Below are 143,790 nucleotides of genomic sequence, written 5' to 3'. Positions count from 1 at the left end.
TCGTATCTCACCACAGGTGTGAGAGTGTGGAATATCAGAACAAAATGATGGAAACCACAGACCTCTGAAAATTACGAGATCGATAGTTACGAGATCGATAGTCGCGTACGTATAGTTTTGCGTAACCCGTTTTTGGTTCGCGCATTTCATTTATGACATCATTTACATGGTCATGACGGGTTACGTGAAAACGAAATCAGCTGAATGGATCCACCGAGGTGGTTTGATCCTGCGACGCAAGCACCTCCCGCTCCGTTCTGACAATGACTGCTGAACCGAGGATAGATTCAATATGCTGTATTATTATTAATAGGTAACGAATTCAGAGACCTTCATAATCAGCATATAATTCCATTCAGCTCTAAAATATAAACCACGATTATAAAATATTTTTATTTTTAGAAAAACTGTGAGATTATAGTAACGTTGCGTGAGAGCGTGATGTTTGTTACAAATGCGTGAGACTCACGCCAAACTGCGTGAAAGTTGACAGGTATAATGTTTGCCCGGATTTGCTCAATAACAAGGAGGGCAGTTGCCCCCTACCCCCACACTTGTCTCTACGCTTATGCTAGATAAATACTATGATAAATAAATAAATAAAATAAAGAGAAAGAATGAACAGAAGAAAGATAGAAAAAAAAGAAATAGTAAAAAAAGAGTAAAGTTTGTTTTATTTAACGACGCCACTAGAGCACATTGATTTTTTTATCTTATCATCGGCTATTGGACGTCAAACATATGGTCATTCTGACACTGGTTGTTTTTAGAGGAAACCCGCTGTCGTCACATAGGCTACTTCTTTACGACAGGCAGCAAGGGATCTTTTATTTGCGCTTCCCACAGGCAGGATAGCACAAACCATGGCCTTTGTTGAACCAGTTATGGATCACTGGTCGGTGCAAGTGGTTTACACCTAACCACTGAGCCTTGCGGAGCACTCACTCAGGGTTTGGAGTCAGTATCTGGATTAAAAATCCCATGCCTCGACTGGGATCCGAACCCAGTACCTACCAGCCTGTAGACCGATGGCCTAACCACGACGCCACCGAGGCCGGTAAAAAGAAATAGAAAGACACAAAGCAAGAAAGAAAGAAAGAACAGGCTTATTCGCTTATTTATCTTCTTTTATGTATTTTGTCCATTGGGATGTGGGCGGGATTCAGCTCACTTGGTTCAGTGATCGCTTGAGGTGCTTGCGTCGCGGAATCGAACCACCTCGGTGAATCCATTCAGCTGATCTGCTTTTTTTCTCGTTCCATCCAGTGCACCACAACTGGACAAAGGCGGTGTTATGTGTTTTCCCGTCTGTGGGAAAGTGTATATAAAAAGATCCTTTGTTGCATTAGAAAAGCTGTACCAGGTTTCCTCTTATGACTGCGAGTCAGAATTACCAAATGTTTGACACCCAATAGCCGATGATTAATTGATCAATGTGCTCCAGTGGCGCCACATATAGCACAACTGTATTATGCGTACGCATGTAGCACACACCAAGATATAGCTGTATGCGGCGAAAAGGCATGGTCATACCACATAAAATGAAGATTCTTAATCCAACCGTTCTTGCATGTACCTTATTGAAAGCGCTTTATTTCTCAAGGTCACTGTGACCTTGACCTTTGACATCAAAATTGATAGGGGTCATTTACTGGTCAACCTTTATATCAAGTTTGAGAATCCTAGGTCCAACCGTTCTCAAGTTATTGATCGGAACCCGTTTAACTGCCAAAGGTCACTGTGACTTTGACCTAGCGACCTCAAAATCGATAGGGTTCCTCTACCGGTCATGACCAACCTTCAAATCAAGTTTGAGGATCCTAGGCCCAACTGTAATGATTATAAAATATTTATGCATGAAAACACGTTTGGTCATTCATTTTCTAAAAAACATGTATGGTATGGGTAAAAAAAATAGGGTATGGGTAAAAATAGAGTAGGTATGGTTAGCGGAAACAAAAAATCATTCCAGACGCCAATATGTCCTGTTTCCAACTAGTTTGTGTAACGAAAGATCATTAAACAAGTGTTTATTAAGACAGAAGAAATCGCACCAGATCCAGTACTACTACTACCATCGTTGCTGTTGCTACTACCGCTGCTGTTACCGTTGTTGTTACCACTACTGCTACTTTAACTGCTGCTGTTACTGATCACGTGTTTGTTACTGCTGCAGTTGGTGCTGCTGCTACTACTACTTCTGTTGCATCTGGTACTTCCATCGCTACTACTACTGCTGCTGAGAACTGCTGTTTCTACTACTATTACTATTACTACTACTACTACTACTACTACTACTACTACTACTACTACTACTACTACTACTGTTGCTACTGCTGCTACTACTACTACTACTACTACTACTACTACTAGTAGTAGTAGTAGTAGTAGTAGTAGTAGCGGCGGCGGCAGCAGCAGCAGTAGTAGCAGGGTAGTAATAGTAGTAGCGGCGGCGGCAGCAGCAGCAGTAGTAGCAGGGTTGAAAACTACTACTACTACTACTACTACTACTACTACTACTACTACTAGTAGTAGTAGTAGTAGTAGCGGCGGCGGCAGCAGCAGCAGTAGTAGCAGGGTTGAAAACTACTACTACTACTACTACTACTACTACTAGTAGTAGTAGTAGTAGTAGTAGTAGCGGCGGCGGCAGCAGCAGCAGTAGTAGCAGGGTTGAAAACTACTACTACTACTACTACTACTACTACTACTACTACTACTACTAGTAGTAGTAGTAGTAGTAGCGGCGGCGGCAGCAGTAGTAGCAGGGTTGAAAATTAACATGAAAACCCTGGTCGTCAGAAGGGCCAGTTGAAGACAAATCTTATTGGACCTTCTCAAATTCAACTAGTACTCCAAGTATAATATTGAAATTTAACTGAAGAGCCAAAATCAAAACTAAACTTTCTTTAAAAATAATAACCATGTGCTCACATATAGTCCGTTTGCGTCAAAAGAAAACCGATGAATTGGCGTTTAACTTCATAATGAATAAAGTTAAAATTCATATAAAACCATGCCATTAAATTTTAAACCCATACCAACTCAAATAACAAAACAAATTGAAAACGAAATCAAGTATAAATAAAAATATTACTTTACAAAATACCATTAAATTATACATATTAAATCTCATTTTTAATACCGATGGTGAAAACAAAATACTAGAACACCTAAGGTATGCTGCTTGACTTGCGTTGTCTTTGAAGTAAATGATAATGCAGTACAAAGAGATTAAAGGTAGAACTGCGCGTTCTTTAGTAAAGCAGTCTTGGAGTGGCAGTCTTCTTTGTGGCGATGCAAGGGGGATGGAATAAACTCTGTGGCGATGCAAGAGGGGTGAAATTCCCAGTAAATGATGTCCTTGGGGATGGCTGTTCTCCTACAGACGAGGCACTAGATAGAGATCCAAAGAATCATCCACTATTTTGCCACTATTCGACTCTGCTTTGCGCAGAAATACGGCCTTGATCATATATTACGGTTTTGTTCCATCAATTGCCTTAAAACCTGTATCAGTAAAAAAAAATTAACCTATGCAGTTTGATAGTAATTTGTAAATAATTTGTGTTAATTTATACTGAACGTTTTCCCCCAATAAAATGTTATTTGAGATGGTATGGGTTTAAGACTTAACAAATTAATATGTTTTTATATGAATTTTATCTTTATTTATTATTTTGGAACATGTTCTATGTCCTCTGCTGCCAGACCTACAGTGTGTTTTGTCTCATTCGATTCAGTGTAAGTATGTTACTTTTTTTTAACTAGTACCATACTCGCCAGACCCTAAAATCGATGGTCGCCCAACAGACTACCTTTGTAAATTACTTAGTCGCCCATAGCCAGGAAAGGTCGCCACGGGCCGCCGGACGAATGCTAATTTTCAACCCTGTAGAAGCCGTAGTAGTGGCAGCGGAACCAGTAACAGCAGAAGTAGTAGTAGCAGGAGGAGAGGGAGCAGCAGCAGCAGCAACAACAACAACAACAGCAGTCAATAATTACAAAAATGTATCGAATGTCCAACCATTCTATGTTTTTTTTCTTCTTTTAGTCATATATCCTGTTTCGGACATTCAGTCATCGGTTTGCTTTCTTTCAATATCATCACTAACATTAAACAGAATTTAAACAGAATATATATATATTTATATATATATATATATATATATATATATATATATATATATATATATATATATATATATATATATATACTGAACAAAATAAGAAACTTCCGCTAACTTTGCTTGAACATAACTTGATGAAAACAAACCGGGGGAATAATTGTTATATATGCGTTTAAAGAGTGTTCCATGATGCATCGTTTGGTGCAAAAATCATGGCCATAGGTTAACAGAAACTGGGAGAAATTTTGACCAAATGTGGTAGGGGTTTAAAAAAAACCACCCACTTAATAACGGGTATGACCACCTCTTGAATTGACCACTGCAGTGCATCGCAGGCGCATAGAATTGACTAAAGTGTTGATTTCTGCCTGTGGAATATTGTTCCATTCCTGAATGAGCGCTTGACGAAGTTCGTTGACGTTAAGTGGTGGGTTGGGACGACGCCTCAATCGTCTGTCCAGACTATCCCAGACATGCTCGATGGGGTTGAGATCAGGACTTTTAGCGGGCCAGTCATCAATGAAATCAATGTTATTTGTCCTAAGAAAATTTACAGTGTCTCTAGCTGTATGAGAGGTGGCATTATCATGCTGAAAAATAGAGATGTTGGCGTTGTTATGGAACAGAGGAATGACGTGATGAGTGAGAATGTCATCGCGGTAACGTTGAGCATTTAAATTGCCATCAATGACGACTAGTGGTGAACGCAAACCATAGGCAATGGCTGCCCAGACCATGACACAACCCCCACCCCCGAAACGATCTCGTTCAAGAACACAACAGTCAGCATAGCGTTCATTTCTCCTACGGTAGACGCGCACCCTGCCATCACCACGTTGTAAAGAAAATCTGGATTCATCCGAAAAAAGAACGGTATTCCAGCGTCGCCGTATCCAACGAGTGTGTACACGTGCCCAATTAAGACGATTTAGACGATGACGTTGCGTTAAAACGCATCCGACGTAAGGATGTCGTGCATGTAAACCGTTCTCCCGCAGACGATTACGAACAGTCTGCCCACTGATTCGGTTATTATGAAGCCCAGGTGTGTTAGCAGCAGTAGCAGTGGCAGTTTGGAATCGATTGCGCAAATGCGTGTTCATGATATAGCGGTCTTGACCACGCGTTGTAACACGCGGACGTCCACGACGTGGCAAGTCGTTGGTGCTTCCTGTCGTTCGAAATCTTACGCGAAGATTTCGTATCGTTCGACTAGAACTCCCAACATGCCTTGCAACGTCTTCTGTCGACATGCCAGCATCAAGCATGCCAATCGCCTGTTCGCGTAAATTATTGGGTATTCTTGGCATACTAAAAATGTTACAATGTAAAAAACGTTAATTTTTTTTACAAATTTTGAAGCGTTTTCGTTCACTTGACAACAATGTCAGTAAGATAAGTAAAACAAATTGACCGAAAACTACACGGGACATGTCGAACCATGCATGCACGTGTAAATTGAATTTCACGTTGTCGACGATTAACAGTGCAAAAATAATCCATAAAATTCATGAATCCTGATAATACAGCTCAAGGCTAATACTACCTATATAATTTCATTACACAATGAATTCTTTAACACAACAAATACTATATGTATAAATCGGAAGTTTCTTTTTTTGTTCAGTATTAAACAAAGTGAGATTTATGCTGAATCAAGGCACGTGTCTGCCGCATATGGCTAACGTGCGCTTTATGCGGCGCACACTGCCGCATATAGCTCATCGTGTGCTTTATGCGTTGAAAATCACCGCATAACGCTCACAGTTGTGCTATATGTGGCGCACGCTATATGCGACGTTACAGTGCTTTGGTTCGAACGAGAAAAACAAACAAAACAAAAAAAAACAATCAGCTGATGGATCCACCGAGGTGGTTCAATTCTGCGACGCAAACACCTAAAGCGAGCACTCAACCCTTTTAGAAAATAAATACCAAACTATATTCCAATACGTACCGCTAGCCGTGTTATCGACATAAAAACAATTAACATTTCCTCAGTTTCGATTCTAGCGACATAAAAACAATTAACATTTCTTCAGATTCGATTCTAGATATAACGGGTCGATTTTGGTTAATCCCACAGATTGAAAATTTAATAGAGAAAATATGTCGCTGGTAATGTTCATGTGTCTAACTGACCTAAGCTGAGATCTCGCAGTTCAGTATCACGTGACTTGCAAGACCAACGCCACGCTGTTAAAGGGACATTCCTGAGTTTGCTGCAATTGTTAAGATGTTATCGACCAACAGATACTTTTTGACGACTGTAATTACATATCAAATATATTTTTTCTGCATAAAATATTAGTGGCTGTATATTAAACGTGTTTCTGGTCGTTATAATATTTGTACTAGGTTAAATTTCATTTTATTTCCAAAAATGTTTTTTTTTTTCGTACGTACGAAATTATTTGAAGACAAAATCCAGTTTGGACTTCTTACAAACATTAAGACGACCCGAAACACATTGAATATACAGACACTGATATTCTAAGCAAGAAAATATATTTAATATGTAAGTTTAAAGGCATACTGTCACGGATTTAAGGACCTTATTTCTCTAAAAATGGATAATAAGTAAAAAATTACATTAATTGTTGGAAACCAAATCTAGCTATCGTATCACCTTAACTGAACCATGATGGAGTGAAATCCATGTCAACCATCTCGGCAATTGTAGTTTTTGAATTATGGACCATTGCCATAATTCAATTATTTTTACAAAATATCATTAATAAATGGAGTATGGTGGTTATGAAGATGGTTGAATAAAGTACATTTAGGGACAAATCAAATAATTTTTGTTCAGGTAATACTTTGTTAGACCATTAAATAGGTTAGTGGTCTGTGACAGTATACCTTTAAATGTAAACAGACAGACCCTATTTTTAAAATATAGGTCAGTGGTCTGTGATAATATGCCTTTAATCGTAGAAATATTTTATTAGTCGGAAACATCTTACAATGCAGCAAACTCAGGAATGTCCCTTTAAGAGTGTTTATGCAAGGTTAAGAGAGTTTCATGAATTAGGGCCCAAGCCCCCGTTCCACGAAGCGATCTTAGCCCTAAGATCAACTTAGTGCGTAAGGCAGCTATGCACTTAAGGTGATTTTAGGGATAAGATCGCTTCGTGGAACGGGGCCCAGGTGTTTAATTGCTCGCGTTTATTATTTGCCAAATATTTTAATAAATATGTTTTGTGTGTTTTTCAAGGTGATACCGTTTATCTATGATTTAGTAATTATATTGGAATATGGTGAGTCAATGTTTGTGTTATTTTCAGATAAAAAAAAACGAAGAAAAGTTGGCCACACCCCAGGGGTGGATTATGCTTTAAGTAAGGGGGGGGGGGGGGGGGCAGGCGTGTGGGGGTGGTTCCGAAACAATATGTAAATGTTTATAATTTGAAATTGTAAATTTTACGTGGACATCAATTTAGATCTACGTGGTGGGGTTGTTGTTTGTTTTTTTTAGCCGGAGGTCGGGGTTTGGGGGGGGGGGGGGGGTCGGTGCAACTGGGAAACCCCCCCCACAATCCACCCCTGCACCCACTGGAAATTAAAATGAAAGCAGCACTGTTGATAGTAGATTAATTATTAATTATAATGGGGAAGGGCAAAAATAATTATTTAATGACACCTCTTAAAAGGACATTCCTGCGTTTGCTGCAATTCTTAAAATGTTATTGACTAACAGACTTTGTAACGATAGTAATTACATATCAAATACATTTTTCTGCATAAAATATTGGTGGCTGTATATTAAACGTGTTTCTGATCGTTCTAAATATTTGTACTAGGTTAAATTTCATTTTATTTCCTAAAACACTTTTTTTTCGTACGTACGGAATTATTTGAAGACAAAATCCAGTTTGGGCTTCTTACAAATATTAAGAAAAACATTGAATAAACAGACACTGATATTGTAAAGAAGAAAATATATTTAATATGTAAGTTTAATCGTAGAACTATTTTATTAGTCGGAAACATCTTACAATGCAGCAAACTCAGGAATGTCCCTTTAAGAGAAACATCTTACAATGCAGCAAACTCAGGAATGTCGCTTTAAGAGAAACATCTTGCAATGCAGCAAACTCAGGAATGTCCCTTTAAGAGAAACATCTTACAATGCAGCAAACCCAGGAATGGCACTTTAAGAGAAACATCTTACAATGCAGCAAACTCAGGAATGTCGCTTTAAGAGAAACATCTTACAATGCAGCAAACTGAGGAATGTCCCTGTAAGAGAAACATCTTACAATGCAGCAAACTGAGGAATGGTCCCTTTAATAGAAACTTACAATGCAGCAAACTGAGGAATGTCCCTTTAAGAGAAACATCTTACAATGCAGCAAACTGAGGAATGTCCCTTTAAGAGAAACATCTTACAATGCAGCAAACTCGGGAATGTCCCTTTAAGAGAAACATCTTACAATGCAGCAAACTCGGGAACGTCCCTTTAAGAGAAACATCTTACAATGCAGCAAACTCAGGAATGTCGCTTTAAGAGAAACATCTTGCAATGCAGCAAACTCAGGAATGTCCCTTTAAGAGAAACATCTTACAATGCAGCAAACCCAGGAATGGCACTTTAAGAGAAACATCTTACAATGCAGCAAACTCAGGAATGTCGCTTTAAGAGAAACATCTTACAATGCAGCAAACTGAGGAATGTCCCTGTAAGAGAAACATCTTACAATGCAGCAAACTGAGGAATGTCCCTTTAAGAGAAACATCTTACAATGCAGCAAACTGAGGAATGTCCCTTTAAGAGAAACATCTTACAATGCAGCAAACTCGGGAATGTCCCTTTAAGAGAAACATCTTACAATGCAGCAAACTCGGGAACGTCCCTTTAAGAGAAACATCTTACAATGCAGCAAACTCAGGAATGTCGCTTTAAGAGAAACATCTTGCAATGCAGCAAACTCAGGAATGTCCCTTTAAGAGAAACATCTTACAATGCAGCAAACCCAGGAATGTCCCTTTAAGAGAAACATCTTACAATGCAGCAAACTCAGGAATGTCGCTTTAAGAGAAACATCTTACAATGCAGCAAACTGAGGAATGTCCCTGTAAGAGAAACATCTTACAATGCAGCAAACTGAGGAATGTCCCTTTAAGAGAAACATCTTACAATGCAGCAAACTGAGGAATGTCCCTTTAAGAGAAACATCTTACAATGCAGCAAACTCGGGAATGTCCCTTTAAGAGAAACATCTTACAATGCAGCAAACTCGGGAACGTCCCTTTAAGGGCGGGACGTAGCCTAGTGCGCTAGTGGGGATCGATCCCCGTCGGTAGGCCCATTGAGCTATTTCTCGTTCTAGCCAGTGCACCACGACTGACATACCGAAGGCCTTGGTATGTGCTATCCTGTTTGTGGGATGATGCATATATAAAACATCTCTTTCTGCTAATAGAAAAATGTAGAGGGTTTCCTCAGATTTACCAAATGTCTGACAGGCATTAGCGGATGATTAATTAATCAAGGTGCTCTAGTTGTGTCGTTAAACCAGACCTAGCCGTTTAAGGGGAGCTATTGCTCTCGCTTCCCATCACTTCAGAAATAGTTCAGGGGGAGTAATCTTTAGCTCCCATTAGCATATCAATTTCTATGGTATTGGTATTGTCATGTCTTAAATGGCTCCCCATGATCTAAACAGAGGATATTAGAGGATAGTGAAGTTTGCAATCATACCTCACGAGTCGCGCTTGCGCGATGAGTATGATATGATTGCAAACTTCACGAGATGAGATATAAATCATATTTGACCAAAAACATTAAATTTTCTATATATTATATAACTTCTGGCAACGTACCTTTATTTTTAAAATGCCAGCAGCAAAATAGTTCCGGCTTTCTTACAGTGAAGATAACACTTTCTACAGTGACGATAACACATTTTAGAGTGAAATAGTGAAATTTTCACTCTAAAATGTGTTATCGTCACTGAGTGACTGATAACACTTTTATTTCACTGATATTTTAAGATATTTCACTAAATGTTATATAATAAATTAGGAAAGCAATCAATCACTCCCCATATATTCTTTTCATGCCAAACAAACTTTAATTTTTACGATTTGTTTTTATTTCAACTTATCTTCGTGCTTATAATCCAATTAAGGTTCAAGCACGCTGTCCTTGGCACACACCTCAGCTATCCGGGCTGGATGTACAGGACAGTGGGTTAGTTGTTAGTTGGTTAGTGGTTAGTAAGAGCCTGACACCTACCCATTGAGCCCTTAACTACTCGCTCTGGGTTGGAGTCAGTACCAAGCTGCGAACCCTGTACCTACCATCATGTAGTCCGATGGCTTAACCACTGTGCCACCTAGGCTGGTTACAAACAAATGAGTGATTCGCCAATTACCTGCCTTTTATCGGTAATATGGAAAATTTGGACCTGTTTTTATTTCAGATATTTTATATTTACCTTGTAGCTGGACGTATTCAGACATTTTATGTTTACCTTGTAGCTGGACGTATTCAGATATTTTATATTTACCTTGTAGCTGGACGTATTCAGACATTTTATGTTTACCTTGTAGCTGGACGTATTCAGATATTTTATGTTTACCTTGTAGCTGGACGTATTCAGACATTTTATATTTACCTTGTAGCTGGACGTATTCAGATATTTTATGTTTACCTTGTAGCTGGACGTATTCAGATATTTTATGTTTACCTTGTAGCTGGACGTATTCAGACATTTTATGTTTACCTTGTAGCTGGACGTATTCAGACATTTTATGTTTACCTTGTAGCTGGACGTATTCAGACATTTTATGTTTACCTTGTAGCTGGACGTATTCAGATATTTTATGTTTTGTAGCTGGACGTATTCAGACATTTTATGTTTACCTTGTAGCTGGACGTATTCAGATATTTTATGTTTACCTTGTAGCTGGACGTATTCAGACATTTTATGTTTACCTTGTAGCTGGACGTATTCAGATATTTTATATTTACCTTGTAGCTGGACGTATTCAGACATTTTATGTTTACCTTGTAGCTGGACGTATTCAGACATTTTATGTTTACCTTGTAGCTGGACGTATTCAGACATTTTATGTTTACCTTGTAGCTGTATCTATTCAGACATTTTATATTTACCTTGTAGCTGGACGTATTCAGACATTTTATGTTTACCTTGTAGCTGTATCTATTCAGACATTTTATATTTACCTTGTAGCTGGACGTATTCAGACATTTTATGTTTACCTTGTAGCTGGACGTATTCAGATATTTTATATTTACCTTGTAGCTGGACGTATTCAGACATTTTATGTTTACCTTGTAGCTGGACGTATTCAGATATTTTATATTTACCTTGTAGCTGGACGTATTCAGACATTTTATGTTTACCTTGTAGCTGGACGTATTCAGATATTTTATATTTACCTTGTAGCTGGACGTATTCAGACATTTTATGTTTACCTTGTAGCTGGACGTATTCAGATATTTTATGTTTACCTTGTAGCTGGACGTATTCAGATAGTTTATGTTTACTTTTCAGCACGACGTATTCAGATAGTTTATGTTTACCTTGCAGCTGGACGTATTCAGATATTTAATGTTTACCTTGCAGCAGGACGTATTCAGATTGTTTATGTTTACCTTGTAGCTGGACGTATTCAGATATTTAATGTTTACCTTGCAGCTGGACGTATTAAGATAGTTTATGTTTACTTTTCAGCACGACGTATTCAAATAGTTTATGTTTACCTTGCAGCAGGACGTATTCAGAACATTTATGTTTACCTTGTTGTTGGACGTATTCAGATATTTTATGTTTACCTTGTAGCTGTATCTATTCAGATATTTTATGTTTACCGTGTAGCTGGACGTATTCAGACATTTTATGTTTACCTTGTAACTGGACGTATTCAGATATTTTATGTTTACCTTGAAGCTGGACGTATTCACGTATTTTATGTTTACAGTGTAGCTAGGTGTATTCAGACAGTTTATGTTTAACTTGAAGCTAGGTGTATTCAGACAGTTTATGTTTACCTTGCAGCTAGGTGTATTCAGACAGTTTATGTTTACCTTGCAGCTGGACGTATTCAGATATCGGAGACAACGAAAAAGGGTTTAGATGTTCTTGGCGGATTCGTGATGCGAGACCGAGGACTTGTCGACATTAAGGTGAAGTAAAGGCAGAATGGTATGCCCCTGGCCTATTAAAGGCTCATATAGTGCGGTCCACTGGCTTCGGTGGTGTCGTGGTTAAGCCATTGAACAAAAGGCTGATAGTTACAGGGTTTGCAGCCTGGTATCGGCTCCCACCCAGAGCGAGTTTTTAACGACTCAATGGGCAGGTGTAAGGCCGCTACAATCTCTTCTCTCTCACTAACCACTAACCCACTATCCTGGACAGACAGCTCAGATAGTTGAGGTGAGTGCCCAGGACAGCTTAATTGAACCTTATTTGGCTATAAGCACGGAGAGAGAGAGAGAGAGAGAGAGAGAGAGAGAGAGAGAGAGAGAGAGAGAGAGAGAGAGAGAGAGAGAGAGAGAGAGAGAGAGAGAGAGAGAGAGAGAGGTGGGGGAGGGGTCCGGCTGAAAAAAAATCTAAATTTCATTTCAACTTATTTTCGTGTGTGTGTGTATATAATCTATAGTTGAATATCCATGACGAAATCCTGACTGTGATTCTGATAATAAGTTGCTTTTTTCCTCAATTATTTATTCTATCATTTATTATTGAGGTAAATGTTTTTCCTAAACAACTTAACACTGTGATTGGCCTATAGGATTCAGGCATCATTACATCACCTTTTTTATAAATAGGTTTGACCATGCTTAATAACCATGTTTCAGGTATATTGCCCGTTTCAAAAATAACATTAAACAAGCCAAAAAAAAAAAAAAATCTGTAGTACTTTTAATATATGAATTAAGTATGCCATCTAACCCACAATACACAAAAACACAATACAGTTATTTCAACACTTTGACAATGGTGATTTATTTTGTATTGGAAAATAATATATACTTATTGCTGGCTTAATGGGATGGATATTATTACAGAACATTGCGATGCATCCGCAAAAATCAGGTACGTTTTGTTTCTTCAGTTAAGACTAAGACTAATTCCTGACGTGACACGTTAAGTATTACGTAACAACCGGCTCGCCAGAGGGCGTATTTACTGGGATGGTACAAAATGGCTGCGCCCGTTATATATAACAGCCGTCACATTTAACCGTTTTATTAATTAAATATACGATTATACTTGTTGATATTAAGCAGTAATGTGCATTTTATATCGTTGAATATGCATACCAGTCCAAAAGCCTTGGTTAAGCATCCCTTTAATATTATATTACCCAAGGTACTGTGCACGCATGTTAAATTAGTGCGTACGTGAGAATTGTCTCTGTCTAGGCGAATAGCGAGGTCGCACTTAAAGTTCAAGCACGCTGTCCTGGGCATACACTTCAGCTATCTGGGCTGTCTTGTCCAGGACAATGGGTTATTGGTTAGTTGTTAGTGAAAACGAAGTCGATTTAATGGCCTTACGCCTTGCCATTGAGTTAACCTCGCTCTGGGTGGGAGCCGGTACCGGGATATGAACCCAGTACCTACGTATACCAGACTTAAGTCCGATGGCTTAACCACTACACCACCGAGGCCGGTTGTATTCATGTCATTCACGATGTACAGTGAAACCTCTCAAAATCGGACCCTCTGTAAACTGGAATTCCCTCAAAACAGGACGTTTTTCGCGGCCTCTTTTTAAATATATGTACAGAAGAGAACCTCTCTAAACCGGATACCTCTTAAAACCGGACTTTTTAAACTTGGTCCGTAGGGTGTCCGGTTTAGAGGAGTTCCCCTGTATAATTAAATTGTATTTACAGGGGAAGGGCAGGATGCATACGCATTGGCTGGTGGGAAGAACGGGCGTGGCGGCCACTTCACCCTCTTCCTGTTCGAGAACTGGTGTCATTTCGTGCAGCAACTGGTGACGAAAACTACGGTGAAGACGGCACCTTCGACGATACCAAAAACTACAATAGCATCAGCAGCAGCAGCAGCATTGGCAAGCACCTTTTCAGTCCGTAGAATGAGATCTGGCCTAGCAATGGAACTCCATCCCCAGCAAAGAGACTCCACCCCCGGCAAAGAGTCTCCACCTCCAGCAAAGAGACTCCACCTCCAGCAGCACTTTCGCCTCCAGCAATGAGATTCCGCCTCTAGCATTGAGACTCCGCCTCCAGCAATGAGACTTCACCTCCTGCCGAGAGACTCCTCCTCCAGAAATGAGACTCCCACCTCCATGAGTGAGACTCCACCTACAGCAGTCAGACTTCGCCTCCAGCAATGAGACGCCTCCTCCAGCAATGAGACTCCACCTCCAGCAGTGAGACGCCTCCTGCAGTAGTGAGACCCCGGCTCCAGCCGTGAGACTCCGCCTAGAGTAGTTAAACTCAACCTCCATAGTTTAGAAAACTGTTAATGTAACAGCGGTTGACTGTAGGTTGCATTGTACGATATCAAAGAATTCTGAGTGGAAGTTCGACGTGTACCGTCAAATATTTACAGAATTAAAACAACCGCAGCTTTGGTTGGTAGTAATATTTCACAGTGATTATTTGTGGAAATACTATTATATATTACCAACAAATTGATATAGTAAATTTATTTGTTATCATGCAGTAAACACTAGAGGTGCCGCATTTGTTTTTAATAGCGTACAGCCTGGGTGTGTTGAATGTTGATACAGTGCACTTATATCAGTAAGACAAGTTAACATTATCGGCAATGGGAATTTGGTCCAAGAGAACCTATAGCATATATTTATCACATAATCATATATATATATATATATATATATATATATATATATATATATATATATATATATATATATATTTGAATCCCGTCTGGGCTTAAGAAAGTGTTCGACCCATCGGGTAGTTCGACCTATCCTCCATTCGGTCAACATTGTGTAAGCTATGCTATATATACTAGGTTGTTACGTGGTGCAGAAGAGTAAGGATTTGCAGGGGGATGGGAACAATTCTTGAAAGTATTATGTTTGTAAATTTGTATTGGTTATATACAAACAATAATATCACTACCTTACAGTCATGTTATGGCAAATGATTCTACACTATATGAATGAAAAAGAAGAAAGGACAAAACAGAATGACTTAGGCAAGTTGGTTATGTAGTTCAAATTGAATTGGTTTAGACAGCTGTTAAATTGTAGAAACGCTTACTGATTATATGTAGATTTTAGGACATGTTATCCCAATTGAGAATTTATGAATGAAATAAATTTTGTTGTCGTGATGTGTGCATATTTATATCTATCTATCTATCTATCTATCTATCTATCTATCTATCTATATATGTATATGTATATGTATATGTATGTATATGTATACATATGTATATGTATATATATGTATACGTATACGTATACGTATATGTATATATATATATATATATATATATATATATATATATATATATATATATATATATATATATATATATATATATTCATCTGTTTTAGAAAACAAAGTATATCAAATGTGAAACAACAGCTGTATTGAAGATGATTTGCACTTTATCTTTATTTATTAATATTAGTAACATTTTATATTCACTTTCGTTGTTTGTTATTTTGTAAATTTTGTTAACACTTTCAAAACTAACGTTTTGCATTGTCAAATACGGATTTTTTTGCTTGTTTTGTTGTTGTTGTTGTTGTTGTTGCTGCTGCTGCTGTTATTGTTTGTTTGTTTGTTTTCGTTTTTGACAATAAATTATTGTTATTAATGTGCAGGTTATGCTCGTTTTTAAAAAAAAAAATTCCCCAAATAATGTCCAAATATTGTAAAATTCAGTTATATACTGAATTTGAACGATACACACATTTTGTTTCTTTGTTTTATTAATAAAGTTTATTAACCTCAGAAAACAAATATAGCAGTGCCAGGGTTGGGGCCCTGGGCTGTGAACATAGGTTGTATTTTTAGGGGGTTAACAGAGAATCTAGAAATAATAGAACTAAAGTGAAGGAAGGAAAGAAAGAAGGATCAAAGGAAAGAAAGAGTAAATTAATTTAAAGAATAAAGTTCGAAATAGAAAATAGTACATTTATATTATTATTATTATTATTATTATTATTATTATTATTATTATTATTATCACCACTACCATCATTACAATTACCATTACTACTACCGTATTATTATTTCACGCGTATAGGGATAATGTAGACCTACAAGATGTAATTTAACTTAAAATTGTATAAAATATGTCAAATTAGAACTTAAATATAGATGCGCTACTTACCAGTCGTTATGCATACATTAAATTATTACTTCTTCTTTTTGCGGTTTGCGATCGATCCCCGTCAGAGGGCCCATTGGAATATTTCTCGCTCCAGCCAGTGCGCCACGACTGGTACATCAAAAGCCGTGGTATGTGCTATTCTGTCTATGGGATGGTGCATATAAAAGATCCCTTGCTGCTAATCGAAAAGAGTAGCCCATGAAGTGGCGACAGCGGGTTTCTCTCTCAATGTAAGTGTGGTCCTTAACCATATGTCCGACGCCATATAACCGTAAATAAAATGTGTTGAGTGATGCTCATTTCCATTTCCTTCCTTCCTTTTAGTTCTTATTGATGTTATTGTGTAATATTGTTGCACATGGGCCAATGACTTGCACACAGACATGAATAAACTAAATAAACTGCTAATTATCAAGTGAACGCTTTACCACTGGGCTACGTCCCACCCCAATTATCGAAGGAGTATTAAAACTACAGTTAATGTGATTACAGCTATAATATTTATTCCAACGAGTTATGTCATGTACTAGTTTTGATTTAGCAAACTGGTCTGGGAGTGGCAGTCCTCTTTTGAGCGGTGCCGGAAGGATGGACTGTCTAATAAAGGATCTCCTCGGGAGTGCCAGTCCTCTTTTGAGCAGCGCAGTTAGGATGAAGTATCCAGGAAAGAATCTCCTCGGGAGTGGCAGTCCTCTTTTGAGCGGCGCAGGAAGGATAGCTTATCCATGAAAGGATCTCCTCGAGAGTGACCTCTATTGAGGGCGCAGGAAGGATGGATTATCCAGGAAATAATCTCCTCGGGAGTGGCAGTCCTCTTTTGAGCGGCGCAGTTAGGATGGATTATCCAGGAAAGGATCGCCTCGGGAGTGGCAGTCCTCTTTTGAGCGGCGCAAATCTAGGAAAGGATCTCCTCGAGGAGTGGATGTCTTGTTTTGAGTGGTGCAGGTAGGATGGACTGTCCAGTAAAGGATCTCCTCGGGAGTGGCAGCCCTGTTTTGAGTGGTACAGGTAGGATGGATTATCCAGTAAAGGATCGACTCGGGAGTTGGGAGTCCTCTTTTGAGCGGCGCAGGAAGGATGGATGATCTAGGAAAGGATCTCCTTAGGGAGTGGATGTCCGGTTTTGAGTGGTGCAGGTAGGATGGATTATGCAGTAAAGAATCTCCTCGGGAGTGGATGTCCTCCTACAGACGAGGCTCTAGATGGAGCTTTGTGGAATCAACCACTGTTTTGTTAGATGTCCATTCGACTCTGAATTGTGCAGAGATACGGTCTTGATCATGGATAACGGTTTTGTTTTTCAGAATTATAAATAGAACAGTAAAACCAGAATTCATAAAAAAAAAAAAATCCTGTCTGTGGAAAAATTCATATAAAGGATCCCTTGCTACTAATAGAAAGATGTAGCGAGTTTTCTCTGATGAAAGAAAGAAAGAAATGTTTTATTTAACGACACACTCAACATATTTTATTTATGGTTATATGGCGTCAGACATATGGTTAAGGACCACAGAGATTTTGAGAGGAAACCCGCTGTCACCACTACATGGGCTACTCTTTCCGATTAGCAGCAAGGGATCTTTTATTTGCGTTTTCCACAGGCAGGATAGCACAAACCATGGCCTTTGTTGAACTAGTTATGAATCACTGGTCGGTGCAAGCTATGTATTGTTTGGCAATTCCCGACAACCAAACAGTTGGCAAAGATTTCCCCTCTAATACCACAACAATCCTATGTTTGACGTCAAATACCTTTACATCGATCATTTTTGAGTTAACTGATTTAAAAAAATCCACATATTAATCACTAATACACATACTGCAGAAAGAAATCCGACAGCACCCACATTCAGCTACGCTTCGTGACACTCCGTCGCAAGAATTACAAAGCTCGGTGACCTATTTCGTGACGTAGATCACGTGATCGCCCACTGGGCGATTCCGCCTTGTGCAACAGTTACAGGAGCAGTCTCATACCAAGCAACGTTACAACATGAAAGAGTTGGCTAATGGTTTCCTCTCTAACACCGTGATAAAATTACCAAATATTTGACATCCAATAGCCGATGATTAATGAATCAACGTGCTGTAGTGGTGTCGTTACACAAAACAAACTTTTTTTGGTGATTGTCGGGCACTTGTCGTTTTGAGACGGCCCCTGGAAGACGAAATGGCTGAGTGGGCGATCATGTGACTCATCGTCACGATATAGGTCGGCGAACTTAGAATTCTGCTGTCCGGAGTTTTCCGAAGCATAGCTCAATGTGGGTGCTGTCGGGTTTCGTTCTGTAGTGTGTGTATTAGTGATTAATATCTGAATTTCTTTTAATCAATCAACTCGAAAATGATCGATGTAAAGGCTAAAATAATATATGATGAACATTCAAGATTAATCTAGGTTTTTTTTTTTATTATTTAAATTTAAAACAAAATTAAAGTTTTAAGCGTTTTAAACATGCATTGTGATGGACATTAATAGATGCCACTACAAATCAAGTTTACAGGGACAGACCCTAACACTAAGACATATTTTTCACTATTAGAGCCGTTTATGATAACGGAAATCAAATATTACTTATATTTTATTGTTTAGATTATCCATTTCCGTACAACCGAAGTGTTTCTGGTCATCCTGGTGTTTCTAATACCACAAAATGCCTTTTCCATATTTTTAAAAACGCAAGTGCGTCTGAGAAGTAACGGCTATGGAGTCGCGTTTTTGTCAATGTTTAATGGTATTTCAACGTAACAGACTCTTGTTTCACTCTGTTGTATCCAAATTTGTTACAGGTTTGTAAATTAACCAAACTTAGTATATCCATTTTAACGGGTTGAAGCTAAGTTCTAGGTGACCAATATTTCTTAGTATTTAAAAATTTTAAAAATAGGGTCTGTCTGTTTACATTTAAAGGTATACTGTCACAGACCACTAACCTATTTAATGGTCTAACAAAGTATTACCTGAACAAAAATTATTTGATTTGTCCCTAAATGTACTTTATTCAACCATCTTCATAACCACTATACTCCATTTATTAATGATATTTTGTAAAAATAATTGAATTATGGCAATGGTCCATAATTCAAAAACTAAAATTGCCGAGAGGGTTGACATGGATTTCACACCATCATGGTTCAGTTAAGGTGATGCGATAGCTATATTTGGTTTCCAACAATTAATGTAATTTTTATTTATTATCCGTTTTTAGAGAAATAAGGTCCTTAAATCCGTGACAGTATGCCTTTAAAACAAAATTAAAATTATAAGCATTTTAAACATGCATTGGGATGAACATTAATAGATAATATAGGTTTAAAAAGTCTAGGACTTATTGTTTGCGAAAACGTAATGTAGGAATTAAACATAAACATTCTGGCTTTCGCGGTCGGAAAAAGTAATATTTAATATGACACCTTTCGAATTCATTAAAGGGAGGGTCAACTCAAACAAGAGCCTTATGTGTTGGACAGATGCATACCCGGACCACCAACACGTATGGAAAAACGCGTAATTTTAGAGTTAATAAAAAGCCATGATTATTCCTGCTAACTTGGGGCAGCCATTTTGTTTCGCTTTTGTGACGTCCGCTTGGGGCGAAGTGACGTAAGCTCCGTCCAACTCCTCTAGGTACGGTGTCAACAAACGCTCTAATTTACGACAAGGCGCTTCGCTTTCATAAACCTGACTTGTAAAACAACATAAATGACTTGATAGTATAATAAACTATTCAACTACATATATTTCAATTTGCATCAATAGAACGAAATGGAGTTATAGTATTTTTCTCTTTTAAAAAACCAAAAGAAAAAATGCATATTATTAGGCCTATTGGTATGCTACGTTCGAGCAAAAACTACCTCTCACGATACCCAAGTGACGATTTTCTTTTCTTTGGGACTACGTAATTGGTCAGTTTTGTGATTTTAGATGGGAAAGTCTACTTAATCAAGGGTTTTACAGAATTACTTACAGTAATAAAGCAGGACGGCTGGTAATGTTCATTACGATTTGAGGGGTGTCCGCGCGGTTATCACACAATACCCTGTGATCTTAAAGGAAACATGACACGAGACCATATTATAGCTCATTTTAAAAGAAAAATGATATAAAAATAATATACAAATAACTTTATAACAATAAAATACGTGTAGTTAACTTAAAATGAAGAAATTACGCTAATCAGTATCAAAGTACGATTTATGCATATTTCTTCGTGAGCGTTCGGAAAAAAAGGGAAGTGACGTCAGAGCCGCTGTACTCTTCCATTGTTGTTAACTGTTTATATATGGAGTAAGGGGCTTACGATCTTTTCAGTCCAACAGTGCCGTACTGCGCGGCCTTTGGGTGTAAAAATAAACAGTTTAAACGATCGGGATTGTCTTTTTATGGTTTTCCAAAGGATTGTATCCGAAGAAAGACGCGTGTATTTTATCGCAAAAGAAAAGATTGGACACCAACACCGCATAGTACTTTGGTGTCAGCCTATTTACAGCCCGGAGCCCGAACGTTACCCGGAGACAAAAACAGTACTCGGTTGCGAATGCCGAGGTGTACATTGTACATATTTGGCACAAAGATACACCTCAGCATGATGTATTTATATATGTTAAAACAAAAATGTAGAATGTTTTATTTATTTATTTTTTTGCCAAAAAAAGAAGATTTTTCATGTTAGGGCTGTAGGCCTACATAACAAAATCTGTATTCACCGTCCGAAGAAGGAAACGTCAACAAGTAATTAAATATGGCATATACAAACATGGGATTTGGCATGAGGATACATCTCAGTACGATGTATTTAAATATGTTTTTAAAAAACGTGTAGAAAACAATAATAATTTTAAATAATGTTTTTAATCTTCGGGCGGAATACGTCACAAAAACGTTCCTCATCGCCCGAAGCCCCAAAGCAACACGAAGTTCAATACAAAATAAACCACTACTGTCGGTGTCGAAATAACTATTATGTTTCATCCACGGGCTGACTTGAGAATCGGAGTGTTTGTTTTAGTTAATTGGTCCTTTCTTTCCGTGGCCTGCACATGTGATTCCTGATTGGCAGGTGTATATTGCAGGGTATCGACCAGGTAAGTGATTACCACGGTCTAGACATACGTACAAAATACGTGCCAGTTTTTTTAAGATCACAGGGTATTGTGGCGTAACCTATCGCGACTATAGTACACTGTTATGGACATTATCAGCCGCCCTGCTTCATTACTGTAAATAATGCTGTAAAACCCTTGATTAAGTAGACTTTCCCATCTAAAATTACAAAACTGACCAATTACGTAGTACCAAAGAAAAGAAAATTATCACTTGGGTATCGTGAGTGGTCGTTTTTACTCTAACGCACCCTACCAATAGGCCTAATAATATGCTACTTTTTTATGAGAGAAAAATACTATAACCCCATTTCGTTCTATTGATGCAAATAGAAATATATTTAGTTTAAAAGTTGATTATACTCTCAAGTCATTTATGTTGTTTTACAAGCCAGGTTAATGAAAGTGAAGCGCCTTGTCGTAAATTAGAGCGTTTGTTTACACTGTGCATACAGATTTCATTATGTACAGCCCGAACATAAAAAATGCGATATTTTCTTAAAAAAAAAAACCCACCAAAAAATGTTTGTCCTACATTTATATTTTTTACATATTTAAATACATCATATCGAGGTGTATCTTTATGCTAAATATGAACAGTATACACCTCGGCATTAGCATCCGAGTTTTGGTTTTGTCTCCGGGTTACTTTCGGGCTCCGGGCTGTAAATTGGTCGACCGGTCTGGTCTGGCACCACCAGTTTCTCCACCCTCCGACTCGCTATCCGTTTTTTTTCATCAGTATCACTGTTGTAAGTAAATGTGTGTCTTTCTTCATTTACTAACAGCTCATATTGATACGGCAAAACGTTTTGCGAACGAACACTCATTGTTTTGGTAAGCTGTGCAAGTCTTAGATTCTTTATGAGTGGTACGGACTAATGCTTTTAAGTGTAAGGCTTCAGATCAAGCGACGCGTCTCTGACGTCACGGACCTCGTGATTGCCCTGCTCATTAAAGATCGGCAATTTCCGCTAAGAGCTCGTATCTGGGGTTCTTTTATGGAGATATTTTAAGTAATTAATTTTTTATAATTTTTTTTTTTAGGTGATTCAATTTATAATTAATTGTACATGGTTGGTGCCAAATATGGTTTACGTGACATGTTTCCTTTAACAAAAGAGGTACGTCGTTTTAGTGTGTCTAGACACAGTGTCTGGGGAACGTCTAAATATACACCTGCCAATCAAGAACCACAGGTACAGGCCACGGAAAGAAAAGACCAATTAACAAAGAAAACACTCCGATTATTATTTCAGTACGTGTGTTAATTTATGTACAAAACATAATACAGTTATTTCAACACTTTGACAATGGTGGTTAATTTTGTATTGAAAAATAATATATACTTGTTGCTGGCTTACTGGGATGGATCTTATTACAGAACATTGCGATGCATCCGCAAAAATCATGTATGTTTTGTTTCTACAATTCGAAGACTAATTCCTGACGTGACACGTTAGGTATTACGTAACCACCAGCTCGACAGAGGGCGTATTCACTGGGATGATACAAAATTTCTGCGCCCGTTATATATGATAGCCGTCACATTTAACCGTTTTATTAATTAACTACGCGATTATACTTATTGATATTAAGCAATAATGTGACTATGCATACCAGGCCAAATGCCTTAATTTCCCCCTTCCTTTTAGGTAACATAACTACAGTTAATTATAATGTGTTTGAACTTAGGAAGGAAGGAAATGGCTTATTTAACGACGCACTTAACACATTTTATTTACAGTTATATAGCGTCGGACACATGATTAAGGACCACACAGATATTGAGGGAGCAAACCCGCTGTCGCAAATTCTTGGGCTACTCTTTTCGATTACCATCAAGGGATCTTGTATATGCACCATCCCATAGACAGGATAGCACATGCCACCGCCTTTGATGTACCAGTCGTGGTGCACTGTCTGGAGCGAGAAATAGCCCAATGGGCCCACCGACGGGGATCGATCTCAAACCGACCGCGCATCAAGCGAGCGCTTTACCACTGGGCTATGTCTTGCCCACTGTTTGAATTCAGATCACATAAAATGAAACATGGGCAAATAACTGCTATTGCATGTGCAATACAAATAACAACTCCATAGGCAATAAATTAATAATGTTTTTAAAACATAGTTCAGATATTTATAGATCTTATTTAGCATACAATATGCAAAAGAGCTCACGATGTTTGGACTTGCAAAAAATAATATCTTGGGATATATATTTTTTGGCGCCATCGTCATGACATAAATAGAGGATATTCCATGTTTTGTGGTCTCTGTGGTGTTGTGGTTAAGCCATCCGACTACAGGCTGGTAGGTACAGGGTTCGCAGCCCGGTACCGGTTCCAACCCAGAGCGAGTTCTTAAGGACTCAATGGGTATGTGTAAGGCCACCACACCCTCTTCACTCTCACTAACCACTAACCAACTAACAACTAACCCACTGTCCTGGACAGACATCCCATTTAACTGAGGTGTGTACGCAGGACAGCGTGCTTGAACCTTAATTGGATATAAGCACGAAAATAAGTTGAAATCAATCAATCAATCAAATATGATTTATACCTCATCGGGTGAAGTTTGCAATCATATCTCACGAGCTGCGCTTGCGCGACTAATGTGATATAATTGTAAGCTTCGTGAGATGAAATATAAATCATATTTGACAAAAAACATGACATTTCATTTTCTATTTATTATATAACTTTTGGTAATTTACCTTTATTTTCAAACTGGCAGCAGCGAAATGGTTCCGGCTTTCTTACAGTGACGATAACACATTTTAGTGCGAAATAGTGAAAATTACACTCTAAAATGTGTTATCGTCACCGAGTTACTGATATCACTTTTATTTCACTGATATTTTAAGATATTTCACTAAATGTTATATAATAAAAATATTGATTATCACTTCCAGGAATATTCTCCTAGCTTTCAAGTACGACATAATATAAAAGTAGATATAGTGTCTTCATTTATAAGTAATAAATGAGGTGCCAAACAGCAAGCAGCACCTTTACAGTACCTTCCGAAGCCATATAACCGTAAATAAAATGTGTTGAGTGCGTGGTTAAATAAACCATTTCAATTTCCACTTTACAGTACCTTTGCAAATAGTGGTCCTTCAGTCTCCCTGGAATACAATTGCTCAAATTGTCATGGTTAACATGATTTTGAGATACCCGTGTAAAGCTAAAATCCAGTTAGATTAAAGTGACATTCCTGAGTTTGCTGCAATGTTTTACGATGTTATCGACTAATAAAGTATTTTTACGATTAAACTTACATATTAAATATATTTTCTTGTTTAGAATATTAGTGGCTGTATATTAAACGTGTTTTTGATCGTTGTAATATTTGTACTAGGCTAATTTTAATTTTATTTCCTAAAACATATTTTTTCGTACGTACGAATTTATTTGAAGACAAAATCCAGTTTGGGCTTCTTACAAATATTAAGACGACCAGAAACACATTGAATATACAGACATTGATATTCTAAACAAGAAAATATATTTAATATGTAAGTTTAATCGTAGAAATATTTTATTTGTCGGAAACATCTTACAATGCAGCAAACTCAGGAATGACCCTTTAAAAATAGAAGTTAAACCATTTATACACAACGGTCAAGATAGTTTAATCACATTATTACTATTTATTACACAACATTACACCTATATCAGGGCCGTAGCTAGCGGGGGGGGGGGGGGGGGGGGGCAAGCATTATAGAAACTTAAAGAAAATTCTCTTCTTAACTGTTTAAGGAGTTTTAGACTATTAACTACTCAGTTGCCCCCCCCCCCCCCCCCAAACAAAACATCCTAGCTACGGCCCTGTATATCTAGTCATTCTAGTTTTCACATCGATAATAAGTGGACATCTTTCAAGCTCACATATATATATATATATATATATATATATATATATATATATATATATATATATATATATATATATATATATATATATATATATGTTGAAATTATATTTAATTATGAACTGAACGTTGACACTACAGCCAATTGTGAACTGGGTTCTGCAACTGTAACTAATTATCAAATTGATGTTTAAATATAGCTCATTATGAACAGAATGTTGAAACTACAGTTAATTATGAACTGAGTGCTACAAATGTAACTAATTATCAACCTGAATGTTGAAATTATATCTAATTATGAACTGAGTGATGAAACTATAGTTACTTAAGAACTGGGTGCTACAAATTTAACTAATTATGAACTGAATGTTGAAACTAAAGCTAATTATGAACTGAGTGTCGAAACTACAGTTAATTATCAATAGAGTGTTGAACTAGTTAATTGCGAACTAAATGTTGAAACTAAAAATATTGTTCAACACTGTTGAAACTAAGGATAATTTCCAACCGAGTGTTGAAACTAAAGATAATTTCCAACCGAGTGATGAAACTAAAGATAATTTCCAACCGAGTGATGAAACTAAAGATAATTTTCAACCGAGTGTTGAAACTAAAGATAATTTTCAACCGAGTGTTGAAATTAAAGATAATTTTTAACTGACTTTTGAAACTACATAAGCTACATCTACGGATTTCTAGTGATGTTGAATTCTCCACATGTATCAGTATTTAAAATTTAGTTTAAAAATCTGCCTCCTCTTCCCCCTAAAAAACAACAAAATCCCTATCTCTCATAGACCTTTATCACAGCTCTTTTTCCCCCTTATCGTTTCATTAAAAAAGACAGTCATATAACTACTATAGTCCTATTAATATATATATATATATTAATTATATATATATATATATATATTGTTTGACAAAAATAGCGGGGGGCATGTCACCTGGCATCTCCGCCTGAATCCGCGCCTGAATTGTTTATTGACTTATGTTGTAGGTCATACTACAATTATCAATATATTCCGCTAGGACACTATAGAGCGGTGCTTTTGTTATGCAAATAGCCGTAGTTATTTATAGGAGAACGAAACTGCATTCAAAATATACTGAGATTTTTGAAAAATGGAAATAAGTCAACTTGGTGCATTTTAGATGATGAATTGTATAAAAAAAAACTGTCGGGGTTTTGGGTTTGTTTTCATGCAAATGTAAAGAAAACAAGGATTGAATAGGAATTAAACGTAAAATTTGCTAAAAACAATTGAACCGGACTATAATCAATGCTACATGCCTGTCTACAAGTTATTTATTTATTTATTTACTTTTCACTATCACTTATATAAGACACATACAACTTCATTTGAAATATCTGGTATTTACGAAGTTAAACAAAAATTGTTTATTTATCTTATTTTATTTTATTTATTGTATTTTCTTTTCACTATCATTTATATGAGACACATACAACTTCATTTGAAATATCTGGTTTTTACAAAGTTTTAACACCAGAGTGTGTTTCGGTATCATCAATATCATATGTTATGAATATGAATAGAAATTGTATTATACATTTTGTTTATTCCTAATACGGTATTGACGGTACCGAAAAACACAAAGGTAATAATCTCTCTGTCATATAATCTCAAACAATACAATATATCGATCGATATTCAAATGATGTATGAATATGTGACGTTTTGAATGAGAACGTTGTCGGATATCCTTACATAGAAATAAACTAGCGCATAACGTGTTTTTTTTCCGAACGCTGGACAACTTTCAAATATATATATACACACACACACACACACACACACACACAGATATATACACATACACACACACAGATACACACACACACACATACACATACACACACACACAGTCACATACACACACACACACACACACACACACACTGGTGGCATTAAACTCTGTGCACCTAAGGATTTGTGTTGTATTTTAATTTTAAATTATTATTATTATTTATCCACGGGGAGACGCCGATATGCAATTCTAATGAAACCGCTTATCAACTTTTACGACATCATTTTGATCCACGATAACAAGGCAAATCAGTAATTTGACGCGTTTGTCACCGGTCCCGTTTCATTATCAATTTACCGCCTCGTTTAACAAAAACGTCAATTTGATATCACACCATTTTATTATCGTTGTTCCGTACCGGGTGAACTATTTTGTTTGAATATTTATGCACTGCATTGATAAATATATATTTCTAAATATTTTGTATTGATTTTTGCCTTCACGCTCTTCGAATAATAGTTTAATACGAAACGTATCAAACCAGCCGGAAAGTACAAAAAAGACAAGCGACATTTTTTGAACAAAATAGGCTACAGTCTGCATTGTTTATATAAACACTAAACACTAAAGGAATTATAAACAAAACAAGGGCTGTACCTGGCCTGAAGAAACAGGGGTGGCCATTTGTTTAATCTCTGGTATTTTTTTCTTCTTTTTTTAAATTTATTTTTTATTACTTCAAATCAAACTCGTAATGTCAAGGTTGGCGAGACTTGAACCTTTGCTTCACAATGGTGATATATTATGTGCGGATGTGTTGATACAGGATTTTCCTTAATATAAACACATACATTCCCAGTCCTCAGCTACAGACAAAACGTAAAAGTGTGTTTTGTTTAACGACACCACTAGAACACTAGAATCATCGGCTATTGGATGTCAAACATTTGATAATTGTGACATATTACGGGCGTAGGAAAGTTGGCAGGCACACACACACACACACACACACACACACACACACACACACACACACACACATATATATATATATATATATATATATATATATATATATATATATATATATATATATACATATATATATATATATATATATATATATATATATATATATATATATATATATATATATATACATATATATATATACACACACACACACACACATAGTTAAACCAGTCTTAAGCGGTCAAATAAAGGTGAAGGAAAAGTGGCCGCTGATTACAGGTTGCCACATACACAGTCTTTAAAACGGGTTTTTTTTCCCATTTAATTATTTAATCCCCACTTCATGCGATGTATTTTCGTCGTAGGTGAATCTACAAATGTCAAGCAATTGGATGCATTCTAGAGTCATAATTTTTTAACTGATACACAGTAGAGATGTCGGGACTGAGTGGATGCCCATTCAACAGGAAAAGTAAAGTAAAGTTTGTTTTTATTTAACGACGCCGCTAGAGCACATTGATTTTTTTATCTATTTGACTATTGGACGTCAAACATATGGTCATTCTGACACTGTTTTTAGAGGAAACCCGCTGTCGCCACATAGGCTACTCTTTTTACGACAGGCAGCAAGGGATCTTTTATTTGCGCTTCCCACAGGCAGGATAGCACAAACCATGGCCTTTGTTGAACCAGTTATGGATCACTGGTCGGTGCAAGTGGTTTACACCTACCCATTGAGCCTTGCGGAGCACTCACTCAGGGTTTGGAGTCGGTATCTCGATTAAAAATCCCATGCCTCGACTGGGATCCGAACCCAGTACCTACCAGCCTGTAGACCGATGGCCTGCCACGACGCCACCGAGGCCGGTCCATTCAACAGGAAGTGAACAAACCAATGTAAACAAAAACGCATTTGTAATCTTAAATAAGACGCTGGCTGAACATAGTAGTAAAGAGCTTGCTTGATACGCGGTCGGGCTTTTTCTCGTCCAAGCCACAACTGGTATATCAAAGGCCGTGGTATGTGCTATCCTGTATGTGGAATGATGTATAATAAAATATCCCTTGCTACTAACGGAAAAAAATGTAGCGGGTTTTCTCTCTATGACTATACATCTATATTACCAAATGTTTGATATCCATTAGCCGATCAATGTCCTCTAGTGGTGCCATTAATCAAAACACCTTTTGACTTTAAATAAGACAGTTTCATTGGCGGATCCATAGCGCTATTATAATGGTCACGTGGCCCTTTCTCCGCCCGTTTAAAGTTTATCATCCACAAAATACAACACTAATTTAAATTTTCCCTAAAACTCAGTCTCTGAGCATTTTTATTTAACAATTTTCCGGGAAGCCTGCCCTCGAATCTCACTAACGATCTCGCTTTCTTGAAAAGCTCGGTTCAAACGTGCCAGATTTAGAATTTCAGCCAGTTTTAACCCCTGGAGAACATATGAACCAACTCCCTGAAAAGGTCAGCTAAATGAAAATTGTAAATACAGTGTTAAAGATGGGGCACTTCAATTTTTAGGGTGGGTCAGGTCCCCCTGGTTTCCTTCTTTGGATCCTTCCTTTAAAAAGAGCACCCCTACTTCGTCTGATGTGGTATCCTAAATACATGTATTCATTCATTCATTTCAACCTATTTTCGTGCTTATATCCAATTAAGGTTCAAGCACGCTGTCCTGGGCACACACCTCAGCTATCTGAGCTGTCTGTCCAGGACAGTGGGTTAGTTGTTACTTGGTTAGTGGTTAGTGAGAGAGAAGAGTGTGTAGTGGCCTTACACCTACCCACTGAGCCCTTAAGAACTCGCTCTGGGTTGGAGCCGGTAGCGGGCTGCGAACCCTGTACCTACCAGCCTGTAGTCCGATGGCTTAGCCACTACGCTACCGAGGCCGGTAATAATACATGTAGATAACATGCACTTATTTGTTTACTGAATGTGGAGGCTGGATTTAGCTCAGTCGGTTGAATGCTCACCTGAGATGCTTACGTGCGTCGCAGGATCGAACCACCTCGGTGGATCCATTCAGGTAATTGGATTTTTTTTTCTCGTTCTAAATGTAGCGGGTTTCCTCTGATGACTACGTGTTTCAAATCCAATGGTTAATTAATCAATGTGCTCCAGTGGTGCCGTTAAAGAAAACAAATTTTAAACTTTTACTAAAGGAATATATCTGAAATGTTCTCGGCATCAAACTGATTGTTATACGATAATTTCTTACACACCCGTTGGTGAAAACACCATGCGTTATTTTTTTTGATAACACATAGTTGTTAACACATCTACGTGTGTTAACAATTTCAAGACATACGACTGGCTGCTCCTAGGTGATGACCAAGTCACCACTGCCATGCATCCAATGAAAATCTACACGATGGAAATCGATTACATTGTGACGTATAGTTAAGCTGACAATCATGTGCCTGTGACGTGTAAGTTAGCTACAAGAAAGAAAGAAAAAATGTTTTATTTAACGACGCACTCAACACATTTTATTTACGGTTATATGGCGTCAGACATATGTTTAAGGACCACACAGATTTTGAGCGGAAACCCGCTGTCGCCACTACATGGGCTACTCTTTCCGAATAGCAGCAAGGGATCTTTTATCTGCACTTCCCACAGGCAGGATAACACAAACCATGGCCTTTGTTGAACCAGTTATGGATTATTGGTAAGTGCAAGTGGTTTACACCTACTCATTGAGCCTTGCGGAGCACTCACTCAGAGTTTGGAGTATATCTGGATTAAAAATCCCATGCCTCGACTGGAATCTGAACCCAGTACCTACCAGCCTGTAAACCGATGGCCTAACCACTACGTCACAGAGGCCGGTTTAGCTACAAGTGCAAAGGGTGTAAATAACGTTTAGTCGAAAAAGATGTTAAAATTTGCTTAAAACCTGGTTTTTGAGGATATGTAAGAAAAAAAATATATATATTCATGTCCGTTAGATACCATTTATCTCACAACTCGTTGTTTAAAAACGTACCAAACTACGTAGATACATTTCATAACAACTCGTTGTGAGATAAATGGTGCCTAACGGCCACTCATGTATTATTCTCTTTAATTATGTCCTCTTATAACAAGTCCGACTGTATGTTAATAATTTACAATCCTAATTGTAATACAATATCAAAGATCATTTAATGCTGCTAATGGAGAAATACAGCGGGTGTCCCTCTGAAGACCACGTGTCATAAGTACCAAAATTATATTTGATATTCGATAACCGATGATTAATTCATCAGTGTAGTCTATTAGTGTTGTTAAACAAAACACGCTTTAACTATGCCTGCTTTGTTTCAACATGGACGATAGATTAATAATTTACACCTCTTAGTGTGAATAGTAAGACTTCAAATATATCGGTTTTTAGAGGGACCATATCTGTTCTTGGACAGACATGAAGGCAGTTCGGCCTTATCTTTTAGGATCATATCGCAATATTGTAATTATAATTGTACTCGTGTTTTCCTTCTTTATGAAAACGCACACCAATCAGGTTTGCACCAAAATTGTACCATTCTCGTATATTCCGTGTTTTGAGGAATTTAAAGCTAATGAACTGGACCTGTACAGCGTCAACATAACTAAATTCCACAAATGCGCGCAGGACTGCGCAGAGGAATTCGTTTGCTTGTCTTTCCTTTTCGACAGCCGTCATGGCACATGCGCATTCTACCGTCCAAAATCGAAGGTCACCAGTCCACTTCCTGAACAACACTATTATCTGAAGTATGAAACTGAAGGTAAATTTATATTAGGTTTTTTTCTTTAAAATTAAAGTTAAAGTTTTTCTTTCCTGTTTTCTTTTTCTTTTTTGTTTTCTTTCTTTGTTGTATATCTTTGATTTGTTGTAGTTTGATTACGATTACGACGTACTCAAAACATTTTATTTTCGGTTATATGGCGTCAGACATATGGTTAATGACCACACAGATATTGAAAGGAAGCCCGCTGTCGCCACTTCACGGGTTACTTTTTTCGATTAGCAGCAAGGGATCTTTTATATGCACCATCCCACAAACAAGATAGTACATACCACGACCTTTGTTACACCAGTTGTGGAGCACTGGCTGGAACGAGAAATAATCCAATGGGTCCGCGTGTCCGAAGAATTCGACACAGACGGATGGTTTTAATCAGCTGACTGTAAGTGGGTTCGCATTTACTTACCTATTTGACACTGTTCTATTGTGAGAGTGTGTGTGTTTCTTTTGTTTAACGACACGACTAGAGCACATTGATTGATTAATCGTCGGCTATTTGGATGTCAAACATTTAGTAATTTTAATATATAGACTTAGAAAGGAATCCCGCTGCATGTTTCCATTAGCAGAAAGGGATCTTTTATATGCACCATACGACAGACAGGATATCACATACCACGACCTTTAATATACCAGTCCCCTTGAACTAATGCACAAAATCAATGTAGCGAGTTTGCTCTCTTAGACTATATGTTAAAATTACCAAATGTTGGACATCCAATAGCGATCATTAATAAATCAATGTGCTTTAGTGGTGTCATTAAACAAAACAAATTTCCTCTCTCTCTCTCTCTCTCTCTCTCTCTCTCTCTCTCTCTCTCTCTCTCTCTCTCTCTCTATATATATATATATATATATATATATATATATATATGCGTGTGTGTGTGTGTGTGTGTGTGTGTGTGTGTGTGTTTGTGCGTCCACTTCATTCATAAATTCTCAATTGGGATCACATGTCTTAAAATCCACAAGCCTTTCCTACAACATTTTGTCACAATCACATAACAGCTGTCTATACAAGTATATATATTACGTTAATACCAGTGTTTTTCGGTATCGTGTCGATATTATTTAATGCTGCTAATGGAGAAATACAGCGGTGTGTCCCTCTGAAGACCACGAGTCATAAGTACCAAAATTATATTTGATATTCGATAACCGATGATTAATTAATCAGTGTACTCTATTAGTGTCGTTAAACAAAACACGCTTTAACTGTGCCTGCTTTGTTACAACTTGGATGATAGATTAATAATTTACACCTCTAAGTGTGAATAGTAAGACTTCAAATTTATCGGTTTTTAGAGGGACCATATCAGTTCTTGAACAGACATGATGGCGCTCCGGCCACATGCTGGACACCAATCATTTTACTTCTTTTTTTGTTGTTGTTGTAATTGTTGTTTTTTTATCTTGTAGACAAATGTAAATCTGCACCGGAACCGGAATGCTACCGCTACGTGAACCGCAGACCGCGGTACACCGGGAGGAAAGTAACAACAGAGAATGGGATCACGTGCCAGAGATGGGATGCGCAGACGCCTCATAAGCACGATAAAATCTTCACGTACTTGTTCCCAGAGGACTCGATTGCCGCGGCGGAAAACTTCTGTCGTAATGCCGACAATAACGGGTCACCTTGGTGCTACACGGTCGATCCAAAAACAAGATGGCAAGAATGTGGAATTCAGCTGTGTACAGTTTAAACTTATCAAATCGTCAAGACTTATTTTGCATCCTCGATACATGTTTTTGTTTTATAGTTCTTTCTATAGTCCGTTCCATCATTCTATGAAAGTATAATTTCAGTTCGGCTCAGAATTAAATAATTTGTAAACAATAATAGCATGAAAAGGGGCGTTTCCTGTTGCACGGGACTATAGCGTACTTGTTATTTTGTAAATAATTTCAGTTTCATTGGACAGAAGAGTAAAGTAGATTCGAACTTCAGATGGCAGGCGTGTGGAATTCAACCGTGTACTGTTTAAAAGTTAACAAATTGGCAAGATTTAGTTTGTACCTTCTAATTATGTTTTTGTTTTATAGTCCTCCCCAGCCTACATGAACGTTTAAAGGGACTGTCCTGAGTTTGCAGCCATTGTAAAATGTTTGCGATAACAGAGCCTTGTTGGCGACTACTATTCCATACTAAATACATTTTCTTGTTTAGACAGGGTTTCTAGAATTTTTTTTATAAAATCCACTAGCTATGGGATCAGTGAAAGTACCTTTGAAAGTTTTCTAAGCCAAAATGCGAGTTCCTCTAGCATATACCTTAGTAACGATACATTACTCTGTAGACAATACTGAGTTTCCGTTAAAATGAGAGATACAAAATATTTAATTTCTGGAATGTAGAATCTAGTAGGAAACGGTTGCTTTAAAAAGAAAAATGAATGATTTTTGTTTTAATTCCCGATATTTGGTATCAATTCCGGATACAGGACGGATTTGTAAGAATATGCATGCATGCATTCATACACCTTGGGCCATTGGAATCTGGATCATTCAAAGATACAGTATAAAACAAAATCTCCCCCAAGACAAAATTCAAAGAAAACGTTTTGTATAATGTTGGTTCATTATCTTTAATTACTTATTCACCAATTGTTATTACGATGTTGACCAACTATCAAACCCTGTTACGAAAAAAAGGTTTGATACAAATAATAAAATCCTACGTAAAGATCGTTGCGTGAATTTTAAATATATTCACCTGAGCTTAAAGATAAAGACATATAGAATACTATACGAGTTTTCGCTAGATATCATTTTTACGAAACGAGTGAACTTCCCAAGGTATCTGACCGAACGAAAGTGAGGTCAGATACCTTGGGAAGTTCACGAGTTTCGTAAAAATGATGTCTAGCGAAAACGAGTGTGGTATTTTATTTATTACCTACCTTCAAACAATTGAATATTTGTCATAAAAAATAGAAATTCCTGCATTTCGAATATGTAAACATTTTACACTGTGGCGGAATAATATCACAAGACTGTGCACTACGGTATGTCCCAAAGGTCGCCGCTTAACGAAATAGTTTGTTCTACTTCCGGTTTTTTTTATTATTCCATATTTCGTCCCCAAACCAGTTCGCTACCTGTCTGGTCGTCCCAGTTTTACATATATACATGTATATTTTTATTACAGAAAAAAATGGCACAAATGGTGTGCGTGATGGTTATGAAATATGTTTTAAATTACATGTATTTTAAAATTTGGTAGGCATGTGTAGTTTATGTGTACGTGATTTTAGTTTTTTTGTTTCTTTGTTTGTTCTTTGTGGTGGAAGGGTTTGTGGTTGTTATTTTTGTTTTACCCCTGACGATTTGGGCGGTTCATGAAAGGAAATAAAAGCACAGACTTATTTTATTTTAGAACACTGGATTACGTCTTAATTCATTCTTCAACAATATCTACTTCAATGTGGACTCGCAAATTGTGTATTATGATTTAGAACAATTTAATTGCATTGACCAGACGTTGAACTCCCAGTATTCAGTGACGCATCATGAGGGCAAATAAGTATTGGGGAAGACGGGTATTACACGTGGGGCGAACAAAACAAATTGGGGGCGAACTGTTCTGGGGAAAAGTGACTTGGGGCGGAACATTTGGTACCACTTTAATCTAGGTCAACACATGTTTGAACGGACGACAATACGAATATTAACTAGAAGTATTTAATTAATTAACATATAATTCAAACGATGATATGTGTGTAAATACAAAAGTCAGTTTTTATAACTCTGAACATTTCTTCTGATAAATTTAGTCAAGTTTTTGACGCTTTTGCGAAGGCTGGGAAATGTGTTCCAACGTAATTTTTCATGAATGAAAAAAAAAGTCCCGGTAGTCTTACTGTCCAACCAATCATAATAGCCTTGCTTCATTGTCAACCAATGAAAAGACGTACATCCGGTACAACCCTCGTGGTGCGTACCGTATTTGTACGACACCGCTATACGTTCACCAGGTGGGTGATAAATGATTATATAGCATCATACTTTAAGAACATAGTTTTTACAAAGGTACTAGTATACAAAGTCACACATTCTGGGGAAAATGACCATATATATATATATATATATATATATATATATATATATATATATTACTCAAAAGAATTTAAGGGTCAAAAATTTATAACCAAATAAGTTTCAGAGTGTATTAGATTGATGATGTAAACTACACCAAAAATTTAATTTATTGTTCCATATTTACAAAAAACCACAAATAAACGTCACTGTATACAAGAAAGTCACATGACATGCTGTCAAAGTTGAAGGTTGTCAAACATGGATTTTACACATTAGAACATTCGTTTAATAGTGTGTGAATCCACCCCTGGCGCGAATACACTCGACACATCGTTGCCTCATGCTGTTGATCAGACGTCTGAAGAACTCTTGGGGAATGGCCTGCCACTCTGCCATAAGAAGTTGAACCAGATCATGAAGGTTGGCCGGAGGGGCATGGTTATCCCGAACTCTCCTGCCTAATTCGTCCCAGGCGTTCTCTATTGGGGCCAAGTCAGGCGAATATGCTGGCCAATCCATCCTGGCGATACCTTGTTGTCTGAGAAAGTCCGTTACCACCCTGGCGCGGTGGGGTCTGGCATTGTCATCCTGCAGAACTGCCCCGCCTCCAATCTGCTGTGGTGGATAGAGATGCCGCCCCACACCATGACGCTGCCACCACCGAACCGGTGACGTTGTCTAACGTTAACGTCAGCGAAGCGCTCCCCAGGACGTCTGTAGACACGAACCCGACCGTCGTTGAACTGGAGACTAAACCTGGACTCATCAGTGAACATCACTCGACCCCACTGAACACGTTGCCACCGCAGATGAAGCGTGCACCAGTGACGTCTGGCCGTTCTGTGACGTGGTAGGAGTGGTGGTCGAACAGCCTGGCGATGGCAGCGTAGATTATTGGCTCTCAGACGATTGCGTATGGTTTGATCAGACACTCGAGTTCCAGTCGCAGTCCGCAGATTGTCACGTAATCGGCGTGCAGTGGTTGTGCGTTGACGTAGAGCCATATTGGTGATGTAGCGGTCCTCTCTATTTGTAGTGCTTCGGGGTCTTCCCGAACGTGGACGATTTGGAACAGAGTTCGTTGCTTGGTACCGTTGCCACAGTCGGCCAACAACACCATGACTGACACCAAGTCTTAGAGCAACATTTCTTTGCGTATTGCCATCCTGAAGCCAAGCAATAGCCCTTCCTCGATCTTCGATAGTCAGTTGACGTCGTACCATTGTCGAATTTGGAGTGTGCACCGTACACGAACGCAAGCTCCAATTATACGGAAATTCAGCATTGGGAACATGGAATACACATGCAAAGCGTGCAAATGAAGCGCTTTGTGAAAAAGCAAGTTATGGGCACTTAGCAGACCTTTCGCTTTCGCCCTAATTTACATGCAAATGTAAGCATGTTTTCGCCATTAGAACTAGTCGACAGTGTCAGTGACAGTGGATTTTAATTCATTTATGTGTTGCTTAGACCCACTTTCGTCAAAATGGAACAATACCATGCGTGACATTATGGTCTAGCTAATATAATTGACATTCAGAAAATAATGTCGAAAATATCGTCTGACCCTTAAATTCTTTTGAGTAGTATATATATATACTCTCTCTCTCTCTCTCTCTCTCTCTCTCTCTCTCTCTCTCTCTCTCTCTCTCTCTCTCTCACACACACACACACTCACACTACTCGCATACATATAATTGCTATAAAACAATTTAGAATGTTTGTTATCAATTCTAGTCATATTAAAACAATGTCTACAAAAAAGGTAATTATAAACAAAATTGTCTCATTGTCGGAGTATAAAACACGATCGCCTTGCAACTGTGGAAGGGGTTGGCCCCTCCAGCTACTGCTTCATGGCCCCCTGCTTCCGACGGCTACGTAAATAATTGTTTTAGTATTAGTATATTCTGATGTACATACGACTAATAAAGAGAAACATTTTATAACATGTTGGTGCCCAGAAGAGTCCCTTTTCAATCAGTTATATACCAGAAGATTTCATATATAATTGTAAAATATTCACCAGAAACCCGTCTCGCATGTGTATCTCAATTTGTGGTCCAGCTAAACGTAGTTTTTACATTCTAGTATGTCACAGTTAACGGATGGTAAATATTTAACATTGAACTATTAAAAATAAAATTTATTCGATTATATTTAATTTTAATATTATTAGCAAAACAAAATTCTCTCCTATATCGCTATTACTTATAGATAATATACATGAGTGTCCGCTATCTTGCAATTATCAACATTTGTAGTGATGAACTGTACTTGTAGAATGTAGGAAAACGCATTTTATGACTTTTCCAGGTTGTGCGACATGGATTTCAATTAATCAAACTTAATTTTTCCGTTCCTGCATATACCTGACAATACCTATACTTCATTATGTGCCAACATAACTTATTCTCACCCACCATCCCACCTGGAACAGTTCCTGCAGACGCCCATAAAATAACAAAAACCCAAACAAAAAATAATAAAATATATACACACATGTTTCAGGTGCCCTTTTGTTCTTGATTTACCTAAAAACATTTCCTTGATCAGTCCAGGCTTGATTACTATTACATGTGGATCTAACAGCACCCCGTTGGAGCTCATGTCCAGCTGACCTTTCATTCGACCAATCAAAACCGTACTTGCAAAATCATGCCAGTGATTTGAAAAGAATTTGAAAACATTCGGGATTATGACGAGGGTATACGAATTGCATTAATAAAATTTTATACAAAATTCGTTGCAAGGTAACTTGCGATGAGGACAGACGCCTCGCCATGTACTCTCGAGTTACCCTCGCCCCACCTGGGGGGACTCTTGCTGAGTTACGGGAAGCTACTTGAGTATCGCGTTACGTACACCGGGTCACGGGCTTCCGTGACTTTGGTGTACAGCGACGTACAGAAGAAGAGGAGGAGATGGAGGAAGAGGAAAAGCGCGCCAGGAACGGCATGGGGGGGGGGGTGTGTCACAAAAACTGGCGGCGGTCCCTTCTGCGACGCCGCCCCCCGCCCAGCCTGAGTCGAGGAAACCAGCTACGCCGGAACCGTCGACCACCGAGAGGGATAGACTCAACACCGCGGTGTGTGAGACGCCCCGTAAAGGCCCTCCATCGCCGACCACTACGTGGCCCAAACAGAACTGGCCGGTATCCCGGGTACTGCCAGTCGTCAAGCCACCGGCCCGATCAGCCGCCGTTGGAAAGAGGAAGGCCGTCGCTCAGCCAGCGACCAACCTGACAAGGCCCGGCCTCCTCCAAAACCCGCACCGTCCCCCTCCGACTCGGCAGCCGTCTGGAAAGTTCAGATCGGGAAAATCAGGTCCGGCTTCCTGAAGTTCGTGCAGGGGGACACCTCGGATCCGGCATCACTGATGGGCGGACTAGTGAAACCACAGCTAAAACAACTGCCTGATGCAGTGATGGAAGCGCTTACGAGCTACACACCATCAAATCTACAGCCGGCAAGACGGGGTTCGTACTAACTCAGCGCCAAGAAGGAGTCTACCGACACGCGGTCCTGGTTAGAGAGATGTATAGCCACACCATCTACAGGATCGTCAAGGCCCTTTTCGGCAACGACTACCGGAGTGTCATAACGATCCTCGCCGACCAGAGATAGAAGTATTTAATCCCCGCCTTTGCCGGTTCTGCGCTCATCGGTTCGCCGTAGGCCAACTTCCACACCCTAACGGCCTTAACGAGGCCACTCACGTGGACATATAGATCGGATTTTAAACATTTAGACCTTCGTTCAAAATTTTATGTCAAAATTACTTCTTTTTTAAAAATATTATTAAATAGTCCGATCCTCTCTTCTTTCTCTTATTTATTTTTGGACTGTCCTTCTAAAATGCTCCAAATTATATAAATATTCGGCCGAGCAGTCAATTCTTTTGTAATTTGCTTGTAATTTAAAAAAACAACAACTTTCTATTAACTTTTTACTAATTGCTATTTTCAAAATTCTGCCCATTTTCAACACTACCCCCCACCCCCCCCCCCCCCCCCCCACACACACACACACCCAAGTCAGGCCACCGAGGTCGAACTCGGGATGGGCGTGTTCGAAACCCCAGTGGTATATGGGCACGTTAAACTAGTTATCATCATCATTATCATCATCAAGACGAAAGAAAAAAAAACGTGACGGTATAGCCATAAACTCGGTTTATACTAGTACACAAGCCAAAGATTATTACTGCACTTTTCCCTGTTTTTTCAATATTGAAATAGACAAACAAGTTCGCCTATTGCATAAATAGTCTCGCCCGATATTTTTAGAATTTGTATGCTCCCGAATAACGCTATAAAAGGCGAAGTGTAATTGGTCGATATTTAAATTGTTATTTATAAATGAAATGTCACCTGGACATGGCAGTCCACGCAATGCTGTTAGATCTACTGGTAGACCCAATAAATTGGGCCATCGATAGCCCAATGTAAAAGGCCTGCTGGGTTTCTTTCTTTCGTCTAACATTACCTCTCTCTCTCTGTCTCTCTCTTACCCCATCGATCTACAGGCTGGTAGGTACTGGGTTCGGATCACAGTCGAAGCATGGGATTTTTAATCCAGATACCGACTCCAAACCCTGAGTGAGGGATCCATAACTGGTTCAACAAAGGCCATGGTTTGTGCTAACCTGCCTGTGGGAAGCGCAAATAAAAGATCCCTTGCCGCCTGTTGTAAAAGAGTAGCCTATGTGGCGACAGCGGGTTTCCTCTAAAAAAACAGTGTCCGAATGACCATATGTTTGACGTCCAATAGCCGATAGCGTCGTTAAATAAAACAAACTATACTTTACGTTTTACAAATAAAGCAAAGAGAACATTTAATGTTTTCATTGTTTGTTCTCTTCAATGTTGTTTGCCAACAATTGTCCACTTTGTATGGATGAGTGAAAAAGACTGTGGGCTGATGTTGGCAACCGACAGCATATGTCAACGATTGCGTCGATGGTGGGCCATCGATGGGACGATATCGGTTTGATGTCGGCAACCGACAGCGGACCGCTTCCAGACTGACGAGTAAAAACAGATTGCGGCAACCGACAGCGGGCCAACGATTCATTCGACGATGGGCCAATGTAAAAGGCTTGCTGGGTTTCTTTCTTTCGTCTGACATTACCTCTATCTCTGTCTCTCTCTTTCCCTCTCACATACAATCGCGCTGAACTAAAGCATTCCTTCTTTCATCTCCCTCTAGCTCTCCACCCCGTCTCCCTCTTCTTTCCACGCGCTCCCTCCAATCACTCTTCCTACCACCTTTTATATTTGCCTGTCACCACATAACACGACTCGTATCAAGTTTGGGTGTCGAACCCTCCAACGGTCTTGGTAACCATGAGCGTTCGGGTCCGGGCCCGGTGACACAAAGCACTCGTAACACGTGTAGCCTACTTCTAATTCTTTGCATTTACCATAGTTTGACACCCAATAGCCGATGTATTTGTCGTGCTGGGGTGTCGTTAAACATTCATTCATTCATTCATTCATCCATTCAATTGTACGTCAGACGTACGCAGGCGCGTGCGCGGGGGGGGGGGGGGGTTGGGGTCGAAACCCCCCCTGCTCAAGGCGAAACAAATTTTCATATCCCGATTTTCGGTGGGAGGGCCCCCCAGAGCCCCCGCCATGGGCTTCGCGCCTCGACCCCCCCCCCTGCAAAATTTCCTGCAAACGCCCCTGGTACGCCACACATTATGTACGTCTCACTTCAGTGTTACGAGTGCTTTAGGTTGGACTATACCAAATTAAATCCCATAGGCGACCATGTTAACGTTTGTGTTTAAAAACACTATATATGCAATATCTCAGCCAAACTATGACCTATAAATATCAGTACTACAACCCCTACCTCAAAGTATTAACTGCAGAAAATGGTACCTTTCATGGCTCATTTTCGGTATAACCAGATGTTTCTACAATACCCCTTGTTTCGCAAAAAATTTGAGTGCTTTTTTTTTTTACAGGTACCCCATACATGTTCCAAGCACAAGGCTACTTGACACAGTGGTACTAGATCAAATAGAATTGCATATATTGTTTAGCCTACATGACTCTGGCCAACACCAACTGTCACGGGGATTCTATAATACCCGTAACTGAATAAAACACGATTATCCAAATCTCTCTCCTAACTGTATATCTATTAGATCTCTCTGTAACAGGCGGTTAAACCCTAGTATGGCTCGTCTCTAGGTATGATCAGAGATACGATCTTATATAAAGTATATATATGTATAGCACGCTAGTTCTCTAGAAACACAACAAAAACACAATACACTTTGGAATCTGTATTAATCTACGCTGACAAATGTACAGCCGTAGTAGTTAATTAATAACAACAATAATAACAACCCAGAACTGATCACTTAATTAGTTTATCTCTAGGTGCCTAGTTACACAATATGCGAATCACTTCACCGTTACACCACACCCACACGTGTGATAATTGAGAAACGCTTCCAGGAGAAGTTAATTAATAAAGGAATTACAACACCATTCCTAACTGGTTAATTTTTAATTAACCCTTACTACTCGTTCAGTAACGTGTGATAATTTAGGAACGCTTCCAGGGGAACTTAATTAATAAAGGAATTACAGCTCTATTCCTAACGGGTTAATTTTTAATTAACCCTAACTACTCATTCAGTAACCTTGTAACACAGAATTAATACTGGTACCTATCACAATAAAGACCTACAGTTTACCTAGGTCGTCTAGGATGACTGGCTAAGCTTTATATTACCAAATACTCGTATAATGTTAGAACAAAAAGTCTACGATTTACTTCGTCAGATGACCGAAGACACTGTCTAAAGAATATTGGTATAATACAGTATTAAAATATTTAAAGTCACATCAATCACATCAAGGTTATACACAGAGCAGAAATAAAAATATTTACCAAAGTCCAACGGACTACGTTCCCTGGGAGCCTTCCTATTCTGGTTCTCCTCGATATCTCTAAAAACTAGCTATTTATTATAAATCAGAATTCGCCTGGGGGTACAAGGCGGTACCTCCCCCTATCATCTGATATTTCACCTCTACTAGAGTCGATATATTTCTCTCTGATCGTCAGACTTACTGACGCCATCGTCGCCAAATCACGGTTGTAAAAACCGCACTCGCAGAGGTATTACGTAACTACTCGCCACATGGCCTCCACAGCTGGACTAAGTGCATATTGGAATGCCCGATCGCGTGAAGTATTACGTCACAAGTTGCCCACCTGGGCTACGTGCAATGAACTGCACACGGCCCTCTAACACAATTAAAATCGCCACAGGCGAAACAAATTTAAGAGCATGTTCCGTCACACACACCCACCTCAAAAAGGATATTTCCTCTACTCTAGGAATAGGGAAATATACTACATTAAAACAAAAAGGTGCGTTAACCGACGCATACGGGCATTTATAACACATGTAATAATAAGGTGACTACCAGTAATCACACTGAGTCTCTGAGTCCCTGGTAGACAAATAAAATATAATAAACAAAACAGAAATAAAGAATGTCAACACATTATCATAACGTTCAACTTCGGGACAGGGCGTCAGCGATTACATTGGATGTGCCCTTGATATGTTCAATGGTAATTGGGTATTCTTGCAGAAGAAGACTCCACCTCAATACTCTCTGGTTGGAGGCTTTCATTAGGATGGTCCAGTCCGTCTTCGTCTTCTTGGCACAGCACAGCTCCAGCACCCACGTCACTGGCACCCACAGCTAGCTTGAACGGCATTCGGTAGTCTGGTGCTGCCATCACGGGAGACGAGTAGCGCCTCTGCTTGAGCCGGTTGAATGACTTCTCGCATTCACCTGACCAATGGAACTTCGTTTCCCTCTTTTTCAGCGTCGCACGTTTTCCAGGTCTTCTCCGACAGGCATGCTGTCGAATCTGTGTAGCGTTGGGTTCCAAGCGCACATCTTGGCTTAAGGTGTCGGTAACCGTTGGAAGGTTCTGACAAATGGAAACATTGTCTTGTTTCAACGTAGTCAACTTTGCTCGCTGGGGGCTCAAGTCTGCTAGAATCTGGCCGTTGGCCAACTTGACCTCTGCAGTCTTGACGTCTTCGCAGGAAATTGAGTGTCTCTCAATTTGGACCGGTCTCTCTTTAAGAGCATGTTCCGTCACACCAACATCCGGAAAACTATGTGGGATATCAAAAAACGGACAGACAAACAGATAGACAGAAGGACGGAGATGAAACCTATAGCCCCCCCCCCCCCCCCCAGTTTGGCACTAAAAAGAGTCACGTGAATATATTGGGAGGTGGGGGGGGGGGGGTATCTTGAATCCGTCTCTAATACGCAATTCTTTGAAACGATTTTACAGGCAATTATAATACTATTTATTTGATGCGCTTATAATCCAAGCGAATATTTAGTCCCAGGTATTGAACCATCCACTTCAGGGGCGTAGGCTGGGGGGGGGGGGGCGGGTGGGTTCAGAGTGTTCGGACCGTTGAAGCAAACAATCCGCTTTCAGAACTAAAACATACGGGTTTACACATATGGAATTTCTGGTGGTGCAAAAACAAAATAGAAAAAGAGTCCACTTGGTTCATATTCGACCCCCCACCCCCCAGGTCCAGATCACACTACGCCCTGCACTTTGACGAAGGATGAAGGTCAAACAATTGAAAAAACACTTACCGTACACTTGATAACTTGATAATCCCAGAGCACACGTGACTTGTAGAAAATGTTGGGACAGAACAGCAGTTAGCAGACGTCATCAGGTAATACGATAGTAAATGCATGTACGTACATATGTTTATAAATGTCAAACAACGATTCTGTTCCCGCATTTCAGAAGTTTAGAAGAATGTACGTAGTACCGCTTTGACATCAATAAACATATTAAAACGCCGAAGCATTGTTGACGTCACAATGGAATGGTGACGTTATTATGGTAACGTGTCCGGAAATTTGAGTAACTTAATGGAAAACGTCGGAATTCCCTAAAATGTTAATTTAAAAGATACAGGGATGTAGGCTAGGGGATTTCGCGGGGTTCGGATATATTTCTTATGCACTTTCTCACGACACCACCGAGGTCTTTGATATACCAGTCCTGGTGCACTGGCTGGAATGAGAAATAGCCCAATGGGCCCACCGACGGGTATCGATTCCAAACCGACCGCGCATCAAGCGAGCGCTTTACCAGTAGGCTGCGTCCCGCCCCACCCAAGGATGATGACTTGGTGCACTGGGTGGGACGGGGGAAAACTAAATCAGATAATGGATCCACTGGGGTGGTCCACTGGAATGTGTGTGGGTGATCAGGCAGGTAATACATGGAATAAGGCACAAAACAAACCGAAACTGGGTCTGTGTTAGGCGAGTCTGGAGATGTCAGAATATAGCGCATATTCAAGTGGTGTGTCGATCGTCTGTTACCAGATCTGTAGTTAACGCCAGTAAAGATGCCGTGTGTTTTGTCACATTTGATTCAGTGAGTTTCTTTTTCAACTGGTTCGTACTGACACCAGACCCAGACCCACCTTCTGTGTGTTTTGGGACTAAGGCTACTATCGTATTACAACTTACCCGATAGAGTTAAAGTTTGTTTTGTTTGACAACACCACTAGAGCACATTGATGTTTATTAATCATCGTCTATTGGTGTCAAATATTTGGTAATTTTGACGTATAGTTTTAAGGTAGAAACCCGCTATATTTTTTTCCATTAGTAGCAAGTGATCATTTAGAACTTTTACCCAATCAGATGGTATCTAGTTTAATGCTACTAACAGGATACAAACTGTGATTCTTTGAGGCTGTTTAGATACATTATTAGATTCTTCAAGGAGAGAGAGAGAGAGAGAGAGAGAGAGAGAGAGAGAGAGAGAGAGAGAGAGAGAGAGAGAGAGAGAGAGAGAGAGAGAGAGAGAGAGAGAGAGAGAGAGGCACGCATATAAGCACGAACGCACGCAATCCTCCATCCCCAATACACACACACACACACACACACACACACACACACACACACACACATGCACATACACACACATGAATATATTATTTTATTATAAAACTATTTAAAATAATACTGGTCGTATTGAAACAGTTTGTTATAACATGAATAATTTTAGATCTACATATGCTTGCCAACTGTCAGAGTAAATAAAACCCCAAACATTTAGATCTGTAAACGGGGATGGGGTGGACAACGTATATCCTGCCCCCCTCCTATCCACCCTGCATGCCCCACCCCCACTTCCTACGTCTATGAATTTTATATCAAGTCAGCATATTCCACATTACTGTGTTGGAGTAATGATGTTTACACACATAACTAATGATGAAATTAATTTGCCACCAGAAGGCATATGGTGGTAACAAGTAAACATTGCTCTCTCTCTCTCTCTCTCTCTCTCTCTCTCTCTCTCTCTCTCTCTCTCTCTCTCTCTCTCTCTCTCTCTCTCTCTCTCTCTCTCTCTGGTGTCTGTGTGGTGTGTGTAATTGGTGTGTGTGTGGTGTGGTGTGGTGTGTGTGTGATGTGTGTGGTGTGTGTGTGTGTGTGTGGTGTGAGTGTGTGTGTGTGTGTGTGTGTATGTGGTATGTGTGGTGTGTATGTGTGTGTGTGTGGTGTGTATGTGTGTGTGTGTGTGTATGTGGTGTGGTGTGTGTGTGGGTGTGGGTGGGTGAGTGTTGCTAGAACTTCCGTGTGTGTGTGGGGGGGGGGGGGGGCTAATACATGCTGCCAAGGAAACTTTTGACAATTAGATGTCCAGAAATGCAACTTCCTGCATTAATCAAGTAAAATTCATCAAGACAAATTATGCAGGTTTACATATGAAAAAATATTTATTAAATTCTGATCCCTTGGGCCTTCCCCCGACTTAGCCCATACCCTACCCCTCGAATGTACGGTCCTGTTACTTATAAGACACATTTGCTATAATAAACAGGTTTGCTGGCGATTTGGGGGTGGCGAATCTACCTATGAGTGATTGTACTGCTAGATTCAAAGCCCCATGGGCTCTCATATCGCCTAAGGTTAACTGTTTTATTAAAAACGAATTATCTAAAATTGAACTACCAGTTTTTAAGAATACTTTATTTAGAATTATAATGGGGGAAATTTATAAAGATTATTTACAAATTTATACTGACGGCTCTAAAGACCCCATAACTGGTAGGCGGGTATGGCTTTTGCCGTCGAAGAAATAAATGGATATAGTCACTTTAGGGCCAGACTGACTGACAAGGTTTCAGTCTACACCACGGAGCTGTTGGCTATTCAATATGCCCTGGTGTGGATTTTAAACAACTATAAAAAAACTAGACGGCCAGAATAAATTTATTATTCTTTCAGATAGCCTCAGTGCCCTGCAGTCCATTAGTGGCTCCCACAGTATCAGACCTGAAATTGTGAAAAAAATATTTTTAGTTTTTATAATAAAATTATTCACTGCGCCGTTGAGGTCGTTTTGGAGTGGGTCCCGGCCCACGTGGGTATACGCGGAAACGAGACAGCAGACATGTATGCCAAAACATCTTTATTAGATAAGGAAATTAAAATTAATATTAAATATAATTATAAAGAAATAATGTCTATGGTCATGCATTGATCGCCTGTGGCAAACCGACTGGGACCACAGGACGAGAGCATGGCACGCTAATATTAAACCTAATGTCTCCACACCTGGCCCACTTTCATTTAATTTAAAGGCAACTAGAACAATGGCTCGATTAAGAATGGATGTATGTATTGGTCTTAACCAAACTAAATTTAAATTAAGAAAGATTAATAGTCCCAATTGCACCCATTGTAATACTCCAGAAGATGTGGGTCATTACGTCTTCTTCTGTACTAAATACAATAAAAATAGAACTAAATTAATTAATCATTTTGCTAAAAATAAAATTATATTTAATCCAACTAATTTACTTAATCCCGACAAACAGTATAAAGCAATAATGACAGACTTTTAATAGCCTATGTGTTGGAGACTAATAGGAATATTTAAGTAATTAATTAATAACTTAATTTGTAAATTAATTGGATTGGTTAGCTACGACCCACCGGCGAGTTGCTCCACTTAGAACTCTCTTTGCGATATGCGCTCGTCAGGGGTACGGGCTTAACTAGTTTACTATTAATTATTGGTAAAACTATTATAATAATAAATTAATATTTAAAGATTTATAAATATAGGGTTAATAAAAATAGTATAGTTTACTAAGCCTACCTCGGCGGTCTGCCCCATTATTATTATTATTATTATTTATTTTTTGCACACACCGATCGATATTTACACGGCCTACCGTGTATCGCTAGCTGTGACGTCAGAGGTCAGACCAAGGTGACAGCTCTGTTAATGCTGGCTACAGCTATCGATCGGCCGCGTCTCTCGTTGTGTGTTAATTATTTTAATTAATTATTTTAACAATTTTTTTATTATTAATCTAATCTTTGTTTATAGGTGGTTGTCTATGTCCCCGGGGCTGGGCAGTCCGTGCGATTCTACCGGCTATGTCAAAATTTGTTTGGTAGCTGGCTGGTCGCGCGTGGCTGCATTTTTCCGGGGCCAGGTTAATCGCTTTTTAATAATTAAAGATATTATTTAACATTTTTTTTTTTTTTTAATCAATTTATATGTCTCTACCAGCTCTACCAAACGTTTATGGTGGCTGGATGGGGACATTTCTTTTAGCTGTGTATATATAGTGTTTGGTATGTTTTGTGGTATGCAAGTGTGTGAGTGTAAGTGTATTGCTCGGTATTGGGTGGGAGCTTATCTGGCAGTAATCCCCTCCCCCTTCCGGAAAATTGCATGTTATAAATATGTGTGTCTTTTAATTTTGGCTTTGGTTGTGTGTTTTTTTGGGGTGTTTTTTTTTTTTTTGTTATTTTTGTTGTTATTTTTTTTTCCTATTATTTTATTTATTTATTTATTCATTATTATTTTATTTTTTTTTATTATTATTATTATTTATTTTTTTATTATTATTATTATTATTATTATTATTATTATTATTATTATTTTTTTTTTTTTGTAAATTCATTTGATAGGTTTATGTTTATGTATATTATCCATATTTTAATCATTATTTTATATTTTTAATAATAATAATAATAAAAACATTATGTAATTTAACAGGGCAGGTGTCTGGTCTGTGCCTTTGGTAGTGGCTTGGTTAATATTACCGTCTACTGCCATAGGTATTATAGATTAAAGTGTTCGCCGCGTCTTCTAAATGACCTAATCATGTTGTTTTAGAAGACAACTGAGGAGTCGCCTGTTTTTCCATGGATCGGCCGGGTTCACCTCTCTCCTTCTGGCAGGCTTGGTACTTAAAAGGAAATATTAAATTAACCCTCTGGATTTTTTTGCACCACTCCCCTAGTGGCACCAGCGATTAAACTCTTACAACCCTTTGGCGTAAGTGACGCCGGTTTGGGAAGTTATAATAACTTCCTAAACAACTAGTAGGCTGCCAGGATTGGACTGAACTGCGGTTGGACACGGTGATGGGATGCCGGGAGTTAGGGCATTCTTTGGGGCTATATGCGTAGGCTGTACGCCTTAGGTTTTGTGTAGGGCCGGCCTCCCATCCCTCCCGACCCTCACCTGGTCACACCAATGTTTAAAATGTGAATGGCAGCCTCTTTCCTCTTAACCTCCCATGGGCTTAATGAATATTGTTTAAGAATTATTATTAATATTAGACCAGCCCATCTAAATTTGCGCCGAAAATATATTATATAATAATAATTTATATAGGTTGATAATGTTGATATTTTTCTTTAAGGGCGCAGCCAAACCTTTTTAACCCCAATTTTCCCCTTTTTATACTTTTCGCGTTAATTTTCAAAAATTCACCTATTTGTTAGGTTATCCCTGTCCCGAGTCAGACCCCCGATCCTATCGGAGGCCGGACTCGGGATAGGCGTGTTCGAAACCCTAGTGGTATATGGACACGTTAAACAAGTTACTAAGCTAAGCTATAATACCCAAAAGTAATTTTTGTCTGTAGTCCATCCCACATGGAAAGCCTTTTTAAATATTATGGAATTTACTACAAGTTACTTATCTCTAAGTCGATTATTTTCTAAATTGCACACAAAAATAATATTTTCACTGTTCTTCTTACGAAGGAGGACTATAGGTGCTCTAATTATAAACGGAGGAATATACTGTTAGATCTGGTTTTGTTTCCGTTTCCGTTTTCACCAACAATGTGGACGAAATACATTTTTTCTTTTGCCTTTTTATATATCTTCTCAGAATGCCCGACAATTACAGCCGACGGGCTTCTTGGTTGTGGAGGATTTGTAAAATCTGATATTGATATTAATTTTTCTTTGGTTGAGGTGAGCGGTTGCGAAATAGAAGAATGAAAGTGATCTGATAAATAAAACTCCGTCACCTCACCTCCCCCACCCCCAATACGGATATCCCATGACCCCCGACACTTCCAGCTCAGTCTAATGCTTAAGCAGAATGCCCAAAATTAATAGTAATTTGGAGAATTTGATCAGCAAATATCTGTAGCCAAATTCAAATAATATTTAGCTAAGATTATAGATATTTTTTAAAATCAATAAATGGCCACATGTAGCCTACTACATTCATGTAACATTGTTACGATTGTAGGTATCATGGTAGTTCATCAAGATTAGCCTTGAGTGCAAGCACAGTGTGAAGTTTATCCTGCGGATCCATTAAGCCATTAGCAGATCTGAACGGTTCTGAGGAATTTTGCTCGGAACGGAATTGCGGTCAAAATAATGACTATCATTACGTTTTCACATCCTAATCATGTATTGTGATCTATTTCAAGCTCATGGAGACCAAGAAATACTTACTTTGAAACGATCTTCACTTTGAATTAAAGAAAAAAACTCCAACTGTGTTGGGTTTTTTTTACCAAGCGGATTCTAGCAGACAATTACGCTGGCAATTTCAGCAGACATGCATGGCGACATTCTAAACACCGGGCTCATATGCCTTTCGGTTGTTATTTGTATTTCGCACACTTTTAAACACTCTGTTATGCTAATTATTAGTATTCACTATAACTTAACAATTTCAGTTTTAAAGAGTGTCTTCATATAAAACCCCCCACACAAAAACAAAATAACAACCAAGACTCATTTTCATAGTCTTATATTGTTGCTAATATCTGTATAATTTATATAACATAACCGTTTTATTAAGCACTTTTTTAACAATTGGACCCTTCTACTTCCCGGGACATTTATTATTCGACTTGCCGGTACTACCCAAAATAGGATTTTCTACTTCCCAGGTTGACACCATTCCCATAGCAATTAAATTGTTTTTGTTTATATTGACAAATTAAGGGAAATAATTTTTTTTAGTAATACATGGCTTAGAAGTGCTTTGTAGTTATGTGAAATTGTTTGACATGTAAAATTATAATTTTGATTTAAACTGCTTACATTTTGGGACAAGCTAATTTTGTTGTGGGCAAGTAAAATTTGAGAGTTACTTGCTCGGCGGGCAATTGAAATTTTTTAGGATATGGCCATCCCTGAGTTCCAGCATTTATAGTTTATTCTCTTTTATAGTGATGCTATCTTACTGTCCAGAATGTGCACATGTTTGTTTCTTTCTCTGTGTAACCAATAGTCCAACATCATATATATATATGAAGGGTTTAGGCGCGAAATGCGATATATCCATTTTTCATTTTCAGTAAAAATGATTTTTTTAATTGGCGTATATCGCGTTTTGATAAAATAAAAAAACCCCAAGATTTACCCAGTACAATTTCATAAGGATCAATCGCGTTTTGCGGCAAATCAGTGGGCCTACGATTAGCCCTTACTGACATACAATAATGGCTTTAACTAAAAACTAGAAAGAAAATGGTGCATATTGCGTTTTGCGCCTGAGCTCTTCATATATATAATCATATAAAATGTTAAATAAAGCATTCCTTCCTGCCATTGATTAATTGATAAATTTTAGCTAAAAACTTTTAAATGTTTTGTGTTTTCAGGTCAAACTGTACACCACACATGGCAGTATAAAGTACGCTACAGACTGTGCCCCTGTCACGGGATACTACCTGATTCCACTCTATGACAAGGGTCAGTTTCTGCTGAAGGTTGAACCACCCAAAGGATGGAGTTTTGGTAATTATATACATACACATATGTACATGTAGAATTTATCATTTATTACCCATATGGGCAGGGGCAGGTGGGACATGGCCCAGTGGTAAAGCATTCGCTTGATGCACGGTCGGTCTATGGACGATCCCTGTCGGATGACCCATTGAGCTATTTCTCGTTCCAGCCAGTGCTCACAACTGGTGTAACAAAGGCCATAGTATGTACTATCCTGTCTGTGGGATGGCGCATATAAAAGATGCCTTGCTGCTAATCGAAGAGAGTAGCCGATGAAGTGGCGGCAGCGGGTTTCCTCTCAATATTTTTGTGGTCCATAACCATATGTGTGAGGCCATATAACTGTAAATAAAATGTGTTGAGTGCGTCGTGAAATAAAACATTTCCTTCCTTCCTTCGATGTGGGCAGAGAGAAGGGGGGAAAAGAAAAATTATCTTCCCCTAGATACAATTTGACGTCATAATCAGTGCTTCACTATAAGCGGTTAATTATATGTATAAGAATAGTTTCTATGGTGGCAGTCATGTCAACAACTAACTTACGCCATCAGCGATATGTACAAATGTACGACGCAGCTATGCCGCAACACTGTTTCTTATTCTTAGCTATTGTTTGAAAATCTTCCATAAAATGATAATGGGTAATAAATAGAATACCCAGTTCGCTACTTGGCAATAGCATTTATCTTACACGAGTGAATTGATCAGTTCACTCATGCAAAATAAATGGTATTGCCTCGAAGCTCGTTGAGTATTTTCGAATTGTGCCTGATGGCAGGCATAAAATATATGTACATGTTCAGTGTTCAGCACTTGCAATTCGGAATATGATGTAAATATGTTGGGTTTGGGGTTTGTTTTTGGTGTGTACATAAATAAATTTTTTTTTAAAGATATTAAAGGTAACATTAGCCATTTGTGAGATCTGGATTTGTTTGAACAGAACAATAGGTGCATGGTCCTTATAATTCAACAATTGATGGTTGAGGGCCATTCCATGGTATTTGGTCCATGGGTGTGGAAATTTCAAAATCATCTGTTAAACTAAGTTTTTATTATAGCTTAAAGTTAACACCCTTAAGCACATACAAATATACTCTTCCGGCCTCGGTGGCATCGTGGTTAGGCCATCGGTCTACAGGCTGGTAGGTACTGGGTTTGGATCCCAGTCGAGGCATGCGATTTTTAATCCAGTTTGCTCCGCAAGGCTCATGGGTAGGTGTAAACCACTTGCACCGACCAGAGATCCATAACTGGTTCAACAAAGGCCATGGTTTGTGCTATCCTGCCTGTGGGAAGTGCAAATAAAAGATCCCTTGCTGCTAATCGGAAAGAGTAGCCCATGTAGTGGCGACAGCGGGTTTCCTCTCAAAATCTGTGTGGTCCTTAACCATATGTCTGACGCCATATAACCGTAAATAAAATGTGTTGAGTGCGTCGTTAAATAAAACATTTCTTTCTTTATTACATACCTTCTTTTATTTAAAAAAAAGAGAAGATTTTTCATTTAACGTCATAACTACACCTTCTTAAATCTATTAATCAATTCTCCTTTCATGGATTTACGTAATATTAAGAATCATACTCTTCAGCAATCTTGTGTAATGTTTCAAATACGATGTGACGTAATTTGTAAATCATATATGATGTCAGTAATAAAAAGGCACCAACTCTTGACAGTAAAAATAAAAAGGGACTTCCCCATTTACAAATTCCGGTGTAATAGCCCAAACTATACCCCGGGTATAAAACAGGCTAGCCCAGAATATGAAAGCAATAGTTGCTTTTCTTTTAAAGTGTTTATTATTATTTATTTATTTATTTATTTTGTACACAGGTACACAGGTTAGTAATAAAAAATAAGGGTTATGTTTAGGGCAGTGGGGGGGGGTGGTATATTTTGGGCTGTTAAACTGGTGCAGATCGGACATACATGTATGTGTGATACAAGATAAATGTAATACACGGTTTGAAAATGTCAGATTGAATAGGTATGTAATATATATATAATGTTTATATATATGTATATATATGTTTTAAAGAGCCTAAAGCTGTGGAGCTTCACGTGGATGGCACCAGTGACCCGTGCAGTCTTGGGGAGGACATCAACTTCAAGTTCACCGGATTCTCCATCTACGGCAAGGTGAGTCAGGTTTAGACATCTCGATAAAGATCAGTCCATTGCTCTACTGCTCTACTGATAATAATTCCAGGCAGGAACTTTCAAATGAGGAGAGTTCCACAAGTTTAAAACACAGGGTAGGATCTAGCTCAGTCGGAGTTCAATGCTCGCCTGAGGTGCTTGCGTCATAGGATCGAAACACCTCTATGGTGGACCCATGCTCTGAATGTTTTTTTTTCTGTTCCAACCAGTGCCACATGACTGGTATATCAAAGGCTGTGGTATATGCTATCCTGTCTGTGAAAATGCACACATAAGAGATCCTTTGCGACTAATGGAAAAATGTAATGGGTTTTCTATCTAAGACTGTCAGAATTAACAAAATGTTTGACAGCTAATAGCTGATGATTACAAGGTTTGCACAGGCTTGAAAAGGTCTTGAATTTGAGGTGCAGTCTTGAAAAGGTCTTGAAACTGAAAATACCCATGAAAAGGCCTTGAATATTGTAGTTTGGCCTTGAAAAGCCCTTGAATTTAGTAGATAATCATATGTAGTGAATTATATATTTTAATAAACTTATTATTATTATTTGATATATTTAAAAATAATAATCTACAAATAAAAAGTTTTTAGCTATGGAAAATTACTTTAAAATCGATGACGAAATTGTTTTGCACGGTATGAAATAAAGAGTTATTTCCCTTTGACAGTCGGTAATTTCCGTGCCGTGACATGCCGAAAGCATGTATGCAGAGGCCAGTTTTTCCTGTTTTAAAAATAGGTATTACTTGTAAAGAATGGGGAAAACTATTTTTCGCCGCAAGTTGTTATCCAAATATGACTTGTAAGGAGCCTTGAAAAAGGTGTTTTGCTGACTTGAAAAAGCCTTAAAAAGGCCTTGAATTTTAGTGGTGAGTGGCTGTATGAACTATGGATTAATAAAATCAATGTGCTCTGGTGGTCTTAAACCAAACAAATTTTATAATTTATAAAATAAGCAACATATGAACACATAATGCTGCAAAAATAATAAGTTTTGTTTTGTTTAACGACACCACTAGAGCAGATGGATTTATTAATCATCGGCTATTGGATGTCAAACATTTGGTACTTTTGACATTTAGTCTTAGAGAGGAAACCTGCTACGTTTTTCCATTAAAAGCAAGGATCTTTTATAAATATGCACCATCCCACAGACATTGTAGCACATACCATGGCCTTTGATATACCAGTTATGGCGTACTGACTAGAACGAGAAATAGTCTAATGGGCCAACCACTGAGGATCGATCTCAAACCGACCGCACATCAAGCGAGTGGTTTACCACTGGGTTATGTTCCTGCCCCTCAAAATAATAAGATATGAGTCACAGGCTGGCAACTACTTGCCTGTCATGGAGAAGCCTGTAGCAGTGTAAGTGCAATGTCATTTAAGGTCGTTTGCTATCTATGTCAGGGCTAGCTCTAGCACTCCCCAAATTCACCAGCTGCCAATTTTTTAAAGCAGTTGGCGAATTTTATTTTAGTTTGGCGAAATAATTTCATGTAATAATTGACATTTTTTTTAGAAAATAACTGACAGTTTCTGCAATTTTTCGAGGTTAACAGACAATTTGGCAAACTGTTTTGCTTACCCAGAACTAGCCCTGTGTGTAATACTCTTTAAGTGAAAGTGGTATCATCGCTTGTATTATGAAACATTATGGTGAATGGAGTGAGTTGTTCACCAAGATGATGCGCAGTCAGTTTGGGATCGATCCCTATCGGTGAGCCCTTTGAGCTATTTCTCACTCCAGTCAGTGCACCACGACCAGTACATTGAAAGCCGTGGTATGTGCTATCTTGTCTGTGGGATGGTGCATGTAAAAGATCCCATGCTGCTAATCAAAAAGAGTAGCCCATGAAGTGGCGACACCATGTTTCCGACACCATGTAACTGTAAATAAAATGTGTTGAGTGCGTTGTTAAATAAAACATTTCCTTCCATCAAATAGCCGATAATTAATAAATAAATGTGCTCTAGTGGTGTCGTTAAACAAAACAAACTTTTATTTTGTTCATCAAGAATGAATTAATGAGTATTAACGACATCCCAGTGCAATCAACAATCATCTGAAGCAAACTAGAACATTTCGGTTCCATCCTTAAATTATGTTGAAATTTTTAAGAGATGCTGAATTTTATCCCAAATTTAAATTTACATTTTTACACACCTTTTTATATTGAGTTGATTATCACTGCATTCATATATTTACCTTTGTTAGACACCCAGTTGTCTAATATGTATTTTTCATTTATGCATGTCGAAATAATCATATATTAGACACTACAAAGTGCTTAGATGTCGTTAAACAAAAACATTCCTTTCCTTTCAGGTTCTAAGCAAGGGTCAGACGACTGGACCGAAAGACGTAAAAGTCTCGCTAACGCTGGCTGGGTCGAATAGCCCACTGTATACATCAGTTACAGATGAATCAGGAAGGTTAGTATTGTATGCCTAACACGGAACAAGCCAGGTGACAGTCATTTAACAGCTGCCTTCTCCCTCAGATGCTTTCTGTTTATTGGCAGTGCTCTGAAATTGGAAGGGTCCGAGGAGAGTATTTGAAGGGTGGAGGGGGGAATTACATGGGATAGAAATCTGGGGGCTATGAGGCATGCTCCCTCAACAAAATATTGACTTTCAGGTGTTCATGTACAGCATTCTCAGCCAGAGAATAATAACGGGGGAAATGCTAGGGAGAGAGCATGGGTTCTGCACCCATAACATCTTCTGATGGTTTCGAAAAATGACGACAACATGAACTATATATTTATCAGAATTCCTTTATGGTTTCCATGGATGCTTAACATAATGTTTTAATAATACTGATTGACACGGCGTAAATACCAGCCTCAATATGACTAAAATGTTATATCTTTAGAAAATATATAAAAAGCAGTACAGTTCACTCTACGACTCCTCTGGTGACAACAATTAAAGACGGAACAAATGTTGTGAACCATTCTGAATTGTGTTCTTCATTTTAGAAGAAGAAAAAAATCTCACATCCCATGTTAATCAATGGCAATAATTGTCTGTTTACAGTGCCCAGCCTCTTTTTCATACTTATGCAGTTGGCGTTACAGACTGCAAAGGGGTCTATTCCTCTGTCCAGAATATTTCCGCCATTGTAACTTCTATGTCACATGATGAAATGTAGACATTCCATTGGATACCGGTAGACATCAGTTGTATAGCGACGTGTAAACCGTTCACACTACACGACGTGACAGTTGCGTCGCGTTGTAGACCCATTCACCCTATACGACGGCCGTCGTCTGTGACTGAATATGTTTCGATCGTGTCAAATGCAGTCGGGCCGACTGAAAATCAGTCGGCGACAGCTGATTTTTCAATACACACTACACGACGCGACTGAACTGTTGAGTTGCGTCGCGTCGTATAATGTGATATAGGAATAACTTACACATGTGTAACTACATGCATTTACAATGCTTAATCAATCTGCTCTAGTTGTGTCATTAAACAAAACAAACTATTTCACACAGAAAATTACGCATTTACAGAATATGAATAACAGTAAAGACAAGAAAATCATTTATATATTAATTATTTCACTCTGGACATACGTTTAATAATAACTGTTAGCTTGTTTATTATATCCTCTAATAAGGAAAAACATCAATAAGAAAAAAGATTTATATGTTTGTGTTTGTCATGTATACTGCAGTTACCTGTTTCTATACAAACATTTTAAATATTCAATAAGATTTATGTATTTTATTATATTTCGCCCCATAACTCCTTATACGGTGGTTTTACATAAGTATATAAATAGTATTTTCATATACTTACCTTTTGCACGGCTAGCTCTGCCACTAACTATATTCGCCAATTACGAATTTTAGGAACAATTGGCATATTTTATTTTTATTTTTTAAGAAGAAAAAAAGAAGTAATAACTGGTGTTCTGTTGGAAAATAACTCTGGGTTTTGCATTTTTTGAGATAATTTCGCGAAATGTTTTGCTCCCCCAGAGCTAGCCCTGCTTGTGTGACACCCAATAACCAATATATAAATATAGAGTATGGCAGCGTTACCAGCTGACACTGACTGCTAAAGTATGTACGTAATACTGGGAATTCCGATTGAGCTAAATATAGAGTATGACAGCATTACCAGCTTTGAGCAGGCTGTTAAAGGGATGACTAGGCAAGGCTTTTGGACTGATATGCATATTCAACGACATTTAATGCACCTTGTTATATTGGTATATTTAATTAATAAGATTACCATAGTTCGACTCCCAATAGCCGATGTATTTTTCGTGCTGGGGTGTCGTGAACCATTCATTCATTCATTCATTCATTCATTCATTCATTCATTCATTCATTCATTCATTCATTCATTCATTCATTCATTCATTAATAAGACGGTAAAAATGTGACGTCTATTATATTTTGCTCCATCCCACTCTTGTATTTACTTAATACTTAGTGCGTCACATCACAAAATAAATATGGAAATAACAAAATATCATAGGTTCAACCTTTGACATAGGACCTTTAAGGCTTTGCAGTAAATTCTGTTTTGTCTCCCTTATTTTTTCTACATCAGTATATAGGTAAACAATGAAACACACCACACCCAATAGCCGATGTGTATTTTTGTGCCGGGGTATCGTTAAACATTCATTCACCTGTTCTTTTCAGCTATATTTTTTCTGAAGTGTTACCAGGAGAATATACCATTGCTGCTTCACATGCCAGGTGGAAGTTTCAAAATGTGAGTGTTTGTGTAGAAAATAGTTTCTGCATTTCTGTTGTATACTCATGTCACAGTGGAAGTTTCAAAATGTGAGGGTATTTTTTATAGAAAATAGTTTCTGCATTTCTGTTGTATACTCATGTCACAGTGGAAGTTTCAAAATGTGAGGGTCTTTTTTTATAGAAAATAGTTTCTGCATTTCTGTTGTATACTCATGTCACAGTGGAAGTTTCAAAATGTGAGGGTATTTTTTATAGAAAATAGTTTCTGCATTTCTGTTGTATACTCATGTCACAGTGGAAGTGTTTTTTTGTATAGAAAATAGTTTCTGAATGTGTGTTGTATGTACTCGGGTGTGTGATGTAGTATAGTTTTAGAGTCGGGGATGAAAAAAACCCTTTAAAATTCCCCATTTTGGTATTGCCTTTATGACGTAATATCTTTCCGGCGACAGCGTCAACTTTTGCATTTTCTAAAAAAAACCTTCAGATCCTAGGTCAATGAAACTTGGTTTATAGTTGCATCTATGGATGTTCAGGGCGAGATGTAGCCCAATGGTAAAGCGTTCGCTTGACATGGTCAGCTATTTCTCATTCTAGCCAGTGCTCTACAACTGGTGTTACAAAGCCCGTGGTATGTACTACCGTATAACCGGAAATTTTCGAGGATTTTTATTTTCGTGGGTTTCGAGGGTCAGTAGTCAGCATCAAAAATATAAATCCTTGAAAATATTTGAAAAAATCAACACATTCTATCTAAAATATTTATTATGAAAACCATAACACACTGACAATTTACCGGAACATTTTATTTCCTGTCATGCGCAGTCCACCGGATACGACAAGAGAATAGTATAGTCAAGACAACAAGTTAGAATTTAAAAAAAGTTATTGTGTGAATGTCACTGTTTGTAGAATATAATGAAATATTTTTAAATTTCATATATTGTTTTTGTCAATGTCCGCCCGCACTGCATCAGTGATTCTGGGGTGGATGAATGCAGATTTCAACATTTCCTGGCGTATTTTTAATTCTGCCATAACTTTCATAATCCACCTTGCATGAATTGGTTTTATCACCGAAGTACGCATTTCGATCTTGATGTCTGTTACAACTGCGCTATCTTTCATAGCCAGGGAAACCTGCTTTGAATACCATGTGGTGAACTCAGACTCAAAATCAAAGACTGTGATCAGTTGTCTGGCGAATAGCATACCGGGTATCACAGTGGCCAATTAGGCTACAGGTGACTGTTCTATTGTTTAACTTTACATGTCGGTGGTATCGAACAACTGGCAGCCGAGGTGAAACTTTAATCAACAATAGCAAGTATTCTCGCAACTAGACTTGCTAAAACTCAAAAATAAAATCACTTTCAATTTAGATTTGGCAAACGACAAAAATAAGAAACCTTGAAATGTTTTTATACCCCAAACCACGAAAAATTAAGACCATGAAAATTTCCGGTTATACGGTATTCTGTCTGTGATGGTGCATATAAAAGATCCCTTGCTAAAAGAGTAGCCCATGAAGTGGCGACAGCGGATTTCCTCTGTCAATATCTGTGTGGTCCGTAACCATATGTCTGACGCCATATAACCGTAAATAAAATGTGTTGAGTGCGTCGTTAAATAAAACATTTCCTTTCCTTTCCTAGGTCAATGAAACTTGGTTTATAGTTGCATCTATGGATGTTCAGGGGCGAGACGTAGCCCAGTGGCAAAGCATTCAGGTGCAGTCAGTTTGTGATTGATCTCTGTCGATGAACCCATTGGGCTATTTCTCATGCCAGCCAATACTCTACAACTGGTGTAACAAAGGCCGTGGTATGTGCTATCCTGTCTGGGATGGTGCATATAAAAGAACCCTTGCTGCTAATCAAAAAGAGTAGCCTATAAAGTGGTGTTAGCGGGTTTCCTCTCTCAATATCTGTGTGGTCCTTAACTATATGTCTGACGCCATATAACCGTAAATAAAATGTGTTGAGTGCGTCGTTAAATAAAACATTTCCTTCCTTCCTTCTTCTATCCCTGATTTGTTTATTCAAAAGTTCATTTATTCAAGTCCATATTTGATGTACATCAAAGTGTGTGGAATACCTAGTGTATAATGTAATTGTCATGATTTTTAAAATTATTATTTCAGGCAAAAACCCAAGTCCAAATAACGAATGAGAACGCCCACCTTGCTAACAACCTTATGGTGGCTGGATACGATGTTACGGTATGCTAATTTATTATTCACCAACACATACATATACATAAACAGTGAAACCTCTCAAGACCGGACCCTCTGTAAACCGGAATTCCCTCAAAACCGGACTATTTACCCAGTCCATTTTTAAAAACCAGGACAGAACTTGACCTCTGTAAACCAAATCCCTCTTAAAACCCGACATGTGTCTTGGTCCCAAGGTGGTCCGGTTTAGAGGGATTTCATTGTACACGTACACATATACACACACACACACACGCACACGCACGCACACACACACAATGTAGAGAGTGATATAGTTGATTGTTTTACTATCACAGAAACTGACATAATTTCATTAAGTGTTTTTTTTCATTATCTGAAAACAAATATTTATTTAAGGAAGGCTTGCAATCCATACCGAGCCTCTCTGGTTAGACCCCACAATTCGTGTATTACAATGTGCTTCCCATAATGCAGTGTGCAATGTCTGTTATGTTTAAAGTCTGTCGTGCAGGCACGTTTTTTCCAAACGGGCAATTATTTCACAAATTTATCAACTCTGGATTTTCATATTGTGGGGGAGGTATTGACTCATATTGTAAAAACAACAACAACAACAAGATGCCACCCATTAAAGGCAATTAATGATACTGCAAAATGCAATGCTTTTCTTTAAAAATTTAACATACTCATATCTTAAGGCAATAATTACTTATGTTGCATAAATAACAAAGGTCAAATATATATTTTAAAACTACTGTATCAATATCAGGCGAGACATTTAATTTTGAGGAATTGTTTTTTTCGTTGTTTTTTTTAAATCTAAATTTTAATGCTGGCTGAAAAAAATTCCTGTTATTTCTTAATATTTATTACACATCAATAGGAGCAATTTATAAAACTGTAATGCTTTTTTTTTATTAAACTTTTAAAAAAAACAAATATATTAATATCTAAAAGATATAACCACTTATTTTTTTATATAAATGATGTAAAAATAATCATTTCAAATATGTATTATGGAATTTCCTGTTTGAATTTCAGGGCAAAGTCTCAAGTGATGGAGAGTCTGTCAAGGGAGTTAACTTCATTCTGTTCTCTAGCACTGTGAAGGCTGAGGTATTTATCTCCATTTGTTCTTTTTGTTTTTCTTTCTTTCTTTACAAGTTTTCTGTTCCGAAGCCTAGTTCAGGTCGACCTTGCGATTACACAGATCAGATCCCCACAGACAGGATCAGAAGAAAAATTACACACCACAACAAGAGCACCTGGGTCACACTGGATTGACCATGAATCTGTTACTCACGATCGTAGCACAATTGCAGTCTGACGCAGAAAAGTCTGCAACGAAACCTGTGTAATCACACGGCCAACCTGAGCTACATGTAGCCTTTAAGTATCATCAGCTATAGATGATATTTAACTCAAGCTACAGATGATATTTAACTCGAGCTACAGATGATATTTAACTCGAGCTACAGATGATATTTAACTCGAGCTATAGATGATATTTAACTCGAGCTACAGATGATATTTAACTCGAGCTACAGATGATATTTAACTCGAGCTACAGATGATATTTAACTCGAGCTACAGATGATATTTAACTCGAGCTACAGATGATATTTAACTCGAGCTACAGATGATATTTAACTCGAGCTACAGATGATATTTAACTCGAGCTATAGATGATATTTAACTCGAGCTACAGATGATATTTAACTCGAGCTACAGATGATATTTAACTCACGCTACAGATGATATTTAACTCAAGCTACAGATGATATTTAACTCAGTAGAGTGGCTAAGGGTTGGTATGACAGCTTATTGGTAAGTACCGCAAACTCGACAGTTCAAGCTAACATCTTTCTGTGTGTGTGGTTGGTAGTGGGTCTCTTTCTTCTTCTTTTTTAATTGAATTATTGTCTTTAATTATATTATTGTGACAGTCTTTAATGTAGGAATCAGGGCCCCATTCCACGAAGCGATCTTAGCACTAAGATCACCTTAGTGCATAAGGTAGCTAGGCACTTAAGGTGATCTTAGAGCCAAGATCACTTTGTGGAACGGCCCTGGGCCTCATCCCGTAACACTGTCCATTTCTTTCTGGGATAACAAAAATAATTAAAGAATTTTTTTTTTTTTAATACATCCAAAATAGTGCGTTGTTCCTTTTAGTTTATACAATAATACTTGTGAAAAAAAAAAAAGTTTTTTTTAAATACATTTTTTATTGATGAATTATTTATCTTAATCGTCTCTGTAATTTGTTTGATTTTTTTCCAGGCTATAGAAGACTGCGACAAATCTCCCGTGAAGGGGTTCACGTCACCGGAAGCTGTCAGACCTCTCTGTCACGTGACATCAAAGAGCGACGGAACATTTATATATCCAACACTACCAACCGGAAAATATTTCATTGTAATACATTGTTCTGTTCCTCTTTTAACTGATAATATTTGGTTATATAATACTTGGTTGTGTCCCTTTTCAACAGAAAATATTTTATGGAATTTTGATTGGGTCACGGAAAATTATTTTGAATTTTTTTTTATTGATAATTACACAATTTTCTCCGTTTAAAATAACTCCAAGGAAAAAAGTCAATTTGTGTCAAAATGGAATAATATTATAACACTTTGTTGACAATCGCGAAAACAAATTCTAGATAAAATTCTGGAAACGGTCATGGAGAAAACGTTAAATCTTCGAAAATCTTAACATTTTGGTTGAGAATAAAGTGTGTGGCCACTGATTCGTAAGCCTGTTCGCATGAGAATTTACTAGGAAAGAGTAATTTATAGAAATCCTCACCATCTCTCTACTATTGGATAAAATCATTACAGATTTTGGGGGGTATTATTGACTGGAATGTCAAGTTCATTATTAATGTTAATGTATGTATGTCGAACACAAATGGTTTATATTGTCCTATAAATTCCAGTTTTAAAATCGTTCTGTACATTTTGTTGCAACATTCTGTTATTGTGTGCCAATTTTCCCATGCATGTGGTTTGACCATGATATATTTTTTGTTAGGTTCCATTCTACAAGGGAAATTACATTACGTTTTCCCATACTTGTAGTTGACTGTGATATATATATAAATATTTTTAGGTTCCATTTACATTTTGTGATATATATACAGTCAAACCTGTCCTAGCGGCCACCTGTATTCAGCAGTCACCTGCCTTAAGTGGCCACTTTTTCCCTCCCAAACAATTTATAACGTAAATGCACCTGTAATAAGCGGTCACCTGTCTAACACGGCCAGTGGCCACCCAAATTGGATCCCAAATCGCTAAAATACCTGTATTAAGTGGCCACAGTAAATGTTTACTATTATATAAAAAGGATGTTTAACAACAGCGATAAGATGTACCCATTCAGTCCTGGCATCTCTACTGTGTATCAATTAAGAAAGTATGGCTATGGAGTGCATCTAATTGCCTGAAGGCAGGCTACGCTTGACATTTGTAGGTTCACTTACTATGACAATATACTGCATGAAGTAGAAATTAAATAATTAAATTGAAAGAGAAAACAAACTTGTTGAGAACGGTTAATTTAATACATTCCAGTTGCCGTTTTTCATGAAGGAGGCGACATGTCAAACGTTTATTTGTAGTAAACTGAAGTACGCATCCGTTAATTAGCAGTACACAAGCTAAAACAAGAAACAACAACAAAGGTGTTAAGGACGATATGCCGCAACCTGTAATCAGTGACCTCCTGTCTTAAGTGGCCACCTTTATCTACTCACTTGTGTGACCGCTTAAGACAGGTTTGACTGTATATATATACATATATTTTTTTTAGGTTCCATTCTACAAGGGCGATTACATTACGTTCGATGTTGTTCCAGGGAAACTTGAATTTGAAGTCCAGCATGAATCTGTAAAGCTGCAAGTAAGACAGTGACATTTATTTCCATTTCCCCTGCAAACACTGTTTCTATTGGCTGATCATGATGACCGAATCAAGCTAAGTCATAAACTAACAGATTGTGACTTGTGACACGAAGTCACCTGTATAGATACATTACAAAATCTTTAATTTATGCTCGCTCGATGCGTGGTCGGTCTGGGATCGATCCCCGTCAGTGGGCCCATTGGGCTATTTCTCGTTCCAGCTAGTGCACCACGACTGGTTTATCAAAGGCCGTGGTATGTACTACCCTGTCTGTGGGATGGTGCATATAAAAGATCCCTTGCAGCAAATCGGAAAGAGTAGCCCATGAAGTGGCGGCAGCGGGTTTCCTCTCTCAAGATCTGTGTGGTCCTTAACCATATGTCTGACGCCATACAACCCTAAATAAAATTGAGTGCATTGTTAACTAAAACATTTCTTTCTCTTTTTTTTTAAAAACCCCACCCCCCAACTTCTCAATCTGTTCCATTATACTACTCAAACTTCTCAATCTGTTCCATTATACTACTCAAACTTCTCAATCTGTTCCATTATACTACTGGTTCTGAGTTAGAGATTATTTTACGAGTTTGTGTGTTGTACTTATTTTATGAAACGAATGTCCTGATTTTTGTATTGTGTGAGCGAATGCATGAATTGTGACATGAGTTTCGTAAAATCAGTACGACACGCACGCAGGTGTAATAATTTCTTTATTATCCATATTATTATAATAATTTTTTTTTATGAATAACAAGGGCCGTCTCAAAATGTTTCAACCACAGCTAAAAGGAGACTACAAAATTTACATCATATTTCACGTGCACATTCTCAACTAGGACTGGGGAAGCAATGTCATGTTTTGATGTCGCTTCCAAAAACTATGTCATTGCATGTATGCTTCATATGATTTTTATTAACTCAGTTATGAAGATAGTTGTGTGTTGTGTCAGTATTACGCTGCTTTGTAATTATCGTCATCTCATTTTACAGAAATCATTCCAAGTGTCTGGCTTCTCAGTCAGTGGTCGAGTGCTGGACAGTGTAAAGGTATGTATGAAGATTTCAATGGTTTGCTGGGTTCGGTGTATAGAAATTCCTACATAGAACCACAGAAAAATTGATAACATCATTTGGTTTAAGGTTGATGCCGAGTTTATTAACCTACTTGTAAAAAGACACTTCCACTATTCAGAGAGGGGATGCAAATTGTAATGTTTGAAAATGGCATCTACAGTATTCAAAAGTACACTAACATGTATTATTTCTATGGTTGCAAACCAAATGGACTGACCCAACCAACTAGAATTTTCTACTGTGACACTAGAATCCAGTACCGGCCTCAGTGGTGTCATGAATAACCCATCAGACATAAGGCTGGTAGGTACAGGGTTCGAAGCCTGGTACTGGCTCCCACCCAAATTGAGTTTTAACAACTCGGTGGGTAGGTGTAAGACCACTACACCCTCTTCTCTCTCACTAACCACTAACAATTAACAACTAACCCACTGTCCTGAACAGACAGCCCAGATAGCTGAGGTGTGTATGCCCAGGACAGCATGCTTGAACCTTAATTGAATATACCAGGGTACCCACGGGACAGGGAAAACAGGGAAAATGGTTTAAAAAAATTCCCTGCAGGGAAAATTCAGGGAATTTGAAATTTTGGTCCGATTCAGGGAAAATACAGGGAATTTTATTTGGGTGTAATGGAATCTGGAAAAATATCAGTGAATTTTGTTGAGTCCTATATTGTATATACATGGATATGTAGTTTGTATGGCTAGACAATATTAACAGTACGTAACTGGAACACTGGAAAAATAAAAAATAAAAATTAATGAGTTGAAATGTACACACACACACACACACACACACACACACATATACATATATATATATATATTGTCACAATATGTTGATTATGGTATTTGGAGATGAAGGCACGGCTATTGGGGGTGGCAGGAGGCCGTTGTATACAATAAAGAATCATGGATAACAGACAGGGAAACATCTTTTACAACAGGGAAAATACAGGGAATTTTAATTTGAAAATTCTGTGGGTACCCTGATATACACACTGAAATAAGTTGAAATGAAATGAAAAAGAATCTAGTTCCAGATACTTGGTCTGATGAACTCTTTGTTTTTTCTTTGCCTCTGAACGTTTTTTATCGTATTACCATCTTTTTGTTTTCTTATTTGAGGGTCGTAGATTTTCAAAAGCTACGATGTTAATGGATGGGAAGTTAATCACATCTTAACCTTGATTACAGGGCTCGAAATTAAGAATTTGTCTCCCACGGCAATTCTATCATACATTTTCACCAATGGCAACTGTGAGCCTGCGTATGGCAATATTTTTTTAAAGTGACATTTGCAGCAAATAAACATGACTGAAAGTTTTTTTTTTGTTGTATGTAGACATTTCAAACATGTGACTGTTAAATATTGACAGTTAATGTACGTACACCAGGTGTATACATTTTGCCATTGTTTAGGAACTTTACCGATGGCACAACTGTGCCGTCGGTGATGCCCTCTACCTACAGCAATTTATATCTCAATGACGGCAACTGCCGTCGTTAAGTTCAAGCCCTGGATTACAGTCCTCCCGACCCCCCACCCCCCACCCCCCACCCCTGCCTACTGACACAGCCAACAGCTAAAACTAGAATTTTCCACCGCAGTGCTAGCATACAATTCCAGTTATTTCTTTCTTTTCTCACTTCCAAAGTTAGAGACTTTGTTTTTTCTTGGGGGTGGGACGTAGCCCAGTGGTAAAGCATTCGCTTGATGCGCGTTCGGTCTGGGATCGATCCCCGTCGGTGGACCCATTGGGCTATTTCTCGTTCCAGCCAGTGCACCACAACTGGTGTAGCAAAGGCTGTGGTGTGACCTGTCCTGCCTGTGGGATGGTGCATATAAAAGATCCCTTGCTGCTAATTAAAAACAGTAGACCATGAAGTGGTAACAGCGGGCTTCCTCCCTCAATATCTGTGTGGTCCTTAACCATATGTCTGATGCCATATAACTGTAAATGAAATGTGTTGAGTGCGTTGTTAAATAAAAACATTTCCTTCCTTCTGACACGCGAACAAGAACTCATAACTAACGAATTAAAGGTAGTATATTCATTAGTCTGACAAAATATGACCGTAAATAAAATTTGTTGAGTGCATCGTTAAATTAAATATTTCCATTGTTTTTTCTTGTGTCAGGGTCGTGGAGTTTCCAAGGCTAGAGTGATGCTGGACGGGAAGTTTCAGACGAACACGGACGAGCAGGGGATCTATCACCTGGAGAACATGAAGACTGGTTCCTACAAAATCCGTGTGGAGGTGCAGAACATTTACTTTGATGAGATGTTGGTGAAGATTACTCCTAACACACCACAGCTTCCCGACATTATTCCTTCAAGGTAAACACTGGAGAAGGCCTAGTAAGTTGTGTAACTTGTGCCTAATCCATTTGTTTTTTTAAAAAGCAATAAAATATGTATCAATCAATCACATGTAAACCACGAGTCACATTCCTTTCGTCTATTCTGTAGACTGCACCTTTGTGACATTGATCCGTCAGGCCCAGCTGTAGCACTCGCCAAATTTGCCCATTGCGAATTTTTAAAAAGATTGGCAAATTTTATGTCAATTTAGCGAAATAATTTTATGTAATAATTGATATTTTGCTAGAAAATAACTGCGCTTCTACACTTTTTTAACATGAAGACATAATTTGGCGAAATTTTCTGATCACCCAAAGCTAGCCCTGTCCTTCATGGTAAACATGTAAACGATTTGTCACATTCCTTTCATCTTCTCTCTAAACTGCACCTTCCCGACATAGTTCATTCAGATTTCTCGGTTAAGCCCAAGTGCAATAATTGCAGTATCAAAGGCTGTGATATGTGCTATCCTGTCTGTGGGATTGTGCATATAAAAGATTGCTTGCTACTAACAATTTTTTTTAGCAGGTTTCCTTTCTAATAGACCGGCCTCGGTGGCGTCGTGGCAGGCCATCGGTCTACAGGCTTGCAGGTACTGGGTTCGTATCCCAGTCAAGGCATGGGATTTTTAATCCAGATACCGACTCCAAACCCTGAGTGAGTGCTCCGCAAGGCTCAATAGGTAGGTGTACACCACTTGCACCGACCAGTCATCCATAACTGGTTCAACAAAGGCCATGGTTTGTGCTATCCTGCCTGTGGGAAGTGCAAATAAAAGATCCCTTGCTGCTAATCGGAAGAGTAGCCCATGTAGTGGCGACAGCGGGTTTCCTCGCAAAATCTGTGTGGTCCTTAACCATATGTCTGACGCCATATAACCGTAAATAAAAATGTGTTGAGTGCGTCGTTAAATAAAACATTTCTTTCTTTCTTTCCTTTCTAAGACTTTATGTCAAAATTACCTTATGTTTGACATCCAGTAGCTGATGATTAATAAATCAATTTGCTCTAGTAATGTCATTAAGCAGAACAAACTTTTTTTTCCCTTCAAGGTAAACATACAGACATGCCACATTCCTTTCATCTATTTCTAGACTGCATCCATCTAACATTGTTCCTTTCCTTCAAGGTAAACATACATACAGTCTTTTCCATGAGCGAAATCAAGACCTTTGAGATTGGGATTTACTATCCAAGTTTCAGAAGTTGCGACACAAATTCAAGTTGTTTAATCTCAACAATTTCGGTATTTCAGCTTCAACTTGTGTGGTAAAGTTGCAATTGACAGATTTCCCGAAGTTCTTGGCAAGCTGCCAACACAGCGACGGGTCATCTACTTCCCCGAGAGTAAGAAGTCTGATGCCGTTTCCATCACAACAGAGAGCGATGGCAAATTCTGTACCAAGGTGAAACCAGGAAAATATGTCATTAAGGTAAAAACACTGCTATTGTCTTTTCACCGTACGTATAGAAGTAGCAACTTAATATTGTAGCAGATAAAAGTCATCCTCCACTGAGGTGATTCGAACCGCGTTCTCTCAGTACGAGAGTCCAGCACTCTACCAACTGAGCTAACAGGGAAATTGCCACTAGCTGCTGCCAGTAGGAGCACTTTATACCAACACTTTTACACTGCTATGGCTTAATATTGTACTAAAGGTAAACCCAGGAAAATATGAAATGTGTCACTGAGGTATATTTCCACCTTATTGAAATAGCAGCTTTATATTGTATCATATTAAAACCAGGCAAATATAAAATATGTCACTGAGGTATATTTCCACCTTATAGAAGTAGCAATTTGATATTGTACAATGGTAAAACCAAGCAATATGAAATACATGTATGTCATAGAGGTATATTTCCACCGTATGTAAGTAGCAACTTAATATTGTACCATGGTAAAACCAGGCAAATATGAAATATGTCATTGAGGTATATTTCCACCTTATAAAAGTCACAGCTTTCTTTCTTTCTTGACATGGAACGGAAATCATAAAGAAAATATTTGTTATTATTTGAAGTGTATTTATTGGTAGAACATCATAACCATAGTCCACACAAAGATTAATGTTCTGGGGTGTCGCTTAACATTCCTTTCTTTTGCTAATTTCAGGTTCACATTGCGGACACGGAGATGAAAGCGGGACTGCGTCTGTCTCCAGCCGAGCGTGTCGTCACAGTCAGCACCCAGCCCGTTCTGGACGTCATCTTCTCGCAGTTCAGGGCGAAAATATCAGGCTCTCTACTCTGTCTGGGTAGGTACACATTTGTGGATCCAGGGGGATCGTCTCTACTCTGTCTGGGTATGTACACATTGGTGGATCCAGGAGAGGGGGTCATCTCTACTCTGGGTATGTACATATTGGTGGATCCAGGGGGGTGTGTCTACTCTGTCAGGGTAGGTACACATTGGTGGATCCAATGGTGTATCCAGGGGGTCACTCTGCTCTGTCTGGGTAGGTACACATTGGTGGATCCAGGGGGGTCACTCTGCTCTGTCTGGGTAGGTACACATTGGTGGATCCAGGTGGGGGATCATCTCTACTTCTCTCTTTGAGAATGGCCAATACAGCACAAATTGAAGTTTGGAGTAAAAGTCAGTATCTTATCTGTGATATTTGTATTTGTATTTTTGCACAGTTCTTTACACTGTTTTTATTTATATCTTGAATTTTGTATTTTAGAAAAATGTCGTCCTATTGATGTGTCGCTGGATGCTGTTGGCAGAAGTGACATGAAACAGGTTATCCAGGTAAAATGTTTGTTGCATGTTACATATGAGAACACCATGCGTTATTTTTGATAACACATGGGTTGGTAACACACATACGTGTGCTAACAATTTCAAGACATACGACTGGCTATTAAATCGGTCAATGATATTAAATACATGTAAGTCAATATTAAATAGGTCTGTGGCAATACAATCTAATTAAAATTAGCTCCACTATTACATGTGGATCTAACAGCAGCTCGTTGGAGCTCATGTCCATTTGACCTTTCATTCGACCAATCAAAACCGTACTTGCAAAATCATGCCAGTGATTTGAAAAGAATTTAAAAACATTTGGGGTTATGCCGAGGGTATACGAAATGATTCGTGTTAATTACGAAGTATGCCGGAAACTAATTTCAATATAAAATTTTATATAAAATTTGTTTCAAAACTTTTCCCCATTTTTTTTCAATGTTGAAATAGACCAACAAATTTGCCTATTGCATAAATAGTCTCACCCGATATCTTTAGAATTTGTGTGCTCCCGAATAACGCTATAAAAGACTGAGTGTAATTGGTCGATGTTTAAATTGTTATTTATAGATGAAATGTCACCTGGACATGGGAGTCCACACAATGCTGTTAGATCTACTGGTATATACCAGTAGAGCTAATTTTAATCAGATTAGTGACAATATACCTTTAAGTGAGAACTTTACATGTTGTGTATCATGTAGCTTTATAAATGTAATGGGGGTGCTCGCTTGATGCACGGTCAATTTGGGATCGATCCCTGTCAGTTAGCCCATCGGACTATTTCTCGCTCCAGCCAGTGCACAACGACTGGTACATCAAAGGCAGTGGTATGTGCTATCCTGACTATGGGATGGTGCATATAAAAGATCCCTTGCTGCTAATTGAAAAGAGTAGCCTATGAAGTGGCGACAGCGGGTTTCCTCCCTCTATATCTGTGTGGTTCTTAACCATATGTCTGACGCCATATAACGGTAAATAAAATGTGTTGAATGCATCGTTAAATAAACCATTTCCTTCCTTCATGTAAGTTTTTAAATGTAACAGGCTAAAGACATCACTTTCATTTCTTACAGGGTAAGGAAGTGGAAAATGGAGCAGTGTTCACCTTTGAAAATGTTTTGCCAGGAAAGTACAAAGGTATGTTGGTTAAAATGATGATCTCGTTTTTTCTTCTATTTTGTTAATACGTCATCCCGACCTCACACCATAGTGCAAGCATTGCCTTACAGGGGTGGGATGCTGCCCACTGGTAAAATGACTGGTACACTGAAAACTTAATTTACCAGAAAAATATAGTTTTGGGCAAAAATGTTTAAAACTCTTATCCATCCAGCTTTACAACCAGAAAACGTCATCACTGACCCAAGTTTCCAATGTGAAATATGTAATTTTGAACCTACTTTATTCAACCTCAAATTGTAAAAGATCACCCGAATTTAACACTATTTTGATGTGTGTCAAAGTTTAGAAGACATATTAGTGAGTAATTACCAAAATAAAATTTACATAACTTATTAATATTTTTGTAAAATATTTTTTTAAAACCCTACGATCACGATCCATGACATCATTGTTTATTTTTACTTTCAATCAACGACGAGTAATCCATCTATCATCTATTTCAAAGTCTGTATTATTAGTCATTTTCGACGAATACATCCTTTAAAAATCATGTTTTTATAAAATAATAATTTCCAACATGTTTTAAAAGAAATAATTACACAAATAGCGAGAAATCGAACCCATGTATACACACCAATGTGTACGCGTTACATCATCAATAACGTGTACACATATTTAGACCGTTTTTTTTTTTCTTTTCGATATTTAGCTTAAATACGAATACCAGTCAACAAAATACACTCAACGTGTTCAATTTTCATTTTACTACATGTATGTTCTAGCATTCACAGAATCAAGATAGATAACTCTTGTGAATGTTGAGAGCTGTATTTATGAAGTTGCATTAGTTTTGTACGTCTCGGCTGCAGTCGAGAATGGGCGGGAAAGAGTTAAAAACCACAATCCTAACAGGCATGTTTCATGGAGGTAGGGGTTTGTGTTGGGGTTTCTTTTTTGGCAAAAATAATTTTCAAAAGGTAGATTGGATTTTTAAGTTTCCTAGTCAGTATTTTGTTGAAAGCTCTCGTTTTTCATCCGGTCCAACCGAAGGAGACTATAGGTTTCATCTCCATCCGTCTGTCTGTCTGTCCATCCATCTGTCCCACATATAGTTTTTCGGATGGGTTTTTTAGAATGCCATGAGATATAGAGCTGAAATTTTATCTATAGCTTTATCATGTACTGTTGCAGTTAAGTTTGACTTTCATGGTGATTTAACCTTTTTTGACAGAGTTATGGCCCTTGAACTTAGGAGATATGAAAATTTGTTTTCCGGACTTTTTTTCAGAAAGCCGTGGGATATTGAGCTGAAATTTTGTTTATGGCTTTATCATGTACTGTTACAGATCAAGTTTGACTTTCATGGCAATTTAACCATTTTTGACGGAGTTATGACCCTTGAACTTGGAAGATACAAAAAATTCTTAGGTTCGGTAGGGCACATGTACTGCTTTAGCAGTAAAATATCAGAATGTTTGTTAAATTACCATGTAGAGGTTTTCGGCTTTGTAAAGATCATTTCAGCTTTTATTAATGTTATAAACCTAAACATCACTCCTATACATTTGTATTTCTGAAACGTCTCTCAAAAAAGACTTAAAGTTTACTTAAGTATTATATAGTGGTTTTGAGTTTGTAAAGATTATTTTAGCTTTTACTTGTAAATATCGTCTTTCACTTTTATTAATATATCTTTTAAACCTCTCTTTGAAAAAGGACACTTATTTAAGTATCAATAGAGGTTTCGTCTTTGTAAAGATTAACCGGCCTCGGTGGCGTCGTGATTAGGCCATCGGTGTACAGGCTGGTAGGTACTGGGTTCAAATCCCAGTCGAGGCATGGGATTTTTAATCCAGATACCGACTCCAAACCCTGAGTGAGTGCTCCGCAAGGCTCAATGGGTAGGTGTAAACCACTTGCACCAACCAGTGATCCATAACTAGTTCAACAAAGGCTATGGTTTGTGCTATCCTGCCTGTGGGAAGCGCAAATAAAAGATCCCTTGCTGCCTGTCATAAAAGAATAGCCTATGTGGTGACAGTGGGTTTCCTCTTAAAAAACAGTGTCAGAAAATGACCATATGTTTGACGTCCAATAGCCGATGATAAGATAAAAAATCAATGTGCTCTAGTGGCATCATTAAATAAAACAAACTTTACTCTTTTTTTTAAAGATTATTTCAGTTTTAGTTTTAAATTTCAGACTGTTACACATGTGCTAAACTATTATTTATTTTTACTCATTCTTTTAAACCTCTAGCTAAATATCATATGGAGATTTCACCTCTTAAAAGATCATTTTAACTTTTAATTTTAAATGTCACAGTCCAGGGCTTCTAGATTATGGTAGCCCCACTCCCATGGCTAGTGATATTTAATGTACTACTGCCATGCCCAACGGTCAAATGTTGCAGTTAAGTCTATTTTGTAAATATGAATATCCTGCCCCACCCCACCCCCAATGTTAGTATTTTTAAGCTCTATCTCCCTCTTTAGGAGACATATCCAATTATTACTATTATTTAATAAAATTGTATTAACTTAAAGCAGTGTATGGCTAGTGAATTTATAATCGTGATTAGTAAATTTTAAAAATCAGTGATCCCATGGCTAGTGGATTTTATAAAAATTCAAGAAGCCCTGCAGTCTTACACTTTCAGTAATATATTTTTTACTCATCATATAGAGAGTCCACCTTTTAAAAGATCAATTAAGCTTTTATTATTGAAACGACAACAAGAAATGTTTTATTTAACGACACACTCAACACATTTTATTTACACTTGTATGGCATCAGACATATGATTAAAGACCACACAGATATTGAGAGACGAAACTCGCTGTCGCCACTTCATGGGCTACTCTTTTCGATTAGCAGCAAGGGATCTTTTATATGCACCATTCCACAGACAGGGTAGTACATACCACAGCCTTTGATATACCAGTCATGGTGCACTGGCTGGAATGGGAAATAGCCCAATTGGCACACTGACGGGTATCGATCCCACACTGACTGCACATAGAGCGAATGCTTTACCACTGGGCTACGTCCCACCCCCTTTTATTATTGATGCTAATAATATATTTTTAATTGTGTCTTTGCTCAGCTTCAATTCTGCACGACAGTTGGTGCTGGAAGAACAAGACGATAGACATCGAAGTTGTCGACAAAGACCTGACCGGAGTCGACTTCTTACAGACCGGTTACATCCTCAAGTGTAGCGTGTCGCACGAAATTACCATGGTAACGGTTGGAGATCCTTTCTCTTTGAATAGGACCAAGCTGAAAAACATTTGTATACATATATATATATATATATGAATACACACGCACACGCACACACACACACACACACACTTACTTAATAAATACACATATAAAAAGTAAAGTAAAGTTTGTTTTATTTAACGACGCCACTAGAGCACATTGATTTTTAATCTTATCATCGGCTATTGGACGTCAAACATATGGTCATTCTGACACTGTTTTTAGAGGAAACCCGCTGTCGCCACATAGGCTACTCTACTTTACGACAGGCAGCAAGGGATCTTTTATTTGCACTTCCCACAGGCAGGATAGCACAAACCATGGCCTTTGTTGAACCAGTTATGGATCACTGGTCGGTGCAAGTGGTTTACACCTACCCATTGAGCCTTGCGGAGCACTCACTCAGGGTTTGGAGTCGGTATCTGGATTAAAAATCCCATGCCTCGACTGGGATCCGAACCCAGTACCTACCAGCCTGTATACCGATGGCCTGCCACGACGCCACCGAGGCCGGTCAAATACACATATAAATACACATGCACGGACAGACGCATACAGACACATTCAAACACATATAAACATACACACACACACAAACGTGCACACACACACACACACACCATACATGCACATCACACACGCACATACACAGCTATACATCTATATCCACACATACTCATACTCACACACATACATGTACCTGCATATGGACATCCCTAGTTACACACTCAAATGTGTCCCTCGATATACATGTACGCTTAAGTGTTTTGTTTTCCATTAAGTTACAGCAATCAACTACTCCTTAATTAGGAACCAACTATTTAATATTTGATATCCGGCAATAATCTGTACATAAATTTGCATTTTCTTAACAAATTTATATTGTGTAATAATATATAAATACATTAAGTAAGTACTTGAGATATAGTTTTTAAAACAATTTCAGTTTATTAGAAGGAAATTTTTTTTTACTGTCAGTCTTAAACAATGTATAAGTATATTTATTTTAAAAGTTTACTCTATACAAATGTATTCTAAAACAGTGGATACAGCATACTGTTATTTTAAACACCATCATTTTATAAGCAATATCTTTTTTTGTTACTACTCCTTAGAAACAATATATATTTATTTTTAGATATGAATGTTCAGTAAATATGTTTCAATATGATGTATATTATAGAATTTTGCCCATGACAAGAAGTCTGGTAGTGTTGGGTCGTTTCCCCTGAATAAAGGAACAAACCGGTTCTGTCTGGCTCAGCCCGGCATGTACAAGTTAACACCAGATTCATGTCACAAGTTTGACAAGGAAGTCTACACATACAACACGTAAGTTTCTTGGGTGGGCAAAATGTTAATAATGTTGTTATTTGACAGCACCACTAGAACACATTGATTAAAGGGACATTCCCGAGTTTGCTGCATTGTAAGATGTTTCTCTTAAAGGGACATTCCCGAGTTTGCTGCATTGTAAGATGTTTCTCTTAAAGGGACATTCCCGAGTTTGCTGCATTGTAAGATGTTTCTCTTTAAGGGACATTCCCGAGTTTGCTGCATTGTAAGATGTTTCTCTTAAAGGGACATTCCCGAGTTTGCTGCATTGTAAGATGTTTCTCTTAAAGGGACATTCCCGAGTTTGCTGCATTGTAAGATGTTTCTCTTAAAGGGACATTCCCGAGTTTGCTGCATTTTAAGATGTTTCTCTTAAAGGGACATTCCTGAGTTTGCTGCATTGTAAGATGTTTCTCTTAAAGGGACATTCTTGAGTTTGCTGCATTGTAAGATGTTTCCGACTAATAAAATATTTCTACGATTAAACGTACATATATTTTCTTGTTTAGAATATCAGTGTCTGTATATTCAATGTGTTTCTGGTCATCTTAATATTTGTAAGAAGCCCAAACTGGATTTTGTCTTCAAATAATTTCGTACGTATGGAAAAAAAAGAATTTTTAGGAAATAAAAGGAAATTTAACCTAGTACAAATATTAGAACGATCAGAAACACATTTAATATACAGCCACTAATGTTTTATGCAGAAAAAAAATATATTTAATATATAATTACAGTCGTTAAAAAGTCTCTGTTAGTTGATAACATCTTAAAAATTGCAGGAAACTAGGGTCCGTCCCTTTAATAATGTTTTTGTTTGACAACACCACTAGAGCACATTGATTAAATAATCATCAGCTATTGAATGATTCGTCTTCGGTCAATGCATTTTGATATAAGTTATCTCCCCTTGGCCTGTTTAAATGGCTTATTGTAAAACAGAGATTGACTACTTTATAGATTTATTGTGAATTACATGTACATCCTTAGCTTGTTAGGTTGGCATATTTTGAAAAAAGATTGACTAATTAACAATTTTATCAGAAGTTATCCCCTTAGCTTGTTAGGTTGGCATATTTTGAAAAAAGATTGACTAATTAACATTTTTATCAGAAGTTATCCCCTTAGCTTGTTTGCCGGGCATATTTTGAAAAAAGATTGACTAATTAACAGTTTTATATGAAGGTATCCCCTTAGCTTGTTTGCCTGGCATATTTTGAATTTTTTTTGACTAATTAACAGTTTTATCAGAAGTTATCCCCTTAGCTTGTTAGGTTGGCATATTTGGAAAAAAGATTGACTAATTAACAGTTTTATATGAAGGTATCCCCTTAACTTGTTTGGTTGTTTTTTGCAATTTTTTTTTTTTTTAAATTGATCAATCAACCTGTTTGTTTGTAGTTGCACCTTAAAAATTTATAAAATTAAATAATTTAATTTTTTTTACCCCCCCCCCCCCCCCCCCAAACCCCATGAAGATTAATCCTGAATGCTAAATAAAAAATCATTTCATTATTCTCTGAATCAGCTATGACAGTTAAAACATTAAATTGTGTGAAATTCTTGCTGTGAAAAGAAGACTGAGTACAATTAACACATGTTAACAATGCAGTTGTATTTCTTATTCAGGTCAAACCCGGCTGTGTTAACTCTGATGGCAATCCAACATCTAGCCACCGGATCGGTGAGGACCGAAGATAAAGCAGACGACATCATCATCACTATCAGGTAATAATAATATTTTCATAGACTAACCTTTTGTGACACCCAATAGCCGGACTGGCCTCGGTGGCGTAGTGGTTAGGCCATCGGTCTACAGGCTGGTAGGTACTGAGTTTGGATACCAGTTGAGGCATGGGATTTTTTAATCCAGATACCGACTCCAAACCCTGAGTGAGTGTTCCGCAAGGCTCAATAGGTAGGTGTAAACCACTTGCACCAATCAGTAATCCATAACTGGTTCAACAAAGGCCATGGTTTGTGCTATCCTGCCTGTGGGAAGCGCAAATAAAAGATCCCTTGCTGCTAATTGGAAAGAGTAGTCCATGTAGTGGCGACAGCGGGTTTCCTCTCAAAATCTGTTTAGTCCATAACCATATGTCTGACGCCATATAACCGTAAATAAAATGTGTTGAGTACATCGTTAAATAAAACATTTTTTTTTTTCATTCAATCATTCATTCATTCATTCATTCAATCATTCATTCATTCAATCATTCTTTCATTCATGCATCCATCCATCCATCCATCCATCCATCCATCCATCCATCCATCCATCCATCCATCCATTCATTCACCATCAGGTAAAAGCTCAACTCTAACCAGCATCGGTTGTGTGATGGTTAATCTATTGGACTGAAGGCTGATGGGTATCAGGTTCACGTCCCACCTGAGGTAATGGGGGGGATTTTTTTTTTTTAGTTCGGACTCCAGTCCAGAGTAAGTGAACTGCTAGGTTCAATGGGTAGGTGTAAGGCTACATATACACTGTCCCGAGTTTCACCCACTTCATGGGTGCGATTATGGGTGTATTTCTCGTGTGTATAACCCAACACGTGTATATACACTGAGTTTCACCCACTTCATGGGTGCGATTATGGGCGTATCTCTCGTGTGTATAACACCACACATGTATATACACTGAATTTCACCCACTTCATGGGTGCGATTATGGGTGTATCTCTCGTGTGTATAACCCCACACATGTATATACACTGAGTTTCACCCACTTCATGGGTGCGATTATGGGCGTATCTCTCGTGTGTATAACACCACACATGTATATACACTGAGTTTCACCCACTTCATGGGTGCGATTATGGGCGTATCTCTCGTGTGTATAACACCACACATGTATATACACTGAGTTTCACCCACTTCATGGGTGCGATTATGGGCGTATCTCTCGTGTGTATAACACCACACATGTATATACACTGAGTTTCACCCACTTCATGGGTGCGATTATGGGCGTATCTCTCGTGTGTATAACCCCACACATGTATATACACTGAGTTTCACTCACTTCATGGGTGCGATTATGGGCGTATCTCTCGTGTGTATAACCCCACACATGTATATACACTGAGTTTCACCCACTTCATGGGTGCGATTATGGGCGTATCTCTCGTGTGTATAACCCCACACATGTATATACACTGAGTTTCACCCACTTCATGGGTGCGATTATGGGTGTATCTCTCGTGTGTATAACACCACACATGTATATACACTGAGTTTCACTCACTTCATGGGTGCGATTATGGGTGTATCTCCCGTGTGTTTAACCCCACATGAGATATTATTACCTGGAATGCACTGTAGGTTCCAAGTACCCCAAGTTCAGGTGATACTGAGATGCAGGGATGTGAGAGCTATGTGTTTTTCCATTTCGTCTAAAAAAAAAAAAACCCATGATGTTCAATACTGTTGACCACACAAGGTTCATTTGCGTGTTTTCATGGTTTCAAGTTTATGATGTGTGCCTTATATTATAAGTTATAACGAGTTTAGATTTGTTAGCATTGAATGCAATTTTTGACAGTTCCAGGGGTAGCAAAAACTATTTTTCCTTCAGGGGCCCTTGAGCGGCCCTTGGACAGCCCTTGGACCCCGGCCACAGTAGGTATCTCACCACTATTGATTATACATTGGTGACAGTACAAATATAAAGCCAAGCACTGACTAAATTATTAACAGTAGGTGCTATATACTACCTGACATGAAGAGAACAGCCTCTGTGACAGGATTTAAGTAAATAAAATTGATACTTCGCCACCTGCAATTTTAATTATCCACTCTCCTAAGCACATGGGCTAATGGAGGGGAGGCTACTCTCGTTAAATATATGTACCACAGGCATAACAAACAATGGTCTTGCTTGTAGCTAAGCAGATATGCATCTGTCAGTTTGATATGCCAAAATCAAGAGGCAATGTTACCCTTCCAATATTCCATAATCATACTGTCAAGTCTGTTCAGACACCAACATAATAAAATAAAGAAAAGAGGTACTCTTTTTTCATGGAACTAAATTCGTCGCCTACACGTCGCTCATTGGCTGAAATAGCGGTGTGATCCCTTAAGAGGGGGTTTGGAATGGGATAGCTAGTCAGTTTTGACACATGACATACTATGACGCATACCTAGTAGGAAAACACCAAATTTGGTCATGTCTTTTAATATGCATTAACGCAAGAGGCCATGAAGACTGGCCCGGGGGTTAGCAACACTGGGCTGAAATAATAGAAAATTAAGCTTCTCCACACCTCAAGTTCACCTGACCAAAGTTATAACATGGAGGTGACATTCCAAATGTTTGCTGTTGTATAATGGGGGGTACTGACAGCAGAACCTTATGAAATGGTCACATTAAAATTACAAGACCATACTGGGTACTGGCATATTTTAATATGTCATATGCATGAACTTTTATTAAAAATTTAATTTAAATATTGGATTTGGCAAATTCAAGTGAGCCACAAAAAGGTTATTTTGGGACAGTATGAGAGGGAAGTATGCACACTGGCAGCTGTCAACGGGACACATGGGCAATTTCAAACTGGGAGTGAACTGAAGCCTAAAGTATCTGATGGCTGAGAGAACTGACCACAATCATAAACAAATTCAAAACAGAACACGCATCAGTTTACTGCATGAGAGTATTTATTAACATAGCACACACCACAGGTTCCATTCCGCTGAAGACTGCTACATGCTAAGAGATACAAAAGTTCACAACTTTTCCTTATACTAAGAGAATATACCACACCCAGTGTGCTAACAATGAAGCCAAAGAAAAATCCAACAGAAAACCTGCAGAACAAGGGTGCCTTTCAAAAGGGACACCAATGTCTGTTCAAAAGAACTATAGGTGTTACTAAAACAAAGTGTCTTAAGCAAGAAGGTGACAACATACCAGTTACCAAGAGACTTAGTCAAGAAGAGTTCAACGCTGTGGTACACCATTGTGATAGACAGTCATACATCGTCAAGGATGCGGATGGAATTCCCAGTGACATTAGACTTCTCCGACCAACACGGATCTCAACTGGAGGTGGTACACAGGCAGGCGAGTTCCTGAAAGCAAAAATGGACATGAATGATTCCAAAATTATACACTGTGGTATGCTTCTGAAGATGTTTAATGACACTAATGAAGACCACAGACTAGCTTCTCCAGGGTGCACTGGCAAGTACACATGGAATCTAGACTTGTGTCAGAAATGGGGCCTGTGCACCCGTGCAGGACTGAGATGTCAAAAGTGTTCATTCACAAGTAAAAAATACAAACTGTATGAAGAGACAACACAGAATACTAGGAGGGGACCAAAATCAGCAAAGCCAAATGTCGGTGTACACGTAGGACTACAGAGCACATCTGTCGGTGTTACCGGTTTCCGGGGAATAATGCTGTGTGCTGGAGTCACACCCCCAGCTACCAGCGGAATGCAGAATACTGCCAACGAAGTGGGACGAGTGACAACCAGTCTCAATAAACTTGACATGTCCACACGCAGAGCAGACTTAGTACAACTGAACATTAATAGGGGATTTTCAGCTGACCATCCCATTGCCATAGAAGGAGACTGCCGGTACAACAATCCTCTTTCAAGTGGGTGCGGTTCAACACCATTTCAACCGGCTACACAAGCAACTTACACTATGGTGGAAAATGAGACTGGCAAGAAACAAATAATAGGACTTTACACAGGAAATAAACTCTGCAAGGCTCGTGAGCTTCAAGCAGCGAGAGAAAATAGACTAATACTCTGCCCCGATCATACAGGTACCTGTACAGCAAATCTCCGGCTTGACGACACAATAGGAGACGAATTGGATTCTTCACGACTGATGGCGATTCCCGTGCCGTGTCCGGATTACAGTCATCCCAGAGCAAAATATCTAAAGTGAAGATAAAAAATCTGAGAGACACCCGTCATTTATCCGAATCACAAAGGAAGTTTACAGAAAGGGTCAAGTTCAGTGACAACATGTTCCCTGGAAACACAAAAGCGGAACGAGAAAAGGTTAAAAAAAGATTTGCTATCGACTTGAGACGGCGCTGCCACAGTGAATATACATCGGCACACAACCAACTTGCCGGCAACATGAACAAGTTAGTAAGCAAACTGTCTTACACTGCTACGAGTATACTATATTGTGTGACTGGGAAATGTAGAGCAACATGCAGAAAACATTCCTTTGTGTGCTCAGGGGTGAAAAAGGGACGATCAAACATGACATTCATGCCTACCGGTACAAAGTTAAATGTCACGGTAGAGGACGAGGCACTGATTAAACAATGCATAGACATAAGACTGGGTGTAAAAGCCATTGAGAAGACTAAACTGAACACAAATACTCAAAAGTGTGAGAGCGTCAACAGAGCGTACAGCAGAACAAATCCAAAAACTGTTACATACCATAGAAATTTCACCAGCCGCATACACAGTGCCGTGCATATGCTGAACAGTGGGTTTTCAAGTTCGGTCATTCAAAGATGTACAGCTGTGGGAGCTGGGGTACGTGACAAAACATCGGTCATATGCCACTTGAAGAGCATCGAGCGGATAGCCAGGAGACATGCGAGTCGTCAACGAACACAGCAATTCCAAGCCAGGAGGGCATCTCTAAGAAGAAAAAGATACAATATGTATGATAGACTTCATCGGACAATAACATATTCAAAAAACTTACTCGACCCCGAACTGAACTATAACTCTGTTGGCAACAAACTGTGAACACTCGGTGAATTCTTTCGGATATATATATATATATGTATTTATTTATTTACCTGAACTATTATAAAATGCAATCTGGATATATACCATGGCCTGAACATTTCTTTGGAACCATATTTCTACAGTGCTGCCTTTGATTATTGATTACATGTGGCTCTAGACTTAAGTGGTGTATATTGACACACAAACTGTGGTGACATAAGTGAGAAACATCAAAAGATTTTGGTAAAGTGACTGATTTGACATGAATCATGTATCGAAGCCTGTGAACATTAATTGGCTTGTGTTTATCCTGACCTGGCAGTCTAATATTCATGACACCATATGCCATATTTTTATAATGTCTGATATATCCATTCCATAATACACAATTATTTACATTACTCTGTCTTGTGTTTCTATTAATTTTATGCAAAGTGGTGGCTATCCACAGTGCATTCATGCTATATTTGCTTAATTATTATGCTAATTAGTGCTGATTAAAATATCCACCACACTTCAAAAAACAAAAAATGTGTAGCCTAGTGTGTGCCGATGCTCTGAGAACACGAAAGCACATGGCTTGTGAAGTTTGCACCAATTACAACATGGTCACGGCCGGGCCGGTGCTATGCACTGGTAAAATAGTGTTTAGGTATCTCACCACTATTGATTATACATTGGTGACAGTACAAATATAAAGCCAAGCACTGACTAAATTATTAACAGTAGGTGCTATATACTACCTGACATGAAGAGAACAGCCTCTGTGACAGGATTTAAGTAAATAAAATTGATACTTCGCCACCTGCAATTTTAATTATCCACTCTCCTAAGCACATGGGCTAATGGAGGGGAGGCTACTCTCGTTAAATATATGTACCACAGGCATAGCAAACAATGGTCTTGCTTGTAGCTAAGCAGATATGCATCTGTCAGTTTGATATGCCAAAATCAAGAGGCAATGTTACCCTTCCAATATTCCATAATCATACTGTCAAGTCTGTTCAGACACCAACATAATAAAATAAAGAAAAGAGGTACTCTTTTTCATGGAACTAAATTCGTCGCCTACACGTCGCTCATTGGCTGAAATAGCGGTGTGATCCCAGTAAGCTTTTTTGTTCCAACTCCTCTCACATCCCTGGAGATGGTTCAGCTAATAGTGTGAAGAGAAATAAAACATTTCTTTCCTGCTTCCTGGGCGGGACATAGCCCAGTGGTAAAGCACTTGCCTGATGTGCAGTCGATCTGGGATCGATCCCCGTCGGTGGACCCTTAGGGCTATTTCTCTTTCCAACCAGTGCACCACTACTGGTTTATCAAAGGCCGTGGTATGTGCTATCCTGTCTGTGGGATGGTGCATGTAAAAGATCCCTAGCTACTAATGAAAAAATATAGCAGGTTTCTTCTCTAAGACTATATGTCAAAATTACCAAATTTTTAACATCCAGTAGCCGATGATTAATAAATCAATTTGCTCTAGTGGTGTCATTAAACAAACTTTTCTTTTCTGAGATGGTTCAGCTAATGGTGTGATGATAATAAAACATTTCTTCTTTCCTTCTTATTTTGATGCCTGTATGCTTTTGGTTTTCAGATCCTCTGTCCATGATGCACCAACCGTACTCGATTCCCTTACGGCCAAGCAAGTGGATTCTGGGAAGGATCAGAAAGCAGATGCCGTGAAGGGCCCGTTTGACTATAATTTCTCATACTGGGCAAGGTTTGTTGGTGATTCAAATAAATTATTCATGCTATACTATGTATACCGAACTTCACATAGCTTTAAGAAAGTGTAGTTATGATGTTAAATTAATGCAAAAAATGAAAGAAGGTATGTAATAAATACAGTACTTCACATGCATTGTTTTCGCTTGCTATTTATTGCACAAGTTTTATTTTGCACCGACAAATGTGCATAATGCTTCAAATACGATGTGACATAATTTCTAAATCACCGGCCTCGGTGGCATCGTGGTAGGTCATCGGTCTACAGGCTGGAAGGTACTGGGTTCGGATCCCAGTCGAGGCATGGGATTTTTAATCCAGATACCGACTCCAAACCCTGAGTGAGTGCTCTTCAAGGCTCATTGGGTAGGTGTAAACCACTTGCATCGACCAGTGATTCATAACTGGTTCAACAAAGGCCATGGTTTGTGCTATCCTGCCTGTGGGAAGCGCAAATAAAAGATCCCTTGCTGCTAATTGGAAAGAGTAGCCCATGTAGTGGCGACAGCGGGTTTCCTCTCAAACTCTGTGTGGTCCTTAACCATATGTCTGACGCCATATAACCGTAAATAAAATGTGATGAGTGCATCGTTAATCTGTGTGGTCCTTAACCATACGTCTGATGCCATGTAACCGTAAATAAAATGTGTTGAGTGCGTCGTTAAATAAAACATTTCTTTTTTTCTTCAACCACTGAGTTATCATAATAAGTCTGATTACTGTATTTTTATTTTTCTCTTGATAGTGATACATGTATTTGTGTTTCAGGACAGGAGAAAAGCTGGAGATTTCCATCCAATCAAAAGAACTGTTATTTTATCCAGCCCAACTGACGGTCACCATCATGGGAGGTTAGTCACTGTGTATTACTACTAGTAGTCTAAGAGTATTACAGGCCCTAATCCAGAATTGATAAAGTAGGAGAAGCGACTTTTCCATTCCCAGAAGAAAGGAGCGAAGTTTGATAAAAATAGGCAAAATGAATATTTATCAGTACATATCGTAACGTTTTGCCATGTTTTGCGTTTATTTTGAAAATTTTCGATTTATACTCTTGGTTCTAATCTTAATATTTCGATAAAAAATACTTCTTCCGTTAATACAATTGACAATTTAAGCAAAACAGTGGTATGTTTCATTAGAAATGTGATATTATTAAGTAGTTGATAACGTGTCAGTATGTTAAAATTAAAGTAACGATTAGCATTACTGGAATGAATGTGGCCGAGGAATAACAATGCTTGACCGGTCACAGGAAACGACACACCATGTGTTGATATAAAAACATGGACCGACAAGTTGCCAAGTGAGCTATGACAATAAACAAGTCGGGGTCTTGATGTCTGTTGTGTGATTTCCCACAGACAGGAAAGCACATACCACAGCCTTTGTCCAGTTGTGGTGCACTGGTTGGAACAAGAAAAAAAAACCAATCAGTTGAATGGATCCTCCGAGGTGTTTCGATCCTGCGACGCAACTGCTGCCATTATGTTCGAGCCCTGACCTTCTTTATTGTTAACTTCCATTTTTTTAAATTAAACAATTTCTGGTCATCCTATTCTTTGCATAAATTACATGTGTGAAGCAGTCGGTCATCGGATCGATCCTTCTCAGTAGACCCATTTGCAGTTTGGGCTATTTTCCGTTCCAACCAGTGGTCCACAACAAGGCCGTGGTATGTGCTGTCCTGTCTGGGAAGTGCATATAAAAGACCCCTTGCTGCTTATTGAAAAGAGTAGCCCATGTGGCGGCAGCGGGTTTCCTCTAAAGAAATATTGTCAGAATGACCATATGTTTGACGTCCAATAGCCGATGATAAGATAAAAATCAATGTCCTCTAGAAACAAACTTTACTTTTGATTACATGTGGCTCAGAATTTTAGGCGAAACAAAATGTACATACTGAACTGCATTGAAAACAAACCAATCAGATTTTTTGTTGTAAAAAGGATACGAGAAGAAAAAAACAAAAATGCATGTCACTGATTTTATATAACTGGATGTATTCTGGACGGCAATAAATAACTATAAAATTGTATACAAGGGTTAGAGTTAGTGTGTGTTTTATAGCAAGCTCACATTCTAACACATGCAATAGCAATAAGACCTATAAATTGGGTAGACATCAGAGGTGGGAATTCTCCTCAGATCAGCTGTTTTCCTCTCATGGAACATTGCATTTCCTCACATTTTAATCATCCTTTCCTCCAAAATGTGTCAGATGGCACAGATTTTAACCTAGGATTTCACGAATTTCCGGGACCCCTCTTAAATTTACTCTTTTTTACAGTTCACCAATTCCCACCCCTGGTAGTGCATTTTCAATGAGTTCAGGGGTGGGACACTGCTTAGTGCTAAAGCGCTCACCTGATGTGTGGTTGGTCTGGGATCAGTCCCCGTCGGTGGACTCATTGGGCTATTTCTTGTTCCAGCCAGTGCACCACAAATAGTATATCAAAGGCCGTGGTATGTGCTACCCTGTCTGGGATGGTGCACATAAAAGATCCCTTGCTAGTAATAGAAAAATGTAACAGGTTTCCTCTCAAAGACTATATTTCAAAATTACCAAACGTTTGACATCCAATAGCTGATGATTAATAAATCAATGTGATCTAGTGGTGTCATTAAACAAAACAAACTTTAAGCTTTCAATGAGTACATACATTGGAAATAATAAGTTCAGTATTGCACGTACATTGGAAACAATAAGTTCAGTATAAGTATATATATTGGAAACAATAAGGTCAGTATAAGTATATATATTGGAAACAATAAGTTCAGTATAAATATATATATTGGAAACAATAAGGTCAGTATAAGTATATATATTGAAAACAATAAGGTCAGTATAAGTATATATATTGGAAACAATAAAAGAAAGAAAGAAATGTTTTATTTAATGATGCACTCAACACATTTTATTTACGGTTATATGGCATCTGACATATGGTTTGGAAACAGTAAGTTCAATATAAGTATAGACATTGGAAACAGTAAGTTCAGTATAAGTATATACATTGGAAACAAGTTCAGTATAAGTATATACATTGGAATCAATAAGCTCAGGATACGTATATACATTAGAAACAATAAGTTCAGTATAAGCATATACATTGGAAACAGTAAGTTCAGTACAAACGTATAAGTATATACATTGGAAATGATAAGTTCAGTATAAGTATATACATTGGAAACGATGAGTTCAGTATAAGTATATACATTGGAAACAATAAGCTCAGTATAAGTACATACATTGGAAACCAGTGTCATTGGTTTCAGTAACTGTAGTATGGAATTTGTTGTGGTATCATCGAACATTTATTTTCCTTTCTTTCTTGTAGATGCCTGCCCAGGAGAGGTGGCCACATCCCAAGGCAAGAGGGGAGTGTTTATCACAGGGGAAGTAAAGCCTGCCCTGGAGGGAGTCACTATCACGGTAACGGCCAACTCGTCGGCTAAACCGACCGTCTTCACAACAGATTCATCAGGAAAATTCAGGTATGTAAATAATATTTCAAGTGCTGACAGCCACAATAGATTACATCCACTCTTGTTAAAATGAAAGTAGTCGACTATTTTGCACTTTTCTCTCACTTTTTAGGGTGTATACTACCACTTCAAATCCCATAGACGACAATAGTAACATATGTGGCTAAAACTCCTACCTGCAGTGTATTAATGGACATAAACGCCACGGATATAAATACTACTGCCCCTCACCCTTAAAGTGAATCAGAAAAAATTGGGGTCAAGTTGCTCATTTCTGAGATAACGGGTAGCATCTATGACTACCCTAGTTCCGCACAAAATTTGAGTACTTTTTCTCTTTCACAGATACATGTTTCAAGCACAAGGCTACTCGACACAGTGATACTAGATGAAATAAAATTGCATTTTTTGTTTTATCCAGATGAAACTTTTTTTTTTTTGCAACTAACACACTCACATTTATCACCAATCACAAGACTTGTGGTGTTCACTTCTCTATCAAAAGTTGGGTGCACCTCGAACTTTGACCCAGCTGGAAGTTATTTGGTTTAGTACTACCCTATGAAGTAAAATAAAAAGTTGAGAACTATAGTCCGTCCTATCCTCCTACAAAAATGTCTTTTGTAAATAATTTCAGTTTGGTTTGACATAAGAAGAAAAGTAAATTATTGTGTTTAATTTAGAAATACACAATTGTAGTAAATTTCATGGGATGAAAAAAGGCATTCCCTGTGGGATGGACTATACATGTAGATATTACTTTTCTGTCAGTGGTAGTGATGATGCCGACCAGTGATCCATAACTGGTTCAACAAAGGCCATGGTTTGTGCTATCCTGCCTGTGGGAAGCGCAAATAAAAGATCCCTTGCTGCTAATTGGAAAGAGTAGCCCATGTAGTGGCGACAGCAGGTTTCCTCTCAAACTCTGTGTGGTCCTTAACCATATGTCTGATGCCATATAACCGTAAATAAAATGTGTTGAGTGTGTCGTTAAATAAAACATTTCTTACTTTCTTTCCATAAGTCCTAGATCAAACAAACTGTGTTAAACTTTATACTTGATATCACAATGCATGTGATTTTTTTTTAATTGAAACATAACAAAAGATATGTTTCCAGGAATCTAAATCAACCTAGAGAAAAGGTCTCACCCTAAGTTTTGTTATATATATATATTTTTAATCTTCTGAATTTGTATTAATATTTTGCAAAAGGAGTAAAAATAAATGTAGTAAAAAATAAATTAAATAATAATGTTTTAAAAGTCAGCCAGCTCTACTTTTATTTCTAGCATGCTCCCAGAAACACAAAATTGTTTTAGGCTTAATTTAAAATTTTAATTAAAGTTTTTTCAATTAATTTTTTTTTTAATGATATTATATTTTAACATACATTTTTATACATATCTATGGATGCAAACGTCAGTGACGTAGAATGTGTTTATGGTAGGCTAGATGTTTAACGCAAACGTCAGTGACGTAGAATGTGTTTGTGGTAGGCTAGACGTTTAACACAAACGTCAGTGATGTAGAATGTGTTTATGGTAGGCTAGACGTTTAACGCAAATGTCAGTGACGTAGAATGTGTTTATGGTAGGCTAGACGTTTAACGCAAACGTCAGTGACGTAGAATGTGTTTATGGTAGGCTAGACGTTTAACGCAAACGTCAGTGACGTAGAATGTGTTTATGGTAGGCTAGACGTTTAATGCAAACATCAGTGACGTAGAATGTGTTTATGGTAGGACGTAGCCCAATGGTAAAATTGCTCGCTTGATGCATGGTTGGTCTGGGATCAATCCCTGTCTGTGGGCCCATTGGGCTATTTCTCATTCCAGCCATTGCACCACGACTGGTATATCAAAGGCCATGGTATGTGCTATCCTGTCTGGGATGGTGCATATAAAAGATCCCTTGTTACTAATGGAAAAAATGTAGCAGGTTTCCTTTCTAAGACTATAAGTCAAAATTACCAAATGTTTAACATCCAATAGCCAATGTTTAATAAATCAGTGTACTCTAGTGGTGTCGTTAAAACAAACTTTTCCTTTCTAAGACTATATGTCAAAATTACCAAATGTTTGACATCCAGTAGCCGATGATTAATAAATCAATGTGCTCTAGTGGTGTCGTTAAACAAAATAAACTTTAAACAAACTTTTTCTTTGTGAACCTACATGTATATGTCAAAATTACCAAATGTTTGACATCCAATAGCCGATGATTAATAAATCAATGTGCTCTAGTGGTGTCGTTAAACAAAATAAACTTTAAACAAACTTTTCCTTTGTAAGACTCTATGTCACAGTTATCAAATGTTTGACATCCAATAGCCGATTATTAATAAATCAATGTGCTCTAGTGCTGTCATTGAACAAAACAGATGTTTTTAGTAAAGAGAAACGATCTATGAGTTGCTAATGGATTCTATTGTTACATCCTTTTCTGTAGCCTGTGCTCAATGTATGGTTTGTTGTTATTTTGTCAGGATCGGTCCACTCCACCGTGATGTCCAGTACGAAGTAACCGCCACCAAGGACGGCTATCAGCTGACCAGAGAGGATGGACCCCTGTATAACTTCAGGGCCTTCAAGCTGGGCCAAGTCTCCGTACAGGTCAATATGTCTGACTTAATCAGTTACTAACTTCAGGGCCTTCAAGCTGGGCCAAGTCTCCGTACAGGTCAGTATGTCTGACTTAATCAGTTACTAACTTCAGAGCCTTCCAGCTGGGCCAAGTCTCTGTACAGGTCAGTATGTCTGACTTAATCAGTGAACAATGGTTATACACAAGTCTCCGTACAGGTCAATATGTCTGACTTAATCAGTTACTAACTTCAGGGCCTTCAAGCTGGGCCAAGTCTCCGTACAGGTCAATATGTCTGACTTAATCAGTTACTAACTTCAGAGCCTTCAAGCTGGGCCAAGTCTCCGTACAGGTCAATATGTCTGACTTAATCAGTTACTAACTTCAGGGCCTTCAAGCTGGGCCAAGTCTCCGTACAGGTCAATATGTCTGACTTAATCAGTTACTAACTTCAGGGCCTTCAAGCTGGGCCAAGTCTCCGTACAGGTCAATATGTCTGACTTAATCAGTGAACAATGGTTATACACAAGTCTTCGTACAGGTCAATATGTCTCACTTAATCAGTTACTAACTTCAGGGCCTTCAAGCTGGGCCAAGTCTCCGTACAGGTCAATATGTCTAACTTAATCAGTTACTAACTTCAGGGCCTTCAAGCTGGGCCAAGTCTCCGTACAGGTCAATATGTCTAACTTAATCAGTGAACAATGGTTATACACAAGTCTTCGTACAGGTCAATATGTCTCACTTAATCAGTTACTAACTTCAGGGCCTTCAAGCTGGGCCAAGTCTCCGTACAGGTCAATATGTCTGACTTAATCAGTTACTAACTTCAGGGCCTTCAAGCTGGGCCAAGTCTCCATACAGGTCAATATGTCTCACTTAATCAGTTACTAACTTCAGGGCCTTCAAGCTGGGCCAAGTCTCCGTACAGGTCAATATGTCTGACTTAATCAGTTACTAACTTCAGGGCCTTCAAGCTGGGCCAAGTCTCCGTACAGGTCAGTATGTCTGACTTAATCAGTTACTAACTTCAGAGCCTTCAAGCTGGGCCAAGTCTCCGTACAGGTCAATATGTCTGACTTAATCAGTTACTAACTTCAGAGTCTCCGTACAGGTCAATATGTCTGACTTAATCAGTTACTAACTTCAGAGCCTTCAAGCTGGGCCAAGTCTCCGTACAGGTCAATATGTCTGACTTAATCAGTTACTAACTTCAGAGCCTTCAAGCTGGGCCAAGTCTCTGTACAGGTCAATATGTCTGACTTAATCAGTTACTAACTTCAGAGCCTTCAAGCTGGGCCAAGTCTCCGTACAGGTCAATATGTCTGATTTAATCAGTTACTAACTTCAGAGTCTCCGTACAGGTCAATATGTCTGACTTAATCAGTTACTAACTTCAGAGCCTTCAAGCTGGGCCAAGTCTCCGTACAGGTCAATATGTCGGACTTAATCAGTGAACAATGGTTATACACAAGTCTTCGTACAGGTCAATATGTCTCACTTAATCAGTTACTAACTTCAGAGCCTTCAAGCTGGGCCAAGTCTCCGTACAGGTCAATATGTCTAACTTAATCAGTTACTAACTTCAGGGCCTTCAAGCTGGGCCAAGTCTCCGTACAGGTCAATATGTCTGACTTAATCAGTGAACAATGGTTATACACAAGTCTTCATACAGGTCAATATGTCTCACTTAATCAGTTACTAACTTCAGGGCCTTCAAGCTGGGCCAAGTCTCCGTACAGGTCAATATGTCTCACTTAATCAGTTACTAACTTCAGAGCCTTCAAGCTGGGCCAAGTCTCCGTACAGGTCAATATGTCTCACTTAATCAGTTACTAACTTCAGGGCCTTCAAGCTGGGCCAAGTCTCCGTACAGGTCAATATGTCTGACTTAATCAGTCAGTTACTAACTTCAGGGCCTTCAAGATGGGCCAAGTCTCCGTACAGGTCAATATGTCTGACTTAATCAATTACTAACTTCAGGGCCTTCAAGCTGGGCCAAGTCTCCGTACAGGTCAGTATGTCTGACTTAATCAGTTACTAACTTCAGAGCCTTCAAGCTGGGCCAAGTCTCTGTACAGGTCAGTATGTCTGACTTAATCAGTGAACAATGGTTATACACAAGTCTCCGTACAGGTCAATATGTCTGACTTAATCAGTTACTAACTTCAGAGCCTTCAAGCTGGGCCAAGTCTCCGTGCAGGTCAATATGTCTGACTTAATCAGTTACTAACTTCAGAGCCTTCAAGCTGGGCCAAGTCTCCGTACAGGTCAATATGTCTGACTTAATCAGTTACTAACTTCAGAGCCTTCAAGCTGGGCCAAGTCTCTGTACAGGTCAATATGTCTGACTTAATCAGTTACTAACTTCAGAGCCTTCAAACTGGGCCAAGTCTCTGTGCAGGTCAATATGTCTGACTTAATCAGTTACTAACTTCAGAGCCTTCAAGCTGGGCCAAGTCTCCGTACAGGTCAATATGTCTGACTTAATCAGTTACTAACTTCAGAGCCTTCAAGCTGGGCCAAGTCTCTGTACAGGTCAATATGTCGGACTTATGATCAGTTACTAACTTCAGAGTCTCCGTGCAGGTCAATATGTCTGACTTAATCAGTTACTAACTTCAGAGCATTCAAGCTGGGCCAAGTCTCCGTACAGGTCAATATGTCTGACTTAATCAGTTACTAACTTCAGAGCCTTCAAGCTGGGCCAAGTCTCCGTACAGGTCTATATGTCTGACTTAATCAGTTACTAACTTCAGAGTCTCCGTACAGGTCAATATGTCTGACTTAATCAGTTACTAACTTCAGAGCCTTCAAGCTGGGCCAAGTCTCTGTACAGGTCAATATGTCTGACTTAATCAGTTACTAACTTCAGAGCCTTCAAGCTGGGCCAAGTCTCTGTGCAGGTCAATATGTCTGACTTAATCAGTTACTAACTTCAGAGCCTTCAAGCTGGGCCACGTCTCCGTACAGGTCAATATGTCTGACTTAATCAGTTACTAACTTCAGAGCCTTCAAGCTGGGCCAAGTCTCCGTACAGGTCAATATGTCGGACTTAATCAGTTACTAACTTCAGAGTCTCCGTACAGGTCAATATGTCTGACTTAATCAGTTACTAACTTCAGAGCCTTCAAGCTGGGCCAAGTCTCCGTACAGGTCAATATGTCGGACTTAATCAGTTACTAACTTCAGCTGGGCCAAGTCTCCGTACAGGTCAATATGTCTGACTTAATCAGTTACTAACTTCAGAGCCTTCAAGCTGGGCCAAGTCTCCGTACAGGTCAATATGTCTGACTTAATCAGTTACTAACTTCAGGGCCTTCAAGCTGGGCCAAGTCTCCGTACAGGTCAATATGTCTCACTTAATCAGTTACTAACTTCAGGGCCTTCAAGCTGGGCCAAGTCTCCGTACAGGTCAATATGTCTGACTTAATCAGTTACTAACTTCAGGGCCTTCAAGCTGGGCCAAGTCTCCGTACAGGTCAATATGTCTGACTTAATCAGTTACTAACTTCAGGGCCTTCAAGCTGGGCCAAGTCTCCGTACAGGTCAATATGTCTGACTTAATCAGTTACTAACTTCAGGGCCTTCAAGCTGGGCCAAGTCTCCGTACAGGTCAATATGTCTGACTTAATCAGTTACTAACTTCAGAGCCTTCAAGCTGGGCCAAGTCTCCATACAGGTCAATATGTCTGACTTAATCAGTTTTTCTATCTGTTTATTCAATGTTATTTAAAAGAAGTGCAGGATTAAAAAAACAAAAACAAAAGAAACACAGAAATGAATTACTATCATTAGAAATTCAACGAACATATGCAGATAGTGTGATTAAAAATACAGTTAATGTACTGTTGAACAACAACCAATTACATTTATCACCAGTAGCGCGAATGGAAGTATTAACGGCTGTATAAAATATTCATGTCTCGTGGAACTAAATGACGTCATATTTCAAATTGCACAGTGTGAGCTAGGCCTGGGGAACCGACGTCATGTTATGATGTCGCTTCCCCAAATTATGTCATCATCCTTGTTATTATGTATGTGCTTAGTATGATTATTATTAACTCAGTTATGTTGAACCATATGGATAATAATATACATTATTATACTATTATTATAAATGATTATTATAAATAATAATAATAATAATTATAATTATAATTATTGTTATTATTATTGTTGTTATTCTTCTTCTTTTTATTTTATTATAAATTACTACTATTTTTATTATTATTGCAGGTTGTGGATGATGAAAAGAAGCCATTAATAGCTGTGCTGCTGTCTTTAAGTGGAGGAAATCAGTACAGAAGTAACAACCTCACGGCAGCTGATGGGAAGATGATATTTATGGCACTGGTCGGTATATTTGTAAAACGCCAAGAGTACCGTAGTTTAAAAACTCAACACAGCAATTACAATATTTAAGAGTATTTATTTAAAAAAAAGACACAGTTGTTATTATCACATTAGAGTTATTAGTTAGGACATCAGCTAATCAGAATCAAGTGCATTGTATAACAGCCGAAAAATGTTTAATTACATAGTTACAGGCTGGTAGGTACTGGGTTCGGATCCCAGTCGAGGCATGGGATTTTTAATCCAGATACCGACTCCAAACCCTGAGTGAGTGCTCCGCAAGGCTCAATGGGTAGGTGTAAACCACTTCCACCGAACAGTGATCCATAACTGGTTCAACAAAGGCCATGGATTGTACTATGCTGCCTGTGGGAAGCACAAATAAAAGATCCCTTGCTGCCTGTCGTAAAAGAGTAACCTATGTGGCGACAGCGGGTTTCCTCTAAAACAATCTGTGTGGTCCTTAACCATATGTCTGACGCCATATAACTGTAAATAAAATGTGTTGAGTGCGTCGTTAAATAAAACACTTCTTTCTTTCTTTTTTAATTACATAGTTACATTATAACTGGAACCAAACTGCTTGTTTAGGGGTGAATATTAACACAGTACAATAAATATGTCACCAGACAGAACAAGAAGTGAAGTCCATCTTGCATAAATGTTTGAGGTAAATTGTGTCACTATGTAGCGGAAGTCAACCGCCGGTAGTAGGGGTGCATAGTAGGTGGTTACAAGTGCCTCTTAACAATGCCAGAAGTAACTACTGAACACTCCCCGAAGTGGTCAGACTAAGCTGAAAGCTGATGGGGAATGGCAGGTGTGTGGCACAGATAGCCACAAGAGACAAGCACCTGTTGTGGTTGGATAGACAAGGACTGGGATGTGGAGGTGGACAGCGAAAGAAGTTGAAAGATGGGAGAGTTGCCAGATCAGGAAGAAACTAGATGGAATTCAAAGGAGAGAAAGGAAAAGGGGGCAGTGGGATAAAAAAAAACCCACCCAAAAACAAAAAAAACAACAACTATGTAGCGGAAGTTGGTGTATTTACAAATGGAAGTAACCATATTAAATGTTTCACATCAAAGTGCTTTGGCTGTTTGATGTACATGATGTATGTACTGCTTTGATTTGATATAGCTTTGTGATGACTTGCGTTGATTTCTATCTAGAGCCCTGGTCAGTATTTTCTGCGCCCGATGATGAAGGAGTACCGGTTCGAGCCTCCGTCGCAGATGTTGGACGTCCAGGAAGGTAGTACAAAGCAGCTGACCATCAAGGGGTCAAGGGTCGCATTCAGGTCAGTGTGATGTTTGTGTGTTGCTTGTTAGTTCCCCGCCAATCCAAGTGAAGGGGACTATAGGTTTTGTTGCCATCCATCCGTCGGGGAGGGATACAGCCCGGTAGTATAGTGCTTGCTTGATGCGCGGTCGGTCTAGGATCGATCCCCGTCAGTAGCCCCATTGGGCTATTTCTCCTTCCAGCCTATAACAAAGGCTGTGGTATGTACTATCCTGTCTGTGGGATGGTGCATATAAAAGATCCCTTGCTGCTAATCGAAAAGAGGAGTCCATGAAGTGGCGACAGCATGTTTACTCTCTATATCTGTGTGGTCCTTAACCATGTGTTTGACGCCATATAACCATAAATAAAATGTGTTGAGTGTGTCGTTAAATAAAACAGTTCCTTCCTTCCTTCTGTCCATCCGTCTGTCTTTATGCCTGTTCCAGATATAGTTTTTCAGACTTTTGTTTTTGCAAAATATTAAGCTGAAATTTTGTGTATTGCTTTTACCATGTAGAGCTAAAGATCAAGTTTGACTTTCATGGGGATTTCGATACAGTTTGATAGAGTTATAGTCCTTGAATTGGAGAGATATGAAAATTTGTTGGGTCTGGTTTATATTGGAGAGTGTGGGGTTAGCATGTTCGTCTGTTTGTTGTGTGTCTCCTCGGAGCAGGATGTAACTCGGCGACAGAGCACCGACATGAGATGTAGAAGGTAGTTGGATCAATCCTCACCGGTGGGCCATTTGGTTATTTCCTATTCCACCTCATGCCTCACGAGTAGTATATCAAAGGCTGTGATATGTTTCCCCATCCCAACGAGTATATTATTATCAAAGATGGTAGTATGTGGGAAAGTTCATACCTGTGTATTTTTTGTGCTGGGGTGACATTAAATATTCATTCATTCTATTCACTCTGTCAGAATTGACAAATAATTGATGTCCAATAGTTAATAATTAAATAATCAATGTTCTCAGATGATGTTGTAAAACAAAACTAAATTTAAAAAAAAAAAAATTCAATGGATCATTTGCAGTTGTTCAGGAGGAGTTATCTATGTAAGAGACCAGACAACCAAAGCCAAAAATAATACCTTCCTTTCCTTTTTTTCCAGTTGCTATGGTAAAGTGACTTCTCTAAATGGAGAACCAGAACAAGGTCTGCTTGTGGAGGCTGTCGGCCAAGATGGGTGCTCCATGTATCTGGAGGAAAGTAAAACAGAAGCAGATGGTCGTTACCGAATTAGAGGCCTTGAGGTAAGGAAATAACATAGTGCTTGTCAGGATCATCACTTAATGTTTGCATTTACCATAGTTTGACACCAAATAGCCGATGTATTTTACGTGCTGGGGTGTCGTTAGACATTTATTCATTCATTCAAGTTAATATGTCTAACTTAATGAGTGAACAATTGTTATACACAAACTTCCAAGTCTCTGTACAGGTTATTAATTAATTTGTTTGTTTGTTCGTTCGTTCATTCATTCCTGCATTCCTGCATTCGTTCGTTCATTCATTCATTCATTCATTCATTCATGCTTGTCAGCACCACCACACAAACTCCCAGACATCCATCTACTTCCTGATTTCCCAATTATAAAGACATAATTTGACCAATATTCTTAGATTTCCTTGGGGGTTTTTGTGGGGGTTTTGTTTATGTTTGGTTTTGTAATAATTGCTAGATCAAATTTTTTGTTGTTGAAGAACAAAATACCAATGACTGGTTGCATTTTACTTTATAAATAGAAAAATAAATTGTATAGAACTCCTGACAAATACATGTACCCCATCCTTCCCCCATTTCTTTTCAATACAGTAGAAGAATTTTAGGCGGTCACATTGGCTGTTGGGATGTTTGGACCAGACTACTATCCTTAAGGGAATATGCATTTTGTTTGAGGTCAGGTGAAGTATTCTTAAAAGAGAAAACACCTCAAGTTTTCTTCAGAATGTTTTGTAACACATCCTATGATATGCCCTACCCTCCAGAGCATTACAATTATTACAGATACCTCCTCTCCCCCCGCCCCGAATATTAATTAATTGTGAACAGTCCCATCCATCTATCTTTGTTAAATGTAAGTTAATGTATTTCAGCCAAAATGTGTGTATGAGGTGAAGCTGAAGTCCGGTGAGATGAACACTCATGTGGAGAGAACTGTACCGAAGTCTAGAATTGTAATGGTGAGTATCTTTCTTCTTAGTTTTTTTTGTTTGCTTGAAAACACCACAAACATTTAATACGGAGCCATTGACGTGTTTGGGGACATCACAAACATTTAGCACACAGCCAAAGACTTGTATGGGAACATGAAGAACAGGAATGATAATGGTAAAGTAAATGGCGAACTCGCAGTATTTCCATTTCCATTCCACACTCCTGCCAAAAGGCCACACTGGTTTTCTTTTGGCAGTGTAAAATACTTTTGTTTTGACTACTACAGATTTTTTATCTTTAACCTGCACATTACTTAAACATGTTGGTTTCAGTTACTGATTTTTATAAATCCAATATGTTTCTGTTAGGCCATTATAAAACAAATACTAGATTTTTATTGAAATTTTTTATTTCAAAATGGGGTGGGAGAAAAAAGAAAATTATTTTATATTTTAAGGACATTAAAAATGTCAAACCTTAAGCAAATTTTTTTTTTTGTAATTATTTTGGAAAATATAAAAATACGGGGCAGACCTGTATCCTCGAGTGGGTGGCAATGAAAATCTAAAGTTTTATTTTTTTTATAGCTTTAGCACAAAATTAATTTTATTTGGAAGAATAAAGTTACAAACCTCCGAAACTTAGGTCAGCAAATTTGATGAAAATTGTATCTTCTATTATTCTCATGAATGTTCCAGAATTGATTAAAAGGAGTTAGTGGGAGGCAATTTTCTCTTTGTATATTACAAAATATCACCCACAAAAGTAAATTTGTGCAAAAGTGTGCATAATGAAAGTACTGCAGACATAAGTGTGATAACTGAATGGAAAGGAAAGGTTTTATTAATGACATACTTATCACATATGGCGTCGGTGTGATAATTGAAGACAACTCTTAAGAGCCTAACCTGACCTATGACATTCCCTTGTCCCCCTCCCCTCCCCTCCCCTCCATGCCCCACAAAGTGACATGAATAAATGAAGGAAATGTTTTATTTTCGGACGCACTCAACACATTTTATTTAGGGTTATATGGCGTCAGACATATGGTTAAGGACCACACAGATATTGAGAGAGGAAACCCGCTGTCGCCACTTCACGGGCTACTCTTTTCGATTAGCCGCAAGGGATCTTTTATATGTACCATCCCACAGACAGGATAGTACATACAACGGCCTTTGTTACAGCAGTTGTAGAGCACTGGCTGGAACGAGAAATAGCCCAATGGGTCCACCGACGGGGATCGATCCCAGACCAACCCCGCCTCCTGAATAAGTGAGAGTAAAAGAACCTGGACCTTTAAAGTGAAGAAAAAAGAATGAAATAAATATCATAGGACTGGAACAGAGTAACCAGAACTCACGGGAAGATTTTAGGATGATCGGGCTGGTCCATGGGACTATGTGGGGGGGGGGGGGGGGGGGGGAGAGTGTGGCGAATACCATAGGTGAGAGGTAGAGCTGGGCGGTATTGAAATTTGAGTTTTTATATTGATTTTTTTTGGTGATTTACCTTGGTATCTGTATGGTATTCAGTATTAACAGTACCGATACCAATGTCAAGTGCTTTAAATGCATACCTGAGTAAAGACTCACCCGCTAATTTCATCTCAATACAATTCAATTCCATACACAAGACTGTCGTCTGATTTATTCCCAACCCATTTTACATTTGTCAGATATATTGTGAATGCTTTACTAAATGGCGGGACCGACCTTGGTGGCGTCGTGGTTAGGCCATCGGTCTACAGGCTGGTAGGTACTGGGTTCGGATCCCAGTCGAGGCATGGGATTTTTAATCCAGATACCGACTCCAAACCCTGAGTGAGTGTTCCGCAAGGCTCAGTGGGTAGGTGTAAACTACTTGCACCAACCAGTGATCCATAACTGGTTCAACAAAGGCCATGGTTTGTGCTATCCTGCCTGTGGGAAGCGCAAATAAAAGATCCCTTGCACTGCTAATCGGAAAGAGTAGTCTACGTAGTGGCGACAGCGGGTTTCCTCTCAAAATCTGTGTGGTCCTCAACCATATGTCTGACGCCATATAACCATAAATAAAATGTGTTGAGTGCGTCGTTAAATAAAACATTTCTTTCTTTCGTCATGTATATTGTTAATGCTTTACTAAATGGCGGGAAACATTTTTCAACACCGAAATTTCATTATTTTGAAATTTGCTTGGTATGGTAAATCGGTATTGACATGATACCAATACCGAATGGTATATACGGTATACCATCCAGATCCAGAGAGAGGTCATGTTTAGTATTCCGGAAAAGAAAAGAAAAAAATGATCCAGGTTTTCTTTAGTTTTCGTTTGGAACTGTATACGTGTAAGTGATTCCTGTTTGTTTTTTTCAGATTGAAAACAAGGATCTTGTTGAAATGAACATCATAGCGTTCCGTCGAATGAGTCAAGTTGACGTCAGCGGTAACATTGTCACGCCCATCGAACATCTGCCAACCATCAAGGTTTGTGTGGTCTTTATCTCAGTCTGATAGTTAATATACTAGTGAAATTTGCTTTATGTTTTAAAATCCTGAAACATATTTAAGGGACAGCATACACCTGACTAGTAAAATCGTCCCTTTGTTTGTTGTAAAGTATTTTTGTGCTTGTATCCAGTTGTGGTTCATGTCCTGTGTCCTGGGCACATAAATCGGTCTTTGCCAGGAAATGTCAGTGGTCACACTCCACAGGAAGGTTTTAGGAGAGTGGCAAAATGATCATTGTGCCCTGTTTGTTTGCTTTTGGTTCATGTCCTGTGTCCATGGAAGTGATGTTCCAGTGATCGATTATAATTGACAATTGATCGATATGTCTCTACCGGTGTGATGATCGATTATAATCGACAATTGATCGATATGTCTCTACCGGTGTGATGATCGATTATAATCGACAATTGATCGATATGTCTCTACCGGTGTGATGATCGATTATAATCGACAATTGATCGATATGTCTCTACCGGTGTGATGATCGATTATAATCGACAATTGATCGATATGTCTCTACCGGTGTGATGATCGATTATAATCGACAATTGATCGATATGTCTCTACCGGTGTGATGATCGATTATAATCGACAATTGATCGATATGTCTCTACCGGTGTGATGATCGATTATAATCGACAATTGATCGATATGTCTCTACCGGTGTGATGATCGATTATAAAAATCCATAATTGATTGTGTGAGAAAATATGAATTGAAATAGTTCTTTCAGTTTAGAAGATAAAATATATATAAGTATGCTGGGGTTTGGATTTGTTTTCATGTGTACCGAAAGAACAAAGATATTCAATAATTACTAAAGATAAACTTTGCTATTTGTAGGGTGTACACGATAAAAGGTGCATGGTCCTTATACGTCAACTCCTTCTAAAATCCATTTAATTCTAACAGATTGTGTAATCGAAAGTTGATCGGTTGCTGCCTACCGATTATAACTGATGATCGACGATGAAATTCCAATTGATTTTCTCATCACTGGTCCTGGGCACATTAGTCGGTCTTTACCAGGAAGGGTGCGAGACGTAGTCCAGTGGTTTAAGTGCTCGCTTGATGAGCGGTTGGTGTATGATCAGTCCCTGTCAGTGGGCCTGTTGGGCTATTTCTCGCTGCAGCCAGTGCACCATGACTGGTACATCAACGGCCGTGGTATGTGCTATCCTGTCTATGGGATGGTGCATATAAAAGATCCCTTGCTGCTAATCGAAAAGAGTAGCCCATGAAGTGGCGACAGCAGGTTTCCTCCCTCAATATCTGTGTGGTCCTTTACTCTATGTCTGATGCCATATAACCATAAATAAAATGTGTTGAGTGCGTCGTTAAATAAAACATTTCATTTCATTTCGCCAAGAAATGCTAGTGGTCACACTCCGCACTCGCCAGGAAAGTTTTAGTTTAGGAGAGTGGCAAAATAAACTCCTTCCAGTAAAATTTTTAATAACTTGTTTTTGAAACTACATGTGATTGCTCGCCCTAGTACCAGTTCAGGAGAGTGATCTTCATCTCACCTTGATTTTGCTCATGAGGAACACTGTAAATCAGCTTTTTTAAAGTTCTTCTTCTAATTACTAGTTGCCAGTGTTTAGTGAGAAAGAAAAAAATAGTACTAAAACTTACAGGAGCTGGTATTTAGAAAGGAACCTGGTACCTATTAGCTTTAAGGCCAGTGATTTAATTATTACAGCGAATATTCATTTCCAATTCCTGGATATTCATTTTCATTCTCTGAATATTCATTTCTATTCTCTGAATATTCATTTCCTTTCCATGTGATGTCATTAAAACAAAACATATTTTGTTTTCAGATTCGACTATTCCGGGAAGATAACCCCGACTCGCCAATACACACGATCAGTCTGTCGAAAGTCAGCTTCTTCTACCTGCCTTCCCTGCAGTTTGATGGCACGGTCAGTGTTAAATACATAATATACAGCAAAGTACTCTTACAACAAACCGGAATAGACCATGATAGCTAGTTAATTATAGCAGTATAGTTTGATGGCACAGTCAGTGTTAAATACATCATATACAGCAAAGTACTCTTACAACGAACCGGAATAGACCATGATAGCTAGTTAATTATAGCAGTATAGTTTGATGGCACGGTCAGTGTTAAATACATCATATACAGCAAAGTACTCTTACAACGAACCGGAATAGACCATGATAGCTAGTTAATTATAGCAGTATAGTTTGATGGCACGGTCAGTGTTAAATACATCATATACAGCAAAGTACTCTTACAACGAACCGGAATAGACCATGATAGCTAGTTAATTATAGCAGTATAGTTTGATGGCACGGTCAGTGTTAAATACATCATATACAGCAAAGTACTCTTACAACGAACCGGAATAGACCATGATAGCTAGTTAATTATAGCAGTATAGTTTGATGGCACGGTCAGTGTTAAATACATAATATACAGCAAAGTACTCTTACAACGAACCGGAATAGACCATGATAGCTAGTTAATTATAGCAGTATAGTTTGATGGCACGGTCAGTGTTAAATACATAATATACAGCAAAGTACTCTTACAACGAACCGGAATAGACCATGATAGCTAGTTAATTATAGCAGTATAGTTTGATGGCACGGTCAGTGTTAAATACATAATATACAGCAAAGTACTCTTACAACGAACCGGAATAGACCATGATAGCTAGTTAATTATAGCAGTATAGTTTGATGGCACGGTCAGTGTTAAATACATAATATACAGCAAAGTACTCTTACAACGAACCGGAATAGACCATGATAGCTAGTTAATTATAGCAGTATAGTTTGATGGCACGGTCAGTGTTAAATACATAATATACAGCAAAGTACTCTTACAACGAACCGGAATAGACCATGATAGCTAGTTAATTATAGCAGTATAGTTTGATGGCACGGTCAGTGTTAAATACATAATATACAGCAAAGTACTGTTACAACGAACCGGAATAGACCATGATAGCTAGTTAATTATAGCAGTATAGTTTGATGGCACGGTCAGTGTTAAATACATAATATACAGCAAAGTACTGTTACAACGAACCGGAATGGACCATGCTAGTTAGTTAATTATAGCAGTATAGTTTGTTGTACACATTTGTACAAGTTGGTTATTAATGTATAGGAGATAAAACAGGACTTTACGATCAGTGCGTTCTATGCAGTAGTTTGTTCTAAGCATGTTAGTTATAAGTGTACTTTACTGTATAAAGTTGTTATACATCCGTTACACATGAGGTGTGATGGGTCACATGATTGATCAATCTCGATGGACTTGGGTTTTTTTTTTCCCCCACCACTGAAAGGCTGTGGTATGTCCTGTCCTGTATGCGAAAGTACATCTAAAAGTTTTCTTGCTGTTTTTTTGTTAAAGGTAGACTAAACTCCAACAAGAGCCTTAATGTGTTAGAAAGATGCATACCCAGACCACCAAGACATACTGACACTTTAACAAATGAAAAACACGTAATTTTAGAATTAATAAAAAAACGTGATTATTTCTTCTAACTGGGGGCAACCATTTTGTTTCGTTTTTGTGACGTCCGGTGGTATAGCTTGGGGCGAAGTGACGTCAGCTCAGGTCCAACTTCTCTATTATGCACAGTGTAAACAAACGCTCTAATTTGCGACAAGGCGCTTTGCTTTCATGAACCTGACTTGTAAAACAAAATAAATGACTTGATTGTATAATAAACTATTTAACTAAATTTATTTCAGTTTGCATCAATATAACGAAATGGAGTTATAGTATTTAAAAAAAAAAAATTAATCCAAAGAAAAAATGCATATTATTAGGCCTGTTGGTAGGATACGTTCGAGCAAAAACGACCACTCACGATACCCAAGTGATAATTTTCTTTTCTCTGGGACTGCGTAATTGGTCAGTTTTGTGATTTTAGATGGGAAAGTCTACTTAATCAAGGGTTTTACAGAATTACTTACAGTAATAAAGCTGGTAAAGTCCATTACGATTTGAGGTTATCACACAATACCCTGTGATCTTCATAAAAGAGGCACGTCTTTTTAGTGTGTCTAGACACAGTGTCTAGGGACCGTCTAAATATACACCTGCCAATCAAGAACCACAGGTACAGGCCACGGAAAGAAAAGACCAATTAAGCAAGAAAACACTCCGACTATTATTTCAGTACGTGGGTTAATTTATATACAAAATATAATACAGTTATTTCAACACTTTGACAATGGTGGCTTATTTTGTATTGAAAAATAAACCACATACACACATTGCTGTGTTACTGGGATGAATATTATTACAGAACATTGCGATGCATCCACAAAAATCAGATATGTTTTGTTTCTTCATTTCGAAGACTAATTCCTGACGTGACACGTTAGGTATTACGTAACCACCAGCTCACCAGAGGGCGTATTCACTGGGATGGTACAAAATGGCTGCGCCCGTTATATATAATAGCCGTCACATTTAACCGTTTTATTAATTAACTATACGATTATACTTGTTGATATTAAGCAATAGTGTGCATTATATATCGTTGAATATGCACACCAGTCCAAAAGCCTTGCTTTAGCATTCCTTTAAGTGTGGCCTATGAGATGATGTCTGACACTCGAGTGTGATAGAAAACCAAATGATAGCCAAAGTAGATCTAGAAGTTAATTATCTTGTCTTGTAGGCTTTATTGTTAAGTGTGACCTGTGAGGTGATGTCTGACACTCTGGTGTGATAGAAAACCGAAGGATAGCCAAAGTAGAAGTTAATTATCTTGTTTATCTTCTAGAAATACACGCTGAGACTTGAAACAACTCTGTCGAGATCAGCTTATGATTACGTCCTGCCAGAAGTGGAGTTCACAGCCAACACTTCCTACCAACACTTCACTGTCAGGTTCCAGCCCACGGTAACAATATATATATACTCAAAAATTGTTGTTGTCTTTTATTTTGTTTTACATAAGCTGACCTCTTAACTTATGCAGTCCCCAGGCCAAGGTAACAATATATATGCTCAAATTTAAAAAACAAAACAAATTGTATTACATAAGCTGTGGCTCTTAACTTATGGCACCTTCTCCTTCATCCCAAAGACCTCCCTGAAACCAATTTCTTTAATACCAGATTTTACCCTAATAACACCCGGACTGGATTTCTTCCAGAAAGAAAGTTTTGGTATGGCGCTGTGGAATTGAATATTTACAATGTGTGCCCAGAATGCAACAGGGGTATGGGGGGCCTCCCCCGGCAAGGAAATGGGCTAGGTTTAGGGTTAGGGTTAAGAAATGATAGAGAGTCATTAATTTCTTTTCAACATCACCTGTCCTGCATATTCCCTACAATTAGTAGACTGGTCCGAACATCCCAACAGCCAATGGGATGGCCTAAAATTCTTCTAATCCTGAGGCCCACTCCATTAAAGAATCATATCTGGTTGGGTATTAACGTTTTAGGGATGAGACATAGCCCAGTGGTAAAGCGCACACCTGATGTTCGGTCAGTCTAAGATCGATCCCCGTCGGTGGACCTATTGGGCTATTTCTCAATCCAGCCAGTGCTATATCAAAGGTTGTAGTATGTGCTATCCTGTCTGTAGAGTGGTGCAGATAAATGATCCCTTTCTATTAATGGAAAATGTAGCAGGTTTCCTTTCTGGGACTATATGTCACAATCACCGAATGTTTGACATCCAATAGCTGATGATTAATAAATCTGTGCTCTAGTGGTGTCGTTAAATAAAACAAACAATGAGTTGTTTCAAAACATATCTAGCCAGTGCCAGATTAACACAGTAGCAGACATAGCAAATGCTATGGGACCTTTTGTTTTACATTATGGTTATTTGGCCCATTGACTGCAATTATATCTGATCCTAAAAGTTTTTACATGCTCATGTACCACGAAGGTTTCGAGCATGTCCACCCAGGGTTCAGCCTCTGGAGGCCAGGGGCCCAACTCGGGGCAGAAATATACTTGGGACAATTTTGACTTTATCCAAAATAAGGGAGGGGACTTTATGATTTGTTTGCATCTTGGCCAAACTAAATAAGCTTATTTTTAATTTATGTATGTAATTTTAGATGCATTTTAAGTCGGGCAGTTCTAAAATAAAAAGTTTAACAAAGCTCTTTGGTATTTAGCCCTAGGAGTCGGTAAGGAGGTTCTCCACTAGGAGATTGGGGCACCCGCCAAAGCAATTAGAGGTCACTATATAAGCCTATGGTCGTATAGGGGTGGGCATGTGTATCCACAGTTGTTTAATCTGACACTTGTTTAAAAAGTCCAGCTCGGGTTTCATTTTTGTTGTAAATGAAATTATTTGAATATAATTTTTGGGGACATTTAATTCAAGGTATAATTTATTTAATTCAGGTAAAAAATTAGTACATACTTCTTGTTGAATATTATTTATTGTGGACATGTAATTCCAGGGAACATTCTGTTCAGTATCGTGTCGCGATTCGCTACGCAAGTTTCAGAGATCGCTACACAATTTAAAAACATTAAAAGTAGTTACTAATCAATTTTCAATTGAGTAGAAATATCTCTATAATCAAGATTTTGAAAACAAAATGTTCCCTGCCAGCATGTAAAATCACTACCGTGTCGCGATTCAGAGATTGTTACACAATTTTACAATATTAAACAGTAGCTGCTAATCAATTTTCTAGTGACTAGAAATTTCACCAATCAAGATTTTGAAAACAAAATGTTCCCTGAATTCCAGGTAAACATGTAGTCTTTACATTATTTAAGAAAAAACGATTTTTCTTATAAAAGTTTGAGACGGCCCCTGTGAGTTTACCTTGTTTGTGTTTTCCCACAGAGAAAGCCCGGGGAGCAGGAACTGTCGCGAGGATCGTTCTTGATTCTACCTCTGACTCTTCTCACTGTCTTCCTAGCCTACAACTACCAGAAGGTGAGTTTTTATTTCATTTCCGTTTACTCTTGTGCTTATATTCAATCGAGGTTCAAGCATGCTGTCCTGGGTGCACACTTGAGTGGATGTCCAGGATAATGGGTTAGACTTTGTTGTTTTAATCCTGCGTTTTTATTTTTCACTGAAACAATGAAAGTCGTCATTTACTGGTGAAGTTAAGTAACAGTGTGACGAGTGTCACCCAAGTTTGTTATGATGTTATTTATGAATTTTATTTAAGTGGGATACTAAATTCTCAGGTGGGATACCAGATTTTTAAATGTTAGTATCCAACTGGGATACGAAGGAAGGAAGGAAATGTTTTATTTAACGACGCACTCAACACATTTTATTTACGGTTAAATGGCGTTGGAAACTGGGATACTGCCCAAAATGTTTAATCTTGAACACTGATTAATTAATCAATGTGCTCTAGTTGTGTTGTTAAACAAAACAAACTATCTCTCTCTCTCTCTCTCTCTGCAGGTTCTGCCGTATGTATCCCAGTACATGGGTAAAGTGATGCAGTCTTGGGCCAGTGGAGCGCGACCACAGACTGTGTCGGAGGCTCCGATACCAGAACAGCTTGATATGGACGATAGCATCATCGTAAAGAAGAAAGTGAAACCGCGCAAGACATGATGAAAACAGACATTAGATTTAAAAACTATTAAATTAAATATTTTTGTTGTATCAGGGAGAGCAAGTGTATGGTGGGGAAAGACTTGATGAAAACAGACATTAGATTTAAAAACTAATAAATTAAATATTATTGTTGTATCAGCGAGAGCAAGTGTATGGTGGGGTAAGTTACTTTCCTGAAAAGCACAAAGAAAAAGACTTGATGAAAACAGACATTAGATTTAAAAACTATTAATATTATTATTGTTGTGCGAGGGTTGTGCCTAGCGTGGAATGATGGGGTAAGTTTCTTGCCTGAAAAACAAAAAAAAGTCAGACTTTGCAAGACATCATGAAAATAGACAATTAGATTTAAAAACTATTAATATTTTATCAGGGTTGTAAACGTACCTTGCAAGACCTGATGAAAACAGATCTATATTAGATTAAAAACTATTAAATTAAGTAACATTATTGTTGTATCAGACTCAGAGATAGCAAGGAAATGGTGGGGTAAGTTGTGCCTGAAAAACACAAAGAACATTGCAAGACATAATGAAAACGGACATTAGATTTAAAACTTAATAATATTATTGTTGTATCAGGTCTGTACCTAGCAGAGATAGCAAGGGAATGGTGGAGGTAAGTTGCATGCTTGAAAAGCACAAAGAAAAAAGTCAAATGACTTGCAAGACATGATGAAAACACACATTAGATTTAAAAACTGTTAATACTATTATTGTGTCAGGGTTGTGCCTAGTGGCGATAGCAAGTGTGTGGTATGGTGGGGTGAGTCGCTTCCCTGAAAAGCACAATGAATGCCCTTTTCAGTTTATTTATTTCAACTTAATTTTCGTACTTGTATTCATGCCTGCTGCCCTGGGCACACACCTCAGCTGTCTAGGACAGTGGGTTAGTGGTTAGTTAGAGCAAAGGAAGTGCAGTGACCGTACTGAACTGTTAAAACTCACTGTGGGTAGAAGCCAGTACGAGGGTGTGAACTTGGTACCCCCAACTCTTAGGGCCAATGACTTAACCACTATGGCAGTTTACCTGGAGAAGACCTGTGTCCAAATCTGTATGTTACTGTCCCCACCTCCACCATTATTTAGGCTAAGCATGGCTCTGTTTATCAATTGTATTTAAGGGCTGTTCTAGAAATTATCTAATGGTGAGAGATTAGGAACAATGGTTTCTAACATCAGACCCTATATTAATGTGTCCAAATCCTTATGTTACTGCCCCCCACCTCCACCATTATTTAGGCTAAGTACATGTATGGCTCTATTTATCAACTGTATTTGAGGGCTGTTCTAGAAATTATCTCATAGGGAGAGGTTAGGGACCATGGTTTTCTAACATCAGATCCTATATTAATGTGTCCAAATCCTTATGTTACTGCCCCCCACCTCCACCATTATTTAGGTTAAGTACATGTATGGCTCTGTTTATCAGTTGTATTTAAGGGCTGTTCTATAAATTATCTCATAGGGAGAGATTAGGGACCATGGTTTTCTAACATCAGATCCTATATTAATGTGTCCAAATCCTTATGTTACTGCCCCCCACCTCCACCATTATTTAGGCTAAGTACATGTATAGCTCTGTTTATCAGTTGTATTTAAGGGCTGTTCTATAAATTATCTCATAGGGAGAGATTAGGGACCATGGTTTTCTAACATCAGACCTGATATTAATGTGTCCAAATCCTTATGTTACTGTCCCCACCTCCACCATTATTTAGGCTAAGCATGGCTCTGTTTATCAATTGTATTTAAGGGCTGTTCTAGAAATTATCTAATGGTGAGAGATTAGGAACAATGGTTTCTAACATCAGACCCTATATTAATGTGTCCAAATCCTTATGTTACTGCCCCCCACCTCCACCATTATTTAGGCTAAGTACATGTATGGCTCTATTTATCAACTGTATTTGAGGGCTGTTCTAGAAATTATCTCATAGGGAGAGGTTAGGGACCATGGTTTTCTAACATCAGATCCTATATTAATGTGTCCAAATCCTTATGTTACTGCCCCCCACCTCCACCATTATTTAGGCTAAGTACATGTATAGCTCTGTTTATCAGTTGTATTTAAGGGCTGTTCTATAAATTACCTAATAGGGAGAGGTTAGGGACCATGGTTTTCTAACATCAGACCTGATATTAATGTGTCCAAATCCTTATGTTACTGCCCCCCACCTCCACCATTATTTAGGCTAAGTACATGTATAGCTCTGTTTATCAGTTGTATTTAAGGGCTGTTCTATAAATTACCTAATAGGGAGAGGTTAGGGACCATGGTTTTCTAACATCAGACCTGATATTAATGTGTCCAAATCCTTATGTTACTGCCCCCCACCTCCACCATTATTTAGGCTAAGCATGGCTCTGTTTATCAGTTGTATTTAAGGGCTGTTCTATAAATTACCTAATAGGGAGAGGTTAGGGACCATGGTTTTCTAACATCAGACCTGATATTAATGTGTCCAAATCCTTATGTTACTGCCCCCCACCTCCACCATTACTTAGGCTAAGTACATGTATAGCTCTGTTTATCAGTTGTATTTAAGGGCTGTTCTATAAATTACCTAATAGGGAGAGGTTAGGGACCATGGTTTTCTAACATCAGATCCTATATTAATGTGTCCAAATCCTTATGTTACTGCCCCCCACCTCCACCATTATTTAGGCTAAGTACATGTATAGCTCTGTTTATCAGTTGTATTTAAGGGCTGTTCTATAAATTATCTCATAGGGAGAGATTAGGGACCATGGTTTTCTAACATCAGACCTATCAGAGATCCTATATTAATGTGTCCAAATCCTTATGTTACTGCCCCCCACCTCCACCATTATTTAGGCTAAGTACATGTATAGCTCTGTTTATCAGTTGTATTTAAGGGCTGTTCTATAAATTATCTCATAGGGAGAGATTAGGGACCATGGTTTTCTAACATCAGACCTGATATTAATGTGTCCAAATCCTTATGTTACTGCCCCCCACCTCCACCATTATTTAGGCTAAGTACATGTATAGCTCTGTTTATCAGTTGTATTTAAGGGCTGTTCTATAAATTATCTCATAGGGAGAGATTAGGGACCATGGTTTTCTAACATCAGACCTGATATTAATGTGTCCAAATCCTTATGTTACTGCCCCCCACCTCCACCATTATTTAGGCTAAGTACATGTATAGCTCTGTTTATCAGTTGTATTTAAGGGCTGTTCTATAAATTATCTCATAGGGAGAGATTAGGGACCATGGTTTTCTAACATCAGACCTGATATTAATGTGTCCAAATCCTTATGTTACTGCCCCCCACCTCCACCATTATTTAGGCTAAGTACATGTATAGCTCTGTTTATCAGTTGTATTTAAGGGCTGTTCTATAAATTACCTAATAGGGAGAGGTTAGGGACCATGGTTTTCTAACATCAGACCTGATATTAATGTGTCCAAATCCTTATGTTACTGCCCCCCACCTCCACCATTATTTAGGCTAAGTACATGTATAGCTCTGTTTATCAGTTGTATTTAAGGGCTGTTCTATAAATTACCTAATAGGGAGAGGTTAGGGACCATGGTTTTCTAACATCAGACCTGATATTAATGTGTCCAAATCCTTATGTTACTGCCCCCCACCTCCACCATTATTTAGGCTAAGCATGGCTCTGTTTATCAGTTGTATTTAAGGGCTGTTCTATAAATTACCTAATAGGGAGAGGTTAGGGACCATGGTTTTCTAACATCAGACCTGATATTAATGTGTCCAAATCCTTATGTTACTGCCCCCCACCTCCACCATTATTTAGGCTAAGTACATGTATAGCTCTGTTTATCAACTGTATTTAAGGGCTGTTCTATAAATAGGGACCATAGGGAGAGATTAGGGACCATGGTTTTCTAACATCAGGGGCAGATCCAGCATTTTTGTAAGAGTAAGACTTAGGCTGGTACATGATGAAAAGCAAATTTGAAAATCTTATGCCATTTAAACATCTAGTGCCATTTTGACAGTGTGGCCAGCTGAAATATACGTTTGGCTTCAGATGTTTTGATCAAATGAGCCGAATTGCTAATAAGTATTGGTGTCCAACTAAAACCCTTGTAGTGTTACTGTAAATAAGCAGATTATATGAACAATAGACATGGAAATTATATTTACTATTAATGTAAGATTCGGTGCGAGCATTAGGGTAACCATAATCGTAATGATATAAAACAGGGGACAATATTTCAAAATCTTAGGTAACCGGAAGTCGGTTCACGTGAGTTTTAATTAGGTAACTGATTGTTCGGTTACTTGAACTATATTTACGTAACTGATGAGTTAGACCTGCCTAATCCAAAAACATGAACTACAGTTTCGTGCTACATTGGTGGTTCAAATGTAGTTAAAAAAAAATAAACAGATTTTCAAACTGACTACTGATATATTTTATTTTAGGACGTCATTTGTTCACCACATACACATAACTGATTGGTGGTTCATGTGATTTTAAAGTTGCGTAACTGACACGTGAAAAGAACAACTGCTCTCGTGAAATATTGTGCACTGTGAAAAGTGTACAGCGTGAGAATGAGGGTGAGCATAATCATCATCATGATCATCAGCATAAACGCATGTACCATCATCATTACTATTTTTCCGATGCACATAGCCAGCCATGTGCAGAACTACAAGTGCGTATCAATGAAAATCAGAAAAACTAAAATACAGTAAAATCTCGTTGGGTCGAATACACAGCTACGCTCGAACCAAAAATGAAGTCATAAGTTAATTTACACGTTGTTGACTTATTGGTTAGGTCGAACTACCCGATGGGTCGAACACTTCCTCGAGCGTCGACGGGGTTCAAACCAACAGGATTCAACTGTATAGTAACTTGAGCCATTTTCACTAATTGTTAAATACATGTGTGGGTGGGGCAGGACTAGCTCTGTCACTCGCCAGATTCGCCAATTGCGAATTTTAGAAGCAGTTGGCGAATTTTATTTTAGCTTGGCAAAATAATTTCATGTAATAATCAACATTTTTTTAGAAAATAACTGATAATTTCTGCAATTTTTTAAGTTTAATAGACAATTTAGCGAATTGTTTTGCTCACCCAGAGCTAACCCTGGGGTGGGGCAGGGAGAAGGAACATTATCCCAGTTCAAGTTAGTTGCATTCATAGCAACGACTAACTGAATTTGTCATGCAAAAAGCAAACAACTGGAAAATAGCCTCAATACACATAAAAAAGGCATGTCGCCAGATCCTCTCCAACCCCACTCCACCCCTAACAAATGTATGTATTTTAAATTTTGGACCAGTTATACATCTGGCCCTGTGTTACTTATAAAACGTAGTCTGACTCCAGACTAATAACAGTGAAACTTTAAAGGGACATTCCTGAGTTTACTGCATTGTAAGATGTTTCCGACTAATAAAATACTTCTATGATTAAACTTACATATTAAATATATTTTCTTGTGTCAAATATCAGTGTCTGTATATGTGTTTTTGGTCGTCTTAATATTTGTCAGAAGCACAAACTAAATTTTGTCTTCAAATAACTTCGTATGTACGAAATAAAAGATTTTAACAAAATAAAATGAAATTTAACCTAGTAAAATTATTAGAACGATCAGAAACACGTTCAGTATACAGGCACTAATATTTTATGCAGAAAAATATATTTGATATGTAATTACAATCGTTAAAAGGTCTTTGTTAGTCGATAACATCTTAAACATTGCAGCAAACTCAGGAATGTGCCTTTAAGGTTGTGGCAATGCCATACAAATTGTATGCAGGTGACGTCATTAAAGACTGAGTCTAGACTATTTAAAAGTTTCATAACCACAGGCTATGTCTCTTGTCAGGGTAGTAAAAGTACCAAAAACCATCATAAGTTCAACCTAGTGTTAGGTGCATTGGGAGGGAGTGGCCCACCCCATCCCCCAATGCACCTGGCTTCCCTTCACAACACTCAAAGAGAAAATCACCCAACAATTTTTTATGTTCTATATATTATGTATTCATTTTTTATAATATCCAGACATCCAGTGTGTATGTTTTATTTTTTGTGTATGTATGACAATGGTTTCAGTTTGTACATGTATGACGTGTAATTGTGGCTTGTACATTTTATTTGTTTATATTGACTGCGCACCAAGTGTGTTTTTCTTCACTTTGTACTATTTTGAATAAAGTGTGATTCAATTTTTTCCTTACTTTCATTTTGTCGAATTCTGTTAAATATGGTTTAGAAATTATTAGTTCCTTACTGGTCCATGTGGATGGGACTTGTTTTAGTGTCTGTCCTGTCTGTCCATCCCACATATAGTTTTCCAAACTTTTTTTCCAAGAAGAAATTTCGTATATATACAGAACTTCACATAACGTTGTTTTCAATTCCTATTTATTGCACAATTTTATGTTGCGCAAGAATATATACCACGAGACCGCTACGTCGCAAAATAAATGAGTGCAATAAATATGAAGCGAAAACAACGTATGTGAAGTTCTGTATTTATTACATACCTTCTTTTATGGTTTACAAAAACGGTTTTTAATTTAATGTCATAACAACACTTTGTTAAATCTATGATCAAAACTCCTTTCACGGATTCATTTAACGTTAAGAATCATACTCTGCAGCAGCCTTGTGTAGTCTTTCAAATACGACATGACATCATTTGTAAATCATATATGACGTAAGTAAATAAAAGACACCAACTGCAGTAAAAAGAAAAAGGGAATTCCCCATTTAAAAGTTCCGGTCCATATTGCACATATGTGCAATACAGGATAAATTTATTACATGGTTTCAAAAGGCCTTTATCACTATAGTAAGATTGAATAGGTATGTAATAAATAGCTTTATCATGTACAGTTACAGATCGTTTGACTTTTATGGTGATTTATCCATTTTTGACAGAGTTATGGCCAGATCAAGGTTGACTTTGATGGGAATATGTTCAAGGGCCATAATAACTGTCAAACATGTAATTTATCTGTGTTTGGCACTTAAAGCTTATTTTGTTTAACGACACCACTAGGGCATGTTTATTTAGTAATCAAAACTATTGGATGTCAAACATTTGGTGATTTTCACAGTCTTATAGAGGAAAGCCACATTTCCAGTGGTAAAGTGGGGTATTTCTCGTTCCAGCAAGTGCTCCGCAACTGGTGTAACAAAGGCTGTGACATGTACTATCCTGTCCGTGAGATGGTGCATATAAAAGATTCCTTGCTGCTAATCGAAAAGAGTAACCCATGAAGTGGCAACAACAGGTTTCCTCTCCCACAGCCTTTGATATATCAGTTGAGGTGCACTGGCTGGAACGAAAAATAGCCCAATGTGTCCACTGATGGGGGTCGAACCCAGACTGAACGTGCATCAAGCAGGCGCCTTACCACCGTGCTACCGGCCTCGGTGGCGTCGTGGCAGGCCATCGGTCTACAGGCTGGTAGGTACTGGGTTCGGATCCCAGTCGAGACATGGGATTTTTAATCGAGATACCGACTCCAAACCCTGAGTGAGTGCTCCGCAAGGCTCAATGGGTAGGTGTAAACCACTTGCACCGACCAGTGATCCATAACTGGTTCAACAAAGGCCATGGTTTGTGCTATCCTGCCTGTGGGAAGCACAAATAAAAGATCCCTTGCTGCCTGTCGTAAAAAGAGTAGCCTATGTGGCGACATGGGTTTCCTCTAAAAACAGTGTCAGAATGATCATATGTTTGACGTCCAATAGCCGATGATAAGATAAAAAATCAATGTGCTCTAGCGGCGTCGTTAAATAAAACAAACTTTACTTTACCGCCGTGCTTGTCCGATCCTGTTTGACAGAGTTATGACCCTTGAATTTGGGCAATATAAACCAATGTGGGGTTCAGCAGGGGACATGTATTGATAGTGGCCATTGGAGTAAGAAACACATTGGGTCCACTGGGGGATATTGATCCTATAACCCATCACACCTCATGCAAGTGGATGGAATGGGAAAATCAACATGGGGAATTGATCCAGTTTGTGAAAACTCGCCAAGCTAAAGGTTGAAAAAAGAAATGTTTTATTAAATAATGCACTCGACACATTTTATTTATGGTTATATGGCGTCAGACCACACAGACATTGAGAAAGGAAACCTGCTGTCACCACTTCATAGGCTATTCTTTTCGATTAGCAGCAAGGGATCTTTTATATGCACCATCCCACAGACAGAGTAGTACATACCACGGCCTTTGATATACCAGTCGTGGTGCACTGGCTGAATTGAGAAACAGTCCAATGGGCCCACCGACAGGGATCGATCCCAGACTAACCACGCATCGAGCGAGCGCTGTACCACTGGGCCATGTCTCGTTCTCGCTAAAGGTTGATGAAAGAAAGAAAGAAATGTTTTATTTAACAACGCACTCAACACATTTTATTTACGGTTATATGGCGTCTGAATATGGTTGAGGACGGTCCTGGACCACACAGATTTTGAGAGGAAACCTGCTGTCGCCACTACATGGGCTACTCTTCCGATTAGCAGCAAGGGATCTTATTTGCACTTCCCACAGGCAGGATAGCACAAACCATGGCCTTTGTTGAGCCAGTTATGGAACACTGGTCGGTGCAAGTGGTTTACACCTACCCACTGAGCCTTGCGGAGCACTCACTCAGGGTTTGGAGTCGGTATCTCGATTAAAAATCCCATGCCTCGACTGGGATCCGAACCCAATACCTACCAGCCTGTAGACCGATGGCATGCCACAACGCCACTGAGGCCGGTAAAAAGGTTGATGAAGATCAATTAAAAAAATCAAAATAATTTTTTTAATTTCATCGGGCTATTTCTAATTCCAGTTCACCATGACGTGTTACTATTGTCAGAATTCCCAAATGTTTGACATACAACAGCAAAGATTAATAAATAAGTCAATGTGCTCTAGTGGTATAGTTAAACAATAGAAACAACTCTTTTTTTTAATTTCAACACGCATGGAACAATGTTTTGACAAATGAAGCTAAACACAAACTTACTGACTTAAACATTTAACTACTTGGCCACACATCAACTTTTAGGAAATATTTTTTGTTGAGGTTCAACAATAATGCACAATTCAAGTAAAAATACATGGCAGATTTTTTTTTGATTCATGGTCTGCAATTTTTCAGTTCACATACAGTCCATCCTATCCTATAAAAATTTAGTTTTTTTCGTAAATAATCTGTTTGATTGAACGCAAGAAGGAAAATGAAAGTGTTTTAGAAAAAGAAAAAACCCAACTATTTTTGTGTGCAATTTAGAAAATTAAATAATTTTTGGTAAATTTCTAAAAAGTACAGGGGTGGGAATTGGTGAATTGTAAAAAAAACATTAAAACAAGAGGTCTGGGGTGGTGAACTGTAAAAAAGAGGAAATCTAGAGGGGTCTGGGGTGGTAGAACGGCAAAAAAGAGGAAATTAATCTAGAGGGGCCCAGGGACAAGGACAATTAAAATGCGAGGAAACGCAATGTTCCACGGTGGGAAAACGTTGGCTCGGAGGAGAATTCCCATCCCGGATAGTAAGAAAAAATACGTTCCCTGTGGGATGGACTATAGGTGGTCGTTTTCACTTTAATTGCCGATTGATTAGATCATGTTACAACCGTCAATAGAAAATCTGGCCATACTTTGTTTTTAAGGATGAACTCGACACATTTTATTTACGGTTATATGGCATCAGACATATGGTTAAGGACCACACAGGTATTGAGAAAGGAAACCTGCTGTTGCCACTTCACAAGCTACTCTTTTCGATTAGCAGCAAGGGATCTTTTATATGCACCATCCCACGGACAGGGTAGTACATACCACAGCCTTTGATATACCAGTCATGGTGCACTGGCTGGAACAAGAAATAGCCCAATCGGCCCACTGACGGGAATTGATCCCAAACCGACCGTGCATCGAGCGAGTGCTTTACCACTGGGCTACGTCCCACCCCTACTTTGTGAGAATGATTTTAAAAAATTATTTTAAAATGTACTCGATACATTTTAATATGGCTATATCAGTTACTAACTTCAGAGCCTTCAAGCTGGGCCAATTCTCTATATACAGGTCAATATGTCCGACGTAATCAGTTACTAACTTCAGAGCCTTCAAGCTGGGCCAATTCTCTATATACAGGTCAATATGTCCGACGTAATCAGTTACTAACTTCAGAGCCTTCAAGCTGGGCCAATTCTCTATATACAGGTCAATATGTCCGACGTAATCAGTTACTAACTTCAGAGCCTTCAAGCTGGGCCAATTCTCTATATACAGATCAATATGTCCGACGTAATCAGTTACTAACTTCAGAGCCTTCAAGCTGGGCCAATTCTCTATATACAGGTCAATATGTCCGACGTAATCAGTTACTAACTTCAGAGCCTTCAAGCTGGGCCAATTCTCTATATACAGGTCAATATGTCTGACGTAATCAGTTACTAACTTCAGAGCCTTCAAGCTGGGCCAATTCTCTATATACAGGTCAATATGTCTGACGTAATCAGTTACCAACTTCAGAGCCTTCAAGCTGGACCAAGTCTCCGTACAGGTCAATATGTGACATCTGACTTAATCAGGGATGGGTTTTTTACTGGCGTCATGGTTAGGCCATCGGTCTACAGGCTGGTAGGTACTGGGTTCGGATCCCAGTCGAGGCATTGGATTTTTAATCCAGATACCGACTCCAAACCCTGAGTGAATACTCCGCAAAGCTCATTGGGCAAGTGTAAAACCACTTGCACCAACCAGTGATCCATAACTGGTTCAACAAAGGCCATGGTTTGTGCTATCCTGCCTGTGGGAAGTGCAAATAAAAGATCCCCTGCCTGTGGGAAGTGCAAATAAAAGATCCCTTGCTGCCTGTCGTAAAAGAGTAACCTATGTGGCGACAGCGGGCTTCCTCTAAAAAACTGTCAAAATGACCATATGTTTGATGCCCAATAGCCGATGATAAGATAAAAAATCAATGTGCTCTAGTGGTGTCGTCGTTAAATAAAACAAACTTTTTACCAGTTGTGGAGCACTGGTTGGAATGAGAAATAGCCCAATGGGCCCACTGAAGGGTGTTGTCGATCCTAGACAGACCACGCATCAGGCAAATGCTTTACCACTGGACTACGTCCCGTCCCTGCAGTTTGTGAAAAATGCTACCAAACACAAAAATTTATCGCCAATGCTGGGGAGTCGTTAAACAATAATTAATTCTTTATCGCTAAACGAAAATGTTGAGACCAGGCAAGCCAAGATAAAAAAACTAAAACACAAGTCTTATGTAGTCTTTTTTTTTTTTATTACAATAAAGTTTCTACTTAATACACAATGTCCAAAATCAAACCCACTGGACCACAGAATTGTTGTTTGATAGTTTTTATTTTCCGAAGTGTGTGGCTCCTGGTATATTGTAACCTATGATGCTGCCTTTGCCAATGATTTCTCCAACAAAAAACCAAAACATTATCTCCATGCCGACAACTGTATTCAACCAAGCTTCCTGAAATTGAAACAAATAAAATATTAGTAATAATATTAAATTATTTACATGAGAATTTATCTGTTCGTCATTGTTTGTGAATTTATCTATGTACAACAGTAACAAATTGAATAAAACCAGGGAGCATAGCCAGGGCTTCTTGATCATGGTAGCCCCACTCCCATCATGTATGGCTAGTAATATTCAATGTTGGGCTAGTAAATAACTACCATTGCCATGCCCGATGGCTAGTGAATTTGTTTTGGTCAAATGCTACATTTAAGTCTGTTTTGTCAATGTGAATATCCTTCCCCTTTCTCCCCTCAAATCTACGGGCTTTTAAGCTACATCTCCTTTAGATGACATATCCAAGTATTCCTATTAGTAAACTAAATTTGTGACGTGTACATAAATTTACAAAAAAAGTACAACAATTCTTATAATAAGAGGGCTTCAATGATATTCAATGTTGGGCTAGTAAATAAATATCATCATCATGCCCGACGGCTAGTAAAAAAACTAAGTGGTCAAATCCTGCATTTATGTCTGTTTTGTAAATATGACTTTCCTGCCCCATCCATCCACCTACCCAAATCAAAGGGGTTTTAAGCTCTATGTCCCTCTTTAGGTGACATACCTGCATCTGATTGTATTTATTAAAGTAGGGCTAGTGAATTTATAATCAGGGCTAGTAAATTTATAATCGGGGCTAGTAAATGTTCTAAATCACTGATCTGATGGCTAGTGGATGTTTATAAAATTCTAGAAGTCCTGAATAAATAAAAACAACACAACATATTTAGTTCACATTACACATAAATCAGTCTGCAACGTTTCCATGAATGCTGTAAAAAGTGTAATGATATCATTGTCTGCATTCTATGAAAGGAAAGCATTCAGCTTTTGAGTGATGTTGATCCTGACGTTGGAATCAAGTATTTATGGTAAAGACGGGACATGGCCCACTGGTAAAGTGCTCGTTTGATGTTCAGTCAGTTTGGGATTGATCACAATTGGTGGACACACTTCAGTGGGCTATTTCTCGTTGCACGACTGGTATATACATGTATTAAAGGCAGTGGTATGTGCTATCTTGTCTGTGGGATGATGCATATAAAAGATCCCTTGCTACTAATGAAAAAAAGTAGCAGGTTTCCTCTCTAAGAATATAAGTCAAAATTAACAAATGTTTGATATCCAGTAGCCGATGATTAATAAATCAATGTCAATGTGCTCTAGTGGTATTGTTAAACAAAGCAAACCTATCTTTATTGACTCACACACATACAATTTGTATGACAGGGCCGTACCCGGGGAGGGCAGTTGCTCCCCCTGAGCATCTCACTTTTTTTTTTTTTTTACTCCAGAAAATAACACACATCTCAGGGTTTAATATATATAGTGTTTCATTTGTTTATAAAAAGTAGTGCACCCCCCCCCCCCCCCCACTCCAATTTTGATCAAAGTACGGCCCTGCATGATGTAAAATTTTCATACTATTTAGTCTTTGAGTCCAGCAATCTGATTATAATTAGCTCTACCAGTAGATCTAACAGCATTGCGTGGACTCCCATGTCCAGGTGACATTTCATCTATAAATAACAATTTAAATATCGACCAATTACACTCCGCCTTTTATAGCATTATTCGGGAGCATAGAAATTCTAAAAATATTGGGCGAGACTATTTATGCAATAGGCGAACTTGTTGGTCTATTTCAACATTGAAAAAACAGGGGGAAAGTGCAATAATAAACTCTGGATTGCATACTAGTATTAGTGATTTCCCTAGAAATTAGGCACGGCATGGTAGACCAAACACTTTTGGGGCATTTTCACCATTTTCGGGGCACTTGTTTTTTTATTAAAAATATGCAAAAATTAATTGAAATAAAACATTAATGTAATTTATGTGCTTGCTTTAATAAATGAATGGCAAAAGATATAAAAGGCATATTTTATTAATTATACCTTTTGGGTGTTTTATAAAGGCAATTTTAGAATTAATTAGTGAAAAAGGCTTGTTTAATCTCAGGGCAGCATGGTGCTAGACTATTGAGGCATGGTGCTGCATCATGCTAAAACAAGCTAGGGAAAACACTAAGTATAAACAGATTTTTTGGCTATACCATCACAGGTTGAGTTTTTTCCGTCTTGAAACGAATTTTATATAAAATTTTATATTGCAATTAGTTTCCGACATACTTCGTAATTCACCCGAATCATTTCGTATACCCTCGGCATAATCCCGAATGTTTTCAAATCACTAGCACGATTTTGCAAGTTTCGTTTTGATTGGTCGAATGAAAGGATAACTGGACATGAGCTCCAACGGGCTGCTGTTAGATCCACATGTAATAGTGGAGCTAATTTTGATTAGATTGTGAGTCCAGACTCTAAAAGTTTTATAAGTTTGGACCAGATGTGTAGCTAGTCCAAAATTTAAAATACACACACTTCTTGAGGGTGGGGTGGAGAGGATCTGGCGACATGCCTTGTTTATGTGTTTAACAAAACAATCTTTATATTTGGGTAACTGAAGAGAAACTAATTGTAACATGTATACTATTGTTCTGTACAGCATCGACATTCCATTTCCCATAGACAGTACAATACATTCCCCGGCCTTTGAAAGAAAGAAAGAAAGAAAGGTTTTATTTAACGATGCACTCAACACATTTTATTTACGGTTATATGGCATCAGACATATGGTTACGGATCACCGGCCTTTGATGTACCAGTCATGAGGCACTGGTTGGGACAAGGAAGGAAATTTTTTATTCAACGACGCACTCAACATATTTTATTTACAGTTATATGGCGTCAGACATATGGTTAAGAACCACACAGATTAGGGGTGGGACGTAGCCCAGTGGTAAAATGCTCACTGAGCGGTTGGTCTGCAATCGATCCCTGTCGGTGGGCCCATTTCTCGTTCCAGCCAGTGCACCACGACTGGTATATCAAAGGCTGTGGTATGTGCTACCCTGTCTGTGGAATGGTGCATATAAGAGATCCCTTGCTGCTAATAAAAAAGAGTAGCCTATGAAGTGACAACAGCCGGTTTCCTCTCTCAATATCCGTGTGGTCCTTAACCATATGTCTAATGCCATATAGCCATAAATAAAAATGTGTTGAGTGCAGCATTAATAAAACGTTTTTTTTTTTTAAATTCCGATTGGCAGCAAGGGATCTTTTATATGCATCATTCCACAGGCAGGATAGTACATAACCACAGCCTTTGTTACACCAGTTGTGAAGAACTGGCTGAAACGAGAACTAGCCCAATGGGGCCATTGACAGGGATCGATCCTAAACCAACTGCGCATCAAGCGAGCGCTTTATCACTGGGTTATGTCCCGCCCCTTTGTTGAGGACAAGGAAAAAACCCAGAGTCCAATACGGATGGTCAGTATTAGTGCTGTCTTCCTGCAGTCACACAATTGTTAGTAATTTAGGCAGAAATTTTTGGGTATGGAAAGAAATGTTTTATTTAACGATGCACTCAACACATTTTATTTACGGTTATATGGCGTCAGACATATGTTTAAGGACCACACAGATTTTGAGAGGAAACCTGCTGTTGCCACTATATGGGCTACTCTTCCGATTAGCAGCAAGGGATCTTTTATTTACGCTTCCCACAGGCAGGATAGCACAAACCATGGCCTTTGTTGAACCAGTTATGGATCACTGGTCGGTCCAAGTGGTTTACACCTACCCATTGAGCCTTGCGGAGCACTCGCTCAGGGTTTGGAGTCGGTATCTGGATTAAAAATCCCATGCCTCGACTGGGATCCGAACCCAGTACCTACCAGCATGTAGACCGATGGCCTACCACGACGCCGGTTTTTGGGTATGGCGCTATGGAACTGAATGCAACCACAGTCAGTAGTGGGTATGGTGGGCCTCCCCCAGAAAGAAAATAGGTTAAGAATAGGGCTAGGGTTAAGAAAAGCATACAGTAATGATAAGAGTAATTAATTTGGTCAAAAGGTATGGCACCAAACCCATTTTACCCTCTGGCAGAAAGCCTGTTAGGTAAATATGCAAACTTTCAATTATCTAAAATTTTGAAATATAACTGTTCCCTGAAAAAAATCACATCCATAAAATAACAGGGCTGGAACTTAAGAATTTGTTGCCCACGGTAATTTCTTTAAAAGTGCCATCGGTGAAAATACCAACCTTAGGCAATTTATATTTCAATGAATAGATGTTTAACAAAAAATATTTACAAAAAAAAGTTTTATTTAACGAAGCACTCAACACATTGTATTTACGGTTATATGGTGTCAGACATATGGTTAAGACCCACACAGATTTTGAGAGGAAACCCGCTGTCACCACTACATGGGCTACCCTTTCTGATTAGCAGCAAGGGATCTTTTATTTCCGCTTCCCACAGGCAGGATAGCACAAACCATGGCCTTTGTTGAACCAGTTAATGGATCACTGGTCAGTGTACCGTATATCTTCGCCTGTAAGTCGATCTCGGCTATAAGTCGAGTCCCTAATTTCAAGCCCTGAAAACTTTTTTTTTTTATTGACCCGTTTATAAGTCGACCCATGAAAAACAACTTATAAATATTGAAATATTTCTTATTTTCAGCACATGAGAACCATAATGTACAATATTTGAACAAAAGAAAATTATTTTACAAACTTTGGTTTTCACGTTTTGTACATCGCAATATAATCAGACTATTCCAATCAAACTATCATTATTACATAGCATCAAAACGAAATATTCCCTTAGTAGAGAGTGAAAGCTGTTTCACTGTTACTGTATGGCACTGTACAGATGGTTTTGTGCACAGACAACAACTTTATTTATAAACACTGACAACAGATCATTACCATAAAACTGAAAGTATCACGTTTTGCCGCCATATTAATACATGTAAGGAGGATAACTCTAGAAAGTACACTGGTTTTTGTACCAAATGATGTGTGTCACTATTACTCTAGTGAACTGCAGAGATCAGTCTATTTTAAGGGAAAGCTCAGTAATATTCATGAAGTTAATCACCGACAAAACATTGTTTGAACAACCATTAATGCCAGTGACCAGATTTCAAACATTTTTGCTATTAGTGATGACTGTTACTTTAACTAGGTGGACTGTTGTCTTGGCATGTGAGTGATATTTTTTGGTGAAATTTTTTTACCCTCTTATAAGTCGACCCCCCAAGTTATAAAATAATTTTTGGGTGAAAAAAATTCGACTTATAGGCGAAGATATACAGTAAGTTGTTTACACCTACCCACTGAGCCTTGCGGAGCACTCACTCCGGGTTTGGAGTTGGTATCTGGATTAAAAATCCTATGCCTCGACTGGGATCCGAGATGTTTAACAATACCCCAGCATGAAAAATATATTGGCTATTGGGTTTCAAAATACAGTAAATGCAAAAATTAAGAACTGTGCAAAAAATACCAATATCACAGATAGGTAAAATTAAAATTTAGAATAAAAGTCAGTATCACATATATTTCAATGACAATTAGTTGTCGTTAATTTCAAGCCCTGGAATATTAGAACAACACATACCCGGACTGTAAGTTTCTTCCATTTGCCGGTTCGGGCTGCGACGACCAGATTGTTAAAATCTCGCTGAACCTGTGGCATTTCGGACATTGACGGGGGTCGCATCTCTACCCTGGCATATCGCCAAAACGTCGTCAGCTTCGGTGTTGTGTATGCAACAATACCTGAAAGAAAGGAACACCTGATTAAAGATACCTCAGCATATTTTAAATTACAGCTTAGCTATGTGGGGGAAAAAAAATTGTTCAACACATTTTAAGCTATAAAGTATGCAGGGTTCACACTGGAACACATTTTGGTATAGCCAAGTTTCAGGGCCCAGTTGTTGAAAGCATAGTTAACTTTAACCTTGGGTTAGCTTAATATTTTACTTTTAATTTTTGGTACACAATTACAAAATAAACTTTATAGATTAGATTATGTATGGATACCCTTGGTTGTTCTAAAGCAGCTTTCAACATGTTTTCAGTTAATATTTGTAGTCCTTGATTTTGAAAATTTCTGTTACCCACTGGTTAAGCTGAGTAGCATTTGAACAACTGGCCCCTGATATGTAGAATATTTTCTTGAAATTTATTAAAATGTGGTCAATTAAATAAGGAATATTTTATTAGCAAAAGACTAAATGTTGTAGTCATTTTGTATAAAAATTAGCAATTGGATTATTTGGCACTGGACAGAGTATGGCCGTTTGGTGTCTAGCATATTCCTCTTATCCCCTGGCTGACTGTGGTGGCATTCAATTCCATAACATAGACTACAGCAAAATAACAGCCGTTTAATATTCGTCATGTGTATGAAATGCATATCCAATTTTAAACAAATAATCACCTAATGAGGTACTTGCGGTCTGGTTTGTTTTTAATATAATTATACACCCTGAAATTATTTTCTGGCAGAAAGCCAAGCCCGGTGAAAGGTAGTTCATCAAGATAAACCTCGTGTGCAAAGCACAACGGCGAGGTTTATCCTGTCTATCCATTCCGCCATTCGCAGTTTCTGGACAACGGTTCCGAGAAATTTAGCTCGGAACAAAATTGAGGTCAAAATAACGATTACCATCACATTTCCCCACCCTAATCGTATATTGTGATCTATTTCGAGCTCACCGAGACCAAGAAATACTTACTTTGAAACGAGCTTCACTTTGAATTAAAGGAAAAAAGTCCGACTTTACCGAGCGGATTCTAGCAGCCACTTTCTAGCAGCCAATTATGCTGGCAGATAATATCAGCTGACATGCATGGCGACATTCTAAACACTGGATTCATATGCCTTTCGAAGATCTTTAAGACATAAAAATGACTCTTGGTTGTTATTTTGATTTTGTGTGGTTTTTTTATATAAAGATACTCTTTTAAACTCTGAAATTCTTAAGTTATAGTGAATACTAATAATTAGCATATCAGTGTGTTTAAAAGTGTGGGAAATACAAGTATCAATCGAAAGGCGTATGAAAGTGGCCGATAGAATCTGCTCGGTAAAGTCGGTCTTTTTTCCTTTAATTCAAAGTGAAGATCGTTTCAAAGTAAGTATTTCTTGGTCTCAGTGAGCTCGAAATAGATCACAATATACGATTAGGGTGGGGAAATGTGATGTAATCGTTATTTTGACCGCAATGTCGTTCCGAGCAAAATTCCTCGGAACCGTTGTCCAGAAACGATAGGACTCTACTAGGAGTTTCCTTTGGCACTGTCACGTATAAAGAACATTATAAATACTTATCATAGAGAATTAGGGTTAGGGTTAGTGACAGTGCCAAAGGAAAGTCCTTCCATTACATTGAACAAATTCTCTAAGAACGGGGGGAGGGGGGGGGGGGGGTAGCCTACCAACCAAACGGTAAACCACCCTCAACACGCGACTGGGGTCTGACCACAATTCCAAGCCAAGGTCAAGAATATTGACAGACTAAAGAAAAAATACATTAAAACTCCGACCAGTAACATGACTGACGATTAACGGAATTATAAAAGTATCTGAATAGCTGGCCAACTATGACAAGAGTAAACGTGTACCCTTTGCGGCATTTGTTGTTCTTTGAACCAAAGACATCGATGCCCTTGCCGCAGCCATTTTGGACAAACAGGAAGTGATGGAACAGGGTAGACTACTCTGCAAGTCGTACGTGTTATGTATTTCTACCTTTCTCAAATGCGCACCATTTTATTTCCCCAACAATCCTTTAGTGCCCCCCCCCCCCCCCTCCAAGCGACTAGTACGAATGTCCAAATAGTTCTGTGAGAATATATATCACAATTTATAACTTAAATTATTTTAGTTATCAGGATTTACTTTTAATGTGTTTACTTTTCTTCTAGTTTATTAAACCAAAAAAGATTAAAAATTAATAATCAAGGCTCAAAATTAATTTTGTTGATTGAAACGCAATTTTTGCTTGTCAGATTTTAATCGGAAAGCAAATTCTTGAAATTGAAAAGCAGTTCTGGATCATATGTATTCATATCTGTTTACACTCGTTTAAAGTACATTTATAGTAGATAAACAATTAGTGTTTATTTTCGCCCACTCCAACACAGTAGACGTTTTAGCCATAACGAAAATGCTTTACCAAAATTAAAAGTAATGCACTGTGTATTTATATATCAATAAGAAAATGTATCTTTTTCAACAGCTCGCTATAATTTCAGTATAAATTTAACTTAATTTAAAATATACATAGATCAGTGGCAGTCAGATATTTGCATAGGATTTATTCAAATATTACGTAACGCCCGAGGGGGTGAGTGGGTGTAGTTCAAAATGTTATGTGGCGTTACAGGGGGTGGTTGGGTGTACTGAACACAGTTATCTAGTAGTGTTGGGATAAAGTGCTCTTACTGTCAGTAGTTAGTCCCTGCTCGCTAGCGATTCCGGTCGGGCCGCTGGTGCTGCCTTGCATTTACCAGCGTGGGTGGTCCCCTCTCCCACCCATCCCAACCCTTTCCCTTCCTGGACGGAGCTGCTACAACAGCTTGTTCTGAATGTGCACGTAAAACCGTATGACCTGTCCAGTAGTTACTGGGAATTTTCCATTAGCTCAGTTGGTAGAGCGCAGGACTCTCATATCGATAATAATTGGTTCGAATACCGTCAGTGACCAGGATGTTGATTTTTCTGTTACATCTGGAAGGAAGGAAGGAAGGAAATGTTTTATTTAACGGCACACTGAACACATTTTATTTACGGTTATATGGCGTCGGAGCCCACGTAGGGACTGGGGGTGTTCTTAATACAAGAATACCCGTAAAAGTATTTATATATTTTTTATTACTTAAATTAAGCTAGATTTTTTTTGCCTCCATAAATGCTCTGCCATGGTGACAGTGTATAATGTAAGCATAGGTAATTGCATCTATCGTTCGGCCTATTTTTTTCATACTAAGAAATTTACTACAAGTTATTATTTCTCAGCGGACTGATTTGTAAATTGTAGCCTACACAAAAATGCTTTTTTTTGTTTTAAATTTCCAAAACACTTTTACTTTTCTTCTTACGTCAAACCAAACTGAAACCATTTTCAAAAAAAAAAAGTTTTATAGAATTATGGGACGTACGATAGACGTATATATAACGATTATAAATCGAGTTAAAATGGGTAGCTGCGCTTTTCCCGATCGTAAAACAATAAACATCACAATAATAATAATAATAATAATCATAATAATCATAATAATAATAATAAAATATTTATCGTAATGAACTAAAGCGTCACAAAGGACGTCTGAATGCGCAGATAGATTATAGAATATTATTTCAAACAAGTAACTAGGGCCGTAGCTAGGACGTTTTGTTTGGGGGTGGGGGGGAGGGGATCAGGGGCAACTGAGTAGTTAATAGTTTAAAACTCCTTAAACGATTAAGAAGAGAATTTTCTTTAAGTTTCTATAATTTTTAATGACAACAAATTCGGAAGCTGACAGTAACAAGGATGGGGGGGGGGAGGTGTGTGTGTGTGTGGGGGGGGGGGGGGCAAATATTAATTCGCTTTTTAACCTGTGAGTGTCATGTACATATTCTGACCATCTTAGCTTCAGAATGTAGAGAGCACCACTCACACCCATCCCCCTACACTTACTACGCTTGTGATTACAACATGACTTATTTATTATTTACAAAAAGCATGATCGACGTAGTTATACTAACGTATTTGTTTACGTATATCAACGTTTTCTGATGTTTTTTTGGCCTTCATTTTATTTTTTTCATACTCATGAAACATTTTTCTTGGAACGTAATTAATATCTTTATTTATTTATGTAAATAATTATTAATAATTAAATAAATATATGAATAAATAAATAAAAAGGATAATTAAATAAATAAATATGAAGGATAAATAAATAAACAAATAATTAAATGAATAAAACAAATAAACTAATTAAGCTATACCCCCCCCCCCCCCAGCAATGTTACAGCAAGAGATCCATTATCATAAACGAGGAGATCGAAAATCGTCGATCCGAAATTTCGTTTGCATTTTTAGTGTTATGGACCAAATGTTGCGAAATCTACAGCGCAGGAGACGCGGGAAGAGGGTGTGTGTGTGGGAGGGGGGTTGGGGGGGGGGGGGTTGGGGGGGTTGGGGGAGGGGTGCGCCCATGTGTAAGTGACTGTACCTCAGGTTATCATGGAATTTCGTTTACAAACTTTAAAAAACAAAAACAAACTTTGAATGGCACTTCGATAGTTTCCGTATATTACGAGCGTTGCCGGAAACATAACTATTACGTCAACAATACGATGACGTTTCAATATGGTTATGGACGTCCAAGTTGCCCCCCGTACATTCAGAACTATGTGAACGGTATCGCTATTTGACGTCTATGAACATATTTAACGTGTACAAGAAAAGATACTAAATTATTTGGTATGCCTTTATATAACGGTATATTAAAGATGGCGAAGCTGTCATAACAGTGAACTGGTGTTTCTGTAATTTCTACAGTGTGGATATCACCAAGACAGGTCAGTGTGTTTATTATATATATACATCTAAGGTTTCTGCCAGAAAGAAATTTTTCGGTATGGCGCTATGGAATTTAATATTTATGTGTGTGCTGCATGCACCTGCTGTCCCGAGAAAGAAAATGGGTTCAGTTTAGGGTTAGGGTTAAGAAAACCATGCAGTAATGACAAGTCATTAATTTTGTCAAAATGTTTAACTTAAAATAATATCTGCAAAAAAATAATAAAAAAATGTGGGTATAGCGCCATACTCGTTTTACCCTCTGGCAGGAACCCTATCTTAGTAAGATATATATTGGTCAAATAGTAGTTATCAGTTACCACTGAAAATAACGTGTCAGGGGCAGATACAGAATTTTCCTAGGGAGAGGTTTGACGTATTTATAAAAAGGGCACCTAGGTCTGCACTTTTCAAGGAAAAAATTCTACTTTTTAGAAGGACAGCTACACTATTCAAAAGAACATCAAAATGTATTATTTATAAAGGCAATCTTCTTTTTTCGCCAGTTTTTATTTCGAGACTTTAAAATGTCTTATCATGGTAATACGGAACCTGACGATACAACCATAAAAAATTATCCCCCCCCCCCCCCCCCCCCCCCCCAACTTTGAAAATCCGTCCTACGGGCCTGGGCAGTAGTAATACATAATTCTTCATTTAGGACATATATGTTATTACAAATGTTTTAGTTGTCTTGATTCACATGTAGATGGTATTACAGAGAATAATACACGAGTGGCCGTTATAGATACCATTTATCTTACAACGAGTTGTTTTAAAATGTATCTAATGAGCAAAAACGAGTTTGATAGTTTTTAAACGAGTTGTGAGATAAATGGTATCTAACGGACACGAATGTATTGTACTATTTCTTACATATCCTTAAAAAAACCCACCCCAGGTTTTAAGCCAATTTTAACATCTTTTTCAGCTAAAATTTATTTACAGCCGTTGCACTTGTAGCTGACTTGTGCGCCACAGACTCCTACGTTTTTATTGGACGTATGCCATTTGTGACCTGGTCATCATCAAGGAGCAGCCAGTCGTATGTCTTGAAATTGTTAACACACGTATATGTGTAAACAACTATGCGTTATCAAAAATAACATATGGTGTTCTCACCAACGGGTGTGTAAGAAATTATTATTATTATGTTTTGTTTTGTTTTGTAAAATAAGTATATAATATTATATGAGTAGATATTGGATGCTTTGAATCAAGAATTTCCTCTTGATCTATTTTTGTCATTTAAAATGGCATATGGTCAAATCCATTGTTACTGGTGTTACATTTTGAGGGAGGTAAATGTTTTAAAGTGAAGTTGCAGAGAATATTATTTGTATCACTCTCCGCATTATTTGAGTTTTATACAGTTAACATGTTTCTCTCCCAACTTCCATAAAATATTTAAGATTTAAAATTCTATGTCCTAATTAAAAGACATACCAACTTCCGTTACGGGTGTTACACTAAATGAACAGTGTTTTTTTCTTCAATAAGTGCATTTTATCAAAATCCTGTGATGTGTATGGGTAATTTTCATAAAACTTGTATCATATGGGTAGGTGGCCTTAGATAATTACTGGAATAGAACCGGGTTTCATTGCTTGCTAGATATTAAATCAATTATGCACAGTGATAACTGTTACGGGTGTTACGTTACGAGTGTTACATTTTTGTCCGCCATATTAAAAGCAACATGCGATCTATTTCAGCTCTCATATTTTGAATATTGTATCCGTGTCAAGTTTAAACCTAATAATAAAAAAAAGTTTTATTCAGTGAAAGAAACATAAAAATTTAAAATAATGTATAAACTTTATTGAAACATATTTATATAGATACATAAACAAAACAACGATGATAGGTTTATTAATATAATCACCAACAAAAATGACTTGTTTATATTGAGAATAGAGGACATTATTTGATTGAACATGGATTTTATGAGCTTTCTGAAGTATAGCCGTAGACATTTGTCGGCAAACAATGGCTGACTTATCTGTGGTTATATAATAGTGAGCGCTCTATATCTTGGGAATGGCATTGACTTACGTCCACATGTCTCGTACAGGGGATCTTTTGAAACATTGATCCATGCCATTTTGTGTTACTTCCTCAAGTTCAATATTGATATTGCACATTTATGCAGCCGTAACAAATGAACGTGCATCCTGTACAATGGCTTTGCGGGTTCGAACACAGCATTCAACAGTACGCTTAACAATACCACGAATCCCATCAACGGGACCTTTACCATGGAAAGAAGCAAAAAATTCAATTCCACTGTAATGCCGAGTGTTGCCTTGATTGTCGTCAGAAATCTAAATATAAATTTGTTTTTGGACTGTGATACTGCTCCATCACTAAATATTTGAATGGACCTTACATCAGGGTTTGCTTTTAAAACGTTGTGAATGAGAAGTGTAATATATGGAACAACAGTTTCTTTAAAAATGTGTGAGATTATCGCTAGCAAACACACACGATTTCATACCACCAACAGTCCACACAGCGGATGTGAATAATGAAACTTTTTTTTTGATGCGAGTTAGCAGACTGGATTTCGTCAGCATACACACAGGTATAATTCTGAGAAATCAACTTGAAGTACTGAATGTGATGGATCAGTTACATGTTTTACTTCCTCAAGGAATGACGCCTGTTCCCTCTTTACATGGGAATGAATGTGAAAGTTTGGTAACTTTGACTTCAACAATAACATACAGGCTGGTAGGTACTGGGTTCGGATCCCAGTCGAGGCATGGGATTTTTAATCCAGATACCGAATCCAAACCCTGAGTGAGTGCTCCGCAAGGCTCAATGGGTAGGTATAAACCACTTGCACCGACCAGTGATCCATAACTGGTTCAACAAAGGCCATGGTTTGTGCTATCCTGCTTATGGGAAGCACAAATAAAAGATCCCTTGCTGCTAATCGGAAAGAGTAGCCCATGAAGTGGCGACAGCGGGTTTCCTCTCCAAATCTGTGTGGTCCGTAACCATATGTCTGACGCCATATAACCGTAAATAAAATGTGTTGAGTGCGTCGTTAAATAAAACATTTCTTTCTTTCTTTCAACAATAACATACATGTAGCTTCACCTACAGTACCCTGCTAAAGTTGTTTCTCAAACTTTGCATCAACCTTCACCCACTGATACCATGAAGCTTCATGATCTCGAGTTATTCTGGTGACCTTCGATTCAAATGCCTCAATAATTAGTTTCCCATCACAACATTTTTCAGACATTATTCATGTATGTCTTTGATGTTGCATCACAAACACATCGAGCAATAAAATCCTGTGAATATGGATGAAACACATTTGACGCCTTCTTGGACATACAATCAAGAATCATAATGATATTCTCGTGATATAAACAAAGGCATTGGTTTTTTGGCATGTCGGCTGCTGGAAGCACGTGAACAGGACGGAGTTCAAAAAATTTTGTACGCCTAATAATGACTGCAGGGTTATCTTCTTTGAACCATGAATACGCTTCGCCGATTGACATTGTCAGGTGGCGTTTCTGAATTTTTATTTTTTTCTTGTTTGTTTTATCAATGATAACATCCCTTTTACCCGGGGCTTGTCGTAAGATATCATCTCTCTCGAAAAATCTGTAGACAAGATTGATGGTTTCATCTGGCAATTTTGAACATCCTGTGGCTGGATGTAGGTTTCGGAATCAAAGTTTCAATTGGAGCCAACTGACCGAGAACACTTTTAGGCTGTTTTTCCATTAGTGCGGTTATTGCCGCACGGCTAACCGCATAGCGGTTCTACCCTCGCGGCTAGCACATTTCCACTGAAGCGTTCTTACGACACGGTTCCTTCCATGTGACGTCATTAATTATTTAGCGGCTATATGCAAACATGTCATTGTTAAATGAGGAAGATCCATTACTAATAAAAACAAACATTTGATCAAATCGAGATTTGAACTTACTGATAGTCCTTCCCACAGGGAACGCCCCCCCCCCCCCCCCCCCCCCATACTATGTAATTTACTACATATTTATTTCTGAACCGATTGTTTTCTAAACTGGAAACAAACATAGTTGTTTTTTGTTATAGGCCTATTCCAAAACACTTAGGCCTACTTTTCTTCTTAGATCAAACCAAACTGAAATTAATTACAATCCCCCCCCCCTACTCCCCCTACCCCATCAAAAACCATTTTTGTAAGAGGATGAGACGGACTGTTAGATACGAGAGCTAACGCCCCCCAATTGTGAGGGGTTTTTTGAGGGTTTTTTTTTAACACATTAGTGTTTGCCATTGTAATCGAAATCTGATATAGAGTTTGTACCCGATCCATCAGTGCCACCCCCACCCCCACCCCAAAGTCGTTATTACGGGCCTGGTGTATAATAGTAACATAATGTTAAATTATTATTATTATTATTGCACCTGTCAAGGTATGGACGTTGAATTTTCTTGCGATCTTCGTCCAGCAAGTATTAGTTAAGATCTGGTACTTATATTCACTTAAGGATTGGTAATAAATACCGGGTTTTCGATTACCAGGTCAATTAAAATTTCAATTTGCTCATGTGTGAACTTTCCTCGCCCATTGCACGAAGAATGCTAAATATGCCTACTCCGAAAACTTGAAAATTAAATAACGCTATAAAACACACAAGTGCGGGAGATGTGTAATCATGGGTAATACCCCAAAATGACGTCATTTTATGTATTCCCCATGCGGTTCGAGCCGTACGGCTGGCAAAAAATCGATACATGATCGACTTTTTTTTGCCGCACGGTTAGCACCCGTGTCAATAGAAAGACGTCAATGCAAATCAACGCATTTGATTTTTCCCGCTTAGCGGCAGAAATAGCCGCGCGGGTAAAACCGCACCAATGGAAAGGCAGCCTTACGCCTCCTTGGACCTTTTGGGAGAATGGCTTTAACTCGTGCAACTGCTTTTCCCAAGTGCTTGTGCATATTTGTATACTGGCACCTCATTCTGTTCGTTTACCAAATTATTCAGTCTGTCTTTTTGACGTTGCCTGCAGAGCTTCACACGTTGTCTAATTTGTTGTCGTCTTTATCAGATGCATTTGCCTTTTTACACAGTCTTCTCCTTTTATCTCTTATTCCGTTCCTTGTTGAGATAATCAAGTTTAAAGAGAAAAATGAATATGAAATAAAAAGTTTTAGAAGGAAACGAAAATAATGTAAATATGGAAGTGATAAACAATAATAAAGATGAACTAATGAAACTAAGGAAAGAAAAACTTAAAGGTTACTATATTCGATCAACGGCAAAATGGATAGAAGAGGGTGAGAAACCTACAAAATATTTTTGTAATATGGAATCAAGAAATTATTATAGTAAATTGATAACAAAAATAGAATTAGAAAATGGAAAAGAAATTACAGATCAAATGACCATTTTACAAGAAACCAAGATCTTTTATCAAAAGCTTTATTCAGCACCTCCTGAAATAAATAAATATGATATTATAGTACATGTAGCTAAGTTTAATTTTAATAAACTGACCGACGAGAAAGCAGAACAACTTGAAGGACAAATTTAATATTCAGAAGTATTACATTTTCTAAAAAATATGAAAAATGACAAAAGCCCGGGTTCGGATGGGTTCTCTGCAGAATTCTTAATTTTGTTCTGGATTGACATAGGGCATTTCATAGTTCACTCAATAAACCACAGTTACGTTATTAAAAAGATGTCCAATGAACAGAAATTAGGGGTAATAACATGCAGTCCAAACCCAAATAAACCAAAACAATATCTGAAAAACTGGAGACCATTGACTTTATTAAACTGCGTTTATAAATTGGCCTCTGGTTGTATAGATAACAGAATAAAGCAGGTTCTTGAAAAAAGAATACATAAAGACCAGACCGGTTTTATATATTGGAGAAAATATTGGATTAATATTCGACATTATGCATTATACAGAAGTACAAAATATCCCGGGATTATTATTACTGATCGATTTTGAAAAAGCTTTCGATTCTGTGTCATTGTCTTTTATTGATAAAACATTGGACATATTTATTTTTAAAACATGTATTAAGAATTGAATCAAAACATTTTACAATAATTCAAAGTCAAGTGTGTTGCAGAATGGATTTTTGTCCGAATCGTTCCAACTGGAAAGAGGCTGTAGACAAGGTGATTCCTTGTCGCCATTCATATTTATTATCTTTGCAGAAATTCTTGCAATTTTAGTTCGAAATTCTAAGAACATAAAAGGAATTACTATAGAAGGTGAAGAATTTTTGATATCCCAGTATGCAGATAATACAAGTTTCATTCTCGATGGATCTCCCGAGTCCCTAGACATAACAATGTCTACACTACATTATTATGCAAATATTTCTGGTCTCAAATTAAATTATGCTAAGACAAAAGTAATATGAATAGGAAGCAAAAAATATTCAAAAAAAGATGGAAATTAGAATGGGGTACAACAGAATTCAATTTATTAGGTATAAACTTATTAGTTAACTTAGAACAGATTGTAAATTACAGGATATTAAAAAATACATTAAAATGTGGTCGATGAGAAAATTAACAGCCCTGGGAAGAAATTACAGTTCTGAAAACTATGATTATTCCAAAATTAACCCATCTTTTTATTTCCTTACCTAACCCAAATGAAATAGTAATAAAAAACTTTAATACAATATTTTAAAAATTCATTTGGCAAAATAAGCCCGACAAATTGAAACGAGATTTGATTACTCAGGACTATCAAGATGGAGAGATTAAAATGATAAACATAAAACATTTCATAATAGCTCTAAAATCAACATGGGTAAGAAGAGTTATTACAGAAGATACAAAATGGAGTACAATATTCCAAGTCTCAACAGGTATGTCTATTAAGGAACTTATAATATATGGTAATAATTTTATTAAACGTAAAAAACTGAAAATTTCAAATATGTTTTGGAAAGATGTTTTACTAAGCTATGAAGAAATTCAAGTAAAACAAATCCCCCAATGCATTGAGGACATATTAGGAGTTAATATGTGGTACAACAGCAAAATACTCATCGATCACAAACCTTTTGTATACAATAAGTATATAGAAAAAGAAATATATTTTCTAAATGATCTATGTGATGAACAAGGGAATTTCATAACATATAAAAGTTTTCAAAAATTATATAAAGTAAAAACCAATTTCCTAGAATATGCTTCAATAATAAAGGCAATTAAATGCTACATATACAATTTACACTATTTAAAAAGTGACAGTTTTAAAATGAAGAATAACCCGGTTTTTCCATTAAAATTAAAACGCAAAGGGCTGCAATGACATGTACAGGCTAATAAATTACAAACCTATAACGCCAAAATCTCAAATAAAATATGAAAATGAAGGGTTTATTGTAGAACCACAAGAATGGAAAGAATATAATGTGTTACCATTTAAATGTCTAAAAGATTCGACACTATTGTGGTTCCAATATAGATTAATACAACGAATTCTAGCCACCGATACTCTTTTATGCAAAATACATTATATACAATCAAATTCACGCAGTTTTTGCAGTTTAGTACCTGAAACATTACAACATCTTTTTTATGCCTATAAAATAGTATATGAACTATGGCAAGAAGTAGAAAAATGGATTTTGGTAGAAACTTCAGTTAAAAAAGGAAACAATAATATTTGGTATGATAGACAGTGAAAAAAGCAGATTTGTAAACTGGCTTACAATTAACATAAAATATTATATATACAGAATGAGAACCAAAAACCAGAATTTAAATATATTAGCAATTAAAAATACTCTACAACAACAATTTGCAATAGAAAAATACATTCTTTTTAAAAACCGTGATTATAAAGAATTCACCGAAAATTGGACACCATGGTTGAATCTTTTGAAATAGAAAATAAAGGAAAACAAATCTTATATCATGAAAAAGTGGATGATTTTATTTTATGCTCATACTGCAGAGTGGGAGAATACAAACTCATCCTTCCCCTTCCTCTCTTCTTCTTTCTTTTCTTCACTTTCTTTCTTTATTCTTCCTCTTCTCACTGATCCTCAGAATGATATTGGTGTGGGTTTTTTTTTTTTTTTTTTTTTTTTTTTTAAATTTTATATATTTATATATTATCTATTTATTTTATTTTATTTTTAATTAATGAATTTATTTATTTTATTTATTTATTTATTTTATTTAATTTTTTTTTTATTTATTATTATTATTATTATTTATTTATTTATTAATTTTGTTTTTTCGTGTGTGTGTGTGTGTGTGTGTGTGTGTTCGAATTTGATTTATCTAAGTTTCTTTTTGGGATCGCTGCAAATTCTTGCTCGGTATGCAGCTATTCTTTCAGCTGATGTCTTTGGTGGCATGACTGAAAAAGGCAAAGTAGACTTTAATACTTGATATAACTTCAAATGGTTTGAGTTGTAGATTGCTTTAAAATTTGTTTTAACTACACCACTAGAGCATATTGATGTATTAATCATTGGCTAATGGATGTCAAACATTTGTTTTTTGTGACACATAGAGGAAACCCACTACATTTTTCCATTAGAAGCAAGGGATCTTTTATATATACTTTCCCATAGACAGGACAGTACATACCATGGCCTTTGATATACCAGTCGTGGAGCACTAGTTGGAACGGGGGAAAAGCCCAATGGTAGACATCCACGGAGGAGGTTCATTCCTACGACCGTGGCACCTAAATGAAAATTGATAATTAATCATAATTATTAAATATTCAAGAATTATGATGGGTAGAAAATGTTATTGGGGAGATAGGTGAATTATGTAACATTTAAAAAAAAATGTCTTAAAACTGATTATTATTATTATTATTATTATTATTATTATTATTATAATATAAAATAAGTACTTACTTTGAATACATGTAGCTTGTCACTGGAAGAATGGTGCTTTCTGTATGCTAGTCCATGGTGTTTAGATATTTTGTAAAACATTTCGGCCAATATAACCTTTCATAATTATTATATTGTACTCTACTTGCATTTTCTTGCTTAGAATTATAAAATGTGTATAACCAATTCACACACAATAATTTGATATATATTAGTTTATTTTTTCTTCCAGACGCCATTGTTGATAGTAAACTACAATAATGCAAACAACTATATACATTTATACATATTTATGAATTGAAAATTTATTTTTATGATTTTACTTAAGTAAAAACTTAAAATGTCATAATGTGTAACACCCGTAACGTTTCAAATATGTAACACCCGTAACGCTGGAAAATCAATTCAATTTGACAGATAATTCCTGAACTCATTTCATATTAAAAGTAATCAAGAAAATAAAGAAGAAATAAAATATTGTGTTTCTATCATCAAAACTAAATAATATAGCACTTCTTTTACGGGTGTTACATTGGTCGGGCTACATATTTATGGTCAAATACCCCCCCCCCCCCCCCCCCCACACGTAAATTGCTGACATTAATAAAATGTTCTCATGATAAAGTAGCAACAATAACCATTCTTTAATCCTTCTCAACCCAGGTATGCGTCCAGCAGTGTTCGTTGCTGTAGCAGTTCGGTGACGCAAGTGCAGAACCCGGATGTAGCGATCTTTTGCTGCAGTTGTTATGCGAGGTCTTCCACTTCTGTGCCGGTCTTCAGCTGATTGAAACTGCTGGTACCTGTCCCAGAGACGTGAAATGGTGCTCTGATGGATGTTTATGTGGCGTGCGACTGCTGACTGCGATTCACCTAACTGGAGGCGGCCTATTGCAATGTTTCGATTCAGCAGGCTTAGTCTTGGCATCTTGTAAGTCGTCTACGTCGAAATGGAAATGAGGCATCATTGCGAGCATTGCAGCTTTAAATACCCATCACTACCCCAGATTTTCCCCCGAGTTTGACGTGCATTCGCCAAAATGTGACCAGTTCACGCCGAATTCCTGCAATTGTCGCACAACGTGCGTTAAATTTGTTGTAGGGTGCATTTGGGCATGCTGTCCCATTCCAGGAACATTAACAAACATGGTCATTCAGCAACATTGTACAACCCCCGTCCCCCCCCCCCCCTATGTTTTGTAAAATCAAACACTTTTCTCCTTTCCCTATCACCTATGCGTTTCTTTTTTGACAGAGTATATTAAAGACGAAAACCTTTACTGCTGTATTGTACTTTAAATTACAAGCTACATTCAATGACGTGACAGTTACGCATTTAATTTTGTATTGAAATCTCCTGTTACTTATACTGATAAATAATGCATCATTTAAACCCAGTGCGTGATTTCACGAATTTTCTTTTATATAGGCACATTTACCAAATTGTTAAAAGATTTTGCCATAGTATAATTTATATACTCTTCAAAAAAAGAAAGAAAAGAAACGATATTGATTTTCAAAGTTTAGGTCTCACTACACAGATGTCATCTGCCATTGAAGCCCATGTTAAATTGCCCAACTTCAAACGAAGATTGCCAATAGAACGGGTTCTCATTGGCACTAACAACATACACAATTGCGAACATACATTATATAAGCATTTATTTTCACTCCAAAATTGAGAACATTTCCGTCTCAGTTTTTTGCTATATGACCGCATCTGGCTGTAGTACTGGTCCGAACAGGTGGTTCATTAACCGATTCACTCTGGCTGTCTCTTGCACTGTGCACCCATGTCCCAAAAGTTCGATGCACAATATTACAAGATAACATGGGTAAAATACAGCCAGAAGGCTTACCATTAAACATACATATTGGTTTAATTCTTCACCATTTCCTAGAAGTGAATATGTGAACCATAACATGTGTCACAATTAGGAACTAAAGTGGACCGTCATCAATGAACTCTCACCCGGAAGTGATCTGTGTAGTGAGACCTTAATAAAAACCAAACCCTGGTAGACATGATACAAGCAACAAAGATCAAGACGCCATGGGAAGGGGATTACTCTGTACATGTCCAAAACAGTATCTCTGGGAATCCACCAGAAACATGTACACAGACATATGTGTGACATAGGGGTGGGCAAAATGTCAGTATCAGTTATGACCATCACAAGCCCTGATGACAGCTTGGCAACGGTAACGCATGGAAGCAGTCAACGTTGCACAACACGTTGTGGAATTTTCTGCCACTCATGCTGCAGTGCCGTAAAAAGTTGCGGAAGTGTCCGGGGTGGTGGCTTTCTCCGTCGCACACGCTGATCCAGTGCATCCCATAGATGTTCTATTGGGTTTAAATCCGGCTAACGGGCAGAGCAAGGTAATGTCTGGACGTTGTGGCGCTGCAGAAACTCCTGACTAACACATGCATCATGTGGTCTGGCCAAGTGACGTGAGGTCAAAACGTTACGTTGCACTGGTCTTCTAGGGAAAATTCCTGCCTCTATCAGCCGATTACGAACTGTCTGGTCAGAAATTCTGCGTAGTCTATGGATTTGTGTTGCTGTGGTTTTTGCTGTTATGGTTTGATTTCGAAGATGACACACACGGATGTATCGATTTTGAGCGGTGGTGGTTACTCTGGGACGACCTAACCTTGGTCTGTCATTAACACTTTGAGTGGTGTTGTACCATGCCCATAAAACAGAGCTTGTCAGTCTGGACATGTCAAAGTGCCTTGCCATAGCTTACTGAGTTACCCCTGGCATTATTGCGTTGAGCTCACGTCAATCTTGGCATTATTGCGTTACCTACAGTGTCGTTATGCTGTCTGTTTGAACCACAGCTGATGCGGCCTTTTATGCCCCATCAACGGAGGGTTCGGCATGCAAAGTTACAGAACTTAATGATGTACGTGCTTCTCTGAGGGTTGCACTTTTGCGTTTCAGTACAAACGTTGACTATGGCTACTTTTATGCGAATCGAACGTGGTTTTTTTTTAGTGTTTTTACATCACCATTCGCTCACTTTCTTGATTGTCTTTACAATGTCTTTGATTCTGTAAACAATAATCCGATAGCATTTTTGCCAGTATCAAGTTTCGTTTTTTGAAGAGTATATTTATCAGTTCAGTACGTCCATACAAATACAACGATTGCTTAATCTCTTGGCAGTATCAAAATTATAAAGTTTAGGCCTTCATATCGAATGAAAACAAAGTTCTGGGATGAAGTGAAAAAACCCAAACACCTTTCTTGTCAGTAATTGACACTATATAAACTCTAATAAGATGCACATTAAAACTACATTCTGACAAGGATACTTATGCAGGTTTGTTTCCGTATTGTGGATGAGGATGAGGGTGAGGGAGACAACTGTTTGGTAGGTCATTCCATGATCAATCTGTGGTCGATATCCGATGGTGGACCCATTGCACTATTTCACATTCAAGCCAGTGCTCCAATACTGGTGCAACAAAGGCCTTCATTTGTACTGTCCTGTC

General features: G+C 38.1%; 4 protein-coding genes and 1 long non-coding RNA gene across 5 annotated transcripts in view; 3 read left to right on the top strand and 2 right to left on the bottom strand.

Annotated features, from left to right (window-relative positions):
• LOC121385829 overlaps positions 1 to 14,477 on the top strand; it is a 41,998-nt gene extending 27,521 nt beyond the window's left edge. Inside the window, exons 5-6 of the mRNA XM_041516618.1 lie at positions 12,197 to 12,288; positions 14,007 to 14,477. Coding sequence (XP_041372552.1) covers positions 12,197 to 12,288; positions 14,007 to 14,114 — 200 coding nt within the window. The 3' untranslated portion in view covers positions 14,115 to 14,477. The remainder of the gene's footprint in view (positions 1 to 12,196; positions 12,289 to 14,006) is intronic.
• A 2,750-nt stretch (positions 14,478 to 17,227) lies between these two features.
• LOC121385828 (plasminogen-like) lies at positions 17,228 to 33,675 on the top strand. The gene is made up of 3 exons (XM_041516617.1): positions 17,228 to 17,400; positions 31,857 to 31,948; positions 33,389 to 33,675. The coding sequence occupies exons 1-3, from the start codon at positions 17,228 to 17,230 to the stop codon at positions 33,673 to 33,675; spliced, it is 552 nt and encodes a 183-aa protein (XP_041372551.1).
• Positions 33,676 to 50,216: 16,541 nt separating this feature from the next.
• Positions 50,217 to 111,133, top strand: LOC121385827 (nodal modulator 1-like). The gene is made up of 31 exons (XM_041516616.1): positions 50,217 to 50,351; positions 52,007 to 52,142; positions 54,179 to 54,279; positions 56,634 to 56,740; positions 58,975 to 59,047; positions 61,175 to 61,252; positions 62,270 to 62,344; positions 63,512 to 63,646; positions 65,045 to 65,134; positions 66,128 to 66,184; positions 68,356 to 68,555; positions 69,835 to 70,012; positions 70,696 to 70,837; positions 71,267 to 71,334; positions 72,408 to 72,471; positions 75,563 to 75,699; positions 76,907 to 77,055; positions 78,688 to 78,786; positions 85,381 to 85,506; positions 86,280 to 86,362; positions 88,853 to 89,009; positions 91,487 to 91,613; positions 95,827 to 95,943; positions 97,116 to 97,243; positions 98,347 to 98,488; positions 99,333 to 99,419; positions 101,754 to 101,864; positions 103,712 to 103,813; positions 106,667 to 106,786; positions 108,706 to 108,798; positions 109,285 to 111,133. Exons 1-31 carry the CDS (start codon positions 50,217 to 50,219, stop codon positions 109,438 to 109,440), a joined length of 3,573 nt encoding a protein of 1,190 aa, XP_041372550.1. The 3' UTR covers positions 109,441 to 111,133.
• Positions 82,894 to 84,862, bottom strand: LOC121385774. Its single transcript, XR_005959581.1, has 3 exons — positions 84,527 to 84,862; positions 83,484 to 83,690; positions 82,894 to 82,962 (listed from the first exon to the last, which is right to left on the bottom strand). It is a non-coding gene; the product is annotated as an uncharacterized LOC121385774 (long non-coding RNA).
• A 9,581-nt stretch (positions 111,134 to 120,714) lies between the features above and the next one.
• Positions 120,715 to 128,614, bottom strand: LOC121386679 (ATP synthase subunit g, mitochondrial-like). The gene is made up of 3 exons (XM_041517667.1): positions 128,480 to 128,614; positions 126,465 to 126,625; positions 120,715 to 120,932 (listed from the first exon to the last, which is right to left on the bottom strand). The coding sequence occupies exons 1-3, from the start codon at positions 128,535 to 128,537 to the stop codon at positions 120,810 to 120,812; spliced, it is 342 nt and encodes a 113-aa protein (XP_041373601.1). The 5' UTR covers positions 128,538 to 128,614; the 3' UTR covers positions 120,715 to 120,809.
• Between the last annotated feature and the right edge of the window lie 15,176 nt (positions 128,615 to 143,790).

This window comes from Gigantopelta aegis, chromosome 12 (genome assembly GCF_016097555.1).
Source record: "Gigantopelta aegis isolate Gae_Host chromosome 12, Gae_host_genome, whole genome shotgun sequence".
Lineage (NCBI taxonomy): Eukaryota > Metazoa > Mollusca > Gastropoda > Neomphalida > Peltospiridae > Gigantopelta > Gigantopelta aegis.
Note: the sequence above shows the minus strand (reverse complement) of the source record. Positions and strands in the feature narration are given on the sequence as shown.

Coding starts and splice junctions, on each gene's coding strand:
- LOC121385827 (XM_041516616.1), top strand. CDS start 50,217: ATGTGGACGAAATACATTTTTTCTTTTGCCTTTTTATATATCTTCTCA. Junction 54,280..56,633: donor GATTCTCCATCTACGGCAAG/GTGAGTCAGGTT, acceptor CTTTCCTTTCAG/GTTCTAAGCAAGGGTCAGAC. Junction 89,010..91,486: donor GATTCATCAGGAAAATTCAG/GTATGTAAATAA, acceptor TTATTTTGTCAG/GATCGGTCCACTCCACCGTG.
- LOC121386679 (XM_041517667.1), bottom strand. CDS start 128,537: ATGGCTGCGGCAAGGGCATCGATGTCTTTGGTTCAAAGAACAACAAAT. Junction 126,626..128,479: donor AACAACAAATGCCGCAAAGG/GTACACGTTTAC, acceptor CCTTTCTTTCAG/GTATTGTTGCATACACAACA. Junction 120,933..126,464: donor GGAAGAAACTTACAGTCCGG/GTATGTGTTGTT, acceptor TTTCAATTTCAG/GAAGCTTGGTTGAATACAGT.
- LOC121385828 (XM_041516617.1), top strand. CDS start 17,228: ATGGATTATCCAGGAAATAATCTCCTCGGGAGTGGCAGTCCTCTTTTG. Junction 17,401..31,856: donor TCTTGTTTTGAGTGGTGCAG/GTAGGATGGACT, acceptor CCTTTTCGACAG/CCGTCATGGCACATGCGCAT. Junction 31,949..33,388: donor TCTGAAGTATGAAACTGAAG/GTAAATTTATAT, acceptor TTTATCTTGTAG/ACAAATGTAAATCTGCACCG.